The sequence below is a fragment of the Bubalus bubalis genome, chromosome 5 (genome assembly GCF_019923935.1).
Source record: "Bubalus bubalis isolate 160015118507 breed Murrah chromosome 5, NDDB_SH_1, whole genome shotgun sequence".
NCBI classification, from domain to species: Eukaryota; Metazoa; Chordata; class Mammalia; order Artiodactyla; family Bovidae; genus Bubalus; species Bubalus bubalis.
Genome location: NC_059161.1, coordinates 108888324 through 109014632, shown reverse-complemented (window position 1 = coordinate 109014632; position 126309 = coordinate 108888324). Strand labels below are relative to the sequence as shown.

The 126309-nt window shown below is 46.4% G+C and overlaps 4 protein-coding genes across 27 annotated transcripts; 3 read left to right on the top strand and 1 right to left on the bottom strand.

Moving 5' to 3' along the window:
- Nucleotides 1-48245: 48245 nt before the first annotated feature.
- MSANTD2 (Myb/SANT DNA binding domain containing 2) lies at nucleotides 48246-78612 on the top strand. Of its 8 annotated transcripts, XM_044943512.1 has the most exons (5): nucleotides 49026-49054; nucleotides 67236-67325; nucleotides 71251-71350; nucleotides 73081-73141; nucleotides 77079-78612. In XM_044943512.1, exons 3-5 carry the CDS (start codon nucleotides 71275-71277, stop codon nucleotides 77929-77931), a joined length of 990 nt encoding a protein of 329 aa, XP_044799447.1. In that variant the 5' UTR covers nucleotides 49026-49054; nucleotides 67236-67325; nucleotides 71251-71274; the 3' UTR covers nucleotides 77932-78612. The 8 variants fall into 8 exon arrangements, 6 of the variants coding, with proteins under 6 accessions (XP_025142120.1, XP_025142118.1, XP_025142119.1 ...); XR_006551348.1 differs by lacking the exons at nucleotides 71251-71350; nucleotides 73081-73141; nucleotides 77079-78612 and adding exons at nucleotides 63233-63311; nucleotides 71095-71186 and having other exon boundaries at nucleotides 48246-49054; XM_025286330.2 differs by lacking the exon at nucleotides 67236-67325 and having other exon boundaries at nucleotides 48260-49054.
- A 4382-nt stretch (nucleotides 78613-82994) lies between these two features.
- Nucleotides 82995-91702, top strand: ESAM (endothelial cell adhesion molecule). Of its 2 annotated transcripts, none has more exons than XM_025286337.2 (7): nucleotides 82995-83239; nucleotides 86709-86905; nucleotides 88223-88403; nucleotides 88571-88726; nucleotides 90126-90248; nucleotides 90542-90668; nucleotides 90876-91702. In XM_025286337.2, exons 1-7 carry the CDS (start codon nucleotides 83170-83172, stop codon nucleotides 91189-91191), a joined length of 1170 nt encoding a protein of 389 aa, XP_025142122.1. In that variant the 5' UTR covers nucleotides 82995-83169; the 3' UTR covers nucleotides 91192-91702. The 2 variants fall into 2 exon arrangements, with proteins under 2 accessions (XP_025142122.1, XP_006057711.2); XM_006057649.3 differs by having other exon boundaries at nucleotides 82998-83239; nucleotides 88202-88403.
- A 156-nt stretch (nucleotides 91703-91858) lies between these two features.
- Nucleotides 91859-109486, top strand: VSIG2 (V-set and immunoglobulin domain containing 2). 16 transcript variants are annotated; one of them, XM_044943524.2, is made up of 11 exons: nucleotides 91859-92852; nucleotides 93196-93359; nucleotides 94148-94355; nucleotides 95111-95269; nucleotides 96205-96324; nucleotides 96671-96815; nucleotides 97772-100635; nucleotides 101652-101671; nucleotides 101793-101864; nucleotides 102849-104965; nucleotides 109344-109486. In XM_044943524.2, the coding sequence occupies exons 1-7, from the start codon at nucleotides 92789-92791 to the stop codon at nucleotides 97899-97901; spliced, it is 990 nt and encodes a 329-aa protein (XP_044799459.1). In that variant the 5' UTR covers nucleotides 91859-92788; the 3' UTR covers nucleotides 97902-100635; nucleotides 101652-101671; nucleotides 101793-101864; nucleotides 102849-104965; nucleotides 109344-109486. The 16 variants fall into 16 exon arrangements, with proteins under 16 accessions (XP_044799459.1, XP_044799461.1, XP_044799458.1 ...); XM_044943526.1 differs by lacking the exons at nucleotides 101652-101671; nucleotides 101793-101864 and having other exon boundaries at nucleotides 97772-99465; nucleotides 102849-102952; nucleotides 104850-104965; XM_044943523.2 differs by having other exon boundaries at nucleotides 101793-104965.
- On the bottom strand, nucleotides 98186-105615 carry NRGN (neurogranin). Its single transcript, XM_006057647.3, has 4 exons — nucleotides 105456-105615; nucleotides 99634-99860; nucleotides 99403-99420; nucleotides 98186-99003 (listed from the first exon to the last, which is right to left on the bottom strand). Exons 1-2 carry the CDS (start codon nucleotides 105468-105470, stop codon nucleotides 99639-99641), a joined length of 237 nt encoding a protein of 78 aa, XP_006057709.1. The 5' UTR covers nucleotides 105471-105615; the 3' UTR covers nucleotides 98186-99003; nucleotides 99403-99420; nucleotides 99634-99638.
- Nucleotides 109487-126309: the final 16823 nt, after the last annotated feature.

The following is a 126309-nucleotide window of genomic DNA, read 5'->3' as shown; positions in this document are numbered from 1 at the left end:
CCCATCTCTTTCAGAATTTTCCACAGTTTGTTGTGGTCCACACAGTCAAAGGCTTTGGCGTAGTCAATAAAGCAGAAGTAGATTTTTTTTCTGGAACTCTCTTTTTCAATGATCCAACAGATGTTGGCAATTTGATCTCTGGTTCCTCTGGCTTTTCTAAATCCAGCTTGAACATCTGGAAGTTCACAGTTCACATACTCTTGAAGCCTGGCTTAGAGAATTTTGAGCATTACTTTGCTAGCATGTGAGATGATGAGTGCAATTGTGTGGTATTTTAAACATTCTTTGGCATTGGCTTTCTTTGGGATTGGAAAGAACCTGACCTTTTCCAGTCCTGTGGCCACTGCTGAGTTTTCCAAATTTGTTGGCATATTGAGTGCAGTACTTTCACAGCATCATCTATTAGGATTTGAAATAGCTCAACTGGAATTCCATCACCTCCCCTAGCTTTGTTCGTAGTGATGTTTCCTAAGGCCCACTTGACTTTGCATTCCAGGATGTCTGGCTCTAGGTGAGTGATCACACCATCATGGTTATCTGGGTCACAAAGATCTTTTTTGTATAGTTCTGTGTATTCTTGCCACCTCTTCTTAATATCTTCTGCTTCTGTTAGGCCCATACCATTTCTGTCCTTTATTGTGCCCCTCTTTGCATGAGATGTTCCCTTGGTATCTCTAATTTTCTTGAAGAGATCTCTAGTCTTCCCCATTCTGTTGTTTTCCTCTATATCTTTGCATTGATCACTGAGGAAGGCTTTCTTATCTTTCCTTGCTATTCTTTGGAACTCTGAATTCAAATGGATATATGTTTCCTTTTCTCCTTTGCCTTTAGCTTCTCTTCTTTTCTCAGCTATTTGTAAGACCTCCTCAAACAACCATTTTGCCTCTTTGCATCTCTTTTTCTTGGGAATGGCCTTGATCACTGCCTCCTGTACAATGTCAGGAACCTCTGTCCATAGTTCTTCAGGCACCCTGTCTATCAGATCTAATCCCTTGAATCTATTTGTCACTTCCACTGTATAATCATAAGGGATTTGAATATAGTTCAAGATATTGTTTTATTATTGTAAGCGTAATACATGCTCATGGGGCTTCCCAGGTGGTGCAGTGGTAAACAGTCTGTCTGCTGATGCAGGAGATGCAAGAGATGTGAGTTCAACCCTTGGGTCAGGAGGTTCCCCTGGAGAAGAAAATGGCAACTCACTCCAGTATTCTTGTCTGGAGAATCCAATGGACAGAGGAGCCTAGCAGGGTACAGTCCATGGAGCCACAGAGCCGGACACAACTGAACGACTGAGCACACACACACACACACACACACACACACACACACACACACAGTACATACTCATGCAAAAATATTCAAGCAGAATAAAAGAGTATAAGGTGAACAAAGTGCTCACACCATTCTTATCCTTCTTTAGCCTGGGGTAACCACAGATTGCTTCTTGTGTATCCTTCCAGATTTTATTTTACTTTTTAAATATTTATTTCTTTGGCTGTACTGGGTCTTAGATCTCCGATTTTTCTTGCCTCAGGCGGGATCTTTAGCTGCAGCATGCAAACTGTTAGTTGTGGCATGTGGGATCTAGTTCCCTGACCAGGGATTGAACCTGGGCCCCCAGGCATTGAGAATGCGGAGTCTTAGTCACTGGACCATCAGGGAAGTCCCCAGATTTTAAAAAGCATATATATATATCCTTCTTAAAACATAAATTTGATCATATTATTTGTTCTGTTTTGCAGCCTGTTTGTTTTAGCTTACTAATATATTTAGGGTGTCCTTTCACATCAGTATATATATATAGTCTCCATCTTTTTTACTTTAATGACTGTGTAACATTGGTCATTGCATAAATTTATCATATGCTCGTAATCAGATCCCTATTTATGGAGATTTGGGTTGCTTCTCAATTTTTTGTATAAATAATGTTACAAATAAACAACATATATATATATATTTGCACATATGCATATCTGTAAGCTAAATTCTTAGAAGTGGAAGTATAGAGGTGACTAATAGCTAACAATAGCTAATGTTTACTGAGTGGTTCTCTTCATTCATCTGTCTAGCAGACGTTCTTGCATGCATGCTAAGTCTCTTCCGTTGTTTCCGACTCTGTGCGACCCTGTGCACTGTAGCCCACCAGGCTCCTCTGTCCATGGGATTCTCCAGGCAACAATACTGGAGTGGGTTGCCATGCTCTCCTCCAGGGAATCTTCCAGACCCAAGGATCGGACCCGTGTATCCTGCTTGGCAGGCATTTTCTTTACTGCTGAGTCACCATGGAAGCCCCCTTTCTAACCCCCTTATATCCCCCTCCTGAAGTGCTGATCCTGAGCATGCTCTTCCAGTGAGTCTCTGCACTATTTCACCAGCTCTGTGCCTCCTGCCCATCTCCACGGCCACTGCCTTAGTCCAGGTTCTCACCATCTTTCACTGCTGCAAAGTAACTCTGTGTGTTCAATCTCCTACTGGGAATCCATCACCTACACTGCTGCCTCTGGGAGTTGTCATATATTTGTTCAACCCCCATTGAGTAAGCAACTGTCAAGTGCCAGATACTGAGCTATGTGCTTATCTCTGATGTTTAAATCTGATCATGTCAGTCGTCTACTTAAAAATTATAATCCCTAGAGGAAGTGGCAACAAGTGTTGCCATAGTTCAGATAATGTCTGCTGTTCCTGGTCTTCTCTGTTACCCCTCCCCTCACTCCATACCTCTGCCATCTACATCCCACCACCAAGCAGCCTTTTTCCTTTCACGGGTGGTGCTCTCTCTACTTCTGTGCCTTAGGTCTCGCCATTCTCCATTTCCTCTTCCTGAAATGCCCTCTCCCCTCTGTTCTTCACTGGCAGGACTCCTTTCAGCTGGCAATCCAGCTTCCGTCACCTAAAATTAGTAAAGCCCTCCCTGACTCTCCCAGACCACTTGGTTTATTCCCCTACTGTCTAACTGAACATGTGATGTTTTAATTATTTGCTGACATAACTATCTTCCCCCTGAGCTCCAACGTCCCCTTCGAGAGGTGGAGCTACATCTTACTCATCCCTGAACCCTGGGTGCCTAACATACTGTGTAGCGTGGCATTTACTGTGAACTTACAATTGCCAGGTCTGTTCTAGGCGCTTTATTTGTATAACTCTCCTATTAACTCAATAAATAGGTGCTGTTGTTACCCTCATTTTACAGACAGGGAGACGTAGGCACTGATTCAGTTAAGTAACTTGCCCGAAGTTACTAAATGGAGGATCCAGAATTTAAACTCAGGCTGTTCCTACACCTGTGTGATTGGTACACCACCTCTCTGCGAAAGACCTGCATCTGAGGATAGCAAAGGAAGACTCCCCTGCTCCCCACCCCCACGTGCTCATGTATAATTCATAATTCTAGTAACAGAATGACCTCTACAATCACATCGCCAAGTATAATCCACTAAGGCTTCCAGATCTTTTCTGCCGTTCTGTTTTTAGTTCTGAAATCCCTTAGTCCCTGGTATCTATCAGTCTCAAACGTGCTATTCTTTGAGTTTGTGCATTTCTATAATTCCTGGAACTTTTGCAGTTTCAGGGAGGTCAGAAATGGACTATGTTCTTTATCACTGTCTTAATGTCCCAGTCTCAACGTTTCTCTGTCTCTCTCTCTGTCCCTATCCCTCTGTCCCTCTGGGTGTGTGTGTGTCTACGTGAGCATAAAATGCACAAAGAAAGAGACCAATTAAGATCTTCAGATCCCCTGCCTCCAAGAGATGGTGTCTTGTTTTTCAATTAAAGAGGATTATTCCCTGGCCTCTAATGATTTACATTCAGAGGGAAATGCTTTTGCGTTAAATACACGAGAAAGGCTTTCCACTTTACCTCACTGGGTCTTTAGTCTCTGTGTTTCTTGGGTTGCTACCTGTGTTCATAGATTTCTTCGTATTCATTGTGAATAACAGACTGATTTCCAGTGTCTTCGGGGGTCCCTCTGCCCTGGACTCCTACCTGCCACTGCTCTCCATGATTTTTGGTTTCCTATGCCAGAAGAGCCTCTGTTTCACCAACATATCCTGAAGCTCAATTCCTTGGAATGAAGATGACTCCAAGATCTCTCTTGGCTTCCATGGTAAAGCCATGGAAAACCCGGCGTCACTGTGACGTCATTCCCCATGTACACATGCAGAGAAGTCTCCATTCTGACAAGTCAGGGGACTCTAGTCTTCCTTTTCTATGTCCCTCTCCTTTACCACGGCTTTTCTTCCAAATCTCTCTCTCCTTCCATCTTCCCTCCCCCCTATCCTGCTGCCTGTTTATTTTTAAAGCCTTACCTCCTAGTCCTGATTGCAAGGCTTATAAATATTCAATATTTCCTAGAAGCAGTCTCTGAATGATATTTCACTACTCAGTGTCGTTAACCCATCCAATCAGAAATGGAGCTAGACTTTCCTCAGGGTAGCTTCCCTCCACCCCCTTGAGCCTGCACGACCAGCATGGGGGCCTTATTTTCCTCTCCAAGGTCTTCATCATAAAGGGACGACCCACTGTGACTTTGGAGCCCTTTATGGATTCCAACCTTGACAGGCACTGAGACCCCCATCTCTAAATGTGAGAATTTCCAAATAGTCCCTTACTAGATGATTCACTTATTCCAGAGCAATAACCCTGGCATTTAAGGAGGAGAAGGAAAGATAGGTCTGGAGTTATAATCCAGGTAGAAAAACTGTAAGCCCTGAGCCTGGTGCACAGAAGACATTCAGTAAATATTTCAGTTGTGTTGAGTGATTTCTATGCATATGAAAAAAAATGGAAAGAAAATTAAACCAAACTATAAGCAATGGTTGGTTGGGAACAAGGGAACATATGCAATTTTTCATCTTTCTTTCATTTAAAAATATTTTGTTAATAATAGAAAATACGAAATTGTCATTTTAAAGTTATTTTTTATATAATTTTATTTATTTACTTATTTTTATCTTTGGCTGTGCTGAGTCTTACTCGCTGCGCAGGCTTTTCTCTCGTTATAGCAAGCAGGAGCTACTCTCTAGTTGCGGTGCTCCGGCTTCTCGTCGCGGTGGCTTCTCTAGTTGCAGAGCCTGGGCTATAGTAGCTGCAACATGTGGGCTTGGTAGTTTTGGCTTGCTGGCTTAGTTGCTCCGAGGCATGTGGGATCTTCCCAGATCAGGGATTGAACTCATGTCTCCTGCATTGGCAGGCAGATTCTTTACCACTGAGCCATCAGGGCAGCCCTGAAATTGTCATTGTTAAAAATCTTTATTTTTTGGTCACACCCATGCAACGTGTGGGATCTTAGTTCCCTGATCGGGGATCAAACCTGTGGCCCTGCCTTAAGAGTGTGGAGTCTTAACCACTGGAACCACCAGAGAAGTCCCATAAAATTGTCATTTTAAAGGGTTTAGTGCCCAAACCCAGGCAGCAGCCAATCTCTTCTTACCTGCATTGATTTGGAGAAAGGCTCAGCAAACCCACAGCTCTTTCTATTGGAGGGAAGAGAGATGTGGGAACAGGAAGCAAGTACAGGGCATCAGAGAATGGTAGGTCCCTTTGCAAAGATCCTCCCTAAACCTTTCTGCTCATCCAGGCGTGGCTTGAATCCTTCCAGCACCAGGGAGCTCAAAACCTGATGGGAGGGGTTTCCCTGGTGGTCCAGTGGTTAAGAATCTGCCTTGTAATGCAGGGGACACCCGTTCGATTCCTGGCCTGGGAAGATCTCAAATGCTGCAGAGCAACTGAGCCTACGTGCCACACCCAATGAGCCTGCACTCTGAAGCCTGCGAGTGTCAACTACAGAGCCCATGCACCACAACTCCTGAGTCCAGCACGCACTAGAGCCTGTACTCCGCTGCAGGAGAAGCCACTGCAGTGAGAAGCCCATGCACCACAACTAGAGAAAGCCTGCAAGCAGCAATGAAGACCCAGCACAGCCTGAAATAAATGAAATATTAAAAAAAAAAAAAAAAAACACACACACCTGATGGGATGCTGAGGCCAAGACAGATGGCTCCAACAGAGCGAAGGGCTCCGGTCTGTAGACGCCTGCCTCATCTCTGGGGCTGTGCTCTAGCTCAGCCTCTAACTAAAGAATTGATTGGGAAGTGGGTAGGAAGAGAAATCAAGTGAGGTGAAGGTCTCTCAGTCGTCTCTGACTCTTTGTGACCTCATGGACTATACAGTCCTCGGAATTCTTCAGGCCAGAATACTGGAGTGGGTAGCGTTTCCCTTCTCCAGGGGATCTTCCTGACCCAAGGATCGAACCTAGGTGTCCTGCATTGCAGGCGGATTCTTTACCAGCTGAGCCACAAGGGCAGCCCAGGGTAAGAAGAGAGATAGAACTGAAAAACAGAGATTTAAGGAACTAAGGAAAAGAAAATACCTCGATGAGATGCCAACGTTAGCTGAGTCAAGCTCATCTTTTAACGCTGTCTTGAGCTGTCTTTGCCCAGGACCCACACGGGGACTTAGGTTGGCAGAGGTTGGGGATGGGGTGGGCAGCAATGACTCTTGCCAGCGTCCAAAACACAGCTTTTCAGCGCAGCTTAGAGGGAGATGGAAGCGAGGAATATTCCATAGGGCTATTTCAGAAGGCCAGGGCAGCTGTCAGAGGAAGCTGCAAAAGTGTGTGTGTGTGTGTGTGTGAGGGGGGGGGAGGGTCGGTGTGGGGACAGGGCTCATGTGTTTGGGGCTCTATTAACTAACTCCCTCCCATCCATCACAGCCCCCCTCCCAGGCCGCTGCAGCCCTGGCAGCTGGGTTACCCCGGGGAGGCTGGGCTGAGGGTCCCTAAAGGGAGCCAAGCTTCAGGCAGAGCAGCGGAGACACATGTGTGCCTGGTCAGGTTGGGGCTGGCGCCTCATTGAGAAGGGGGCTCTCCAAGCTGGGCTTCATTAGGGCAGTGGCACTAATAGGGGAGGGGGTTCAGGGGGCTGGGCTGACAGCCAATTACTTGCTCGTCTGCATTATGGATTAACCCATCTGGGTCTGGGAGATTGGCTCTGAAAGGGGCACAAAAGGGGGGGCGTGACCACAATCACACACCGAATTATCCAGTCTGAGCGCAATTGTCCACCAACAAATGGGGCCTCAGGATGGGTGACCCCCTTGGGTTCTCTCCGTCCCCCACCCTGAGCCCCAGAGGAAGAGTCGGAGATAAACTGCCGGCTGGTTAAAAGGCAGGATCTGGCATGAGGAGGAACAAGGATGCCCTTCCCGAGAAGGAGGGGATTTAGGGGAGATAGGCCGGGTTTGAGGTTAAGCCAGAGAAGTCAGAAGCCAAACAAAAGTTCTCCCAACAGACTTGATCATTTCAGTCCTCTACTTCAGAGACAAAGGATGACGTAAGGAACTTGCCCATCTGAAATACCAGACAGAATCAGAGAGCAGAGGGCCTTAACCAAGTCTAGGGGAAAAGACAGAGGGACTCTCAGAGTCGGGGGTCTCCATCTCACCCATCATCCTTTCTGAGGCTAATTGATTCCAGACATGAATAAGGGGCTCTCAGATGGGGTCTTGGAGGACCCCTGCCCTGCTCTGGCATCTCTGATGCTCTCCCAGTGGGAGTGCCCTGTACCCTCCCCCATACCTCCTTCTCTAGGAATAAGCCCACCATGCAGGGTAATGGAGGGAAAGATAGGAGGGGGCGGCAGGCAGGGGGGCTCTCTACTCTGGCTAATCCCCTCATTACCATCTCATAATCAGAACCACGCTTTCAATGTAAATGGGGATGTTAAATATTGGTTTCTCTAGACACAAGCTCCTTTGGAAAAAATTATTGATGCTCCTTCTTTTGCCAGCGCTGGCTGGCTCCCACAGTGAGGGGGGTGGTGGTGGCAGCGAGTGTTAGTGAGGGCTGGGGGCTTCAGAGTCTGGTTGGTGGGGAAGGTGAAGGTGTCTGATGAGCAGGGGTGGAATGATTTGGTTTTGGTTGATCTGGGCAGCCTCCATTTTCCTGATTTGGCAGAAGAAACTCACCAGGAGGAAACTGGCTCATTTTGAATTCATCAAGACTTGGTTGGGGTTGATTGGCTTCTGGTCTCCAATCACTCTCGACTGGAGATCAATATGGAGTTGTAGATCCCAAAGTCAGATTACTGAGGGAACAGGGGTGTAGTCATTGGCCAGTTTAGGCACCTTGCTCTTTGCCCATTGCTAGAAACCCCTGGCACACCCCAGGCAGTGACCTGGACTCCCCTTCCAGCCATTTCTAGATACAAAGCACAACGTAAAGCGACAGTGACTTTTCACATGCAAAGGTGCATGCTTGTCCCTTTACAAGCAGTCCTGTGAAACAGCTATGGCTGTCATCATCCCAACTGGCAGATGAAACTCGGGGTCATCAGGTGACTCACCGAGGCCCACGTGGCTGCTCAGTGGCAGATTCATACCGGAACATGGTTCTTCCAGGTCCAAATTCAGCGCCATCCCCTTGTGCCATGCTCTAGCCTTTAAAATCAAAACAACTACTCCTGTGCCATTTGTGGGGACACAGAGAGCATTTGGTGTGTCTGCAGTCTGACCATAAAGGTATGAGCATTGAGAGGAGGGTATGGGGGCTCTGGGCTTCCCAGGTGGCTCAGTGATAAAGAATTTGCCTGCCCGTGCAGGAGATGCAGGAGACGGGGGGTTCTATCCCTGGGTCGAGAAGATCCCCTGGAGAAGGAAATGGTAACCCACTCCAGTATTCACCCACCTGGAGAATTCCATGGACAGAGGAGCCTGGTGGGCTCTTTGCAGAGTCTAACACGACTGAGTGACTGAGCATGCACGCACTCATGGGGGCTCTGCCACTGCAGTTAGGACCAAGCTGCAGACTGTTGGCAAGGCCATACACCCCCTGTTCTCTCTCTGGTCGGGGGCCCCATCCCTCATGGATTTGTCTCTTGCCTGGGTCCAAAACTAAGTGTGAAAAGAATAATGACAACAACAGGGGCTTCTTCTCCCATTTGCTTAGCATTTTACAGTTCGCAGATCTTTTCCACATGTTTTGTGGTTAGACCCTCACATCCACCCTCAAACTAGCACCAGTGTTTGATGCGAAGGACCTGGGCTCGGTAATCACATGGTATGTTCACTTCCCAGCAGCACTTAGTAGCTGGGTGGCCTTGGGCAAGTCACCTCAGGTTTCCCGCCCCCACTGTCCTTCTCTATGGAATAAAGATGGTAAGAATAGACCTGCCTCCTAGCGTTTGGGGAGCAATAAGATTATATATGCCATGTGCTTCACCACCTGCTTGACTGAGCTGCTAACTGGTTTCTTCCCACCTAAAGCAGCAGGAATGCGCCTTCAGCTACTTCTTCCTCTCTCACAACGACGTTCCTATTCTACACATTTCTCTTCCCCAAAGTAGCATCTTTCTTCCTTCTTGTAAAGCTGTATTGGAAGGAAACAGACCCACAGACATAGAGAACAGACTTGTGCTTGCCAAGGGGGAGGAGACATGGGGGAGGACAGATTGGGAGTTTGAGATTAGCAGATGAGAACTATTACACATAGGGTGGATAAACGAGGTCCCACTGTGTAGCACAAGGAACTATATTCAGTATCCTGTGATAAACTGTAATGGAAAAGAACATGAACAATAATGTATATGTGTATAGCCATACATCAGCTTTTGCTGTACAGCATAAGCTAACACAATATTTTAAATCAAATATACTTGGATAAAATAAATTTTAAAAAAATTATATATGCCAGATGCTTACAGGAGTTTAAGTCTGGTACAAACTATTAATAAGATCTCAATCAACCTTAGCCATTTTGTGGTGGGGTAAAGAGTATGACTCATTGCAAAAGACTTTGATATTGGGAGGGATTGGGGGCAGGAGGAGAAGGGGACGACAGAGGATGAGATGGCTGGATGGCATCACCGACTCGATGGACATGAGTTTGAGTGAACTCCGGGAGTTAGTGATGGACAGGGAGGCCTGGCGTGCTGCGATTCATGGGGTCGCAGAGTCAGACATGACTCAGCGACTGAACTGAACTGAAGGAGTATGATCCCGTTTTATAGATGCAGAAACAGAGGCTCAAGGGACTAAGGAACTTGTCTACTGGTTACTCAGTTGGTAAGGGCAGTTCAGTTCAGTTCAGTCGCTCAGTCGTGTCCGACTCTTTGCGACCCCATGAATCGCAGCACGCCAGGCCTCCCTGTCCATCACCAACTCCCGGAGTTCACCCACACTCACGTCCATCCAGTCAGTGATGCCATCCAGCCATCTCATCCTCTGTCGTCCCCTTCTCCTCCTGCCCCCATTCCCTCCCAGCATCAGAGTCTTTTCCAATGAGTCAAATCCTCGTTCTTAATTCGGGTCCGGAAGGAAACCTGCCGGTGGCCTGGGACTCCTGCCAGACAATGAAAAAGGACGGTGTCTTGAGGTCCTTTGTTGGGTTTTAGACAGGAAGGACAGTTTCTCTCTGTTTAGCGAGGCTGGGCACACGCGGAGGAAGGAGGAACGAGTTCTCCAGGGCGGCGACCCCTCCTTTATTCCCGGAGGAGCGAGTGGAGCCTGGGGCACCGCGTGGCTCGAGCTACGCCTCCCCTGAAAAGAGGGGGTGGGAGATGCCTTTGGAAGCCCCCTCCTCCCTAGGGCCTCAGACGGCTTCCGCTGCTCGGCTCCCTCCGTTTAGCTTTCTTCTCATTAACTCCCCGGCCTCATTAATCAGCCCGGATGAAATGCGCCCCCGGGAACGCTGCCCGCCCGCTTGGCCGTTTGGCGCTTTAATTATCCTCCCAGCGGGATGAGGCAGGGTGGGCGACGACCGTGTGGGTACACACACACACACACACACACACACACATACACACCACACACACACCCCCCTCAGGTCCAGGACTCCGCTGCATCAGCCCCAGGCCACCCTAAGCCTCTACTTAGCATCTGTCAGTTACTGTCACATAGTATCATCTGCATCCAGCCCTCTCCTTACAGGAGAAGGGGAAACATCCTTCTGTCCAAAAAAGTCCACAAAGCTTCATCTCTCTGATCTAATTTCATTTACTAACCAAATCCTTGCTGACCTGCCTACTGTGTGCTGTGCTTCTAGTGTTGAAGGTACAGACAGAGCACATGTGAGGCCTCAGGGAGTGCCCACATCCTCCAGGTGGCAGACAAGTGGAAGGAAAAAACAACCCAACTTGAAAATACAAGAACAAAAAACCCACACAGGGGGCCACAGAAGTGCAGAGCAGGACAGTGAATGGAGTCAGGTCCTGCCCAAAGCAGGTTTCCAAAAAGATCAAAGCTTGAAGGGAGACTTAAAAAAAAAAAAAATACTTTATATTTTGTATTGGCATATGGTGGCTCAGATGGTAAAGAATCTGCCTGTAATACAGGAGACCCAGGTTTGATACCTGGGTTGGGAAGATCCCCTGGAGTAGGAAATAGCTACCCACTCCAGTATTCTTGCCTGGAGAATCCCATGAACAGAGTCTGGCAGGCCCATGGGGTAGCAGAGTTGGGACACTGAATGACTAACACTTTCATAGCTGATTAACAATGCTGTGATAGCTTCAGGTGAACAGAAAGCAAAGGGATTCAGCCATACATATCCATGTATCCATTCTCCCTCCAAATCCCCTCGCATCCAGGCTGCCACATGACATTGAGCAGAGTTCCCTGTCTACAGTAGGTCCTTGTTGGTTATCCATTTTAAATATAGCAGTGTGTCCATGTCCATCCCAACTTGAAGGGAGACTTTTTTAAAAAAATGATTTTATTATCCTTGTTTATTTTTATTTTTTGGTCATGCTGCAGGGCAGGTGGGATCTTATCCACTGAACCTGCGCCCTCTGCATCAGAAGCATGGACTCTTAACCACTGAACTGCCAGGGAACTTGCTTGAAGGGAGACAAACTATAAATGAGAGTTAGCTGGGGAAGGAATGGGTGCTTAAAGAAATTGAAAACCCAGAGGACAAAATATAGATTGCACTGTGTGCAAAGTCCTGTGGGTAATTCCCTCTGGCCGGAGGATGGGGTCGTGACAAGGGAACAGCATGTGGTAAGACACAGCTCATGGGGAGCCTTGTATGGTGTGCAGAGGAGGCTGGCTTGTATCTAACCTGAAGGCAATGAGAAGTTACTGACAGATCTTTAAGCCAGAGAGTGACACGATTAGATTTATGGTTTGGAACATCCTCTTTTTGATGAGGAGGTCGAATTGGAGGAGACAGGAATGGAGGCAGGAAGGCTAATTAGCAGGCTAGGTGACTGACTGGGTGTGGGAGGCAAGAGAGAGAAGGATTTGGAATAGTATCAAGTTTTCTCTGCAAAGTGTGTTTTGGGAATTGGGAGGGAGGTTGTCTTGAGGTGTTTCAAGGTCTCTGACTCAGCTCAAGTGAAAGGTAAGGCAGAGAATTCCCTGGTGCTCCAGTGGTTGAGACTTCACCTTCCATGTAGGGGGTGTGGGTTCAATCCCTGGTCAGGGAGCTAAGATGCCACATGCCTTGTGGCCAAACATAAAACAGAAGCAATATTGTTGTTCATTCGCTAAGTTCTGTCTGACTCTTTTCATCCTCATGAACTGCAGCAGCCAGGCTTCCCTGTCCTTCACTATCTCCCAGATTTTGCTCAAACTCATGTCCATTAAGTCAGTGGTGCTATCTAACCATCTCATCCTCTGGCGCCCCCTTCTCCTTTTGCCTTCAATCTTTCCCAACATCAGGGCCAGGAGACTTGTCCTCCTCATAGGTAGGTAAATTACTTCACCAGCTCTCTCATCTGTAAGATAAAATACAGATTGAATCTGATTTACAAACCCACACCCGCAGTATCCAGGCAGGTAACAGAAGAGATCTGAGCAGATCAGGAGTAGAACAAGTGTCCACTAAGTCTGGATGGGAGGGGAGTTTGGCAGAGAATGGATACATGCCCTTCAGCCACAGACTAGCCATGTTGGGAAAGGGCTCAGGATTGCCATATTGTCCTCAGGAGAAGACAGAGCTTGGTATTTTTATTATGGTGTCTCCTATTTTAAAAATACTCATATAATAAAAAACACACTGTAAAATCCATCAAATATATTTCAAGTCTTGAGTTTATAATGATTTTTTAAATCTTGCTTACCTTTAGAGGATGCTAAGGAATTGGCTCATTATTTTGAGAAATAATAGGCAAAGGAAAAGAATCAAGAATTTATCCTACCTTTTCTATTTGGATGTACCCCAACATAAATAGTTGATGACAGGTTTTCTTTAGAGAAGTATTCCAGCTAATAAATGAAGATGGAATTACAGAATTAGAATGTCACAATTTGGCAACCCCTAATGAAATAGTGGATCCAGGCAATGATCCTTACTGGATGGTGATATATCACAACAACAAACAAAACAGACAAGCAGACATGACTGCTGTCACAATTACACAATATTGCCTATGAAGTATTCTAGTGAAAAAAGTATCAAACATTAATTGATCAAGCCTCTATATCTAACAACCAATTTACAGGAAATATAAGGGCATAAGAACATGTTAAATGACACCATGGGGATACATTCAATAAAATTCAGTGTGGAAAAATTTTCACAACAAATGACCCAGTTTTGTCAACAGATAAATTTCAAAGAGAAAAAGAGATAAAGAGGCAGAACATTGCCTCTTTATGTATAGTCTCATCTGGATCCTAATTTGAACAACAACAATGGATAAACATAAAACAGCTGGGGAAGTTTCAATATTGATTACATATTGGATGATATATTTCAGGTGTGCCAGTGTTCTTATAATGTTATTTAATGAGACCTTATCTTTTAAGACTACACTGAAATATTTACAGAAGAAATATGATTTCTCACATTTGCTTCAAAATTATGAAGGGAGAGAGATGGGGCCAGATAAAGGAAGACTGTCTTCAAATGGACAAGTGCTGAAGCTGGGTAGTGGGCTCATGGGGTCTCATTCTGTTTTTCTAATTGTGTGTCTATTTATTATACAGAATATGCAACTTATCCATAATAGGATGCTGAAAAATACTTAAAGGGTCAACATGTGTCTGTCCTCTCGATTTGGCCCAGCATCTGCCAGATTGTGGCCTCTATATCTAATGAGCTTCAGTCTCCACTCAACTCTACCTTCACCCCCGAACTCTAAGTGTTAAGGCCCTTTATCACTAAACCTGGCTGTCCCAACCTTTCTCCGGTCCCTTTTCAGGTCCTTTCCCAGAGATGCCCATCTCCCAGTGATGGTGACATCGTGGCAAAGAGGAGCATGACAAAATCCACAAAGACCAGGGCGGGTTCCCTGACACGGAAAACACCCAGGATCAGGGAGCTGGGTGTCAGGGGCCGTCACCACCCAGCGCCCTTCGTTTAGTTCCCAACTCCTCTGCCCAATTCCTTAACCTCAAGGTCAAAGATACACACACACACCTGTCCAGGTCGCCCACCTTTTCTTTCAGCATTCCAGAGCCCAGACAAAGGTTATCGACCAACCAGGAAAATAAAAAGAGGGCATCTCTCCCGGAACAGTTCGGATTAGAGAAGAGAGTCGTAATCTGGGGAGATGGAGCCTTTGAAGCGCGGGAGGGGAGCGGGTCCCCTGACCCGCAGGCACGAGTGAGACACCGCGTTGGAGACAGGCCGGTACTTTTTTGTGCAGCCTCGGCTAGGTGCTTCCCTCCCCACCCCTCCCCAGGCCCCCTCCTTGAAAGACCCTTCCCCCGGCGCGCCCCACGGCTCTAGCTGCTCATTTCGAATCCTGGAGGCCGGCAGGGAGAAGGCTGTTATTCCGACAGAGCGCGGGGGGCGCGGAGCGGACACGGACAATGGGCAATCTGCGAACCCGCTGGGCTCGCGCTACCCGAGTGCGCCGGTCTCTGCCCAGCCCCGGAGGGCCTCTCGTGGTTCCCTGGCTCCTCCTCCCGCCAGGTCTTGGGGGCCCAGATTGGCGCAGGCGTCGGGGGTTTGGCTGGGGTCGGAGATCGGCTGTAACTGGACGGGTGTCCACCATGCAGGCCTCGCCCCTCCACCCTCGCGCGCTCCGGCCCGGGGCTCTGGCGGCCGGCCCTCCCTCGAACCCCCCTCTTTCCACACCCGCTCCCCGGCCGATCAGGGTAATGAGCCGCCCTCGGCCCGGCCCCCGCCCCATTGTGTACACTGTGGGGGTGAAGCCGGGTCTCCGCGTGCGATGGAGGGTGACCGCGCGCTCGGCTGCGACCCCCGCTTCACACCTGCTCCCCGCCCCCAGCCCGGGACTGGCGGGGGTGTGTCCTCTCCCTCCCCGCGGGAGGGGCCTCAGCTGGGGCTGCACTTGGTAAAGAGGCCGTGGAGAGGCCGGCGGCGGCCCGAGGAGGGGCTATAAATTTGGAACAGATGCGACCTGACAGGCCCCCAGCCTGGGTAGGTGGCAGGGGGGTGGGTGTCCCCCTCCCAGGTCCCATCTTGTTGTCTGCTGCTGAGTTAGACTACAGATGAGGTGACCCGGGAATTTGGACATACGGAGGCCTTCTCCCCCTCCCTACCCAAACCCCCCCACCACGTCAGTGTCACCCCTCTTCCGCTCTTTGTGCCCACGTGTGGGGAGGAGGAATGAAAGCAGGGAGGTGCCTGAATCACCATTGCTTTCCCCTTTAAAAGAGTGATTTCTTCTTAAGAGATTGACAAAGTCTGGCTCTGGCCTGGCATGTTTTGGCAGCAGCTGGAGAAGGCAATGGCACCCCACTCCAGTGTTCTTGCCTGGTGAATCCCAGGGATGGTGGAGCCTGGTGGGCTGCTGTCTATGGGGTTGCACAGAGTTGGACACGACTGAAGCGACTTAGCAGCAGCAGCAGCAGAGAAAAATATGGCAGACAGCAGAGCATGCTTCGCCTGTTCATTCCACACCATTTGAATGCCCGTTTTGGCTTCCCTGGTGGCTCAGCTGGTAAAGAATCCCCCTGCAATGCCCACCCCTGGGTTGGGAAGATCACCTGGAGAAGGGAGCCGCTATCTACTCCAGTATTCTGGCCTGAAGAATCCCATGGACACGACTGAGCGACTTTCACTTTGTACAAAAAACGCAACGTAGGGAGGCACAGGCAGAGGGATGAGCGGAGAGTAGGAACAAGGAATAATGCCTGCCCTGAGGGCTTCCCAGGTGGCTCAGTGGTAAAGAATCCTCTGGCATTATCAGGAGATGTGGATTCCATCCCTGGGGAAGGAAATGGCAACTGACTCCAGCATTCTTGCTTGGGAAATCCCACAGACAGAGGGGCCTGGCAGGCTTCAGCCCATGGGGTCACAAGAGTCAGACAGGACTGAACCACTAAACAGCAACAATGCCTGCCCTGCTCTAGGGACTTTAGGTGCTTCGATTGTGTATGTTTAAATAGCGTTTCCCTTGGTGAGTAGGGTCCTCCCTGGATATCCTCTGGGGATTGGCTCCAGTACCCCCATATCAAAAATCTGACACTCAAGTCCCTTAGATAAAATGTCCTAGTATTTGCATATCACCTATGCACATCTTCTAATATACTTTAAATCATCACTGCTGCTGCTGCTGCTAAGTCGCTTCAGTCGTGTCTGACTCTGTGCGACCCCACTGACGGCAGCCCACCAGGCTCCCCCGACCCTGGGATTCTCCAGGCAAGAACACTGGAGTGGGTTGCCATTTCCTTCTCCAATGCATGAAAGTGAAAAGGGAAAGTGAAGTCGCTCAGTCGTGTCCAACTCTTCGCAACACCATGGACTGCAGCCCACCAGGCTCCTCCATCCATGGGAGTTTCCAGGCAAGAATACTGGAGTGGGGTGCCATTGCCTTCTCCAAATCATCACCAGACTACAACTAATGCAACTCCTGTATGCATGCATGCTAAGTCACTTCAGTCGTGTCACACTCTTTGGAATGGAGCCACCCCCCTCCCCCAGGCTCCACTGTCAATGGGGATTCTCCAGTCAAGAATACCAGAGGGGGTTGCCATGCCCTCCTCCAGGGGATCTTCCTGACCCAGGGATCCAACCTACATCTCTTATGTCTCCTGCACTGGCAGGCGGGTTCTTTACCAATAGTACCACTTGGGAAGCCCACAACAACCCCTGCTGCTGCTGCTGCTAAGTCGCTTCAGTTGTGTCCAACTCTGTGCGACCCCATAGACGGCAGCCCACCTGGCTCCGCTGTCCCTGGGATTCTCCAGGCAAGAACACTGGAGTGGGTTGCCATTTCCTTCTCCAATGCATGAAAGTGAAAAGTGAAAGCGAAGTCGCTCAGTCATGTCCGAGTCTTCGTGACCTCATGGACTGCAGCCTACCAGGCTCCTCCACCCATGGGATTAAGGCAAGAGTACTGGAGTGGGGTGCCATTGCCTTCTCCGACAACAACTCCTACTACAGTGTAAATGCTATGTAAGTATATAGTTCCTTTTCTGAAGCAAATCAAGGTTTGGTTTTTAGAAATTTCTTTTTCCGAATATTTTCGATCCAGGACTGATGGAATCTGTGACTGCAGAACCAGCAGATCCACAGGACCCACTGTAGTATTCTCCCCAAGCAACAGAGGAGGGAGCAAGGTGCTGATGCTGCCTGGGGTTTAATGGAGTTAGTTTTCAATCCAGGTATCCCAGCCCCAAGTGGGGGAGGTGAGAGGGGGTGCTGCCGGGGGCCTGCCAGTACACCACACTGCCTAGGAGGTGAGTTGCACCTGTCATGGATCCGGATGGAAGTGGAGAGAGTTGAAACAGTGTCGGCTGGCGCAGCCCTTGCTTATCTTATCAGTCCTGAACACTGTGCAGCTACTGTTCTGGAGTAGCATGATTTGAAGGCTGAGTCCATGTCTAAAGATGGTGGTATAGTCACCAATCTGACCTAGGGTAAATTCGGGGGCTAGTGTCTCAGCTTGGCGCCAAGCTGAGCTGGCAAAAGGCACTGTGGTGCAGTGTCATCTCCCTTTACAGATGTTCTCTGCTTCCTCTCCTCTTGCAGGAACCACCACTTCCTCTCTTCCACCCCACCAGTCTCCCTGGTCCATACCCACATAGTTTCATAGACTCATGGTTCTCAAACTTTGGCATGCATCAAAATCACCTGGAGAGCTTGTTAAAAACACGGCAAGGAAAAAAAAAAAAAAACACTCCCAGCGGGACTTCTCTGGTGGTCCAGTGGTTGAGAGTCTACTTGCCAATTCAGGGTTATAGGTTTGATTTCTGTTCTGGAAAGATCCCACATGCCTGAGAGCAACTAAGCCCATGAGCCTCAACTACTGAGCCCCTGCCCTAGAGCCCCAGAGCTGCAACCACTGAGCCTGTGTGCTCTAGAACCTGTGCTCAGCAGCAAGAGAAGCCACTGCAAGAAGCCTGTGCACCACATCTAGACAGTAGCCCTGGCTTGCCACAACCAGAGAAAGCCCCCATAGAGCAATGACACAAGGCAGATGAAAATAATAAATAGTTTTTTTAAATTGCCAGAGATTATGATGTATTTAGTCTGGAAAAGTCACAGGGCCTGGGAATTTGCATTTCTAAAAGTTTCCCAAGTGATGGCGGTGCGGATGCCTGGGGCTGCAATTTGAGAGCACTGGCCTGGATGGAAGGAAAAGTAAGGGCTGGTGAAAGAGGAAAGAAGTGATCGTGTGCAGTGCTGGAAGAGATTATTGGAAGTTCAAGGTCCCCAGAGTCCTGGGGTATCTTTACTTTCTGTGAGGGACGGATAGACTGAAATCCCCAAGCAATCCTGGGCATATTCCAGAATTAGCCTAGGGCATGTGTTTTTTGTCTGGAGATTTAGCACTCCCCCTAATGGACTCAAACAACTTTGCACCCTCCAGAGAAAACCAGAATTACCTAATTTATTTTCCCAACCTAACTTGGTCATCTGTTCATCTCTTTGGCACTAAAGGTGCAGGGATGTGATCTTACACATTTTTGTTTGCAAACTGATTTGCATGTTTTTCTTTTCGTGGAGAGGCATTTTATTTTGATGAACATGGTTTTTGGTGCTCAATGGTGCTCAACTCCATGGATGATGGTGCATGAATGAATGAATGCTTTCTTCTTCAGGAGAATCCTAATACCTACCAGTCCCCTCCTTCTCACCTTTGGTTCTTCTCCCAGCTGTTCTAAAATACTATGAAGGTGATTTAAGATCCAGATATTTGCTGAAAAATTCTCCTCAATACGTCAGCATCATTATTAAGTTAGGAGAATTTGGTGGCTAAGCAGGCAATCACAAGTTAGAGGCTGAGGATGGGTTCTGTAAAAATATGTGTTAAGTCACCTCAGTCATGTCTGACTCTTTGCGACTCCATGGACTAAACAGTCCACAGAATTCTCCAGGCCAGAATACTAGAGTGGGTAGCCTTTCCCTTCTCCAGGAGATCTTCCCAACCCAGGGATCAAACCCAGGTCTCCTGTATTGCAGGCGGATTCTTCATTAGCTGAGCCACAAGGGAAGCCCTTGTAAAATGTATGATTGTATATGATTTTAAATATATATGATTTTTTTTAAAAAGCAGTATAGCAAGAAATTAGATGAGAAAAGCAGGTGACATTTTGTTTCTTCCCACCAGGTGGCAGACCTTGCCCAGTCAATGAGAATTAACCCTGGACTTGGAGCCTGGCCTATATACTCTACATTTTTCCACTCAGAACCAGGACAAAGGGCTGTTTCTCTACTTAAATGACTTGGGAATTGAAGCAGGAAGAGCAGTTACTGGAAAATACCTCTGTAACAGCTGCTGAGGTACTTGAGTGATCCGTTGAGTTTCCTCAAGGGCTCTCTGAGACGTCTTAGTTTTTCCTTATGGGAAAGAGGTCCACCCTGCTCTAGATATAAGAAAATGGGTTACTTAACTAAGAAAAATGGAAAGAATGTAACTTCAGACCAGAAGTTTCTACATAGGAGGCAGCCCTGAACTACTTTAAGGCCCAGGGTTTGGCTTCTTCCTCCCACGGACCCTCTGGCAGTCAACCTCTATTTCCTACCACCCAAGAGTTCTTTGTTCTCTTGCTGGTATTGAATCTTCCTCAAATTATTAATTAAAATGACCGCTTTATTTTAACTCTAAAGTCCACTCTGGAGTCTTCTTACTAAATTCCAGTTTTCCATCTAATGGACACGAGGGTGGTCTCTCCCAAGTGATCATGACCCTCCCTCAGATGATACTCAACATGTTACAAAACCTAAATCATACAGTAACTTTAGCAAATTACATGCTCATACCAAGAATACACATTGTTGTTGTTGTTCAGTCACTAAGTTGTGTCTGACTCTTTGAGATCTCAAGGACTGTAGCCCACCAGGCTCCTCTGTCCATGGGATTTCCCAGGCAAGAATACTGGCGTGGGTTGCCTTACCTCCTCTAAGGGATCATCCTGACCCAGGGATCGAACCCCATATCTCCTACATTGACAGGTGGATTCTTTACCACTCAGCCACCAGGGAAGCCCAAGAATATTCATATGTGTGTTAAAATATATTCTCAGTGTCTTACAGGAGAGCTCAATGAATGTTTTGGGACAAGAGCAGGTGAAGATTCTGTTTCATGCACTGTTTTTATCTCAGTTGTATGTGCAACAGATACTGAGAATATAATAGTACCCACCTCAGGGCCAGAGTCGGAGCAGATCTATACCTACACAGCAAACAGGAAGTTGTGAGATTGGGATTGACACATATATACTACTGATACTATGTATAAAATAGATAACTAATGAGAACCTACTGTCCAGCATAGGGAACTCTACTTAATGCTCTGTGGTGACCTGAATGGGAAGGAAATCCAACAGGGAGGGGATGTATGTACATGTATGACTGATTGATCTTGCTGTACAGTAGAAATGAACACAACATCGTACTCCAATAAAAATTAATTTAAAAAAGAAAGAAAACAGGAAGTTGCTATACCATTCTCATGTTCTCAAACGCAGGTGGGACATTACCTTCACTCAGCTCATCAGCTTGAAGCACTGTTGTTCAATCGCCAAGTCGTGTCTGACTCTTTGTGATCTCATGAACTGCAGCACTCCAGGCTTCCCTGTCCTTCACTATCTCCCCGAGCTTGCTCAAGCTCGTGTCCATTGGGTCAGTGATGCCACCTAGCCATCTCATCCTCTGTCATCCCCTTCTCCATTTGCCCTCAGTCTTTCCCAGCATCAGGGTCTTTTCTAATGAGTCAACTCTCATCATCCTGTGGCCAAAGTATTGGAGCTTCAGCTTCAGCATCAGTCTTTCCAATGAATATTCAGAGTTGATTTCCTTTAGGATTGATTGGTTTGATCTCCTTGCAGTCCAAGGCTTGGGGATGTGTAAATCCCAGGTAATAATGACCACTTTAGACTAACTAAAACTCTTAGCCCAGAAAGCTTCAGTGGGCAATTCCCTGACTCTGCAGCAGCCCCCTTGGTCATCTTAAATGTTTATAGAAATCTTGCACTAAAGACAGAGACTGTGAGGGAAGAAATTAGATAATTGAAATAGTACACATTTTGGGGGTTTTCTCTGTGGATTGTTAACAGAGTCAAACCCATGTTTATGGAATGCCCACAGGGCACATAGCAGAGTACTTCACCCTCATTGAAAATCCATTAAGACAATTAGTAGACCATGCTTAGAAACTTTTTTTCCACAAAGAAATTTGCTTTAGTTGCTGGGATAGCAGAAACTAATTTGAGATGTAAAACTAACAACCCCCTTTTGCACGAGGAAGCCTTTATGTAAACGGTCACATATATGTGAATTTATTTGTACCTGTGTCTGTGTGTATGGACTACAAATGTAATAGGATATTAATATAAGGGGAAAATAATGTTAAAAGTTAGTGAGTCATCTTCTACTAATGCTCCAAAGTTAAATGTTTACCTGGGAGGTTATGCTCTGGTTATAGGCCATTAATGACCATCAATAAGTAAAATTGTGTTCACATCTACACTTATGGAATGTCATATTGTCTTGACTCTCACACAAAAACGAGGCTCAAAGAAAACCCACTTTGGGGCTTCCCTGGTGGTCTGTCTAGTGGTTGAGAATCCACCTCCCAATTCAGAGGGCACAGGTTCGATCCTGGGTCTGGGAAGATCCCACGTGCCTCAGAGCAACTAAGCCCAGGAACCACAACTACTGATCCCACATGCCCTAGAGCCCATGGTCCCCAACAATAGAAGCCACCACAGAGAAGCCTGTGTACCGTAAACTGGAGAGTCGCCCCTGCTTGCTACCACTAGAGAAAGTCCGCGCAACAAGGAAAACCCAGCACAGCCAAAAATCAATCAATCAATCAATCAATCTTCTTTCGAAAATCCACTTTTACTGAGATACTGTTGATCAATGTAAATGGCTAGACTCATTCAAACCAACATTTTACCTGCCCCTCGAACAGGCGGCAGTGAGTGCAATTGAGGGACTTTGGAGAGGCTGTTGCTGCTGCTGCTAAGTCGCTTCAGTCGTGTCCGACTCTGTGCGACCCCATAGACGGCAGCCCACCAGGCTTTCCCGTCCCTGGGATTCTCCAGGCAAGAACACTGGGGTGGGTTGCCATTTTCTTCTCCAATGCATAAAAGTGAAAAGTAGAAGGGAAGTCGCTCAGTCGTGTCCACTCTAGCGACCCCATGGACTGCAGCCTACCAGGCTCCTCCGTCCATGGGATTTTCTAGGCAAAAGTACTGGAGTGGGGTGCCACTGCCTTCTCCGCTGGAAAGGCTACTCTTTGGTATGTCCCAAAGGCACTATCTGCTGAGCCCCAGTAGCTGTTACCCAAGCCATCAGGGGTTCTTCTGTCCTTACTCTTCTCTGTGGCAAGGATCAGGCCAATGAAAACTGTGAGCACGGGTCAGATATTTAGCAGATTTTCCGGCAGGCTATGAAGGGGATCCCTTGGCACATTTTCCCCAGTGCTTTTTCCTCCTGTCCTTTAGCTCTTTTCTGGGACTCGAGCCCGGCCAAAACCCAGGATGCCTGGCTTCAGGACCTAATGAAGCTCAGGCTCTGTTGTCTCATTGCAAAAATTCAGTGAGAGACAAAGTGATAAGAGGTGGATTTGTTAGGATTCACAGAGAAGCACACTCTTCAGGGTGTGGGCCATAGCCGAGGGCAAGGGCTTGGGCCAAGGAATGTGGCCTGGCTAGGTTTTGCTAGCGGGGTGAATTCATATGCTGATGATGGGGAGGATCATCCCAACCATTGGGGAACCACCCACTCCTCTTTTGACAGTGCCTTAGAGCTGTCCTGCCACCTCTGGGTGTGTCTTTTGGCTTACAAATTGGGGATTAAGGTTTACTTGAATTTGACTTGTCATCGTGGACCCAACTGATTTTAATCGGTTTACGTTATGCCTTTGTGCTATGTCATTCTGTCAAAGGTTGTGCTCTGCCCCCTTCCCTCCTGTTTCATGCTGTTTTCCTCAGCCCCCCACCCCACCCCCAACTCCAGTACTCTTGCCTGGAAAATCCCATGGATGGAGGAGCCTGGTAGGCTGCAGTCCATGGGGTCGCTAAGAGTCGGACACGACTGAGCGACTTCACTTTCTCTTTTCACTTTCATGCATTGGAGAAGGAAATGGCAACCCACTCCAGTGTTCTTGCCTGGAGAATCCTGGGGACGGGGGAGCCTGGTGGGCTGCCGTCTATGGGGTCACACAGAGTCGGACACGACTGAAGTGACTTAGCATAGCATAACATCCCAGTCCACAATGTTGCCTCTACAGTCTTCTGGAGGGACAAGCAGAAAATAGCTGGCCCTTGGGTGGGAAATACTGTATAACATCCAACCCCTCTAGATATTCAGCCCTTCATCTTCCATGTTTCCTACAACATGTGCAATACCAGCATCTCCCAGTGAACGCACTAGGGCGGGCGCCAGGCACACAGTGCCTGCTAGAAGTCCATCTGTTGGCATCCCTTCAAAGGCAACTGGGCTTCCAGGAATAATGTTTGCCACTTTGGGAGTTAGCCCTGCAGGCCTTTTGGGTCCAAACCCTTACCACCCTTTTCCTAAAGTTACAAACATCAGATCAGATCAGATCAGTCACTCAGTTGTGTCCGACTCTTTGTGACCCCATGAATCACAGCACGCCAGGCCTCCCTGTCCATCACAAACTCCCGGAGTTCACTGAGACTCATGTCCATTGAGTCAGTGATGCCATCCAGCCATCTCATCCTCTGTCGTCCCCTTCTCCTCCTGCCCCCAATCCCTCCCAGCATCAGAGTCTTTTCCAATGAGTCAACTCTTCACATGAGGTGGCCAAAGTACTGGAGTTTCAGCTTTAGCATCATTCCTTCCAAAGAAATCCCAGTGCTGATCTCCTTCAGAATGGACTGGTTGGATCTCCTTGCAGTCCAAGGGACTCTCAAGAGTCTTCTCCAACACCACAGTTCAAAAGCATCAATTCTTCGGCGCTCAGCCTTCTTCACAGTCCAACTCTCACATCCATACATGACCGCAGGAAAAACCATAGCCTTGACTGGACGAACCTTTGTTGGCAAAGTCATGTCTCTGCTTCTGAATATGCTCTCTAGGTTGGGCATAACTTTCCTTCCAAGGAGTAAGCGTCTTTTAATTTCATGGCTGCAGTCACCATCTGCAGTGATTTTGGAGCCCAGAAAAATAGTCTGACACTGTTTCCACTGTTTCCCCATCTATTTCCCATGAAGTGGTGGGACCGGATGCCATGATCTTCATTTTCTGACTGTTGAGCTTTAAGCCAACTTTTTCACTCTCTTCTTTCACTTTCATCAAGAGGCTTTTTAGTTCCTCTTCACTTTCTGCCATAAGGGTGGTGTCATCTGCATATCTGAGGTGATTGATATTTCTCCCGGCAATCTTGATTCCAGCTTGTGTTTCTTCCAGTCCAGCGTTTCTCATGATGTACTCTGCATATAAGTTAAATAAACAGGGTGACGATATACAGCCTTGCTGTACTCCTTTTCCTATTTGGAACCAGTCTGTTGTTCCATGTCCAGTTCTAACCATTGCTTTCTGACCTGCATACAGATTTCTCAAGAGGCAGGTCAGGTGGTCTGGTATTCCCATCTCTTTCAGAATTTTCCACAGTTTATTGTGATCCACACAGTCAAAGCCTTTGGCATAGTCAATAAACCAGAAATAGATGTTTTTCTGGAACTCTTGCTTTTTCCATGATCCAGCAGATGTTGCAATTTGATCTCTGGTTCCTCTGCCTTTTCTCAAACCAGCTTGAACATCAGGAAGTTCACGGTTCACATATTGCTGAAGCCTGGCTTGGAGAATTTTGAGCATTACTTTACTAGCATGTGAGATGAGTTACAAACATACCCCTGGATCAAATCTCCACTCCACTTTTATGGAACATTTAGTCTGTTGCCTCTAAACAAATTTGTTCTTAAGCCAATTACTAACTCCTACAATCAGGACCCTGCCCCCTTGTAGGCAATGTTGCTCCACCCAGCCTATTATTAAAATACCTTAATGTCCCTAACAGGGCCAGATAACCCACTCCTTTGTCATTACTTCTGTTATTACCTAAAGTGGGTCTATGACAGTGAAATGCTTACCAGGGGAGACACCGTAACCTGCTCTTAAGGAGGACTAGGGGAAGAAATCAGTGACTTACAATCCCTTAGAGTAAGAGGACAAGGCTTATGACTGTTTCACTGTTTCCCAGTCTCAGGGCACAGGCTTGGATTGCTTTACATCATGATATCTATTCCCATCTGCGGTAAACAAACTGGTGATGAGTTAAAATTACAACCCCTTAATCCTACCCAGCACTGGTCACGCTGGAGACCTTGGGGACACCCAACTCCAGTCCAGGGGTCCCAGGAGGTCAACCTGCCTTGACCTGCCTAGGGATCTGACCCTCTAAAGGTTGTCACACCTTAACCTGCTTGGGGATCTGCCAGTCCAAGGGTCCCAGGAGGTCATCACGCCTCGATCTGCCCAGGGACCCAATTCTCTGGAGGCTGTCACACCTCAACCTGCCTGGGGATTTGATCCCTAGGAGGCTGTCATGCTTCAGCCTGCCTGGGGATCTGCACCCTGACCCAGGGACGCCTGGCTCTCAGGTTGCAACAGTACTGGGTAGGATAATCTTCAGAATGACTCACCCCTAAGGAAGTCCACCCATGAAATTTGGAGGAGGCCAAGGCCCAGGAGAGGGAGAGAAGGAAAGAGACAAGGCATGCCCAGATGCTGGCGGCCCTCCAGGGAAGCCCTGTGGCAAACCCCGAGTCCTTGAAGGACAAGGCACAAGGCAAATGCCTAATCTATAGACAGGTGGAGCACTGGGCCAAAGAGTGTCCAAACCAAGTCTCCTAAAACGGCTTGCTACAAATGCCATCAACTGGGACATTGGGCGGCACTCTGCCCTTAGGACCCAAGAGCCTCAAGGTCAAGCGCCAAGCCTTCCCTCACGATGGTTCAAGAGGACTGAAGCAGCCGCTCCAGCCAGCCCACCTGTCACAGATAACCATCACGGGGCTGGAGCCAAGGGTGCAACTGGATGTGCAGGTAGGTCCGAGAACTTGGTTGACACAGGGCTACCTACTCTGTCTTGATCTCCTACTCCAGAGCCTTCTCCTCCCAAACCTGTACCATTTTGGGTGCTACAGGAAAAACAACTACTAAAAGATTCACCCAAGCACTTCTTTGTTGCTGGGATGGACAAATATTTTCCCACCAGTTTCTGGTGGTCCCTGAGTGTCCTACTCCCTGATTGGGAAGAGATATACTCACTAAACTGGGGACCACCCTTGTGATGGGAAGCTTTTCAGCCCCTAGAGCTCTACAGCTCCTGGTTACTACTGAAGAACCCATTACACCTTCTCCAATAGAGAGGGACCAAAAACTATGGGAGGACAAAATTTACCCCCAGGTGTGGGACCAGGGGATTCCTGGACAAGCCCACCAAGCTGAACCGTTGTCCTCTGAGATCCCACTTGGTTTCCTAACTGGAAACAATATCCCCTCAAAAGAGAAGCTCAGGAGGGACTACAGCCTTTAATAAATAAATTCCTTGCTTATGGGCTATTGCTGCTGCTGCTGCTGCTGCTGCTGCTGCTAAGTCGCTTCAGTCGTGTCCGACTCTGTGCGACCCCATAGACGGCAGCCCACAAGGCTCCCCCATCCCTGGGATTCTCCAGGCAAGAACACTGGAGTGGGTTGCCATTTCCTTCTTCAATGCATGAAAGTGGAAAATGAAAAGTGAAAGTGAAAGTGAAGTCATGTCCGACTCCTAGCGAACCCATGGACTGCAGCCTACCAGGCTTCTCCAACCATGGGATTCTCCAAGCAAGAGTACTGGAGTGGGTTGCCATTGGTCCCCACCAATTCACCATGTAACACCCCAATCCTCTCAGGAAAGAAAAAGGACGGAGCCCGGTGAATGGTTCAAGATCTCTGGATCATAAATGAAGCTGTCGTCCCCCTCCATCCCACAGTACCCAATCCCTGTGTAATCTTGGGAGAAATCCCACCCAGTGCCAAGTGGTTTACAGTCTTGGATCTCAAAGATGCATTTTTTTGCATACCACTGGCTAAAGAATCCCAATATCTTTTTGCCTTTGAGTGTGAGGCCCCAGGAGAAAAACACCAACAGATGACTTGGACAGCATTACCTCAGGGGTTCAGAGATAGCCCCTACCTGTTTGGACAGGCCCTTAGCCAAGATCTCCTAGATCTGGACTTGGGACCTAATGGGAAAATATTACAATACATAGATGACCTACTAATCTGCTCTCCTGATGGGAAAAATGCCCAACAACACGCAATTCAGGTTCTAAACTTTTTGGCAGAAAGGGGATATAAAGTCTCCCATGCCAAGGCACAGATGGTCGAGACAAAAGTCACTTACCTGGGAGTTCAAATTACACGCAGATCCAGGAGGCTGTCCTCTGATCACAGACAAGGAATCCTCCAGTTGTCCTCCCCCATGACTCGAAAACAATTGCGAGCTTTCCTGGAGCTAAATGGGTATTGTAGAATCTGGACACCCAACTATGGTCTAATTGCCCAGCCCTCATATGAAAGCTTAAAGGGATGGGATGATTCAATCCCACTGATGGGGGGAACTCCTCAAAAGAAGGCAGAGGCTACACTAAAACGGGCCTTAACTCAGGCACCTGACTTGAGGTTGCCATACCCAGAAAAAGCATTCCAACTTTATGTCCAGAAAGAGAGGGAATAGCCTTGGGAGTGTTAACTCAAAAGGTTGGGATCTGAGCCCCAGGCTCTTACTTATCCAAGAGGCTTGATCCAACTGCCCGAGGCTGGGACCCCTGCCTTGGAAATCTTGCAGCTATTGCAATCATGATAGAAGATGCTTTAAAACTCTCCTTTGGGGGCAAACGAACTATTTTTACCAGCCACCAAGTGAAACAACTCTTAAATGGAAGAGGCCATTTATGGATGTCTGATCAAAGAATCCTCAGATATCAAGTAGTATTGATGGAAAATCCAGGCCTCACTATATCTCCTTGAGGTTCTTAACCAGCCACCCTCCTGCCTACCCCAAGGACTCTCTCCCCTTTCACTCTTGCCTAGAAACCTTGGACCACAGGATAAAACCCCGAGAGGAATTGTTGGAAGATCCTCTGACCAATCCTGAGAAAATCTGGTACTCTGATGGAAGCAGCTTTGTCTTGGATGAAAAAAGAAGAGCAGGGTATGCAGTAGTCTCCCATTTTGAGACCATAGAGGCTAAGCCTCTGCCACCAGGTCGACAAGCTACAGTGTGCAGTGCCGGTTCAACAAAGATATAAAACTACACACGACCAAGGAAAATATCACTCACCTTTAGATGGACACTGCTATAAGGACTCTGAGGCCTGAGACTAACAAGAGGTGGCGGGCGGGGGGGGCAATACCCCTCGCCGTCCCAGTTCAGCAGGAAGTAGCCAGAAAGACCTCGGCGCCCCTATTCCCAAAGAATTGGGCTTCCCATCTCTTGACGGGGGAATGCTAGGTAGTTAGAATAGGAAACAGGAGTCCAGAATGGCGGTGGCCAAAAGACAAGGAAGGGAAAAGCCCGTGAAAATAGAACAAAGGAAGGTCGGAGGACCGGAGTGAGGACCTCAGGTAGAACAAACAGCACTCCCGGCTAGCCCAATTTACATAGGTCAGGCCCAGGGGGAGTAAAAAACCTAAAAAGAGGAGCCAAAGGGCCAGGTCTCTCTCTCTCCTGCGCCCTGGCATGCTGCCCCACTCTCTTCTCTTCGCGTCTTTGAGTCGACATGCCCTCACGCCTTGAGGATGGATTCTCCTGCTATTTTCTAAACAAAATAGAGCTATAACATGGTCTGTTCGAGATCTGAGAGCTATAACACGGTCTGTCCAAGACCCGAGAGCTGTGACTCGCCGAGGGCTTTAATGTCCGTCACTCCCAATCTTTGTTGTGACCAGACCGAACCGAGAATACACTCACCTGACGATTTGATCTTTGAAATTAATTTATAAACATAAGGAGATTTCGTAAATTTGTTTGTTGCTTTTTCCCACTGCTAACTTTAGCAACCTTTATTAACGTATGTACACATACACAGTTGGTTCGGCCTTTTTTCAATTATTAGTTCAACAAGGAATTTTCATCACATACTTAGGGCACTGAAACAGAACTTGTTGCAGGGAGGAAGCCAATTCTGACTCCACTTGGAACTGTTTCCTTGACTTGCTTTTCGTTGCTTTTGTTATTATAATCATACAGAATGGTTTGCCTCAGAGCATCCTGCCTCTCTGCCTGACAGTTAAACTAAAGTGCCTTTGTTCAGAATCTTGTCCACCTGTGGGTGGCAGGAAGGAAGAAATTAACACATCCCCTGTCTGAGGCTTGCCACTCTAGGAGATGTCCGCAAGATTAATGGCCTTTTTACTTTGCTTCCTCACCTCCCCCCATCTCTAATCTATAAAAGGACTTGGCATCCAGATCCCATAAGATGGTTATTTTGAGGTGCTACCCTGCCATCTTCTTGGTCTGCCAGCTCCCCTATTAAAGTCTCTTCCTTGCCTCAACACCTGTCTTTTGGATTAATTGGCCTGTCGTGCAGCGAGCAGAGCAAGCTTGGACTTGGTAACAAACTTACCCTCATATCCTGCAAAGCCCGAATTATCTAGTAGAGAGTTTCAGTTTGAGGGAGATGTGAGGTCTTGTTGATGGTGCCTGGTCATAGTAGGGTCCCTCCATTGCCACTCCTGTCCCATGTTCTAGTCCCAAATCTTCTCTGCAAACAGCATCCGACCCAAGATTCTCTACAGAATCCCCTAGATTCTTTAGGGCAGAAGGAGAAAGAAAGCAGACTTGAGCAGAGGGCCTTAGAATTTATTTGAAACATGTATCCACATGTTAGTGTAAGGATATCTGCTGTCTATATTGAAAACACTGTCACGATATAACTCTTTCCATTAAGAGATGAGTCTTTTTTAAAATATTTTTCTTTATTTATTTTTGGCTGCACTGGGGCTTCGTTGCTGTGTGGGCTTCGTTGTTGTGGTGAGTGAGGCCTACCGTTTAGTTGTGGTGCTTGGAGTTCTCATTGTGGTGGCTTCTGTTATTTCGGAGCACAGGCTCTTGGGCATGTGGGCTTCAACAGCTGTGGCACGTGGGCTCAGTAGTTGGGGCTCCCAGGCTCTAGAGCACAGGCTCGGTGGTTGGGGCTCCCGGGCTCTAGAGCACAGGCTCGGTGGTTGGGGCTCCCGGGCTCTAGAGCACAGGCTCGGTGGTTGGGGCTCCCGGGCTCTAGAGCACAGGCTCGGTGGTTGGGGCTCCCGGGCTCTAGAGCACAGGCTCGGTGGTTGGGGCTCCCGGGCTCTAGAGCACAGGCTCGGTGGTTGGGGCTCCCGGGCTCTAGAGCACAGGCTCGGTGGTTGGGGCTCCCGGGCTCTAGAGCACAGGCTCGGTGGTTGGGGCTCCCGGGCTCTAGAGCACAGGCTCAGTAGTTGTAGCACACTGGATTAGTTGTTCCTCAGCATGTGGGATCCTCTAGGACTAGGGATCAAACCCATCTCTTCTGCATTGGCAGGTGGATTCTATACCACTGATCCACCAGGGAAGCCCCCAAGAGATGAGTCTTAAAAGTGAAAAAAATACACTTTCCATCAAGTGGCAGAACTGTGGTGACGGACATACGGAAAAGAATATAGGTTTAGAGCATAAGCTGAGGTCGGACAGTCCCAGCATCAAACTTGAGATTTATCACTTACCAGTGATCTGGTTTTGGAAAAGTAACAACTTCTCTGACTTAAGGCTAAACTTCTCACTTGTAACATGAGGCTTCAATTAGACAAATATGTAAAATGCGTAGTATAGTGTCTACTAGAACGCATCAGTGAGTGGAAGTTCTTGGCATCCTGCAAAGCTCTGTGAGAGTCGAAGCCTGCTTCACCTCTGACACTTCACGTGGCTTCTGGTTGATCTTCACCTCTGATCAAGAAACTATTGGGTTGGCCAAAAAGTTCATTTGGGTTTTCCATAACATCTTATGGCCAAACTTCTTGGCCAACCCACTGTGCATGCAGCGTATCAGAAAGCTCACTGATCTGCCAGTAAGTCGGCATACCCCATCATAGAACTTTCTATTTGGGGAGAAACTCTGTGGGATAGGTGTCGATAGGTGAGCAAGATCCTTTCCTTTTTTTGGTAGGGAAATTATTGGTAGGTTAGATTGGATCTCCCAGAGATAGATGCTGAGATAAGGATTAGAGTGCAAGCAGTTTATCTGGGGAAGTCACCAGCAGGGAAATGGAGGTGTTTGAAAGAAAGGAAGGAGTGTGGACAACTGGGGTTTAATCCCATCAGGGAGCCCTGGGAGACAGTGTAGGACACACTTTGGAGCTGCTCCACCAGGAAGAGCAAGGAAGTTTATTTATTTACCAACTTCTCATCATCAGTTAAGATCTGCTTTCAGAAGCATTAACTGTTGCAGCAGAGCCATGCAGCAGAACCCTGCAGGTCTACACCACAGTTTTCCCGGTGGAGCTTGCAAAAGACTCTACATGGCATACAACTACGACTAACACCGCTAGCACCAAGGAGTCTACTGGTCATAGGGCCAGGCAGCAAGGCCACGTAAACTGCTCTCAGAACCTGCTGAAGGTCTGCTCTCGCTCTGGCCCCCCTCATAATGTGTGGTCTTCAAAGTTACCTAATACATGGATTGAAGCAGTATTCCCAAATGTGGTACATGTTGTCTCCAAGATTGGAAGAAGCCTACCATTACTGCACCGCCACATGGTATAAGGAGCAGGATGCAGGAACTTGTCCTCAAGCTTGGAGTGGACCTCTTAGGGATGCCCAAGACAACTGAACCTTAAAAACTTGACTGACATGGCAGGCCTGCCAATCATTTCAGGGCTTATGTCCTCCCTGCTGGTATTCAAGTGATCCAATTAACACGCTGCTTTCAAAATAGGGGAACTTGGGACTTCCCTGCTGGCCCAGTGGTTAAGAACCCACCTGCCAATGCAGGGGACACAGGTTGAATCCCTCGTCTGGGAGCTAGGATCCCACATGCCATGGGGCAACTAAGCCTGCAAGCCAAAACCACTGAAACCTGTGCACCCTCGAGCACGTGCTCTGCAACAAGAGAAGCCACCGCAACCAGAAGCCCAGTCACCACAGTCCCTGCTCACGGCAGCTAGGGAAAGCCCTCCTGCAGCAGCAAAGATGCAGTGCAGTCAAAAATAAACAATTAAAAAAAAAACATATAGGGGAATTTGGTGATGTTTTGTGTCATATGTACCAAGACAATCAAGGTCTTCGGAGTAATAATTTGGAGGTGCTGTGGGAAAACATCCTTAGGATTCTCAGAAGCCCTCGATGAGAGAGCATTTATCTTAAATCATTCAGGAGTCTTCACAGATGTCCTTCCAGCCATACCCTTGATTTGATATTTGGCCTTGGACTCCTTCAATGCTGAGAAATATTTACCAGCTGGGAGAACTGGGAATAAGAGTCAGTTCTATCAGCCAAACCAGCCAGTCCTGGCGCTTCTGTGTCTCCTCCAGATTCTGCTTACAAATTGCACGTTGCCTTCTCTCGCTCACCCCTCTCTTGCTGCAAGTTATCAGACTCCGTTAGAAGAAACCAAATGGCACTTTCAACATTCTGTCTGGAAATCTCCTTATCATCTATTTTAAAGTTTACTAGGTACATTTTCTATCTTCCAAGTTGCCACATGCAACATTTCTCCATTTACTCCGTCACACTTGACACATGTTGTCCTTCTCCAGCCTCTAATAACTTTTCTCTCTGCTTTCTCAGCCTCCAGCAACTGTTTGTTCACCATCCCTCCAGGCTTTGCTAACAGCCTCTTTGGTGTTTTTCCAGCTTCTAACCACCAACTGGTCCAAGGGCAGAATTCCAAGAACACTAGAGTGGAAGATACAAGCCTCTTGAGGTTAGGCTGGAACACTTCTGCTATATTTTATTGCAAGGGAGCCATGGGGCCATTCCAGATTCAAGGAGTGGAGGAAACAGACTCATCTAGTAATGGAAAGAGTCATAAAATATTGTGACAATGTTTTTTGGTATACAGCAGACATCATTACACTAACATGTGGATACATCTTTGGGATACATTCCCAAAAGTGAACTTGCTGAGTCAAAGGCAAGTATGCATTTGTGAAATATTGCCTAGGCACACTTTATAGACGTTATACCAATTTTGAATTTCACCAGCAAACTAGAAGGGGATGGCAGATGAAGTTTCCTCAGATTTCACAAGACAATGTATTATCCAACTTTTTTTCCCCTGCCATTATAACAGGTAAAAATTACATCTTTGGATTTCCCTGGAGGTAGTACAGTGGATAGGAATCTGCCTGCCACTGCAGGGGACACAGGTTCAATCCTTGGTCCAAGAAGATTCCACATGCCGCCATGCAACTAGGCCCATGGGTGTCAACTGCTGAAGCCCAAGAGCCTGGAACCTGTGCTCTGCAACAAGAGAAGTCACTGCAATGAGAAGCCTGTGAACCACAACAAAGAGTAGCCCCCTCTTGCTGCAACTGGAGCGAGCCCCCATGCAGCAATGAAAGGCCCAGTGCCGCCAAAAATAAAAATTAAAAATAGACAAACAAATAATTTTAAACGACCTATTATAGTTTTACTTTCTATCTGCATATTAATATTTTATAAATTTGTTTAAGAACCAATTGCATTTCCTCCTTGAAACTGGCTACGTTTGCATTTTCCATTTGGTTTGTAGGCTTGGCTTATCATCTTTCAATGCACTCAAGAATTCTCATATGTTAATAGTAAAATACAATTCTGGAACAGGCTCTCTTGAGTCTCTAAACTGTTTTCTTACATACCTGGTTTTGGTCTTTCTAAGGGTAACAACTTCTCTCCTCCCTAAGAAAAGCTAATAGTATGAGACCATGATGAGCTCTAGGGGAATATGTGGTTCTCTAACTGGAGAAGACCTGGGTTTCTAGATATTTTCCCCCAGATTTCACTGTTCCCAGAAGAGAAAGTCACATAGGTGGAAGAGAATCCTAAGTCTGGAGGGACCTAATTGCCTTCAATTTCCTAATGGAGGCTTAGGGAAAAGTGATCATAAAGATATGCGTGTTTATGTGTTATAATTCATTTCTGTACTTCATGCACACTGCTATAAAGAGTTCTGCACTGGGCTTCCCAGGTGCCCTAGTGGTAAAGAATCCACCTGCCAGTGCAGGAGACATAAGAAATGTGTGTTCAGTCCCTGGATCAGGAAGAGTCCTTGGAGAAGGGCAGGGCACTCCAGTATTCTTGCCTGGAGAATCCCATGGACAGAGGAGCCTGGCGGGCTACAGTCCATAGGGTTGCAAAGAGTCAGACACATCTGAAGCAATGCATGCACACTAGTGGATGAAAATAGAAATGCCTTAAAGAGTTCTACATTGAAGTAGAACATGCGTGTTTGAGTCTAGTGACCTTGGACAAGCGTCTCCCCTTCACTTCAGTTTCTTTGCTTGTAAAAGGAGGATGATGTTACCTGTCCAGAAACTCAAAATTGCAATTTGTGAAGGTGAATTTTACAAATATATGGTGTTAGGATGTTCACCTAAAGGTACTGGGTACCACCCAGGATCTAATGCGGGCTGTGGAAACTCAGTAGTTCTAAACTATCACTGCCTGAGGGACACCACTATTTCTCACAACCTAAGATACTAGATGTTGCCTGACCTCTTCTAATGCTACCATTAGAGCCAACCAAGGTTAAGAGCGCAGACCCGCTGCCTGAGACTTGAGGCACCAACTGCAGGTTCAGAGATCCCTAGGGCCACCCTCACTTCAGACCAGCTGGTTACAGATTAGGAAGCTCCTATGGCCACCTTCAGGTTCCAGTCTTTGTTAAAATGACTCAGAGAACTCAGGACTCATGATTACAGTTTTGTTATAATAAAGGGATACAAATTAGAACCAGCCAAAGGAAGAGATACATATAGCAGAATGTAGAATGGAGCGGGCTCCAAATGTGAAGTTCTGTGTCCTCAAGAATGTGTTTCCCTCCTGGCATCAGTGTATGGTAATATGCAGATTATTGCCAACCCAAGAAGCTCATCCACATGCTTTATATATTCAAGACACAGCAAGAAGGCCAGTGTGACTGTCTACGGAATAGCAATATGAGATGAGGTCAGAGAGGCAACTGGATGGGAGCAGAACTTAAGCAGCTCTTCAATCTAGGCAAGAAATAATGGTGACTTGGAGCTAATACTACTGAAATATTAATATTCATTGATGTCTGTAGTTTACATTAGCACTGAATTTTTGTGTTGTAGAGTTGTATGGGTTTTGACAAATGTATAACGCCATGGATCCTTGTGTGTACGTCAGTATCACAGAGAATAGTTTCAGAGCCCTAAAACTCTGCCGCGCTCCACCCATTCATCCCTCCCTCCCTTCCTGCCCCACCTCTGGCTATCACTGATCCTTTTTTTATGTCTCCATAGTTTTGACTTTTCCAAAACATGATATAGTTGGAGTCACACTGTATGTCACTTTTCAGATTGGCTTCCCTCACGTAGCAGTATGCATTACTCCGTGCCTGTTCATGGCTCCATAACTCATTTCCTTTATTTGTTAAATAATATTCCATCGTGTGGATGTACCAGTTGGTTTTTCCATTAACCTATTGAAGGACATTCTGGCTGCTTCCTGTTTTTGGCAATTATAAATAAAGCTGTTACAAGCATTCATATCTGAGCGACTGAGCACACACGCACGCACGCAGGTTTCTGTGTGGACGTAAGCACCATTGTTGGACCAGGCAGCAAAAATATGTTTAGCTTTGTAAGCGGTTGAATCAATTTGCATTCCCACAAAAAATGAATCCGAGTGCCTGTTGCTCCATAACCTTGTCAGCATTTGGTATTGTCAGTGTTTTAGATTTTAACTATTTTAGTAGGTGTCTGGAGGTATGTTGTCATTGTTTCAATTTGCAGTTCCTCAAAATATATCACATTAAGGATATTTTAATGTGCATTTCCACCCATATATCTTCTGTAGTGAGGTGTCCATTCAGATCATTTGCCCATTTTTTAATTGGGTTGTTTTCTTGTTAAGTTTTAAGTGATCATTTTATATTTTAGATGAATCCTTTATTAAATATTAGATTTATAAATATTTCCTCTCAGCCTTTGGCTTGTCATTTCATTTTCTAAAGCCTATTACTCTTGATTAACAAGATGTACTGTGAACATCTCTCTAAGTTAACTTACTTACTACAATACTTTTCTTGTCAGAATAGTATTTCATGGAATGATTATAGCAGTCTTCATGTAGCCAGTATCTTACTGCTGGGTTTATACATCCATTCTAATTGTTGGTATTGCACACCATGTAATGGCAGACCAACTTGTAACTAATCTTCGTGTACGATCTTATTTTCTCAGTATACAACCTCAAAGTGGAATAGCTAGCTGGATTAAGGAGTTATTATTTTTTTCAAGTTTTTGTAATTTATTTATTGGCTGCTCCATGCAGTACGTGGGATCTTAGTTCCCTGATCTGGAATGGAACTCAGGCCCCCCTCCAGTGGAAGCAGGAGTTTTAACCACTGAACCACCAGGAAAGTACATATTTATTACAATTGCCCAATAGAAATTATCAGTAATACAGAAAAAGCATCTATTTCCCTAGGCTCTTAAGGAGGTATTACAAAATGCTTCAGAATTTGAAATAGCTTTCTTTTTCCTTCTGGATACAAAAATAACTCATGCTTATGCTATAATTTAAAACTATTTGCAAATTAAAAAGTTAAAACTAGTATTTTATGCCTTTAATTTGTATTTCTTTGATAATTAAGTTAAACATTTTGTCAAGCAAAACATCTTTAGTCCCACTTAAATGACATTAATATAATGGGTATGTAATAAATGTGCCATGATAATATTTATAAAGCATCATTTGAATACTTGGTATACAACATGGTACTTTGCTGGTTATTACTAAACATGTATAGAAGAATGAATCCCTAACCACTGTGGTGCTGGGAAAATTAGACAATTACATGTAAAAGAATGAAATTAGAACATACCCTAACACCATACACAAAAATAAAATAAAAATGGATTAAATACCTGAATGCAAGGCCAAACACTATAAAACTCCTAGAGGAAAATACAGGTAGAACATTCTTTGACATAAATCACAGGAAGATCCTTTTTTAACCTACCTCCTAGAGTAATGAAAATAAACACAAAAAATAAGCAAATGGGACCTCAGTTCAGTTCAGTTGCTCAGTCACGTCTGACTCTCTGCAACCTCATGAATCGCAGCATGCCAGACCTCCCTGTCCACCACCAACTCCTGGAGTTTATGCAAACTCATATCCATCGAGTCGGTGGTGCCATCCAGCCATCTCATCCTCTGTCGTCCCCTTCTCCTCCTGCCCCCAATCCCTCCCAGCATCAGGGTCTTTTCCAGTAAGTCAACAATTCACATCAGGTGGCCAAAGGATTGGAGTTTCAGCTTCAGCATCAGTCCTTCCAATGAACACCCAAGATTGATCTCCTTTAGAATGGACTGGTTGGATCTCCTTGCAGTCCAAGGGACTCTCAAGAGAGTCTTCAACACCACAGTTCAAAAGCATCAATTCTTCGGTGCTCGGCTTTCTTCACAGTTCAACTCTCACATCCATACATGACCACTGGAAAAACCATAGCCTTGGGACCTAATTAAGCTTAAAAACTTTTGAACAGTAAAGGAAACCATAAACAAAATGCAGAATGGGAGAAAATAATTGCAAAGAAAGCAACTAACAAAGGATTAATCTCCAAAACATATAAACAGCTCATGAAGCTCAATATCAAAAAAGTGAAGAACCCAATCAAAAAATGGGCAGAAGACCTAAATAGATATTTCTCCAAAGAAGATATGCAAATGCCCAACAAACACATGAAAAGATGCTCAACATCACTAATTATTAGAGAAATGCAAATCAAATCTATTATGAGTTATCACCTCACACCAGTCAGAATGGCCATCATCAAAAATCTACAAACAATAAGTGCCGGAGAGGGTGTGGAGAAATGGGAGCCATTATACTCCGTTTCTAGGAATGTAAGTTGATACAGCCATTATGGAGAACAGTGTGGAGGGTCCTCAAAAACTAAAAATAGAACTGCCATATGACCCAGCAACCTCACTCCTTGGTATAGATACATGCACCCCAAGGTTCATGGCAGTACTATTTACAACAGCCAGGACATGGAAGCAACCTAGATGTCTAACAACAGAGGAATGGGTAAAGAAGACGTGGTGCATCTACACAATGGAATATTACTCAGCCATTAAGAGAAATGAAATTGAGTTATTTGTAGAGACATGGATGGACCTAGAGTGTCATACAAAGTGAAGTAAGTCAGAAAGAGAAAAACAAACATCGTATATTAATGCATGTATGTGGAATCTAGAAAAATGGTATAGATGATCCTATTTGCAAAGCAGAAGTAGAGGCATAGACATAGAGAACAAATGTATGGATACTAAGGGGGGAAGGGGGTGGGAAGATTTGGGAGATTGGGATTGACACCTGTATATTATTGATACTGTGTATAAAATAGATAACTAATGAGAAGACACTGTATTGCACAAGGAACTCTACTTAATTCTCTGTGATGACCTGAATGGTAAGGGAGTCCAAAAGAGAGGGGATATATGTACAAGTAGGACTGATTTGTTTTGCTGAACAGTAGAAACTAACACAACACTGTAAAGCAATTTAAAAAAATCCCTAACCACTAAGAAATCACAGTCCCAGAAAACCAACAGTCACTCAGTAAATACCTATTGTTTTTCTGGAACTATATTTTCATAACAACTTTACTGAGATATAATCAACGTACAATGAACTGTGTACAATTAAGTGTACAATTTGATAATCACTAACATATGCAGGCTTCAGCAATACATGAACCATGAAATTCCAGATGTTCAAGCTGGTTTTAGAAAAGGCAGAGGAGCCAGAGATCAAATTGCCAACATCTGTTGGATCATCGAAAAAGCAAGAGAGTTCCAGAAAAACATCTATTTCTGCTTTATTGACTATGCCAAAGCCTTTGACTGTGTGGATCACAATAAACTGTGGAAATTCTGAAAGAGATGGAAATACCAGACCACCTGACCTGCCTCTTGAGAAATCTGTATGCAGGTCAGGAAGCAACAGTTAGAACTGGACATGGAACAACAGACTGGTTCCAAATAGGAAAAGGAGTACGTCAAGGCTGTATATTATCACCCTGCTTATTTAACTTATGCAGAGTACATCACGAGAAACACTGGCCTGGAAGAAGCACAAGCTGGAATCAAGATTGCCGGGATAAATATCAATCACCTCAGATATGCAGATGACACCACCCTTATGGCAGAAAGTGAAGAGGAACTAAAAAGCCTCTTGATGAAAGTGAAAGAAGAGAGTGAAAAAGTTGGCTTAAAGCTCAACATTCAGAAAACAAAGATCATGGCATCAGGTCCCATCACTTCATGGGAAATAGATGGGGAAACAGTGGAAACAGTGTCAGACTTTATTTTTCTGGGCTCCAAAATCACTGCAGATGGTGACTGCAGCCATGAAATTAAAAGACGCGTACTCCTTGGAAGGAAAGTTATGACCAACCTAGCTAGCATATTCAAAAGCAGAGACATTACTTTGCCAACAAAGGTCCGTCTAGTCAAGGCTATGGTTTTTCCTGTGGTCATGTATGGATGTGAGAGTTGGACTGTGAAGAAAGCTGAGTGCCGAAGAATTGATGCTTTTGAACTGTGGTGTTGGAGAAGACTCTTGAGAGTCCCTTGGACTGCAAGGAGATCCAACCAGTCCATTCTGAAGGAGATCAGCCCTGGGATTTCTTTGGAAGGAATGATGCTAAAGCTGAAACTCCAGTACTTTGGCCACCTCATGCGAAGAGTTGACTCATTGAAAAAGACTCTGATGCTATGAGGGATTGGGGGCAGGAGGAAAAGGGGATGACAGAGGATGAGATGGCTGGATGGCATCACTGACTTGATGGACGTGGGTTTGGGTAAACTCCAGGAGTTGGTGATGGACAGGGAGGCCTGGCGTGCTGCAATTCATGGGGTTGGAAAGAGTCAGACATGACTGAGCGACTGAAGTGAACTGAACTGAACATATGCATGCTCCAGTGTTCTTGCCTGGAAAACTCCATGGACAGAGGAGCCTGGTGGCTTACAGTCCATGGGGCTGAGTGGCTAGGCACATGCACCCAACGAATGCACGCACCTGTGAAACCATCCCCACAGTCACCTTGTTTGTTTCTCATCTCTTAGGTTCACTGTCATTTGTTTTCTGATGTCTTTTGTCTCAAAAGCCCTTGTTTCATAAGTTTTGTCTGGTTTTCTAGTGATTCAGGGGAGGAGGGTGTATCTAGTTCCTGCTGCTCATCTTGGTTGATTATGAAAGCATGCCTGGACTCTTTTAAGTGCTGGATCCAGTAGGAGGGAACAAAATGGACAAAATCCTTAGCTTCAGAGAGCCTACATTCCAGACCAGGGTGACAGTAAATATATGAAAGAACAGTAAATTTGCATAAATAAATGATTTCAGATAATGTGTGTCGATAAAATAAGATGGGATTGTGATAGAGATGCAGGAAAGGTTTCTCTGGGGAGGAAACATTTGAGGAGACGACTTATGAGAAACAGGCTGTCACTTGAAGAGCTAAGAGTGTGTTCTAATATAAGGAGATATGACAAGTCCAAACAGAAATAAGCTTGGCTCATTTCATAGGGCAAATACAAGGCCAATGTGGCTGGAGTGTATTTGAGATGGGAGATGAAGTTGGTGCCTCAGGTAGACTGTTGTTTTTCAGTCGCTCCTTTGTGTCTGACTCTTTGCAATCCCATGGACTGCAGCACACCAGGCTTTCCTGTCCTTCACCATTTCCTGGAGCTTGCTCAAAGTCCTGTCCATTGAGTCATTGATACTATCCAACCATCTTGTTCTCTGTCGTCCCCTTCTCCTTGTGCCTTCAATCTTTCCCAGCAACAGGCTCTTGAGTTTAGAGGAAAAGAGTCTTGTAGATCAGTGTTCCAGCTATCAACTGCTGCATAACATAGAACAACAACAATCATGAACTTTACTCATGAATCTAGGGGTGCTTGAGGTCAGCCAAGTGACTTTTGCTACAGGTCTCTTGTGTGGTTGCAATTAGGTGATGGGTGGGAATGGAGTCATCTCAAAGATTCCTCATCCCCCTATTTAGAGCCTGAGCTACTTAGACAAATAACTAAAGGATAGAACATTTCTAGTTCCTTCGCTCTCTCTCTCTCTCGACTTAGGGTACCCCAATTTTTTACATGGTGGCTAAAGGTTTTCAGAGCAGAAATTGGCAAAAGCTTCAGGGTATTTCCAAACCTAGCCTTGAAGTCACACAATGTCACTCCCACCACATTTGGTTTGTCAAGGTAGTCACAAAGATTCACCCAGGTCCAAGGGGAAGGAACAAAAATTCAACTTCTTATTGGAAGAGCATCAAATAATATGTGGATATGTTTTAAAACTGGGATTCCCAGGTAGTGCTAGTGGTGAAGAACCTGCCTGCCAATGCCCGAGACATAAGAGACACAGGTTCAATTCCTGGGTCGGGAAGATCCCCTAGAGGAGGACATGGCAACCCACTCCAGTATTTTTGCCTGGAGAATCCCATGGACGGAGGAGCCTGGTGGGCTACGGTTCATAGGGTTGCAAAGAGTTGGGACACAACTGAAGCGACTTAGCATGCATGCATGTTTTAAAACCATCATACTCATGGCAAAGATTTTGGGTCATATTTTTACAACAGGAAGCCACTGGTGGGTTTTTAACAAGGGAATGATATGCAATGATTTGCAATTTTAAAAGGTCAGTCTGTCAGGATTCAGTTCAGTTCAGTTCAGTTCAGTCGCTGAGTTGTGTCCGACTCTTCACGACCCCATAAATTGCAGCATGCCAGGTCTCCCTGTCCATCACCAACTCCCGGAGTTCACTGAGACTCACGCCCATAGAGTCAGTGATGCCATCCAGCCATCTCATCCCCTGTCATCCCCTTCTCCTCCTGCCCCCAAACCCTCCCAGCATCAGAGTCTTCTCCAATGAGTCAACTCTTCGCATGAGGTGGCCAAAGTACTGGAGTTTCAACTTCAGCATCATTCCTTCCAAAGAAATCCCAGGGCTGATCTCCTTCAGAATGGACTGGTTGGATCTCCTTGCAGTCCAAGGGACTCTCAAGAGTCTTCTCCAACACCACAGTTCAAAAGCATCAATTCTTCGGCACTCAGCTTTCTTCACAGTCCAACTCTCACATCCATACATGACCACAGGAAAAACCATGGCCTTGACTAGACGGGCCTTTGTTGGCAAAGTAATGTCTCTGCTTTTGAATATGCTATCTAGGTTGGTCATAACTTTCCTTCCAAGGAGTACGCGTCTTTTAATTTCATGGCTGCAGTCACCATCTGCAGTGATTTTGGAGCCCAGAAAAATAAAGTCTGACGCTGTTTCCACTGTTTCCCCATCTATTTCCCATGAAGTGATGGGACCTGATGCCATGATCTTCGTTTTCTGAATGTTGAGCTTTAAGCCAACTTTTTCACTCTCTTCTTTCACTTTCATCAAGAGGTTTTTTAGTTCCTCTTCACTTTCTGCCATAAGGGTGGTGTCATCTGCATATCTGAGGTGATTGATATTTCTCCCGGCAATCTTGATTCCAGCTTGTGTTTCTTCCAGTCCAGCATTTCTCCTGATGTACTCTGCATATAAGTTAAATAAGCATGGTGATAATATACAGCCTCGACGTACTTCTTTTCCTATTTGGAACCAGTCTGTTGTTCCATGTCCAGTTCTAACTGTTGCTTCCTGACCTGCATACAGATTTCTCAAGAGGCAGGTCAGGTGGTCTGCTATTCCCATCTCTTGAAGAATTTTCCACAGTTTACTAAGATGCAAAATCAACATGCAAGCATCAATTGCATTATTATATAACAGCAAAAACAATTAGCAAATGAAGTGTTTAAAATGATACTATTTACAAGAAAGTTTTAAAAATACCAACTACCTAGAAATAAATCCAACAAAAATGCATGTAAGACTTTTATGCAGAAAACTACAAACCTCTGTTGAGAGAACCTAGAGACTGAATAAATGGATTTACTATTTTCCAGGATTGTATGACCAATTGTTATAAAGATGTCAGTTTTTCTTAAATTGGTCCATAGTTTCTGTGCAACGCCAATCAAAATATCCATAGCTTTTTTCTGTAGAACTTGACAAGCTAATTCTAACAATGTATATGGAAATGTGAAGGATCAATAATAGTAAGCCACTCTTGAAGAAGGAGGAAGAAGAAAAGTGGAAGAGGGATTTTCTATCCTTGATATAAGACTTATCATAAAGCCAGTGTCATCTACTATTAAGGCAGTGTGATATTGCCATGAGGAACACAGATAGAAAAATAAATAGACCAACATAATAGAAGAACCCAGAAATAGACTCATGCACATATGGAGACTTGATTGATGTCAAAGATAGCATTATAAAAGAAGGAAAGGATGGTCTTTCAGTAAATGGAATTGGAGTAATTATGTATTCACATGGAAAGAAAGAAGGAAAGAAGGGAGGGGGAGGTATATAGTCTGCAGAAATATTCGCGCATATGCACTGGGAGACATGTACAAGAATGTTTGTAGCGGCATTATTCATAATATCCTAATTTAGAGACAACCCAAAGATTCAGCAGTAGGATGGATAAATAAAATGTGATATATTCATAAAACAGAGTATTTTACAGCAACAAAAATGAATAAACTGCAGCCTCATACAGACTAGATGAATCTTTAATTGAAAACATAATATTGAATGAAAGAAGCCAGACACAGAATACATGTGATTTCATTTCCAAAAAATTCAAAACTGGGAAAAACTTTTAGCGATGCATAACCATGGACAGAGGAGCCTGGTGGGCTAAGTCCATGGGTTGCTAAGAGTCAGACACAACTGAGCGACTAACACTTTCACTTTTTTCAATCATTCGATAAAACTGTAAAGAAGGGCAAGCCTGCATAGTGGTTATTTTTATGAGGAAGACAGAGTTGAACATTGGGAAGGGGTTGTAGGATAGGGCTTCTAGAGTGCTGGCTATATTTTATTTTTACCGTCTTGGGTGTGGTCATATCAGTTCAGTTCAGTTGCTCAGTCGTGTCCAACTCTTTGCGACCCCATGAATCACAGCACGCCAGGCCTTCCTGTCCATCACCAACTCCCGGAGTTTACTCAAACACATGTCCATCGAGTCAGTGATGCCATCCAGCCATCTCATCCTCTGTCGTCCCCTTTTCCTCAATCCCTCCCAGCATCAGGCGTACCTGTTTTATAAAAATTCATTTAGTAGTTCTGATGCATGCTTTATGTACTCCTCTGTACATTGTATTTTACAAGAAAAAAGTTTTAAAATACCAAGTTCACTCTGGCTACTGTGTAAGCACGCAAGTATGTAAGCAGAAAGTCCAGTTGTCCAGGAATGACAAGATAGAGGCTTGGACCAGGGTTGAGAAGTAGTCAGATATAGGAAATAGTTTAGAATTAGAAGTAACAGGACTTGATGTGGAATATGAAGGGCAAATAATACAGCAACAAACACACTCAGTCATAAAGCACAGTGAGAGTACGCAACAGAATTAACTAAGCTTCTGAAACAGAAAACGTTAATGTGAAGTGCTAAGTTGTGTGAATGGGTATCAAATGGAGGACTTCTGTCTGACACATCAGGGAAGGTTTCATAGAAAAGGTGGGAAGGAATTCCCCTGCTGGTCCAGTGGCTAAGACTCCCGAGCTCCAAAGGTAGCGGCCCGGTTTCATCCCTGGTCAGCGAACTAGACCCCGCATGCCACAACCGAGAGTTCACATGCTGCAACTAAGACCCGGCACGGACAAATAGTTAAAAATAAATAAAATAAGTATTTTTAAAAGCTGGGAAAACAAACAGTTGACACAGATTATGGAGGAAATGGATGAGGGGTGATACAGTTAAAGGAGATTAGTGGATTGCTTACAGGCAGAAGCTTTGTATTGTCCTGTACTCTTTTGCACGTTATTTTATTTTTGAGACATTTCATGCATTATCTCTCAAATAAGTTTTTATCTACTTATGATTACCATTTAGTTCCACAATAAAAGGTGTTAGCAAATTACTTCAAACGCAGCAGCCATTCCACAAGTCCTGCTTGAACCATGAAGTCTTGAACAAGTATATCACACAACTCCTAGAAGCCAACACCACGGTCACATGATCCTGGTGGCCAATATGGCGGTGCTTCTACACTATAGAATGGAATACGTATTAATAGCTTTTACATTATTGGCTTCATTTTACCTTCAAGATGTTACTGGAGGTTTTATTTTTGATACAAGCTTTTCTCATTGGATAGACTGATGGGTGTGGGAATAAAGGGGGGGATATATAGAAATAATGTCTAAAACAGAAGTTAGTGGGAAGGGAGACTTCTCAGTCAACCCACTTTATCTAGGAAGGTTTCCTGCATGAGTCAGAGTGATTTGAGGATCATCCAGAATTAACAATAGAAGGAGGCAACTTTTCTTTTTCAGGCCTGTGGAAAAATAAGAGTGGGAGAAGCAATGATTTTAAAACTCTGTGGCGTTTCTGATTTCATGTGTGATTTTAGGCACATTTCTCTTTCACCAGGGCTTCCTTGGTGGCTCAGCTGGTAAAGAATCCGCCTGCAATGAGGGAGACCTGGGTTTGATCGCTAGGTTGGGAAGATCCCTTGGAGAAGGGAACAGCTACCCACTCCAGAATTCTGGCCTGGAGAATTCCATGGACTGTATAGTCCATGGGGTTGCAAAGAGTCGGGCATGACTGAGCGACTTTCACTCACTCTCATACACACTATACACCTTGACATTAAAAAAAATTACTGTTGGCCTAAATGAGAGTGAGTTTTGCTTTCATAGGTGTCTAAGATTCCACTAGAGCTTGTGAGAGAGTTGGAAATGAGAACACTGAAAACCAGAAAGTAGAGAGAAAGTGAAGGGAGAAGATTAGATTAACTAGAGTGCAAGCAAAGTGATGTGATAGCTAGTGCTCACACATGCTTGTGAGAACCAGGAACCGTTGGAAGAGTTTTATCTATATTAATGCATTTACTCTCATGACAATGCTGTGAGGTCATCCTCATTTCATAGCTGAAGATACCACGACACTGAAAGGTTGGGTAAATAAGTTGGTTGAGGTTACAGAAGTGGAATTTGAAGCCAGGACTTCTGAGTCTACTAAGAGAATTCATACTCTTAACTGTGGTGCTAGACTATATATACATATAGATAGATAGATAGATGTGAAAGATTTATTGCTTTGAATTTTTTAATTGGAGGATAATTTTTTACAATTGTATTGGTTTCTGTCCTGTAACAACAGGAATCAGCCAGAAGTATACATACCTCCCCTCCCTCTTGAGCCTCCCTCCCACCCACCCCAGTTTTGAATTTTTATTGGAAGATAGTTGATTCCAATAGTTTATAGGAAGATAGTTGAAACTAACACAGTGTTGTGTTAGTTTCAGGTGTAGAGCAAAGGGAATCAGTTATACATCTACTAGACTATTAACTTTTTCTTAGAAAAAAAGGAAGAGATAGCATGAATGTTGGAATTTCTTTGTGTTCATATTCCTATCTTATAAAGTACAGTGACATGTTAAAATGGCATACAGAGACAATTATCTCCTCTACTTTGTCCCTGGTGCTTATTCCTTTGGCTTTCCAATGACAACCATGTCATTCTCTGGGGCTGATTCTGAGTTTATTTTTGGCTGTGCTCGGTCTTCCTTGCTGTACTAGCTTTTCTCTAGTTGCCAGGAGCCCAGCAGTCTAGTTGGCCGTGTGTGGGCTTCTCATTCCGGTGGCTTCTCTTGTGGCGCACAGGATCTAGAGGCCCTGGCTTCAGTAACGGTGGCATGATGGCCTAGTTGCTCCACAGCATGTGGGATCGTCCCCCATCAGGGATTGAACTCACGTTTCCTGCATTGGCAGGTGGATTCTTTACCACTGAGCCACAAGGGAAGCCCTGATTTTGAGTTCAAAATGCAGCTGACCTCAGCTTTTTTTTTTAAAACCTGATATATTTGCCATTAAAAGAAAAAAAACATTGCATAGCTTATTTATATTTGAAAAACAACAAACAGCTGGGGCCTTCAAGCTTAGCATCCAAGATTATATGTTTGGCTTTGAAGAATATTGAAATAGCTTACAGCGATGTATTGGACTTGGGGTGTTTAACGTTCATTAAACTGCAGCACTTTATGGAACGGTTACCACTAATTACTGGAGGTCACAAGAGCCGTCATAATTGACAGTCTTTTTTTCGTCGCCTTACACTGGAGAGTATGAAAAACTGTGGGAAAAACGATGTAACTTCCCAGTTAGGGAGGATAGAGAACGGTATGGGAAAGTAACTTTTCTGCTGAGGCTGGGAGTTCATACTCATTTAAGCTGTAGACAGATCGTGCAAGCGCAATAAAGACGTCTAACTGTTCTACAAACCATCACCCCCATCCAGCCTAACTGGAAAATAGATCAGAACTGGAATAGGAGTTGCTCTTCAAATACTGCGCTTGGGAGTCTCGAAAAGCTACAGAGCACAAACCAAGCCTGGTTCCCAGATACTTTTTCAAGTCTTTCCCAGGTATGCTCTCCCTGCAGCCTCGGCGCCTTCCCGGCGCGGGACTCCCCAGCCTCCGCCCGGGACGTCAGCCCCTGCACCCCGAGGCCAGTTCCGAAGAGGGGAGCGGCAGAGCCAAGGGAGGAGAGCGAACGAGCGAAATGGTCAAGTCCTCCTTAACTCCGGGCCCCCTCGCGGGCCTCACCCCTCCTCCCGGGGGCTGAGATTGGAGAGGAAGTGGGAAGGTTTCAATCTGTTCCTCACACCGGCGCCCTCATGCCCCAACCCTTCTCCTCCGCTCGGGGCTCCGGCGAGCCTCATTCTCGCCCCTCGCCCAGGGAGAGGAGCGCGCGCCGCGGCCGGGTGCGCGGAGAAAGACCAGGGGCGACGGGCGACCTCCACGCTGCCGCCGGGGCCCGCAGCCACCCGCCAGCCAGCAAGCCAGGCCCGAGGGCAGCCCCGGAGTCCGGGGCGGCCGGATGTGAGGGCGCGTCACTTCCGGGCGGTGCAGCGGCGGCCGCTTGGAAGATGGCTGCGCCCTGTGGCTCGGAGCTGCCCGCCAACTCGCCGCTAAAAATCCCGAAGATGGAGGTGCTCTCCCCGGCTTCTCCTGGTGGCCTGAGCGACGGAAACCCATCGCTGTCCGACCCTTCCACGCCTCGGGGTGCCTCCCCGCTCGGGTCGGGCAGTGCGGCGGGCTCGGGGGCAGCGGCGTCCGGGGGTCTCGGGCTGGGGCTGGGGGGCCGCAGCGCCGCCTCGTCCTCGGTCTCCTTCTCCCCTGGTGGCGGCGGTGGTGGCGGGGCTGCGGCAGCCGCCGCCGCCGCCTGCCGGGGCATGTCGTGGACGCCGGCAGAGACGAACGCGCTCATCGCAGTGTGGGGCAACGAGCGGCTGGTGGAGGCACGGTACCAGCAGCTGGAGGGAGCCGGCACGGTGTTCGGCAGCAAGGCCCCCGGGCCGGCCATGTACGAGCGCGTGTCCCGGGCCCTGGCCGAGCTGGGCTACGAGCGGACCCCGTCCCAGTGCCGGGAGCGCATCAAGGTAACCGGCCGCCCGGTCTGGGGCAGCAAACCAGAGGCAGAGAGAAGGCGGGGAATCGGGCCTCGGGGGCGGGGGCCGGTCTGAGCGCAGGGCTCCCCTCCGGGGCCCGGTGGGCCATTCGCATCTCCTCCGCCTTTTTTCTTCTCTCCCTGGGAAGGGGGGGCTTTTTTTCCAGATGGCCGCCAGCCCGTAGGTTTCTGAGTTTGAAGTTGGGCGTGCCTGCCGCCGCCCCTCTTTCTTGCCAATCGAGGATGTTCTTGCGCTCTGAAGTTGGTAGTTTTGAATTGTGCTCCCGGCGGCGGTCCCATGCAGCCGGCGCCTCTCGCCCCCACCGCCGGGGCCCCTTGCTTTGTTCTAGGCTGGGGGGCTCCCAGGCAGAGGCTTACCGGCCGGGGCGGGATAGAGCAGGGATAGAAGCGGGGGAGGGGGGGGAGGTGCTGAGCTCCCCCCCCCCCCCCCCGCCACCCCCCAGTTTAGGAATTTTCAAGTGAGTGGCAGGGGCAGAGCCGTACGAAAGGCGCCTTCAGACGATGGCCTTTGTGTCAGTTGTCTTGCTTCTGTCTTGAGCTTGCTTCTAAGTCGAAGGGCGATCAAGTCTTGAGATGCTTTGGAGAATTGGGAAGGCTCGGTTGTAGCCAGATATTGTATTGCTTTTGTGGAGTTAGGGCACAGTTAAAGTTAGCCTGGCTGATAGTTGGTCCGAAATTTGAGTGTGGTGTCTCCAGAGTTAGGTTGGCTTGAGGCCCTGCAGTGTTTCTGACGAAGCTCCTTCTTGAAAGCCTGTGTTCCCCTGCTGTAGCTGTTGTGCCGGATGTGATGACAAGTGAAGCTCTCACTGTGTGTCTGGCCATCCTTGTGTACCTGAAGGTTTCAGTACAGAGGCTCAATTTGGGCTAGAAATGTTACCTCCAGTCGGGTTACTGTTTTCTGTTCCTGATGACTTTTAATCTGGGAGTTCAGATTTGTAGTATTGGCAGATACGGAGTTGTTTTTTAGGTAAGTTGGTTGGTGTCCTCCTCGCAGGGTCTACTAAAAGATTCTGGTAGAAGACTTTCCCCTTAGTTCACGGAACTACTACTTGTTCAAAGTTATAGTATCAGTGTGCTTCGTTTCTGGCAGGGCTGACACTTGTTTGGAACTCCATGGCAGGGTAAAAACCCAGTGGGAACTGTCATACTCACACTGGAGAAGGATATGGCTCCAAAATTCTGGAGATCTTGTCTCAAGTGTTCATTTGAGGACATTATGGCTTAGAAAATTTGGTCCAGAAACCAAGATATTTCAAACCTACTATTTTTAGGGAATTTGACACCCATTTCTCAATTAGAAAATTAGATTGGTTTACCTGATAACATGCTATCTTTGGGTCCCCCTCCCTCTCCATTTTAAACAAGGATGTCATGAAAGTAATAGTTTATAGATAGGATAAATAGTAGCGAATAGTAGCCACTGTTCTCTGAATCGCATTCCTTGTTCTATTCAAGGTTGTTAAGGTTAAGTTCAGGGGAGTTTTTGCATTGTGCTGTTTAGCCTCTATCCATGAACTGTTTTGAGTTTAGCAGTACTCTTTAGGCTTTTGTAGTTGTTTTAGCTTCATTGATTTTCTTTTGTCCATAGAAATTTCCCAATCAGAAGGACAAAGGGTGTTATCCAAAGCTGCTTATGAATCTCACTGATTATAAAATTGTTTCTCAAAAAGCCAGGAAATCTCCAGTTGGGTTGCATCTTTGTCCAGTTATGAAAAGCATAACCTAAAGCAAAGAAAGGAAACTGGGCTTGTCTGAAGAATTTTCAAAAGAGGATCACTTTCTCTGTCTCCAAGCAGATAAGATCAGATTGACCTCAAGTTCGTAGAATATTTGGAGACCTTATGGATGTTGATGTACTCTAATCCATAGTAGCAGTTGGTGAGGCAACCAGATCACCGTTTTTTGTTTTCTTTTTTACGTAAACAGTTCCTTAAGTGTGATTTCAATCAAGGAACCAGACTTCTTCATTAACAGCATTGGTCTTTCCTATTGGAATTAAACGCTCCATAAAGACGAGTTCTGATCTCTTCTTCCCAACAGTATTTCCAGTGCCTAGGACATAAGTAGGCACTGGATACATATTTATTAAATTCACCAAATAAAGCCTTGAAGGAGAATGTTGGAAAGTATAATAATCTAGAGCAGTGTCCAGATTTTAACCCCAAAACGTAGACTCTGAAACCCAATTTGAGAAGTACTTCCTTAAAAACTGAACTCTGTCCCTCTTGGAGACTTAAGATGAATGTAATCTTAAACACAGATGCACACGTGGTCACTGAAATCATAGCCTTACACAATTATGAGGTGGATGTCCAAGTACTCCAGATTATGTTTATGAAAATCAAAAGGCAACCTTAGGAAATTCCCAGAGAATCATCACAAACCCCTGAAACAAATCTTTCAATCCCAGTTTCAGAAATGCAGATTTAGAACAAGTAATTCAGAAATCTCTTTTATTTGATTCTGTTAATGAGAACTACAAAAAGAAATTCAACAGTCCTTTTTGCTTTGGAATTTGCAAAATAGAAACAAAGTAGTGCAGTGAGATAGGGACCTGGAGGTATATCTTATCCAGAATAATGCAGCTCACTTAAGTGTGAACTCATGTCAGAGGCTCCCCGGGAAGGAGCACCGTGGGCATCAGTTACATTTCTGGCCCAATGTATTTATTTAAATATCTATTAAGATTCAACTATGAAGTAAATAATTTCTTCTAAGTTTGAAAGGAAGGAGGATATATAGTAACTTCAGTTTTTCCCTGAAACTTTCCCTGAATTATAGTTTCAATATATTGATGTAACAACCTTGTCATATGATGACTCTTGGATTTTGCTACCAAAGTACTATTTTTAAATACTATCCAAGCGAATATATGTATTTCTAAGTGCACAGGATTTTAACTTAAAGTCAGATATAAACATTTTTTTTTTTTAATTGCTGCAAAGTCTGACATGTCCTGTTACTGGTATTTGTTCAGTTTTTTGGATAAAATGGGTGTGTTTGAGACTGGCTTGCTACACGTGTTTGGTATTGTTTGGTTCTGAAGTTTTGTTGCTTTCTGTTTGTTTGCCAGGAGAAAATGAATCTGCTAACAATTCCAGCCTAATTTTGGAGTCAGATAAACAAATGGGTGATTTCCTATTCTTTCCTATAAGCCTTGTCGTCATATTTCCATTTTCTAAATGCTTGAGTGTTTACTGTCTGCTTGGTGTTAGGGTGAAGAGAAGAGCTGTAGTACAGAGTCCAAGAGCTTACAGTGTAGTTAAAGTTTGTGTACCCACACCTAAGAGTTAAAAAGCTGTACCAGACAACACAGGGGATGGTATGCAGCGCAGTACTTAGTATCGAAAGACAAAAGCAGACCATAAGTGTGATGACTTCAAAGGAGGAAGAGGGCTCAGCACAGCCCATACTATAGTAGTTGAGAGACCTATCTAGACTTGGAATTTGGAGCCAGATGCCGGATTCACACTTAAGTCAGTTAATCCGATGCCCTGCAAAACTCATTCTCAAGTCCCATATTTTTGGGTGTTCTCCAGAAATTTGGCTCCTGAGAGTTGGCTTTTTGTCTCTCAAACAGATGCTTTACTCTGGCTCTGCCTGAAGATGAAATGCAAGGTGATCATATGACCTAAAGAACTTGTCTTTACTCGGTCAATGCTGATTGTTTACCAGATAAACTTATAAATGGTGGGAGTCTTCTGCCTAACAAGCAAGATGATTAACATTTTAGGGACATTGTCTTGATCTATATTCATCAGTAATTCATCGTAATCTTTGGAACAAATATTGTACTTTAGCAGACAAATCAGTGTGGTATATTTGATCTTTCATTGTAACTATTAAGACTTGTCATTATCTGTCCTGTGAGAACAAATAGGACAAAGATAACTTGGAGCCCACAAATACTGTTGTCCTGTCTGAACATTTTAAGACTCTGTCTATCTCTAAGGACTTTTCTGATGTCAGCACACTAGACTTTCTGCATTATCGTTGAAAGATTTTTCAGAAATATGGTCTGCCACTCAAAAGTGTTCGTACCAAAGATTTAGTCAGATTTATCTCCTTCCATTTCTTTTGTTCCCAAGCCATAGCCACCAGAAAACATATGTGTTCCAGTTTTTTTGTCTGCTTTTGAATCTGACGGAGATTTGATATATACTACTGAAAGAATAGATTCCCAGCCATACAAACGTATATTTAGGCTTTTGGTTTTGGAGGTAAGGACTCTAGTAAGCACACCTTAAAACTGCGTGAATAGGCACCTGAGTTTATTTCCTGGCATTTTGGGAAATCTACTGGAAAGTGGAGTGAAATATTCTGGATCCTTCATTAAGAGGATATGTAAAAAAAGAAAAAAAAAAAAAGAGGAAACCCATAGTATAAAGCAGTGCTGTTCAATAAAACTTTCTGTAATGATGGAAGTGTTCTGTATTTGCTGCAGTTCAGGGCAAGAGCCACTAGCCAAAGGCTGTTAAGCTTTTGAATGTAGTTAGTGTGCTTGAGGAACTGAATTTTTAATTATGTTTCATTTGAATTAATTGCATTTTAAATTATAAATAGCAACATGTGGCTAGTGGGTACCATAGTGAACAATATAGGTAAAAAGTTGTTATTCAGAATATTAAAGAAGGCTTTATTTTATGAAAGGATTGTCTCGGCTACACCCTCAGACCTCCGAGGGAGCGTGTCGTGTTGGAAGTTCTTTCTTCGTGCCCTCCCTGTTGCTTTACCCCTGAGTAGGAGGAACCTTGACAAGTCAAGAGATAGGGTTCACCATTGTAGGAAGAGGAGCTTTTCCTGTAAGGAATAAGGTATTATAATCTCAGTTGACTGGAGCAAAACACATCTACACTGTCTAGCCGACTGTGCAATAGCTGCTGGCCACAGGCAGTAATTGAACACTTGAAAGGTGGCCAGTGTGACTGTGCCACTGGATTTTTAATCTCAATTTTAATTCATTTATATTTAACTAATACAACTTGTAAAGCAACTATAATCCAATAAAAATTAACTTAAAAAGATAAGTTAATTTAGTGGCTATTATGGCACCCCACTCCAGTACTCATGCCTGGCAAATCCCATGGACAGAGGAGCCTGGTAGGCTGCAGTCCATGGGGTCGCTAGGAGTTGGACACGACTGAGTGACACTTTCACCTTTCACCTTCATGCATTGGAGAAGGAAATGGCAACCCACTCCAGTGTTCTTACCTGGAGAATCCCAGGGACGGGGGAGCCTGGTGGGCTGCCGTCTCTGGGGTTGCACAGAGTCAGCCACGACTGAAGCGACTTAGCAGCAGCAGCAGCAGCAGCAGCATATTGACCAGAACAGCTTTGGAATTATAGTGTTCAGACTTTTTTTGCTGTGTACTCCCAAAAGAGTTTTGAAATCCATGCGCTCTCTTGAATGTTTGAAAGCTGACATTAATGTTTTTTCATCATATGGTTTAAAATTTATGGGACATTAACAGGATATAGGATATATTAAATCTAGTATGAGTAAAATGAGATTGATGTAAAACTTACTGAATAATGTACTCTGAATCTGAAAGAGTCACCACAAATTCTTATCTATAGGTTTTATCAAATATATCTTGAAAATGTTGATGATCGCACAATATTCCACTTACACTTAAACAGTATGATTAACCTGTATTCCTTTGACTATTCTAAATTCAGCAGCCAAGCTTCATGCCTAAAAAATATATACAAGACTGAGAATGACAGGAGTCCCTAAGGTTTAAGGTGCCTTGATCAATCATTAAAGAAGGCATATAGGCACTACAATTAAAGACCGCTAATTTAGAACTTTGAGCATCTTTTCTGTTTCTTTCTTGGCTGATATAGAGCTCCCAGGCCCTTGGAGTTCCACTGCCCTGAGGAGCCACGAGAGATTGGAACTTAACTCTTGGCTAAAGGCCAGGCATCTGGGGAGGACTTGGAAATCTTACCCATTCCTTTTCATCACACTCATCTGACAGATGGATCACAGGGTTTCTTTAAATACTAAGGTCTGAAATAAGGACTTTTTTTTCCCCGCCATTATTCATCAACAGATATGTGAGGGCTTTCTGTGGGAGGCCCTTGACATACAGCAGTGTACCATTTACTGTCAAGGAGTCTCCTTTCCAGGGAAGCAGGAGTCAGGATACTAGAGCACCAGTTCCAGTACTGTGAGCATAGTCGATGGATTGTGTGGACATGAAGCTCCTGGTGCTATAGCCTGTTTGAAAAGTCATGCCTTTCAGCTGAAGAACCGTTAGCTGTAGTGCATGAAGGTATGCCCTAGACACCACGTGCAACTGGTGGGGGGTGTCATCCAGGACCAGGCCAAAGGGTGGAGTCACTGGTTTGGGGACAACAGCAGAGGTACCAGTTCTAGAAATTTATGTTTCCATAAGTAACTTTTTTATAGTTTGAATTGCAGTTATATCCATTATATATCTCATTCCTTAATTTATATACTAGAAAGAAAAACCAAAGCCATGCATCTTTTTGAACATACAAGAAGAAATGTATTTTACCCTGTGGCCTAGTACTCACATGACATACATATATGTGCATAAATAGATGATTGTATATATGTAACCAAAGCACATTTCACAAGATAGTAATGCTTATATTGCATTTACAGCGTGTCATGCACTGTTCTAAGTGCTTTGCAAATATTAACTTAATTAACTCACATAGTGATGCTGTACTTAACTGTGCCACACAGTCTGGTTTATTCTTTTCTACTTGAACCCAGATCCTCCAGCCCCAGCATCTCTTGCGTGGCATGGTCTTCAGCACCTGTCTGCGCCTGGCAGGCCTCTTTCTTCAGCCCCCTCCCCACATCCTCCTTCCCCCGCCCCCAACACAGTGCTTTTCAGCATTGCTGCCCCTTGCCCCCCAGTCCCTCTGGCCCTCATCTTTCCTCTACCCCAGCCACACTCTCAGTTGTCTCCAGAAATTCCCTCACCTAAAAGAGGTGCAAAAAAACACCTGGGAGGATGGGGGTGACCGCACCCACTGGTACTGGGCAGTGGACTTACTCCTTGGGGACTGGCAGCTCAGGGTCACGTTGGTCCCCACGTGGGCCACACCGCGGAGATGGCAGGATGGCGGAGCTGGAGGGACTGGGGGAGGGGAGACAGGTTAAAACTTCCAGGGGACCAACAGCTCACAGAATAGAGGTAGGACCCGGAGTCTTTCTCCTGCAGGTCCCGCAGCCGCAGTGACACGTTCCGGGAGGGCGTGGGGTGGACCAGGGATGCTCGAGGCGTGCCCGTTGTGACCTGACGGATGTGTGCCAACACCTGGTGGGGGCAGCAACGCCTCCCTATCACCATGTGCCTGCTCTGTGCTCAGGGCTCAGCTCGTCCCCCTCCCCTGAACTGGGGTCCTCAAATACCCCTTACCTGCACTGTCCCCTCTAACCTGTAGCAGCTCTCCATCCACCCTTGTCTCCCTAGCCACCTTCTCACCGCCCCAGATCCTCTGCACCAGAACTGGTCCTGTTCCCCTGGATGGTTATCCCTTCATCTCCCATGTGGGGTGTTGAGAAAGGTGCCTACAACTCATTAAAATTGTTTACCAACCTGCTAATGGGCCAGAACCTGCAGTTAGATAGAAGAGGAATAAAAGAGAATGAGGTGACATGTAGTTTTTTCAGTCATTGTGCTTCTTTAGACGCAAGGTATCAAAACTCCAGAAACATCATTCATTTGGGACAGGTCATGTCCCAGATATTCTCATGAAATGTTTTATCCTGTGTAGTTCTAGAGACCTAGAACCTATGGCTTGAGGGGAAGGTGAAAGGGGGTGGGAAGTGGTAAGAAATCAGACTGGAGACAAACAAGAGGTCAGAGGATGGGCTAAGGAGTTTGGACTTTGTTCTAACTTATTAGAGAGTTTTCAGCTGGGGAGTGGCATGGTTCCTCTTAGGTTCTCGAACTGACTTGTCAGGTGGAAAATGAATTGGCAAGGCTAAGACTTAAAGTACTAAGATTTTTTAGAGGCTCCTTGCAGAAACCTACGCAGGAGGTGAAATAGTGGCAGTGAAAAGGGAGAGAACAGAACAGATTTCAGACATAATCAGAAGTAGTGGAGCTGTTTTGGAGAATCTGAAAAGTTAGATTTGCTAGATCTTAACCTGGCTACACAACTCACTGTGTACTTGTCTACCAGTGTACACAGAGGATTGTAATTGCAGTCCTTAGAGGTCATCACAGTACTTCATTGCTTAAGTTTTAAGCTCTAAGTTGGTTGTTTTTTTTTTTAAGCTGTGCTACGTGGCAGGGAGTCTTAGTTCTCCCTACAGGGGGAGTGCAGAGTCCTAATCACTGGGTCCCCAGGGAATTCCCTAGGTTTGATTCTCAAACCCAATGGAAGTGTTAGTCATTCAGTCATGTCTGACTCTTGTGAGCCAATGGGCTGTAGCCTGCCAGGCTCCTCTGTCTACAGGATTCTCCAGGCAAGACTGTTGGACTGGGTTGTCATTTCCTTCTTCAGGGGATCTTCCTGACCCAGGGATTGAACTCAGGTCTCCTGCATTGCAGGCAGATTCATTACTGTCTGAGACACTAGGGGAGCCCAGAACTCAATGAGACCCAGCTAAATAAAACACTGCTTTAGGGCAGTCCTGTCTGTGTTATACAGATTCCCTTGGGTTCTGATCTGCTCCCCAGGCTTCTTAAGAGATGGTCCTGCCTTCTTTTTTCCTAACATTACCAGAGGGCAAGAACTAAGCTCAGATCTAAAATGTCAGTGTAAATCGCCATGCGTTCTCTCAGGAGTATGCTTATGTCACTAGGATGAGGTCGAATACCCCCGCCCGCCCCGACGCACACACACACTTCGGATGGCTTGTATCTGTGTCGTGTTTGCAAAATGTTTTTTTTTTTAAAAAAGGGAGAAAAAACTTCTTGAGTTTCAAAAACGAATACCAGTACATTTTTTAGATAGTCGATTGTTAGGATTGCCCATTGACTACTAGGTACTGTGTAATTTTACTTCTGTTGTGGGGTTTATGCAGTGTGCTCTGCCTGCTATTTACCATTGCAGAAACTTCCTTCAGTGTTGAAAATGAATGCTCAATGAATCTGTGTCTCCTTGCTGCATATGTTACAAATTATCTGCGGTTTGTAATCTATGCGGAGTCTTCCCCGCTATTGTTCTGAAGAATTGAAAAATGTCTGCATACTGGAATAAGGTGTATATTTAAATCTGTATAATTCTTAACCTATTTGTAGTTGAGAGAGTCCTTGAGAGCCAATGGAAATACTTTTTTTCTTGGCACTAATCAAATGAGTGTTACTTTGTCACTTAGTGTGTGGGGTGTGATGTTATTTCCTAATAGAATACAGACCTGTGTTTATTCTCAGACATCTTAGGAATAACAGCCATCATCTTATTTCTATATATGTGTTCTTGGCTGTATTCATAAATTACATTTCTTGAGCTACCAAATAATAACTTCATTCATTATAAAGTGATGAAATAGAATGGAAGTTATTTACCTAGATTTGTTTTCTAGTAGCGTTTTCTCAGCCTGTGTAAGATGACTTTGTTGTAACAGCCTGAATTTTTGAAACTCACAATGTTGTTTCTCTACTATCTACCTTCAGATTACTACATTTATCCACATAAGTCAATTATGTTTGTACTTGAAATTAATAAAACCAGAATAAAGTTCATATCTACCAAAACCTGCTCTTATCATTATTATTTAAAATTTACAAATACTTTTCTCTAAATGGATAGAGCTGCTTAATGATTTAGAAAAAGGAGTGTGATAGGCCAGAAAGTACCTTGACCTTATAACTCTCAACTGCTACGTACAATCTTAAGGAGTTTCCATCATTCACTCATCCCTTTAGCAAATATATATTGAGTCGCTTCTGTGTGCCAAATATTTGATTTAGGTTCTAAGAATATGTCAAAGAATAAAACTGGGGAAAAAAACAAAAACCCACTTGCCTTCAAAGAGGTTATATTCCAGTCGAAAACAATATGAATATTTTAAATATGTTAATTCAAAACTATTACCACAATCAAAAAACCCCTCAAATAAGATATTCCTTTATATTAGCCTTATTGACCGTAGAAGGTTTGAGCTCTCAACCTTCCATTATGCATAGGAAATAGAAATTCATTTGCTTTGGCTTTATTAAGAATGATGTACTGATTTTTATATTATGACTTCCTGTTGTGATATGTCCAGTTGTCACTGAGTTTTGCCCCTCCAAGCAGCGAAGTGCCATGCTGCTGGTATTCATGCTCATTAGGTAATGAGCACATCTGTGCTGGTCCTGGTGGCACAGCCTTCAGCAGAAATGGATACTGTTCCTTCTGTCTTGTATAAATCAGGAAATATGGTTAATAGTTGGATTTGAGAAATCAGAGTTTTGCCAGTTTTAGAACAGTATAAAATAATTTTTGACATAAGTTATATAAACCACATTACAAAACTAAGAGGAAAAAGCAAGGGAAAGTGTTTAACTTCTTCCCAATAGCATATCTACAAGTCCGTGAGATGTTATTTTTCAAGAAGTGCTGGTGAAGCTTATTTTAATTCCAGTAAAATTTCCATTGGAGAAGGAAATGGCAGCCCACTCCAATATTCTTGCCTGGAAAATCCCATGGACAGAGGAGCCTGGTGGGTTACAGTCCGTGGGGTTGCAAAGAGTCGGACATGACTGAACACACATGCAAAATTTCCATGCACCAAAGAAGAAATGAGAAATCGACATGCTTTTTGTTGTATTGAACTCTGCAAAAGTATATATAGGTCATTCATGCTTCTTACTTGATTCATGCCTGCCTCCTGCTTCTTGCAAACAGGTTGCCCAGTGAGTGAGGCTAAGTCCTCACTCTGGGTGGGTAGCGAGGATTCCTTTTTTTCTCCCTTGTTTATATGTCACTGTGTTAGTCACCATATTCTTGCTCAGACTATAAACCTTTGAAAATGGCTAAATGATTGGCTTTTAGCCATAGAAGAATGAATATGAGCGAAAAGTTGAAGTTATGATGACACAGCCAGGTGTTGGTGAAACTTGAATAACGTGTGGGCAATAACATATTCATTTAACAATGTTACCTAATATGTAACAAACCTAAATCTAGGTATAAACTCCTTTTATTAATACTTAAAGATTTCACATGTTGTCAAACAAACCTTGATACAACACTTTAAGTATTAATAGAGAAGTGAGCATTCTTTTATATTGGGTGATGTTGTTTAGCTGAAAGTTGCTTGCTTTTCTAAACAAGGTTCTGACACTGATCAGTACAGTAAGGTCCTTTTGAGTCTGTTATTCTTTATCATGTGCTTAATGATAAAGCTTCACTGCTACTTTTTCTCTACTTGAACTAACCTGCACATAAGGCACCTTGGTTTCCAGGTGGTGTGACTATTCTTGTTGTAATAATAACAAATATTTAACATTTACTGAGTACAAGCTACTAAGCAAACACTGTTTTAAATTCTCTACTTGAATTTTTTTTTATTTAACACAAATCTATGATGGAGGTAATGGCAACACACTCCAGTATTCTTGCCTGGGAAGTCCCATGGACAGAGAAGCCTGTCGGGATACAGTCCATGGGGTCACAGAGAGTCGGACGCGACTGAGCAGCTATCACTTTTACTTCATGATGGAGAGACTGTTACCGGCTCCACCTTACAGATAGAGAAATTGAGGTACAGAGCGATTAATTTTTCTGTCACAGAGCTAGCAGGTGGTGAAGCTAGACTAAGTCTGACTCTCCACTTTTAACCACTTGATTATATTGCCCCATTGTGAATTATCAGTCCACCTTTATTAAAATTTAACAGTTGAAACAGTATTTTGACAACAATAAAATCATAAATTCATAAATGCCATAAATGCCAAAATCACTGCAACACACAGATGGACCTCATAGGGCTCATATATGTTCCTTGTCATAGAAATGGAAACACAAATTTTAAAAATCCTTGCAGATAATTCATAGTGTCCTAAGATTATAAACATAATGAGAAACATTGATTTGAAAGTCCCAAGAATTTAAAACAAAGTGTTGAAACATAAATAAGACTTTTATTGTAGACAGCTCATTCAATCATTCATTCAGGCCTTTATGTGATGGTATTTATTGGACTACCAACTCTTCTTCAAGAAATTAAGTTTGAGGTTAAAGAAGGAGAAACATTTACAGGGTAGAATGAACTTTTTGACAGTAAAAGTGGATAAGGATGTGGCTTATTGAAGGAGACTGCAGAGTGACCATTACTTTATGCCTGCCCTTGTTCACCTAATGTGTAAACGACTGGGTGCTCTTCTCAGAGGTGATGAGGGTGAGATGGACTGTTTCGTAATGCGTGATATAAATATACAAAAAGGAGACTATGCAGATGAAGAAAGCTCAAAATAGACTCAAGAAGTGAGAAATCAAGAGAGTGCAGGGAGTATAGCAGTAACCCAGGTAAATGTGGTTACTTCAGCTAAATATGAAAATGAGCTATGAACTTCCTGGCAACTATGGCAAAAAGGTAAATACAGTGATTTTCTGTACTTTTCATTGTCTGCAGAAGAGAAGCACACAGAGTCCTCATTCTGAAGCCTAAGATGAATTTTCATTAAGGACAGTCTGATAGCGGCCTTGGATAAGCTCTTACCTTTCTCTTCGTTCTCTTTTCTGTTAAATAGGGCAGCATGACGCATCTTCTGTGTATATGTAATACACTGCCCGGACCCCTCCCCCGGGGGTGAGACACTGGCGCGTCCCCACCAGCTGCCTGAGTGGTGATGGCTTCAGGAATCCTCCTGAAGGAATCCTCCCAGGAATGTCTGGTTGTCCATGGCTAGGTTCCCTCTCCACTGGCAGCCTGGACTCAGTGACTGGTCGTGCTGAAATTCAAAAGTCCAGCCGCCTTGCCTTAAGGGAGCTCTAAAGTATTACTCATATTCCATACCTCACTTTAGGATTAACCAAGACCTCTGCAGCAGCTGTGAGTTACTTCACCTCTCTCTTCCCCATCCTGTGCTCACAAATGCTGTTCTGAAGAGCTCTCTGCTGTAAATGTCCTGCACAGCCTCCTCAGTGTCTCTTTCCTGGGACCCTCTCTTTTAGCATCATTGTAGAAATTAGAAATAATAAATGTAAACTGCTGACCCCAACTCTCAGCACATGGTAGAAACTGAGAAAATGTTAGTTATGGTTTACTTTCATTGCATGGGACATTGAGCCACCTCTGGAAAATGTCTGATTTTTGTAGAAGGTACAGACTTTTTTTTCATATGGTAATTCCTTTTAGCAGTCCTCATAAAGGTAAGAATAAAATATAAAAATGCTACCAACTGAGCAATGAAGAGTGTTAGGGTAGATTTTCTGAGTTTGTAACAACTTTCTCAGTAAGTTGAGGTTGCTCAAAGACGGGTGCACAAACTTAAAGCAGGCTTATTTTCAGATTTTTCATAGAAAGTTTATATGTCAAGATACGAAAATATATTATTTTCCTGCATTTGGGACCTATAGCTTATACCCTGTAAATGCAGAAAGAAAAACCCTTTTGAAATAACTTAATATTTACCAGGTTTTAATAGTCAACTGAATCTTAATCTAATGTTTGCACCCAGGAGGATTTCTAATCTTACTATTTAGGTGATTTTATCTTGATGTCCAAATTATTATTTTTTTCACAACCAAATACCTAAAATTTACTAGTGGGGAAAAAAAAAAAAAACTATTGTAAGTTACCTTTGCATCATAGATGGTAGTTTTCAGTAAGAAGATAACTACAAAATTGAGAATCACATGGTCACCCTATGAAACAAATCAAGTGGCCTTTTTGAGAGGGGAGCCTGGTCTGCCTAAACATTGGTCTTATGGATCGAAGAAAGTACCTCTGTGTTTGGGAAGCAGTACAATATTGTAAGGATGATGCTCTGAGGATGTTTGGAACACATGTACACATGTGTGTGTGTCATGCTTAACTTTTAGACACTGTTGATTATGGAGCTGTCAGTGTTTAATGCAGGATGTTTGTATGAGAGAGGACTTTAAAGATGAATGGCTCTCACTGCTATCCTAGAGAGATTTTAGATAATTCTCTTTGAATGTGTTTTTTAGTTATCACCTACTAATAAAAGCTACCACTTTAACATCATCCAAATACTACTTCTAGGTGGTGCCCTGGGATGTGAAGTACTGAGAAAAGATTCAACAGAGATACTAATGTAGCAACGTCAGCGCTGATATAGGAGGTCAGATGAAAATAACCTCTCCTCCAAGTCAGTGCTTTTTGAAACTGATTTTTTCCTCTTTCAAGTGGGGGGTGGGGTGGGGGAAGTTCTAGATACATAGTGTTATCTGACTGGGTTCGATGACTGCCTGCCTGCTGCCTACATCTGAAATAATTAAGTAGTTCAGTAAACTCTAGTTTGTTTTTTTTTACTTGTCTTAAATAGAGAAACCCTTGAGGATTCCATATCTAGAAAGACTCTTGTATCCCAAAGACGTCCTTAAACCTGACCATGCAGACTAGGTATGGTTTATCTAGTATTGCGGCCAAGATGAGATTTTGTATGAGTATCCGTATGATTTATAGACAGTGTAGAGTTAAAAGCTTTATGGCATGTGAATTTAGTTCCTTGAGCAATGGAAGGTGTTTAATTTTGACAGTTTGTCCTCCTTCCTCGAGGGCTTTTTTCTTCTTACTTGGAATGGGTAAGACCCTCAGCTGCTAGCGTGGAGGAAGCTAGAAAGCTTAGAATACTCACTGAGAAAATTTCCTGAATGATTTGTCCTATGCAAGAATTTCTCCCTCATAAAGACACACTGATCAGGTATAGACACAAAAGTGAGTCACTGATAGCCAAATTTGGAATGAAGTGCAGCTGATAGAACTCGATCCTGGACAGTTCCCCACAGACTGAGGCACTAGAGAGGTAAGAACTCTTGGTTTCTGGTGGTCATTCTTGTGTTTGGCCCTGATAAAATCCAGGAAGCAATCAAGTCTTTTTTCCTTTTGTATCTTTAACTGAACTACTGTCAAAGAATATTCTTCACTATTTAATTTGTAAGGCATAAGAAATAATAAAATTTGGACAGGGTGTACAGAGCTGTATTTGGCAGGCAATCCATCCTGCCCCACCACCCCCCATCCCCGACCAAAGAAAAGTGTAATAGGAATGGTAGATATTTTGCAATAGCCTTGCCCTCTGCAGTTAGTCCTCCTGTATTACAAAGAAATTAATTTGCTCTGCTAATTATAGCGGTATCTGTGTTTTATACCTTTTGCCACTCCTGCTCTTTTCAAAAGGTTTTAGGACTCCTACCTACCTTGGATTTATTGACTTTAATACATTTAATGCATTGTATGGTTATACAGTGAATTTCCCCATTTTCTTTGCTAAGAAGATTTCCACCTTCTTGCAAGTGATTTAATACTTTAAAATTACCTTAATTTGTTGAATAAACATATATTGAACAATCCTTACATGACAGGCACTGTTCTGGGCTTCAGGAAACAGGGAACAAGGCAGACAGCCTTTGCTCCTTTGAGTTTACAATATAGCGAAATAGCTTTTTTAGGATCCAGTAACATTTTAGAGTGTCATTTGGTAATTTTTACATGCCAGATCCCTTCTGAAGGAACACTTGTCTTGGGGCCTTGGCTCCTCATTTGTTAAATGAGAAAGTTGGACTAGATGATCTTGAGTTCTTTTCCATTCAAAACTTCTGTAATGTTTTGGAAGTTGGAACCTGGTTTTCTCTCAGAGCCTTGGGCAGCCCCACCCACTCTCTGTCAATCATTATATTACAGGCGATTTTACAGAAGAGGCACTTGGCAAGAGTAGTGACAGGGATAGGTACTGAATAGTATCAAGTACTGCAAGAAAGTCAGATGAGTTAAGGACGAAGTTTGAGGACCATTGTTCTTAGTAATTAGGAAGGCATTGCTGACCATGATGGTTTCAGTGGAATAACAGATCAGCTTTGATCCCATGGAGTTAAGGATTGAGTTCCTGTAGACACTGCCTATTCCTTGGAGTCCCTTTAGTCTTTAGGCTATTAAAGTGGGGAGATGTTAAGGCTTAGCTGTTGTCCTCTAAGGAAGGCAGTCAAGACTTAACGTTCCTATACTTGTTCCTAGGTGTGTGAATTTCCCTGGTCTAAGTGGTTACCTTAGGTGATTTACCTAGAATCTCAGTTGATAAGTTAATCAGATAATGAATGATCAAGTACTTTATGATAGGGCTGGAACAGATAACATAACTTAACGAATCATTTATTACTGTTTCATTGCCACTACAGAAAAACATTTCTTTCCCAGTAGGTAGAAAAAAAGTGCTATATTTTTGTGAAGAGTAAGTTGATACCTTTGTATGCTTTTACCTATAGAAATTGGTTCTTTCAAGAAAAGGGAATTTTGCTAATTTACCTCTTAAAGAAAATAGGCTGCTCTATCTACATGAGTAGGATGCTGAGGAAGCTGGAGAAATTGTATTTGAATTGGTCCCAGTCTTCAGCCTCCTCTGTAAAACGTAAAACATAGACTAAGTCTACCTTATTTTAGGATTTCTGACTAATATGTTATATATTCTTTTGTGGAAGAAAAAAACCCATGTGGCATAGAGCAGAGTTTCTTAACCCCAGGTTCTTGTGTGAGCTCTTCAGGGAGTCCATGTGCCCCTTGACATTGTATAGAACAGTTTTGTACAGGTCTTCTTCTGAGGAGGGGATCCAGGACCCAAAAAAGCACCTCTGGTCTAGAGAGGAAAAGGGCATCTGGAGAATAAAGATTTCTCACTTGTCAGATCTTCTATAGTGCTAACAACTGGGAGTGTGAAACAAGTGCTGTTGTGTTTTTTGGTTTTCTTTTGTTGGGTTTTTTGGTTGATTGGTTTGGTTTTAAATGACTTAGTTTGGTTTGAAGGATTAGGTGATTGGCAAGTCATTTTGCCAAATTTTAACGTACAGAAAACCTAAGAAAATAGATAGTAAAAATTACACTGACCTTAGATGGATTTTGCTTTAACTGATTTCTTCATCATTAGTTATAACTCTGTCTATATATACATACATATATATATATATATAAATTTATGTTATATTCTTAATATTCCTTTTACTGTGTGCAAAAATGTTTTTACAGTTGTCTGCCATTTCAAGCTTCCCCCCCACTGCCTTTGTGCTCACAGTAAGAAAATCAAACTAATTTAAGAAATTCTGAGTCTTTCTTAGAAATATTGAAATAAACTCAGTATTGTTCTGTTGCCTCAATTAACTAAGAGCAACTAATTGTAACACAGTAAAGCAGCAGCTTTAGTTTAAAAGATGATAGGTCTGTTTCTTTTGCTTTACAGTACACGTGGGCTTAGGCCAAAGTATTGTTTTTCGCACTTTTTATAAACAATTGCTAGAGATTTGCACCTAGTGTAATTTCCGCTACTGCTTGTGGAAATATATATGTGATTTTTAAGAGTTTGTTTTCAAATAAGTGTATCCTTTATTTAATCATTTGGGTTAAAGAGGCTTAAATTTATCATATTTAGTTGGCAGAGGGTTAAGATAAACTGTAAGCCATTTCTAGTATGGCTAATTTGACAACCACGTTTGAAAATCTGTTTCACTGCTTGTTTTTTTCTTATAACATTGTTTCCTGCTGTTATAACTAAGCTGTCCTCCCTGCAATTTGACTATTTTTCATCTGACATCTTAGACTGATCATGCCAGTGTTTTCTAAACAAAACATTATGTGGCAATTATGCCTTATCTCTATTCCTCCCTGTTATATAGACCTTGTTCAGTTACAGACAGTTCTGTTAGAACAGTGATTTTGTCATGGTGATGATTTTATGATTGTATGAAATGGGGCACATTTTGAGAAAATGATGGAGCCAGTAGCAGAATTAGATGGCGTATGCCCATGTAATTTATTGAGCTTGCTTCCTGCTCTGCCATACCAGGGACGAGTTCTATTCTTCCTCCTTCCTGAAAGCCAAAGGAAGAATTGGAGGACATTGAAATAAAAAGAAGCCTTATTTTTTGACCCCCAGAGTAGCTTATATAATGTCAGGAAGGGCTTTGATGAAACCACTGGCCCTACTTAAAGATCTTATTTTCCAAGCCTTTCATTATTTTATTTGCCCTTTTCTGAACTCTGCAATTTCCCTCTCTTGTAGCTGGTTCGATGCCCAGAACTGAATGCTGTGTTCCAGCTGTGGCCTCACCGGTGCTGAATAGAGAGGAAGAGCCACCTCCATAGCTTACATGTGATTCCTCTGCTTATACCACCCAATACTGGATTTACTTATTTGGCAAGATAGCTGCATCGTGCACTGTATTTAATGTTACGTGTACTGTAACCCTGGGTCTCTCTCTGCATTGCTGCCGTTAAACCCCCAATCCTGCCAATCTTAAAGCTCCTGCCTTTGTTTACCTGCCCCGCTCCCCACCCCCCAGACTCCCCTTACATTCATCCACAATGAATGTCATCTTTTATTCTTTCATTTCCTCTCACTGTAATCTTAAACTTTGGCAAAACCTTCCCTCTGTCTATGAATTGTCAGTTGTCAGCCATCTGATTTTTTCTTCCTGCTTTGGTAATGGGACATCTCTTACTTCTCTCTGGTTCTTTTTCTCTGGTAGCTGTTGAACCCTTGGCATGGTGGATTTATCAAGCATTCACTTGGCAGTTCTTCTGAATCAGATACCTTTGGATTTCTCTGATCTGACCACCTAGACAAGTTGTTTTAGTTCTTCTATCCAGGTTTTCTTGACTTCTATCCATGTGACTTCACTCAGGATATAGTATTATCTCATAAATCCTGGGGGAGACAATAATAGAGATTTACCAGGGACATTTCTAACAATAAGGAAAGTGTTCTTCTTCACTGTGAATAGAATAGTCTTTAATAATTTTAAGCAAATTCTTTCCTCTCTGAGGTCTTAATTTTTTGAAAAACGCTAGAGCCAAGTGACTATGAATTTGTAAGATGGGTGAGATAAAGGAAGAAAGGAAGGGAAACAAGGTTTCTGTGCAGAACAGGAAATGGTTCTTGAAAGAAGCCGAATTGAGGTTCTTGTTGGGCTTGGTACAGCTTTACAAAATGGGAGGCAAGACTTCGCTTTTCCTAGATAACCACAGCATTATCTAATCGAAGATGTACAGTAGATGTTCAGTTAGTTCATTGAGGATTGTTGATACAGACATACAATCGCTTAATTTTGTGCTTTGGTTAATCATTTAGAGTGTGAAAAGTGTAACCTTTTCTGGTTTATTATGGATGATAAGAATTGGAAGTCCTCCATATGTCCTTTCTATCCATTTCTAAAGTCCCTCTAGCTTATCTAAATCCCAGTGTTTGTTAGAGTAGCAGTTAAGCTGATGTTTCTTACTTTGTTTTCTATCTCAGTTGATATATGCTTTTTAAACAGCCTTTACTTGGATCTGTGGTCTTTACTGAACCCAGAAGGTACCTCTTTTGTGTATTTATGTCTCCAGAGAGTTGGAAATCTTTTTAACATTGTTTCAATACATCAAATTCCCATCTTATAGATTTAGATGTCACCAAACATTTTTCATTCAGACACCTAATAGATATTTTACATTTCAGCATATTACACTACTAAAGTGTATTTCAGAATTACACTGCAAAGTAAGAGGTGACAGGATCTGTTAGACTTTTTCTTTTGGATGGAATATAAAATATATCATCTGACTCTTCTTGCATATCTGGAACCCTTAAATACTGCTGGTTTCCTTATTCGTACACAGAAGAAGTGAAATGTTAAGCTCGATTTGATGGTTTCAAAGAAAGTAAATCTTCTCTGTAGTTTCCCACTGAATGTAGTGTCAAAGATTGGTCACTTTGCTCATGCCTTGGTCACGTCTAAGTGTGGCACGTTCCTTCAGAGGAGTGTTAATTTCACTCCCTGACTTCCGAAATGACCCTCAGTGGCAGATCCGTCGGGGTTCTTTGTGTGAGGAGCGCCGTGCTCCAGGCAGCCAGCAAGTAGTGAGCACTGAGTGGTGTGGTTTCCATCTCCATTTATGGCCTTGGAAGGGTGAGAGGGACAAGGCTGGGACTCTCCATTTACGGTCCTTGGAGGAGCTGAAAAGTGCCGTTGGGGTGTTCCTGGAGGCAGAAAGTAGACATTGTGAGATAAAAATAAATTGGCAGGAGATGTTTGCGATTCAAATTCCAGTCCCGGCAAGGAGGGCAGAGGGTGCCGGGTAATGGGGTATAGAAAGTCACGAGAAGTCAGCTGGAGGCATTTGTCCCCTCCCATTTGAAGAGTTGCCTATGACACATTTCCCAGGTTCATTTCCGATTTGTTCCAGAAAGTTATGTATTATGTACTTGTGAATATCCTTTACAAAGAGGAAGAAGAAACACTTTTTATTGAAGAGTGTATGATCAGAAACCTCACTTCTTTAAGGCGTCTCTTCGGGCACCAAAAGAAATCTCCAGAAAGGGAGAGTGAGGCAGGGGCTTATGCAGGGGGCAGGCTGGCTGGTTTCAGGATGGACGACTCTTAATTGCTGCTCTGTGTCGGAGGAAGATTGTCATGTATGTTTTGTGTTTATTATTCCCTTTGCCCGTCTGGATTTCTGGCCTCAAGGGAGAGATCTGCAGTGTTTGACAGAGTGTCTTCCTGTAGTTTGTCAACTGAGATTTAACAGTACTGAACTTTCGAGGAGGCTCCATAAAGATTATTCAGAGTTGTTTTATTTTGGTGAGAGTAGGTGCGGTATTAGCTTATGGAAAGTCATCTTACATTCAGGAGAAATTTACAGTCTGGCTGATGTGTGTAAATTAAGTCTAAGGTAAGCTGGTTTGGCACAGTTGAGTTCAAAAGCACTTGGAGAAAAAAAGTCTTGTTTGCCATGAAAATTCTCAAGAGTAAAACCCAGTAAAGTAGAAAGGAGATTAGAAGGAGCAAAAGGAGGTAGAGACGGGACAGAGAATGAATATAATTAAACTAAATTTGGAACTGAGGCGCAAGGCCTGGGACTAAATCCTTGATTTATCTTTTGAAATATCATGTAAGCTAGCATAAGACATAACATTAAACCAAGGAAACTGGGTTAATTATCAGAAATATGCATTAGAAGACCATGAAGCAGGTTGAAGGGTTGTGCAAGGTAATAAAATTATACAGGTTTTATCTGTGGACTTGCATAAGGATATGTTATTCCCTGTGTACCACAAAGAGAAAAAGAAGTGAAATAACACCCTTCTACTTCACTTTCTGTGACCCCACCCCAAAAAAAATGATTGGCTTCATCTGTTGGTGTTTGGCTGGCAGTTTGAGTTGGTAGAATAGGCTGGTATTATCATTGGCTAATTGTTAGATGTTGGTATTGTTGTGTCTTGTTGTTTCTTGATGATTGATGTTTGAGACTGAGCATCTGTAGTGTTATTGATTTGATCTCTTTTAAATTCGATCCTAGCAACTGCCCCAAAGACAGAGTGAGTTAGTAAGGAGTATGGATTATGTAAGTAATTTGTTTTACTAGCTAATTCATTTAGGCAATTGTTTTTACCCTATATTCCTTCTTAATTGAGAGTAAGGAAGGATACATTCTTTGCTTTGGGAAATTCTTCTTTCTGTCCTCCCTCCCCTCACTTTTTCCAAATTCTGGGCACAACAGCAGCTCTTTCTTTTCTGTGGCAGGTGTGCATCCTATTGGCTGGCTGGTATTTCTTGTTTTCTTTTTTTTTCTTATTCTTTTAAAATGGGGGTGGGGGGTATAAAAATATGTGTATGGGATACATGCAATAATGTTGTAATGTTTCTTGTTGTTTAATGGATAATTAATTGCAAAATAATTGTTTGAATTATAACATGTTTGAGTAAATGCTAAATTAGTCTTTTTTTTTTCTAATATAATAATGAATTTAAAATCTAGCATTCCTGTAACAATGTGTCTGTGTTTGTCTGTCCGTGTCTGTCTAATAGTAATTAATATCTGTGGTCCGTACCTGGAAGAGGAAGTACAGCTTTAAAGGAGTAACAAAAGACTTTGTGTCTTAGACCCTTCGCAGGTGTTACAGTCGGGTGAAAGAACATGGTGTTGGGAAAAGAAAGAGCAGTTACACATTTGAACAGTTGGAACAGGTGTTTGGTCAGGGAGGATGGGATGCTCAGCCCTGCCAGCCTGTACTTATTAACAGTAGTGGCTTGTACCAGGAGCTGGAGTCAGATGGCAGCACTATGGAGGAGTATTCACAGGAGGACTGGGGAAACCACAGTCAGGATCTCCATGGCTACCCCACAGATCAGGAATTGGGTAAGAAAGCCGGCGTCTGATACCTGCGGTGCGTGTGTGTGTGTGTCTGTACATATCTTCACTTGTGCTCGGGTGTTTCATATCTGTAACACCTCTTTTACCGTTCCCACTGGTAGCCCAACACATAGAGCCAGTGTCTGTCTGGGGCAGTTTGGGTAGCCTTCAATTAGCCTTAAACTGCCAGCTGGTGCTTGGTGCCTTGATTTCCACAAAGTCCCTAAAGACACACAAGAATTCCTAATTCTGGGCTGCACAGGGAAGCTCAGTGACAAGCTATGCAATTAAAAATATCCTGCACCTCTTTGTTCTAAGATGACTGCTAAGAGTTATTGACTCCTGGCTCAACTGGTATAGATATAACTGTCATTTCCTTCTTTTATCCCCAAAACTTTTCCCCCACCCCCATTTGTAATTTGGCAAAGGTCCCTTTCCAGGCTTCAGTGTGAACCATAAATGAAGGAAAGCCTTGGTTTGAAAGGAGCTGATAATTGAACTTTATCAGGGATCATACTCCTTCCAACTTCATAAAGGCTCCCATCCCAACAATAGGTGGAATGATTTATTCACTATCTTCACATTAAAAACGGAGAATAAAACTCCTGGCCATCAAATCTAAATTTGTATGGACTAATTAAGAGGGTGTGTGTGTGTGTGTGTGTGTGTATATATATATATATATATATATGTAGTTGGGTGGTTTTGTTTTTGTTTTTTGCAATAAATGTTCAGGTTTTCGTTTTCATAACTTGCCAGTACTAACCAAGTGTCTGCTGCAGCCTTTGTACATTCGTAGCAAGTTGTGTAATGAGTGCTCACTTGTAAGTGAATGTTCTTACTCTCTAGTGATGCACTCGGGCAGCCCCCAAGGAAGGATAAGTAGAACTGGCTCTATAAATATGCCTCCCCAGCTTAAGACAAAAGGCCATGGGCACTGTTTTACAGATCCTCCTATGACAGAGAAATGCTAATTCAAAAGAAAAAGGATTAAATGCTAATATTGAGTTGGCCAAAATATGCATTCGGATTATTTTATAAAATGGTGTGGAAAACCTGAAAGAACTTTTTGACCAACCCAATATTTCTTTCAAATGCTCTTCCTAAAAAAAAAAAATCTTAAATATTGAAAGAGAGAAGGAGCAAAGAAAGTGGTTATAAAACTGTAAGACTAACACTATGTAAGAGAATTGATTACTGGAAGAAAAAAAGGGCAGATGCTAAGTGATCACTCCCTCTTAATTTCAAAACAGTTCTAAGGTCTAAATTACTTTGGCATCCTGTAACTCTGGTTTTGCTGAAGAGAGTTAAGCCACCCAAACCTTTGGGACAAAAATAACGTGCAGAGCATATTGATCCTGATATTGGGCTGGGGGAGAATAATCGCTCTATAAAACCTACATAGAAAATCTAAATAAAACAATTATTTTCATTCTCATTCCTTTAAAAATCATGTTTGCCATGAAATTAAGCTTTAAGCTCCTAGCTAGAAATCTACTAGTGACCTTGAAGAACTTTATACTCATAGAGCTGGTTTCTGATCTTGCATATAAATGTGTGCATCTCATTATATATGAGTTACATCTATAAATCTGGCATTGGACAGTGTTGGACACTAGAATTAAGTTCTCGCATTGGAAAGTATGGAACAAATGGTAAACTTACAGCTACTAATCTACATAAATACACGTCACCACTTAGGGAAATATAATGTTTCCCAAATCTCTGTTTTTCAGATGAAATACCTGTCACAAAGAGAACATTAAAAATCAAACAAGAGTCTTCTGAAGAAGCACAGTAAGTAGATGTTCCCCCTTTCTAAAAAGTGTAATTACCTAAGTTTAATGACAAAAGTCTTGCTGTAATTCAACATGCTATGAAAGTTAGGGGCTTCTCTGGTGGCTCAGACAGTCAAGAACCTGCCATGCCACTGAGGGAGCATGTCTCATTGTTCTTCTTCATCTTCTTAGCCTAAGTTTTCCAGAGGTTAATCCAAAAATGCTGAGAATTTTGTATATGACAAGAAGAAACAGATATATGAAAATAAGTGTGTTTATGGTATTTGTGTGGATATGGCATTTGGATGTTTAAATATGATACAGAGATGAGGTGCAGGGCCCAGAGATTGTCTGGGGTTAAGTGAAATGATAGGAGGGCCAGAGGAACACTTAAATTACAGCTGTCCCCAACCTTTTTGGCACAAGGGACCAGTCTTTTGGAAGACAGTTTTTCCACGGACCAGGATGTACGGGATGGTTTTGGGATGATTCAAGCACATTACAGTTACTGTGCACTTTATTTCTACTCTTATTACATCAGCTCCACCTCAGATCACCAGGCATTAGCTCCCAGAAGTTAGGGACCCCAGATTATAATATTCCATTTTGGGAATCAAAAAGTAAGTTCTTAGGAACTGCAGGGTAGGCCAACTGATGTAACTGGAAATGAACTCATTTTCACAGAATTGGTGTCACCAGTCTCAGAACCCCCTGAACTTTTCCCAGTTGGAACTTCAGAAATACAGCAGACAGTTCTTAGGAACTGTTTAAACAGCTGGGTCCAGTTCTCGCTGTGTTCCACAGCTCTCAAAAGCTGGTCTGAGGCTTAAGCCCAGGGAACTTCAGGCTGAGATCAGATCAGTGGGGCAGGAAACTGGCAGACTCTGCAGAAATGTCCAGCATGGCTGTTTCTCCAGGATTCAGCCCATAGGGTGAGTGGGTCCTAAAAGGCGACTCATTTCCCAGTGTACCGGTTTCCTAAGAACTGTTCCTTATTGCTGACTTAGGGCTGAGGCAGTGCCAAATATGATAAGTTCATTTGGGCACTGGATTTTTTCACTCTTAAGTTTTAGGTGGAATTCACCTGAACTAACTGATACATTCTTTCACACCAGTCAGTTATACCATCCTTCACCCATGAAGAAGAGTCACCACTTATTTATCAAATACCTACTGGATGTCAGGCATTGGGATACTTAAAGCATTGACCCATGCAGAAACATGGTCCTACATCTTAGCCTCACAGACACCACATCCTCAATGTTAGCAAAGTGACCAAGTGCCTTTGTGCACTCTGAGAAGACGAACAGTCCCCAGAAATGCAGTGATTTCATCTGCATGGCCACTCAAGTACTTGAGTAGTTTCTAGACAAACTGAAGTGCAGAGGATGAGTCCAGGACAGTCACTGGACCAAGAAAACTGATAACAAAACATTTGCTCTTTGTCATCTTGGAGAGAAAGTAAAGGAAAGTAAGAGAGAATGGCTATGTGGAAGATCCCTCAGTTTGTTCCAAAAGCTCTTCTAGAAGATTCGAGAATTTAAGAGGAAAGTGTACAGTCTGTCTTCTACCAAGAAGCTGTTCACAAACCACCCTCTTTTCTTGCCTGTGTTTGATTATATGTGAGTGTGGTAGTTGAGTATTTTTGTAGTTTAAACCTGTGATTGATGTAGAGTGTGATTATTTGCTGCCACGTTACCATTTAACAAACTTCAATCTTCCGATATCAGAGTTGTGCCCTGAGAAACAAATATCCTCATATCTATATGTCATTATGAAGTGTCAGTTGGAATTACTTGAAATAAGCAGCAGGTGAAACAAGAATTTCCCTGCACTTTGTCTTATTCTGTTAACTGTCCAAATCAAAATTGAAATAATTTCTATGCTTCTGCTTCCCTTTATAAAAATACATTTTAGGACAATCTCAATTCATTATCTGGAATTTTTCTCTCTTAAAACGGAAGCTTAGTAATGGAACTTTTCCATCTGAATTTTCAGATCTTAATTCTGTGCTAAACTGTTCTTTTAAATTTGGGAGTAGTAATGAATTTTAGACAAATAGAGGAAAATATTCTTTTTTCAATATATCCTTTTTTGAATCAGATCAATTCAGTTCAGTCGCTCAGTCATGTCTGACTCTTTGTGACCCCCATGGACTGCAGCACGCCAGGCTTCCCTGTCCATCACCTGCTCCCGGAGCTTACTCAAACTCACGTCCATTGCATCGGTGATGCCATCTAACCATCTTATCCTCTGTCGTCCCCTTCTCCTCCTCCCTTCAGTCTTTCCCAGCATCAGGGTCTTTTCCAATGAGCTGGTTCTTCACATCAGGTGGCCAAAGTATTGGAGTTTCACCTTGAGCATCACTCCTTCCAATGAACATTCAGGACTCATATCCTTTAGGATGGACTGGTTGGATCTACTTGCAGTCCAAGGGACTCTCAAGAGTCTTCTCCAACACCACACTTCAAAAGCATCAGTTCTTCAGCACTTAGCTTTCTTTATAGTCCAACTCTCACATCCATACATGACTACTGGAAAAACCATGGCTTTGACTAGATGGACCTTTGTTGGTAATGTAATGTCTCTGCTTTTTAATATGCTGTCTCGGTTGGTCATAGCTTTTCTTCCAAGGAGCAAGCGTCTTTTAATTTCATGGCTGTAGTCACCGTCTGCAGTGATTTTGGAGGCCAAAAAAATAAAGTCTGTCACTGTTTCCATTGTTTCCCCACCTATTTGCCATGAAGTGATGGGACCAGATGCCATGATCTTAGTTTTCTGAATGTTGAGTTTTAAGCCAACTTTTTCACTCTCCTCTTTCACTTTCATCAAGAGGCTCTTTAGTTCCTCTTCACTTTCTGCCATAAGGGTGGTGTCATCTGTGTATCTGAGGTTATTGATACTTCTCCCGGAAATCTTGATTCCAGCTTGTGCTTCATCCAGCCTGGCATTTCTCACGATGTACTCTGCATATAAGTTAAATAAGCAGGTTGACAATATGCAGCGTTGACGTACTCCTTTCCCTATTTAGAACCAGTCTGTTGTTCCATGCCCAGTTCTAACTGTTGCTTCTTGACCTGCATACAGATTTCTCAGGAGGCAGCTCATGTGGTCTGGTGTTCCCATCCCTTGAAGAATTTTCCACAGTTTGTTGTGACCCACACGGTCAAAGGCTTTGGCATAGTCAGTAAAGCAAATGTAGATGTTTTTCTGGAACTCTCTTGCTTTTTTGATGATCCAGCAGATGTTGGCAATTTGATCTCTGGTTCCTCTGGCTTTTCTAAATCCAGCTTGAACATCTGGAAGTTCACGGTTCACATACTGCTGAAGCCTGGTTTGGAAAATTCAGATCAGTAGTCGTTATCAATTTCATGTTTTCCTATGGCCAGCATGTATGGGTCAAACTTCCTTAACTTCCAGAATTTCCAAGTTAGAAATTAATCTGTTTATTCTTTTAAGTGATTCTGATTACTTTTCTGAATACAGCATTCTTCACTTACTTTTTGATAGGCCTGAAGGCCATGATATGCACTATTACACACACACACACACACACACACACACACACACACACACATTATTCTTGAGTTTCTGAAATCCTAGGGTCTTATGTATCAATAGTTACTAAGTGTAATACAACTAGACTATAGAATAATGGAAAGCAGTTTTTCACTAGTTCTAGAAACTTCCTCGGGGTAAGCGTGTCTCAGATTTTAATACTATGATTATCTGGACCTGCACAGTCCAATATGGTAGCCACTAGCCATCTGTGGCTATTTAAACGTAATTTTTAGCTAATTAAGAACTTAATACCTCACTCACAGTAGCCACATTTCAGTACAATGGCTAACATACTGGACAGCACAGACATAGAACATTTCCACCATTGCAGAAAGTTCTGTTGGACAGTGCTCATCTAGACACCTGAGGAATCTGACTTTTATCTCTCTTTCTAGGAAAAGAGACATCATGCAGAATATTGTACAAATTTTGGAATCAGTACAGTTGAAATGGGAACTGTTTCAGAGCTGGACAGACTTTTCAAGGCTTCACCTTTCTAATAAACTGGCCATTTTTGGAATCGGTTACAACACCCGTTGGAAAGAGGATATCCGTTACCATTATGCTGAGATCAGCTCCCAGGTGCCCCTCGGCAAGCGACTCCGGGAGTACTTCAATTCTGAGAAGCCTGAGGGCCGGATCATCATGACCCGAGTGCAGAAAATGAACTGGAAGAATGTATACTACAAATTTCTGGAGATCACTATCAGCGAAGCTAGGTGCCTGGAGCTGCACATGGAAATTGACTGGATCCCCATCGCCCACTCCAAACCAACTGGTGGGAATGTGGTTCAGTATTTATTGCCAGGAGGCATTCCCAAAAGCCCGGGTCTCTATGCCATCGGCTACGAGGAGTGTATTGAGAGGCCTCCCTCCCCCCATGTGGAGCGACGTACCCTGGACCCCGGAAAGGAGGGCCGGGTTGACTTGGAAACCCTTTCAGCACAAGCCTCACTGCAAGTGGAGATAGAACCCACTCGAATTACCTATTGCTACCTCGGAATTGCTGAGGTCAGGACTCTGCAGCAATGCTTATTTTTACATTTCCAAGCAAATACCAAAACCTTCAGCAAGGATTGGGTTGGTATAAATGGGTTTTTGTCTCAGAACTGTATTGTGGATCCCGGCGTGTCCCCCAAATCCATCTACATCAAATTTGTAGAAGTTGAGAGGGATTTTCTTTCTGCTGGCTCGTTAGTTGAGTGCCTGGAAAAAGCCATCGGGTACCCTTTAAAATATAACAACTGAATGTCATCCTTCATAAGGATCTGGGCTCTTACCTCTCTCTTCTCTACCCCTGTCCCATGACCCAGACTGTCCCTCATCCAGATGCTGCCATCGACTCTTCATGGAAACTCTTTCCACGATTGGGCCAGTACAACTAAGAAACCATAGTAGACCTTGGGCAGAGAACACAGACCTCACCTGAAAAATGCTCATTTTGAGCAAACAAGCTACACAGCAGACTTGTGTGGTGGGTCAGCTGTTTCTTTTTTAAAAACAACAAAAAAACAATTTTTAAATGAATTTTAGAGCCCTAATGTAAACAAATGTAGGTACATTCCATATTGGACAAAACTTATACTTTGAGTTTCATATGAAATTGAAAAATTGTATTTTTTTCACGATGTTTCATTTTTACACATCTCTATGTCTCTATATAAGTATTATTTACAACCTTGAATAAATAAGCAATAGATAATGGCAAGTAAAATCTTGAGTCACAGTGAATAAGACTGTTTTTCAATATTACCCTTTAGCTACTATTGTATATAATTTAGAGTTTCACTTTTTTTCACCAACCAAGTGTTTTGCTATTCCCAATCAGTGTTGCCTGCAAAGCCCTCTGTTTCTGTGATGTACCAACTTTTGGTTGTGTTGCCATTTAAAACTTTAAAAAAAAAATAATTAAAGGAATTTCTGGCCTCTTGGCGTTGTAGTAGTGGAGCTTTTTGTAGCGGAGTGTGGTCTCACCGGCAGTGGGACTGTTCTCTGACTTTACTGCGAGGGATGAACAAAACAGAGCAGGGTAGGAGCTTCACTTCTTTACTCATCTTCACTCTTTGTACCCCATTGGCCAATGTCATGATCCGTTTTCAGAGTCCCGAAGGTCACTGGGACATTTCATTTTGTGCTACTTTTTAAAAAGCTACAAAAGGATATTCCTTTTGGCCCTCGGTACATGATATTTGCAAGAGACTTTCATTCCTCATCTTTATACTCAGGAATCAGGGGCAGCTGTCTCAAGAGCACGGGTGGAGGACTGACATCATACTGCCTAGAAAAGGAAAGAAGATGTAAGAGAAACGTCCAAACAAAGATTTTAAGTGGTCCATAGGATAGGAAATGGTAACGTGTTGATTCATTAGGAGGGTAACTATCATGTTCAGATCTTTCAGAGATTTCTGTGCACTGCACATAGAGGTTAGTACTCTCAGCTAAGAACTAGCTTACCAGTAGTGTTGTGAAGGGATACTTTAGTCTCTAGGCAGGGATTTGTTAGATTTATTTACCTTTAATGAGTCCCCCAACACCTCTCAGGTTTTCTACTTTTAAGTGGTCTACATGTCCAAGTAATAGCTATAATTCTCCCCATTTTTCTTGAAGATAAAATTGCATATTGATAAAAAAAAAAAAAGTTTCTTTCTTATAGCCTGAATGGCCTTATATCAGTAATTTTTCTCATTCTGGTTGTGAAAATTGCTCAGTCGTGCCCGACTCTTTGTGACCCCCATCGGCTATACAGTCCATGGAATTCTCCTGGCCAGAATACTGGAATAGGTAGCTGTTCCTTTCTCCAGGGGATCTGCCCAACCCAGGGATCAAACCCAGGTCTCCCACATTACAGGTGTATTCTTTACCAACTGAGCCACCTGGGAAGCCCTCATTCTGGTTGGTCAGTGCTTATTTATTTGTCTAATGACTAGAGAGCTTATGATCAATGAGATGACCCTTATTAATGGCATTTGAGGCTAGCTCTGTGGAGTTGGCTGTTTCCTGACATGAGATGCTAAAATGAGTGCTAGTTCAGGGAGTGTGTAAATAGTCTGGAATGTTTGAATGCAGCACATTTTGCCAGGCATAGGCTGTAGGAATGGGCCTTAGGAAATTCTCATGAGTTAGCTCTTCTTTGGAACTTGGAATTATTGTCCTGAAGACCAAGGCTACACTGACCATTTTGAAGCAATGATCTCATAATATCCATGCCAAGTGCTGCAGGAAAAAGCATTATTGCCAGGAGTAGTACATGGCATTCCCCAAACTGCCACTGGTCAACCCTAAAACTAACACAATTTTTCCCCATCCCAGTTCTCACTGCTGTTGGTTACTTAGCAGGGGCAGAACATTTGGGAACATTTAGAGAGGACGTTTGAGATCTACCTACTGTTACTGAGAACAGGGCACTGCTAGACCACTATGAGCAGCAAGGAGAATATGGCAAAGACCGATCCTGTGTGTGTTTTTACCATGTGGCTTGGGACGGATGAGGAGTCAGGGCAAGAGGACAAAGCTGAGCATTGGGAAATGGAGACTTGGAAGTACCTTGCTGATTCTGAATATCTATTCTTTTTGGCTGCAACAATCCAGAAAAAGGGAGAGCAGGGTGTCACATAACTATGAGTTTTCCTAAAAACAAAAAGTGGACTATTTAAACCTTAATGAAGCCTTATAACTGATTCCAGGGGAATGGAGACACTACATTCAAATATAAAAATCAGCATTAAAAAAAAAGTACTGTAGAGACTTTCCAGGTGGTCCAGGGTTTAAGACTTTGTCTTCCAATGCAGCGGGTGTGGGTTCGATGCCTGGTGGGGGAGCTAAGATCTCATATGCCTTGGGGCCAAAAAAATCAAAACAGAAGCAATACTGTAACATTCAATAAAGACTAAAAATGGTCCACATCAAAAAAAAAAAAAAATCTTAAAATACTGTAGAGGTAAAAGATGATGTATGACTGGGAGAAACACTAGTGAGCTGCAAATCTCTAACATACGAACTTAGCTCATGCAGATAACCTGTTGTGCAAGCAGCTCCCAGATCACTCACAGATCATCTTCTAATATTCCCATTTTATACAAGGGTAAAGAGAAATGTTCACCCTAAATTACTACATCTCAGCAAAAACTTTCAGGAAGTAATAGAACTGCTCTGCTAACTTCTACACTTGACTCCCTCAGGGTCAGCAGGAAAAAAAAAAAAAAGTGGTTGGAATAGGAGATAGTATAGAAAATTCTTCTATTGGGTGAGAACAGTGAAAGAGTCCTGAAAGCACTGTTTCTGTGTCACTTGGAGAGAATCGCTGCCTACAAATCTTTATTTGTATTTTTACCTCTTTTTTTCCTTTAAGAAGCTTTTTATTGAAATAATTAAAGATTTATAAAATATTGTAAAAAGAGTGCAAAGTATGCCCCTGTATATTCACTTGTTCCCATAATTTTGCCTGCAACAATGATTACTGTGGTGGTTGCCAGACAAGTAATATTTGTGTCTTTACTTCTGATGTAAGTTACTTGGGGTGCAAATGCTGAAAAGTTAGCTACTGAGAGTGAACATTGAGGTTCTACGTTATGTAGCGCTTGATTACAGCCTGTAATCAGATGCTTTAGTGCACCTGAGACAACCAAGAGCTCACTGCTCTTCTTGGAAGGGGTAACCTAGCCTGACCTGGAAGTAAAGGAGGGATGTTTATAAAAGGTGCTTTGCAATGAAGACTAAAGTTAAAAAAAAAAAAAAAATGACTGTGATAGACTAGAAAAGCCAAACCAACAGCACCCCACCACACACACACACACACACACAATCTAGTGGACAGTTTCAAGGCTGTAGCCCCTGCATAAAGGTATGAGACTAGCAGTTACCTATTACTACTCCCTTTGCTGTCACTAAGCTGCCGAGTACTAGATTCCAGGGATTGCATGAGCAGTCTAGTGTTTGCATAGCCATTTCTCAACGCCACTGCATGGCAGGTATTTAAAGAGCAGTCACGCAGGTCATACTAGGAAGAAGGAGCTGAGAGGGTCAGTGAGGCACCGTGTATTCTGCTTGGAGAGCGCAGGCTCAAAGACCTGAGAACCACGTGGAGTAAATGGAATCCAGGAGACCTGGCATCTTTTCTGCCCAGTAAACTATCACCTGGAGCAGACAGCGCCAGGGATTCGTTGTTATGGTTTCTGCCCTCGGTGACCTTGACTCGGTGGTTGAGCTGTGCCCCGACGTTTGAAGCATCTTTATTTTGGCTGTCCGACAGAGAAGCCAGAACAGGTGCGCGCCCTTCTCTAAAAGAACTGCGGCCGCCAGAGGGTGCAGAGGAGCATTTGACCGACCCGCGCGGGGAGGTGGGGGCGGGGGGGGGGGGGGGAGGGACGGGTAAATTAAATTTCACTAGAACATGATCTAGTCCGGGGAATTAAAAGATCAGAACGCGCTGGGGGCGGGATGGGAGGCAGCGAAGACATGGGCAGAAATAAACCGACGGACTCAGTTCAGTCTATCTTCCCGCAGCTGCCCTCTCCTCCCCGGTCTGCCTAAGGCTTTTCAGAGTTGAGAGGGGAACTTGGCTCGTCTCTCCTGTTTCCCGCTCAGAACCTGGGGTTCCTTGCGCCAATCGTTTCCCTCCTTGGGTTTCCGGCACAAGCTCCGAGTGACCCTCGGGTCTGCCTTTTAGGGAGCCTCGGGGAACCTGCGGAGAGGTCCGATCTCCGCCCGCAGGTCCTCGCATCCTGCCCCGCAGCTTAGGGATCCCGCGGCACCTGCAGGGATGGGCGGGGGCGGCCGCGGCCGCATCCCTTCGCCGCTCTCCCGGCCGGCTCCCGCGGCCAGCCCGCCGCTGGCCTTGGAAAACTGGTCGTTTCGGGCAGCAGAACCGGGCCCGCGTGGCCGGCACTCTGGCCCCTTCCTGCCGCCCCGACCCCCACACTGTGAGCCCCAGTGGCCCCGGGGACACGCGCCTGAGGACGCTGTACTCGCAAGTCGGTTAACGGGGCGGGACCCCCGACCGCTTAGGGTGACCCCTGGACATCGGACAATCCCCAAGCCTAAGCACCTTCCTGGCCCTCCTTCCTAGCCCACGTAGCGGACGGGGAAGGGTATGGCATGCTCTGAGAGGTCAGGACCCTCTCTTCTGCCCTGGACCTTCGCTGGCTGCGAGGGCCCCACGACTCACCCGACCCCACCCTGCGTCCTGACCGGGTGGAGGCCGCGGGATCCGGCCGTCGGAGCGCGAGGATCGCCCCCCTGCGGCGGGTAACCCTGGAGCCCCGCCCGGGAGGACGGCGACCTCTCCGCCCCCTCGAGTGCCCCGCCCCGCAGTCCCCGGCGGTCCCCACCCCGCCACCGGCACACACACGCAGAGACTCTGGCCAGAGCCGTCCTTGGTATCAGTGGCCCGGTTCCCGCGTCCGCTCCAGCTGCCGGGCAGCCTGAACACCTGTCGGTCGGTGCGTCCCCGAACCGGAGCCCCTGACTGCGTCGGGACCAGGGAAGGCCATGATTTCCTTGCCCGTGTCTCCTGAGACCAGCTTGCTGCGGGTTTTGTTCCTGGGGCTGACTACTCTCGGTGAGTGAAAGCCTGGATGGACCTGGAGGGGACATGAGATGGGAGATGGGATGAATCCCATCCTGAGAGGCTGGTTTGGGGAGCTGATGAGGAGCTGGGTGGGACAGGATCCTGCCTCCTCCGGCTCTTTCCCTCCCAGCACTTATACTTTCCCCTAGGTTGGGTGTCACTGGTTGGTGCTGATTTCTGTCGCCTGTGTTGGGGAACAGCCACCACTTTGGGTGCAGTATGTTTGTGGCAGGGGAGAACGTTTGTTGGAACCATTCCTCACCCTCACTCCCCACCTCCACCCGGCAGAGCCAGATGAGCTGAGCTGCTAGAGGAGACACTGGCTAAAGAGCTTAAGGACTTAACTCTAGCCCCCCTCCCAGCCCCCCACCCCACACACAGGCTGATGTGCAAGAGCCCCTGGGGAATTCCCTGGTACCCCGGCTTGACTCACGCAGGGACTTCACCTCAATTCACAAGCCTGGATCCTTCCTCTGGCCCCCTCCTTCTGCTTCCTGCCCTGGGAATCAAGGGAGGTGCCCCTAAAGCTTGACCGTGAGGTCATGTAGGACACAGGAAATGGAGGAGGGGTTCGAATGCCTAGAGGAGCAGAATTGTGACCCCCCCCCAAGAGGTCCATCACCCCCTGTTGGTTCCCTGAGCCAAAGGGACAAAGGAAATAGAGAGGAGGGCCTCAGAGAGTCAGAGAGGAAAGCCACCTCCTTGGGGCAAGTGCTTGAGGCCTGTGTGAAGGCCTCCAGGAGCACCCAGAAGCTGGAGTGGCCCGGTCCAACATCTGGGAGAAAAGGACCCACAGGAACAAAGCTTATTATACACCATTTCACATGCTGCCTCCCAGGCTTTCTTGCCATCCTTCAAGGATCCCAAATGAGGGTGAAGGGTGGGTTTGTCCGGCTCAGCTTTAACTCCTCATTTCTCTCAGGCTGGAAGTCTCCAGGGCTTGGAAAGAACCATAGTGATTGAGACTGAGATGGGGACCATCTAAATCTCACCTGGGTGCTCTTTAGCCCAATCTGTGCTGCAAGGGTGTCAGGGCAGAAAGTATTAGGGTCCCCAGACAAAGTGGGGCTCAAGACCAGACTGCCAGCCCCTCTAGGCTTGGTGGCCTGCTGTAGGATCTCTCCACTTCTCAGGTCCCCCTCTCCCAACTTCAACTGTATCTTTTCCTGCATTCTATCCTCAATTTCCCCATCCCCCTTCCTGCTGGGGATCTCTGAAGCAAGGCAGAAAAATTCAAGTCAGTGTCCAGGGCGTCACCCGATCATCTGTGTCTCTCCTGCAACCCATCCTCTTTCTATCCGAGCTCTGATATCTCTGAGCCTGTTTTCACACTGAAGGTCCAGGCTTCAGCATCCCTACCTCTCCCCACCCCCACCCCCCACCCCACCCCCGCTGGGGATTGCTGAACTCTCGCTGGCCACTTGAGGGTTAAATGGTCCTCTGGATGGTCAGCATTTTGGGAGATACCGGCTCCACTGGACTCTGCCCGACCGGGTTCTACCCGGAGGCCCTTATGCTCCCTCGCGGCTCAGCGATGCTGCCCCTGGGGCGTGAGAAGCCCGCGGGGGGAGTTTCTCAGAGAAAGGGAGACTAAAAATAGTAGCCCTGGGGAGCCAGCCCAGAGCCCATTTTCGCTCTCCTTCGCTCTTGCCTGCTCCACAAGTTGGTCTGGAGAGGCCCAGTAGGGTCCCTTCCCTCCCCTGGGTTCCTTCACTCAGATCTGCCCGCCCCCCTTTCCTCTCCCTGTGGCACCTGGGAGCAAAAAGGCCTGAAGAATTGAGGGGTCTGTGGTCCGGGAGACACCCAGGATCAGAGCAGTGAAGCCTGGGACCTTCTCCAGCTCCTAGCTGACCTGTGTCCAGGCCCCAGTGTGTCCAGCTTACTGCTTACTGACTTACCCTGCCCGCCCCCTCTTTGTAAAGTGACATTATAAATGCAGGACCTGAGCGAGGGGCGCCTAGGGCTGAGGCGGCTCACTCTTCTCCTGGGACTCCGGCAGGTTTCCCGCGGGAACTGTGTCTGGCCGCTGGGAGTGAGCTGCAGGAAGGCCCGGCTAGGGCCTGCGCCCCCAGCAGGCCTCTCTCGTGTCCCGGCCAGCCGGTCAGTCCTCAACGGGCGGCGGGCTCCTTGAAGCGGAGGTTGTTTTCGCCTGCAGAGCCTCCGGTCCAGCGGCGCCCTCCGCATTGTCTCCTGGCTTATCACCGGGCACAAGTTTCCTGCTCAGCCCTCAGGGACCCCGCCAGGAAATGGGGAGGGGGGTGCTAAGAAGGCCAAGGAATTGGGGTGAGGGTTCTGTAAAGACGCACAACCAGGAAGCGGAGGGGGTGGCGCGCATCCTGGCCGGATCCGCTCCTGGGCCCTCAGAGGCCTTCAGCCGTCCTCTAGGAGGGTGGACAGCCCGGCCTGTGCGCGGCCTCTGTCCGCTGGGCGGCCCCCTAACCACCACACAGAGATGGCATCTCAGACTCCAGTGCAGACCGTTGAGGCCGAGGACTCAAGAGCCTCAGCAAGAGCTGGGTGAAGGTCCAGAGCCGCCAGCATCCTCAGGCCTGGCTTCCGACAAGCCCAAGTTTCTGACCCCCAAAAGACTTTTGTTTGGGCCTCTCCTCTGCCTCTCCAAAGGGCAGTAAGGGAGTGCCTCTGGACGCCATGAGGCAAGCTACGATTCAACAGTCCCCTCCCTGAGACCCATACCTCTGGCCACCTCCAGAAGGACAGCCACAGGCAGATGGAAGCTCTGTGCTTGATCGGTTGTACCTGATGGTCAAGGGACTTTGCTTCTCCTCCTAGCTCTGCCGAGGTTCCCAGTGACCTCAGAGTACCCCCCCCCCATCTCCCGTGGGCCCCCAAAGGGCCTTTGAGAGGTTTCCTGGGGGGAGCCCACGTGTGGGGACCCAGCAGGAAGTCGTGGAGCCCAGCAGTCACTGGGCCGCACTGGGCACTGGCCGCTCCAGTCTCTCTGGTTCGGAGTAGTTCTGAAGGAGCCGCGGGGTTAATCGGTAAACGATTAACCTTCCCGCTCCCCTCTGCCCATCTGGTGGAGGACTGCAGGAGACGGGAACGCTGTTGATCCTGACCCTCGTCTTTCCTTCTTGGCTCATGCCCCGGGGAAATTGCGGGAGCAAGTGGCTTAAGTAGAGTGTAGATTAAAGGTATTAAATCCGCCCTTCCTCTTGGGTGTCTTCCCCTTCTCGCTGGAAATCTGCCCCCTCCACTTGGTGCTCTGAAATCTGTGCCTCTGAATACAAATGAATATACAGACATGGGTCCTATCCTTGCTACAAGCCAGTGGGGCTGAGGCTGGGGAGAAGACACGGTGATGGACTCGACCATCACGGGATCACAGGCCAGCGGGCCCTGGGCAGTCTTGGGAGAGACCCCATAGAGTTTCGTCCTCTGCTGCCACCACGCTGGGCAGGGTCCCCGGGCTCCGAGCTCACCCTCCTTCTCTCCTCCCCAGCGTCCCCCTCGCGGGCCCAGATGGAGGTGCACGTGTCCGCCAGCCTCACGAAGCTGCGGGCGGTGGAGGGAGCAGAAGTGGTGCTCCCAGCGTGGTACAGCCTGCAAGGGGAGCTGTCTCCGACCAAGCCCGAGCCTTGGGAGGTGCCCACCGTGATGTGGTTCTTCCTAGAAGGGAAGGATAAGAATATGAGCCAGGTGAGGGAACTTCTGGGCAGGAGGCTAGCTACCTACTAGAGGCGGGGCTGGGGGGTTCCGAGTGGGAGGGGGTTAGGGGAGGGAGGGGAGAGGAGTGGGGAGTGCATTGGGAAGAGCTGGCGACGGTGGGAGGGGTCGCCAGGGACGTCAGGGAAATGCAAGGTCCGTGTCACCAGTTCAAGTTTTGTTTTGATCTTGGAGTCTTCCCTTCACCCAGCCATTTCTCCTTTTCCTAGGGTTCCCTAGAAACCCAGCACACCAAACACTGCCAACGTTTTACTTTGCTGGGTGAGGGGGAAAGTGGGGACTGAGGATACAGGAAACAGGAAGTTTAGGACAGGTGTCACACAGCTTTTAAAAGTTGAGCATCTTTCTGTTTTCACATTATCTGTCCTTTGGATGTGGTCACAGGCCACAGGTCACAGTAAGCCCACTCCCCAGATGATTATCTGCCCCCCCACCCAACTCCTTTATAAACTCCTTGAGAGGCAAGGGTGGGTCTCTTTCTACAGTCTCTTACCTGTCCTCCTTTCCTGACATCAGAGGCAGATTTACCCCGAAGCCAGGGAAATGTCATTTTCAGAGCACCTTCTTTACATGGGCTCCCTGCAAGGTCCTAGGAAGAGTGTTGAGGGGGGAGTCATTTGGTAAATAGGGGATGAAAGCATATGAAATATGAAAGCAACTTAGATTGCCGGAGTGGGGCTGGGATTTATACACTGGAGGGGAGGGTCTTCAAGAAAAAGAAAATTTTATAAGATATTTTTTCTTTTTGGCTCTGCCCCTGCAGCCTGTTTCTTTCATACGCTCTCCCCTTGTTTATATGGTCCCCTCCTGGTGGCTCAGATGGTAAAGAACCTGCATGCGATGCAGGAGACCCAGGTTCAATCCCTGGGTCGAGAAGATCCCTTGGAGAGGGGAATGTCTACCCACTCCAGGATTCTTGTCTGGAGCAGTCCATGGACAGAGGAGCCTGACGGGCTACAGTTCAGGGGGTCTCAAAGAGTCAGACATGACTGAACAGCTAACACACGTCCATTTTTACCACTTTCTAAACACCCAAGTGGGAGATGGAGAAACAGCATCCAGGGAAAGAGGACCTGTTCTGATGCAGAGGATCTGGGGCGGTGAGAGGGTGGCTAGGGAGACAGAGGTGGATGGAGAGCTGCTACAGGTTAGAGGGGACAGTGCAGATAAGGGGTATTTGAGGACCCCCAGTTTGGGGGAGGGGGAGGAGCTGAGCCCTGGGCACAGAGCAGGCATGTGGTGATGGGGAGGTGTTGCTGCCCCCACCAGGTGTTGACATACATCGGTCAGGTCACAACGCACACGCCTCGAGCATCCCTGGTCCACCCCATGCCCTCCCGGAACGTGTCACTGCGGCTGCGGGACCTGCAGGAGAAAGACTCCGGGTCCTACTTCTGTTTTGTGAACTTGCAAGACAATCAAGGCACTGTTAAAGGTCAAAGCAGCAAACATTTAGAGCTCGATGTGCTGGGTGAGCGAGAGGCACCCGTGGGAGGTCATTCAGGCCTCTCCCCCAAATGACTGAGGGGGAAGGTTGGGGGAGGGGCAAACAGGGTGACAGAGGGTCCATGTGTGGGAGGGGGAGGGGGAGCTCCTTGTCCCCTGATATGAGTTTTTAACCTGTCTTCCCTCCCCCAGTCCCTCCAGCTCCGCCATCCTGCCATCTCCGCGGTGTGGCCCACGTGGGGGCCAACGTGACCCTGAGCTGCCAGTCCCCAAGGAGTAAGCCCACTGCCCAGTACCAGTGGGTGCGGTCACCCCCATCCTCCCAGGTTTTCTTTGCACCTGTTTTAGGTGAGGGAACTTCCAGAGACAACTGAGAGTGTGGCTGGGGTAGAGGAAAGATGAGGGCCAGAGGGACTGGGGGGCAAGGGGCAGCAATGCTGAAAAGCACTGTGTTGGGGGCGGGGGAAGGAGGATGTGGGGAGGGGGCCGAAGAAAGAGGCCTGCCAGGCGCAGACAGGTGCTGAAGACCATGCCACACAAGAGACACTGGGGCTGGAGGATCTGCCATTCACTACATGTGTGACTTTGTGACTGTTTCCTCGTCTGTAAAATGGGAGTATCAATAGCCCTAACTTGAGCACACCAGCTGGCTCAGTGGTAAAGAATCTGCTGGCCAATGCAGGAGACACAGGAGAATGGGAGTTTGATCCCTAGGTCTGGAAGATCCCCTGGAGGAGGATATGGCAACCCACTCCAGTATTCTTGCCTGGAGAATCCCATGGACAGAGGAGCCTGGTGGGCTACAGTCCATGGGGTTGCAAAGAGTCGTACACGACTGAGCATGCATGTATGAATACCACTATAAAAAACACTTGGAGGCAGCTGGAACTTTTTTTTTCAATTTTATTAAGATTAATGATGGAACAATTTTAACCAGATGCTTTGGAAGAATTATTCTTAATTTATCATCTGTGGTAAAGGTATTGCCGTAATGTGGGACAGTATCCTTATGTTTTGGAGTTTCATGCTGAAATGTTTATTTTAAAATATCTTGAGAAAAAGAGAAAGAAATGAAATAAGTGTAGTAAAATGTTAGCAAGTGTGGATATATGGGTTTTCATTTTGTTTCTCCTTCTACTTTTTATTTGACCATTTTTATAATAAAACTTTTTAATTTTTTTTTAACGTAGAGCTTACATAATAGGTTTGCTGTGAGACTTTTATATAAATTAGTACATGTAAAGAACTTAGTCTTTGGTGAAGAGTAAGCAGCCAATAAACTTTAACTGTTAAAATCATTAGATTATTTCATACATTCCTTTCAACACCATCAATTAGGTCATATCACCCCATTTTATAGATGAATAAATTGGGACCCAGAGATAGCAAATAACTTTCTTAAAGTCCCATGGCCTGTTCTGGATGCCACATTTTCTAATTCCTTGTTCAGTGTTTTTTCTCTCTCACTACTCAGAAATAAAAGTAAAAATCAGGTTTTGGTTTTTCTGGGCATCACTTCCTCTTTAGCCTTCTTTCAGATATCACTTGGGAACACTGAGCAGTGGAAATGGAAAAGGGTAGTGAGCTGGCAGTTTGGCAACTGGCTGTCTCACCTTTACCTTTCATCAGGGATTCAGATAGCTAAGGCTCTCAGAGAGTCAAAATAGATATTCCAGAGGAAGGGCAGGGTGATTTTTTATGGGAAAGGGGACCGATCCTTGGACTGATGGCCAAATTGTGTCCACAGATGCCATCCATGGGTCTTTAAGCCTCAAAAACCTGTCCACTTCCATGTCTGGAGTGTATATCTGCAAGGCCCACAATGAGGTGGGCAGTGCCCAGTGCAATGTGACCCTGACTGTGAGCACAGGTCAGTGAGGGGTAAGTGTGGTTAAGGAGAAGATTGATCAGTGGTGGGGGTGGGTCAGCAAGAGAGGGGAGGAGGGCTGTCTGCGGAGGCCTCTCGTTAGAACAGGACAAGGTGCTTGTCCTGGTTACGTGTCTGTGCAGGTGTTTGGTCAGTGACTACTTCCTGCTCGACAGTCACCTTCCCCTTAACAAAGAGAGAAACTGGGTACGGTGGTGGTGGGGCAGACGGGCAGTGGGATTGGAAAGGGCCAGGGAATGGCTGAGAGTCCGCCTCTGACAGTAAGGTTTTTCCAGGGCCCAGGGCTACGGTGGTTGCTGGAGCTGTCGTGGGCACCATGGTCGGACTGGGGCTGCTGGCCGTACTGGTGCTCTTGTACCAACGCCGAGGCAAGGCCCTAGAGGAGCCGGCCAATGATATCAAGTAAGTGTCCCTGGTCTCTGCCAAGATGAGGGCTCTCCTTGGGGATTCAAGGAGCTTCCATCTAAGGTAGGGATGGGCAGTGGCTGAGACATCACTTCTATGGGCAGATTTTAAGGGAGGAGAGGTGAGAATAAGACAAAGCATATGGAAACTCTCCTCTCCTCCTCCTTCCGCTTTCTGACCTCTTATCACTTCTTTGATGACTAGGGAGGACGCCATCGCTCCCCGGACGCTGCCTTGGCCCAAGGGCTCAGACACAATTTCCAAGAATGGGACCCTTTCCTCTGTTACCTCAGCACGAGCCCTCCGGCCACCCCAGGGCCCTTCCAGGCTTGGTGCATTGACCCCCACACCCAGCCTCTCCAGTCAAGTCCTGCCCTCGCCAAGGCTGCCCAGGACAGATGGGGCCCACCCTCAGCCAATATCTCCCGGCCCTGGTGGGGTCTCTTCCTCTGCTCTGAACCGAATGGGTGCTGTCCCTGTGATGGTTCCTGCCCAGAGTCAGGCTGGGTCTCTGGTGTGATGGCCCAGCCACTCGGTGGCTTAGCCATTTGGTTTCTCTCCTTTCTGCAAGGTTTGGTCACCCCTGGCACAGAGGCCTGAGATTGGGAGGGTGGCCGCCTTCCAGACCTCTGGTCCTCCGCCCTCACCTTTCTGAGGCTCAGTTGAAACCCAAGTTTCCAGGAAGTAGGAGAAGAGGAAGTGGACCTGGGATTAAGAAGCACTCCCACTCCTGGCTGTCTCTAAGTCTGCAGTGGGATGCTGCTGAAATTGCTACCACTGCCTCCCCCCCAACCCCCAGGCCTGGTGGGGATCGCCAGTCAACCAATCCTCCAGGCCCCTTTGGTACCCCACCCCACCTAACCTCATCCTTCACTCCCCACTCCAGCTCCTTGCATTAATATAACCTACCCTGCTGGCTTGGTTGGGTTTTGTTGGGGCAGGGGATAAGGAAGATATTTTTTTCCACTAACTTGAAATGCATGATTTTGTTTTTATTTCGCCAACTTCAATAAAGATATATTGTGTTTGTATGGAAAGTGAGAGTCCAGTCACCTTTTCAAACTTGGAACTCCCAGGGAGAAGCTGACTCTAGGGATGATGCAAAGAGGATGGTACCCAGACTGTGGACCCAGCGGGGCTTCTCCACACAGTCTCCGACTTGGCTTACTGGCTCAGGATAGCTCTTTTAGAGTCTTTACAAGGGTCATGTGCTCTCAGGTGGTGCTGGAGAGGCGGGGGGAGGTCCTAACTCACTTTGAGCAGCAAGGGGATGAAATTGGTGACTTTCTGCTGGAGCTCACAGCTTGGGTGCCTGTGCACTTAATCTTCTGCTTCCTCTTCAAGGGCAGGGCCTGAAGAACCTGACCCCTCCTGCCCTCTCCCAGACCACTGAATCCTTCCTGTCCATCCAGCAGTGACCCCCGGTACTGAGGCAGAGCCAGGCACAGGATGTGGGGCTGCTGTGTCCATACCAATCCTGCCACACCCTTTCCTACCCAGGGCGGGCGCTTCTCTAGACCTCAGTTTCTCTGCCCATGTAATGGGGTGGTTCTGGGAGGCAGGGTGGGGGTGGGGGGAGGGTTGTAGTTTCCATGGAGACGCCTGTCTCAACAAGGGACGCCAAAAGGGCCAAAGAAGGGGTCTCAGGGGAGAAACAGACCTCCGAGGGCCTCAGAAGGAACAAGACTCTGTGAAGGGAGTGGAAGGGGGTGATGGGGTCTTAGCCTGGGGTTCAGGCTCACAGTGGTGACATCATCTCAGGTTATCAGGATGCATCTCTTTTCCTCCAGGGTCGCTCTTTCCCTGCAGAGCGCCCATTCTGATCCCTCCCCTTTCCTGGAGTGCCCACCCCACCCCAAACCCAGCCCTCCCCATCCCCCACGCCTGACAGCTTCAGAAATTAGGGGAAAGGGGACAACAGAAGGGGGTAGGGTGAGAATGAGTCCTGTATTGGGCCTGGAGGAGGGAGGAGCCCTTCCTTACCTCAGGGCCCGGCCTCTCCCCTTGTTTGCTCTGAGATAGCCAGTCTCGCTCGGCCCAGCACCAGCAGGCTGCTCGGTGGGCACTCCCTTCCTTCTCCCAGACCCAGACACTCAGACGGACCAAGAGTTGGCGGGATGATGGCCTGGTTCCCGGGGTGCTTCCTCTGCAGGTTCCTGCTGGGCTGGGTCGGCTTGAGTGGTGAGGAGGGGGCTGGCGGATGGGGATGAGAGCAACTGGACCAGGGAGGGGACATGGAAGGCTGCTGGGAGGGTCGAGGACAGAGGCTGGAGGACAAGTTGGGCCTCTCTCGGGAGGGTTTAACTACCACCCAACTTCTGTTTTTCTTTTCCTGACAAACACACCCCGGGACCTGGCCCAGTTTTGGTCCTTTCACCCACCAACCTGGCGGGTCTGGGCTCCTCCTCCCGGAAACCTCAGGTTTCGGAAAGGGAGATATGGAGAGGAGGGAGCTGAGCCCTGGCAGAGGGAGGACACTCAGAGTCATCTGAGCCCTCCCCCTGCTGGCCTCTGGCACCCCCAGCCCCCGGGTTGGCTGTGGAGGTGAAGGTGCCCTCCGAGCCCCTGAGCACACCGGTGGGCAAGACTGCGGAGCTGACCTGCAGCTACAGCACCTCGGTGGGAGACAACTTTGCCCTGGAGTGGAGCTTCGTGCAGCCTGGGAAGCCCGTCTCCACGTCCCAACCGGTGAGCTGGGGGCACCTGCGCGAGTAGGGGGCCTTTCTGCCTTTGGTGGACTTGACAAGGAGAGGTAGGACCAGGGGACCCACCTAGGATGAGGGCAGGGTGTCAGAGAGAGTGCATTTGGGGATGAAAATACTTGGATGAAAAAAAATCAGTGGACTCTTTCTAGATCTTCTTAGGAACACAGTCTGCATGATCCTGTATCACATACACAGTCCTGCAGTTTGTAACTTCCTCCCCCATAGTTGGACTTCCCTGGTGGCTCAGTGGTAAAGAATCTGCCCCACTAAGGCAGGAGACTGGGGTTTGATCCCTGGGCTGGGAAGATCCCCTGTAGGAGGAAATGGTGCCCACTCCAGTATTCTTGCCTGGGAAATCCCATGGACAGAGGAGCCTGGCGGGCTACAATTCATGGGATCATAAAGAGTCAGACGGGACTTAGCCACTTCCCTATGTGAGTGCAGCTCCAGTGTCAGTTCATAAACTCACAGAGGCTAAGCTGTTGTGATTAAAAGCAGGATAAAATGCTGCCCCTTCCAGGAATATTTGCTCTCCCTCCCCGCCCCCACCCCTGGATTGAGAGCTTGCGTAGCTGAAAGCAATGAATCCAGTTCATTCAGCACCTGGGAAGGGATGATATTTGGGGACAGATAGACCTTCACGGTTCTGGCTACAGAGTATCAGCTTCCCTGGCTGCTTTAAGGGAGGGTCTCTTATGCCTGCTTTGAAGGACTGTAGAGTTGACACCAGGTGGCAAAAGGCACATCCGCATGTCTTCTGCTTCTCCCCAGATCCTGTACTTCACCAATGGCCAGCTGTATCCAACTGGTTCTAAGGCAGAGAGGGCCAGCCTGCTTCAGAACCCCCCCACAGGAGGAGTGGCCACCCTGAAACTGACCGATGTCCGCCCCTCAGACACTGGAACCTACCTCTGCCATGTTAACAACCCACCAGATTTCTACACCAATGGGTTGGGGCTAATCAACCTTACTGTGCTGGGTAAGGCAGGCTAGGGACCCTCCAGCCACCCACATTACCTGAAAGATTGCACTGGCCTGCTAAATCTCCCCTATCCTGCTTTCTAGCCCAAGCACCTAACTGCACTAGAGACCTTGAAGGAAAATACCCCTTCCGAAAGTTGTCTAATCTTACCCCTGCTCCACTGTCCTCCCTCAGTCCCTAGTAAATCTCTCCCACAGATAGGGATCTGAGTCATCCCCCAACAGCTCCATCTTTAGGGGAACCTCCCATTTGCAGATAGATTCTGTTTCTCTCTAGGTTAGCAGCAGAGAAAAGTTATGGCCAATTAAAGGAAGAAGGCACTCCTGTTCAGAGCATCCATCTCACCTCAAACTAGAGCCTGATTGGAGAGGAGCAAACAGAAGAAACTATTAAAGGGGCTGGGGATGTTGAGATGGAAAAGAGAAGACTTAGGTGGTGGTGTGTAACAGCTGCAATCAAATATCTGAAGAACTGTCTCATGGAGGAGAGATTTTTCTTCTTTTTTCTTTGTGGGCCCAGAGGGCAGGAAATGGGACCAATGGGAGGATATCATATTAACACAGATTTGGCTTGACATTAGGAAGAATTTTCTAACAATCAGAATTTCCAATAGTGGAAATTACTTCCTGGAGATGAGGTGGTGTGTGAACAGAAGTGGACCGCTAGGTGGTAGGAGTATTAAGGCAGGAAACTTAGCACTTCATGGAGGTGGAGCCAGAAGAAAACTAAGGTACTTCTTATGACTTTTGCAGTGCCCCCCAGTAGACCCTCATGCAGTCAGAGTGGTCAGACCTCCGTGGGGGGCTCTGCTGCGCTCAGATGCAGCTCTTCTATGGGAGCCCCCAAGCCTGTGTACAACTGGATCCGCCTTGGAGCTTCTCCTACACCTTCTCCTGGCAGCATGGTGCAAGGTAAGGGTCCAGGCCACCAAGGAAGACGGGACTCAGAGCCTGGGCAGATCTGGCCTCTAAACTCCACACAGCCACAGTAGAAGTTCCATGTCTGGAGGTATGAGATACATGGCTGTATCTCCCCTACTTCTTCCTTGACTGCCTTTACTGTTCCCTCCTGTCATCCTGTACCATCTGCAGCTGTGTGGTCCTGGGAGCATTTATCAAGCTAAACATATTTCTGATATCCTGGAAGACAGTGGGGTATTCTGTGACTCCCACTTGCCTATTTTGGGGCTTGGGGTTCCTTGTAGATATTTTAATGGTCATGAATCATTTCCAAACTTCCTAGAGAGGAAGCCGAGGCAGAGTAGCAAGGACTGGCTTGAATCTCCTTCAGGGGATCACATAGCTGGCTAAGAGCCTTGGCTTCTCAGCCTCCTCATGCTGGCTCCAGTGCCCTGGCTACCCTCCCAAGCCCAGCAAACCCCTTTACCAATGCAGAAAGCCCCCAGGTCACCTCCCGATGTGTACTTTTCCTTGTAAAGGGAAGGTAAGCAGCTTAGAAGAACATTTGGGTCAGCTTAGAGCCCACTCCAGAGAACAGAATTTCTAGCAATCAAACCCTTTCCACCAACCAAGAACCTGACATCAGCCAGTAGCCAGCCCACCCCAGTTTCACTGCGGTATCTGAACCCTTCATGTGTGCCATTTCCCTTCCCTGAAAAGGCAGCTGTGTAGGGTGGAAAGAGTACAGAAGTTGCAGTGGTTTTGACACTTCATCTCTGGGTCACCTTGGACAATTACTTTCCTTCTCTGCCAGTTTGCCCACTTATAAAACGAGGTTAGTTCCTTCCTGATGGGATTGTGGTAAGGATGAAGTGAGATACAGTTTTGTCATGGTGTAGCTCACTGTGAGTCGAATGAGTGATGGACACTTCTTCCTTATTCTCTAGATGAGGTGTCTGGCCAGCTCATTCTCACCAATCTCTCCCTGGCTTCCTCGGGCACCTACCGCTGTGTGGCCACCAACCAGATGGGCAGTGCGTCCTGTGAGCTGACCCTCTCTGTGACTGGTAGGGGATGCTGGGTAAAGGCTGGGTTGGTCTGCCTGGGTAGGGGGTCAGTGTGAAGCCATCTGGGGCATCAAGGAAGGTCTGTTGCTCTGACGATCATGTGTCTCCTTGTATGGGTGCTAAGTCGCTTCAGTCATGTCCGACTCTTTGCGACCCTATGGACTGTAGCCCCCCAGGCTCTTCTGTCCATGGGATTCTCCAGGCAAGAATACTGGAGTGGATTGCCAAGCTCTCCTCCAGGGGGTGGTCTTCCCGACCCAGGGATTGAACCCAGGTTTCCTGCACTGCAGGCAGATTCTTTACCATCTGAGCCACCAGGCATTTATCTCCTTACGTGTCTCCTTAGACCCTTCCAAAGGCCGAGTGGCTGGGACTGTGATTGGGGTGCTGCTGGGCCTGCTGTTCCTGTCCGTGGCTGTGTTCTGCCTGATAAGGTTCCAGAAAGAAAGGAGGAAGAGGCCCAAGGAGACATTCGGGGGGAGTGAACTACGGTGAGCAGGAGGGCTGAGGGCTGGTCAGGGCGGGAGGAAAGGGCTTGGGTTAAGAGTTGGTGATGGCAGCTCTCAAGCTCTGACACCCTCAGGGGTGTTTCAGGGTGAGGGGCGTGGCTCAGCCCTGGGCTTCGGTTGTGCTGTGGGTGCAGTGCGGCTCGTGTATTCCAGCGTGTGAGTGAAGTGTGCAGGGTGGAGGGCTTGGTTCATGAGCTACCCTCTCCCTCCTAACACTTAGAAGAATGTTTTGCTTTTCACTCTTAAGGAACTTTTACGTAGATTAACAGGCTGTGGAGGCTAGGAGTTGTTTGTCCTGAACTCTCAGCCGGGTCTAGTTCTTCTGTGTGGGGCAGAGAGAGGTAGTAAGGAAAGGAGAGGCAAAAGCCACCTGTCATCAACTTCAGCTGTCAGCTGTGGGGTCCAGAGTCAGGCATCACTTCTCCAAGTATGGTCCTCACACTGGGAGAGTTCCTATGTGCCAAGCTGCTTCAGTCCTGTCCAACTCTTGGCGACCCTATGGACTGTAGCCTGCCAGTCTGTCCTCTCCAATCCCTCCTCTGTCCATGGGATTCTCCAGGCAAGAACACTGGAGTGGGTTGCCATGCCCTCCTCCAGGGGATCTTCCCAACGCAGGAATGGAACCTGTGTCTCTTATGTCTCCTGCATTGGCAGGTGGGTTCTTTTACCACTAGCACCACCTGGGAAGCCCAGTCCTCAGATTACCTGAACTAGGACTTGTTAAACATTCAGATTCAAACCACTTCCTATTCCTCCTGAAGCAGAATCTGTGTGTGTGTTTGTGTTCGGGGGAGAGATGGGGCCTGGAATCGTCATTTCAACCAAAATTCCACGAGGATTCCTATGCACAGTAAAAATAAGAAGTCCCTGGGATAGAGGACGGGTGTGTTCTGAGGGATGCACCCAGCTTTCACTAAGAATTGCCTGTATCCCATCAGGGAGGACGCCATGGCACCGGGGGTTTCTGAGCAACCTTTGGAAAGGGAAGATTCAAGCAATGGGCTCCTGGGGAGGCCCTCCTCTGCCAGCACGGTGACGACCAAGTCAAAGCTCCCTATGGTTGTCTGATTTCTCTCTTGATCCCTGAGGGGGAATATCAGAAATTAAAGTTTTTGGGTACCATACTGTCTCTCTCTTCGTTCTGCCAGTTTAGCAAATTCCTCTAGGCGGCCCAGAGTATTCCCAGAAGGGATGCTGTAGGTGGGAAGTTTGGTTCCCAAGGTACCTTCTAATCTTGGTTCCCCTCCTCCCTTCACCCTTCCACCTCCACTTTTTGGTTTGGCCAAAGGAGACTTGTTCAGGTTTCCAGCGCTCATGTACCCAAACTCCCTCCCTTCTGGCACCCTCTGAACTCTTGGACATTCCTCTTTATTGTTCACATTCCAACCCAGCACAGTCACATGCACACACGGAGATAAAAACCCTCCCGGCCACAGCCCCAGGAGCCCGTGGGGGGCGGGGCCAGAAGGAGCAGGGGCGGGGCCGCGGGAGACTCCTCCTACCGAGCCGCCCCTGCGCTCCGCGTTCGCGTAAACAAGCGGAGAGCTGGAGAGGTGGCTCTCGGGGTACGCTGAGGAGAGGGGAGGGCTGATTACAGGCAGGCGTGGGGTTGGGGCGTGACATAGCAACTTCCCTTCTGATCACCGGCAGGGGCATCCGACATCATAAAAACCCTCCTCCCCTCTCTCCTCGCCCCAAAGTTCTAGACTAGGCTGGGGCGTGAGCGGCGCAGCAGAGACGCAGGGACGCCCCTTTAGCTGCGCGCGGAACTAAAGGATTTCTTTTTTTTTTTTTTTTGGAGTGTTCTTGGGCCACGCTTAGGGCGCCCTCCGCAGTGCGCGAAGGGAAGCACGCGGAGGCTGTGGAGAGAGAGCTGCATGCTGGGTGCGGGGAGAGGTGGGCGAGAAGCTCTAGAAGGAAGATTTGGGGGCGCGAGGATGGGGGGTCAGGGTGGGGAGGAAGGGCGAACGGGGACCATACTAGACTGGAGAGCTAACTAAAAGGGCACGGCCTTAGCGACTGATGGACGAAGTGTTCCTGGGAGAGGGAGTCTCTGGGGGAAGCAGAGGGCTCCTGAAGCTGGCAGGTTGGTGGAAAGGAGAGGATCACAGACACGGCAGGGAAGTCTCGTCACTGCGAAGGGGACGCGGCATCCATCTGTCTCCGGAAACTGAGCAGAGAGAAGGGGTGAGCACCTGCCCGCTCCCAGTACTTTCTTCTCTACCCTCCGTCCTGAACCGGGGCACCCAGGGCGGGGAGCGGGGATCACCCGGGACTGCCCACTCGGAGTCACTGAGCTGAAATGAGCCTGCGGCCTGTAGGTGTGCGAGCCGCGGGGTGTTTGTGACCCCTGGGCCCGGCTTGTGGAGTCCAGTGCGGGTGACAGGTGTGTCGGTCCAGGTGCGCCCCGTCGCAGCGTCAGGTGTCACCAAGGGTCAGAAAGCCCGTAGGCTCAGGGGCATTTTCCCTGGCTGGGAGGCGGGTGGAGGCGGAGGAGGGAAGGGGTGGGTCTGGGGCTTTTCTATCACTCAGGGGTCCCACCCCGCTGTTTCGGAGTCGCATTCATTACCTTCGAAAATGCTCAGTCCTTCGGTCCGGGGCGAGGCAGAACGGAGGATGGAGATAGAAACAGGTGAGCTCTCGAGCCCGCAGCCTTTCCCCACCACGCGCCCCCACCCACCATCGCCAATTTCCTTGGCTCCCTTCACACCCTTCTCCATCCCCCAGTGCCCTTAGTCATCCTTGCACCTTCGGAGGAAGGGGCCCGGTGTCGGGAAGGAGAGCCTGCGGCCCGCCTCACCTGGCCTAGTCTCCGCTGGGGCCGCCGCCCGCGCCTCCCCGGGCGCCCCCAGCTCCGCCTGGTCCCCCGGGGCCCGGGCCCTTCCGGCCGCGCTCTCCGCTCTTTATCTTCTTCCTCGCCATGTGGCCCCGGAAACTCGCCTGGATTTTGGCAGCGGCCGCGTTGGCACCCGGATCGTCCAGAGGGATGTCTAGAATGTCGTCGTCCGGCTTCGAGCAGGCGCTCTCCTGAGGGTGGGGTAGCGGGGAGGGGGTGTTTCTTGTGGGGTGACCCGGCCGAGGTCCCCGAGAGGGTGGGGTAGGAGGAGAGACTTTGGGGACTGAGACCAGGGCGACGTGGGAGTGGGAAGCGCAGAGAAGGGGCTAAGGCAGGGCCCGCACTGGGGCAGGGGGAGGGGACGGTGTATGTGTGTGCTTGTGTGTCTTGGGCAGCGGCAGACCAAAAGGAACGTTCAGGGTCAGGTGGACACAGCTGTGTTCCCAACTCAGGAAAAAGAAGCGCACAGTAGATGTGCTACAAGACAGCCAGGTAGCCGTAAGTGAGCCACGGCCCAAGCCAGCAGCCCAGTGAGGGGAGCCGTCTAGCTGTCCGCAGGGTGCCTGCAATTACTGGAGAAGAGCAAAGTAAACCACGGCGGGACTCCTGGACACGGCTGCCTTTCCCCCATCCTCAGAGGGTGCCTCTGGCTCAGAAGGGTCCCTGCTGAGTCCAGGATTCCCTGGGGGAGGGTTTAGAAGAATCAGCAGGCTTTCCCTTTGCTGAGTAAAATCACCCCAGAGCTCAAAGCTGGGATGAAGGTGAAGATGGGGCTTACCCTGCAGTGGAGCAGCCTTCCCCCACCCAGGGCTAGAGGCCAGAGACTGTTTCCCCATTCAGGTTCTATTCTGCACTGCTCCAAACACAGGAGAGAAGGGATGGTCTGCAAGAAGCTACAGAGAAAAGGCTTCACTTCAAAAAAGGACAAAGGAAAGATAAGCAGGAGCAAGAAGTCCTTTCCATGAGGTGCGCAAGAGAAAGAAAAGAATAATGACAATAGTTCCTAATACCATTGAAGCACTGCCCTTGTTCCAGGCATGGCAACACAAGGTTTTACAGATGTTATTTTATTTAGCCCTGGCAACAACCCTATGACATACCTTTTATTGTTATCCCAGTTGACCCTTAATCAAACTGAGTCAAGTCTTGAAAACCTACCTGAGGTTGTACAGGTAGTTATCAGGACCAAAGAGTCAAGCCTTTGTATGTTAGAGTCCAGAGTCTGTTTTTAACCCCTGCCTGTGTATGTGCTAAGTCGCTTCAGTCGTGTCCGACTCTTTGCGACCCAGTGGACCACAGGCTCTTCTGTCCATGGGGCTCTCCAGGCAAGAATACTGGAGTGGATTGCCCTGCCCTCCTCCAGGGGATCTTCCCAACCCAGGGATCGAACCTGTGTCCCATGTGTCTCCCTGTTCTTTACCACTAGCGCCGCCTGGGAAGCCCCTTTTAATCCCTACTTTGCAGATAAGCAAAGACAGTCAAGAAAATGAACCATGCTCTACCACTTGCTAATTGAGTGGTCTTAGGCAAGTTTTCTAATCTTTTCCTATCTCCATTCCTTCATCTGAAATCAGGTTCCTCTGGGTCATGGGGAAGAATAAACACTGTGATATGCAGAAAATTTCTGGCACAATCTAGTCGCTCAATTAATGGTAGCTATTATGATTCTTTTAAATAATGGTAAGTTGATGCAAGATAGTTGTTTCTGTAGGTTGAAGCAGTCATGTAAAAGCAATATCATAGGGAGCAACCAAAAAATAAGGAGACCCAACCCAACAGCTATGAGGTGAGGTGGGAAGCTTAAGGTTAACTGTGGAGTTAAAAGGGCATTTCTCCTTTGAACTGACTTTTTTTTTTTTTTTGCCTGAGGACTTCCACTACTTTCCCTGTGTTTTTGTTTCTCTGGCAGGAGATGACCAAGGTCTCACATACTAAGAGTAATTCAGTTGCATTCCTTTCTCTTCCCTCCATCACCCATCCAGTTCACGGAATTGAGATGAGTGTGAGTGGGACCTCAGTGATCACTGCCCCAACCAGATCCCACCCCAGGACCTGCATGGGTTTCAATCCCAGATGCTTAAGTCCAGGTTTACAAATGGCTTCCTCTCATCATGGTCCCCAAGGTTGTCTGCATTTTCTGGGCTTCAGAGATCTTTGGTTTGCGCTCAAGATGTCCAAAGTTGAGTTAAGTGCAGGTAAAAGGTGTTATCAAGGGCTGGGGTGGCTTTGGAGGGGCCCGACACACTCTTTTTGTCTTTCCTGGGTCTATCCCTCTCTCCCTGACATCTCATTCCCCACTTATAAACAGAAATCACTCTTTTCTGGATCCTCGATTCTTAGAACTCAAACCTTTCTTGGGGATATTCTTAGGGAATGGCAAAAGTTTCTTCTCCAAAGAGGATAATGATCAAAAACGCATGCCCAACGCCCTCCCCTGAGCCAGCAGCTGTAGCGGTTGAGCGGAGGAAGGGGTATCTTTCCCCAGAAATGCTCAGACCCACCTGCTGCCACCACCCACCCCAGCTGCATCCAGAATGGAACAACAGGCAGAGCCACCCCCAACTCACTGCTTCTTCACAGAGCCCACTCCCTCTCCCTTCAGCTGAGTTCTCAGGGCAGAGCTGGAGGGACAGTAAAAAGACCCAGGACGGGTGCCTACGTTGGTGCCTTCCAAAACCAAGATCTGATGGTGTGTGCCTGAGAGCTCTGCATGAACTAGGGGGCTTCTGGGAGGGGGAGGTGGACAGTTGTGGGCAAAACACGAGTCATGGCTCTTGGTCCCAAACATCACTTCAGCTCTGAGGGTCTCAATATCTTCAGCCACATCTAGAAGTTGGCCCCAATTAAGGCAGTCTCCTTCAGCTCCCTTGTCCTAAAGGCTTTAAGAATTATCCCTGCCTACTGCTTGTCATATGCTGGGCCCCGTGCTAAGCACTTTGCACCCGTTGGTGGTGGTGATGGTTTAGTTGATCAGTTGTGTCCGACTCTTGCGACCCCGTGGAGCCCACCAGGCTTCTCTGTCCATGGGATTTCCCAGGCAAGAATACTGGAGTGGGCTGCTGTTTCTTGCTCCACGGGATTTTCCTGACCCAGGGATTGAACCCGCATCATCCGCATTGCAGGAGGATTCCTTACTGCTGAGCCAAAAGGGACATCTTCATTTAATCTCTATTTTACAGGTCAAGAAACACCCGAGATATCTTGCAAATTACCCAAGGTCACAGAGCTGACAAATAGTGATGGGATTCAGAAACCTGTGCTGCGAACTACTTCCTCAGGGCAGGTAATTATTTCTATGAGTTGGATCATCAACTAGACTAAGTAAAAAAAAAAAAGTCCAAAACTGTTTCTTTGCCTTTTTATATTAAGTGATTCAGGAAAAGCCTGATATTTGTGACTATGTAAATTGGCAACTGGTACATCTGAATCAACAGCTCTTGCTCTTAAAAAAAAAAAAAAAAAAAAAGGCAGGACTGTTTTCTTCCCATTTCTGTCTGAGCCTCTTTACCAAGGAGAAAGAAGGGAATAAGGGAGGCCTAGGCGTTGCCCAAACACCAGGTTGGAGAGCCCAGGATGGACGGTGAAGAGGGACTGGTTCCCAGCCTCCCAGATGTGCTTGTTCACTATGCATGTCCCAGCTTCCTCCCAGCGCAGAGCTCAGCCCTCCACAGAATGGAGATGGGTAGGAAGATGCTCAGTCCCAGCCCTGCCCCAACCCTCAGCCCGTCGCCTCTTCTCGGACCCCCTGCACAGCCTGGCAGTGGTGCTGTCTCTTGCCCAGCCCTTTAGCCCTGCGCACCTAGGACACGACCTGAAAGGGGGAGGGCGCCTGTGTACAGAATGCACTGGAGGAGGTGACCCAGAATACGGGGCAAGTGGGATAATTGTGTGTTTGCCTCTGCTGTATTATTTGAGTGAGCAGTGTCTTCTTTTTTAGGGGACACTTATTCCAACCATGCCCACCAGCCCTTCAGTATGGCTTTCTGGGCACTCATGAACATGGTCCAGGGCAGACCAGAGCCCACAGGCAGGCACCCGACATCCTACTCTAATTAGTCCTGCAGGTGCCAGTGGGGACAAGTTACTGTCCTTCTCTGGCTTTTTGGAGTCTTTGCTCTCGCATTTCTTTCCATTGACCATGATTCCTGACTTATCTTCCCCACCATTCTTACCATCTGGGCAATATTTCCTCTCCCCCACAGGCATACCCAGAACCCACCATCCATTTATTTTCTGTTTTGTAAAACACCACTGGGAGGTGAGGAGCCCAGGAACCTCCATTAAGAGCCCAGTTCTCCTTTCTCAACCAAAAACTGCTTCCAGGAGAACAACAGAGAGGAAAGGCTGGAAGAAAATATGTTATCGGGGCTTTCTCTAGGGGTGGGATTGTAGATGATTGACATGTTTCTTTTTTATACTTTTCTTCAGTTTAAATTTTTTTTTCTGTTATGAGCATATTACCTTTACAATGAGGAAATATTGGAAATATTTATAGGAGAGGTTAAATTACAGCTGTTGGAATCGGACAAGTCTAGTGTTCCACCTCCACACTTAGAAGCTGTGCTTCCTTAGGCAAATCATTTAATCTTTCTAAACCTCATTTTGCACATCTGTAAAATGGAAAAATATCTACCTCACAGGATTGTCATGATGGTTAAATATAAAGTGTTAGGTACATGGTAAGCATTCATAAATTGACAACAATTATTTGTATTAATAAGAGCTAAACATCATAACAACAGCCACAACCACTTGCCCCTTTCTTTCTGCCTCTTGGTACTCAGACACAGGGAACCCTCACCTCTTGTAAATTGGGCTATTCCTTCCATCCAAACCTTATTTTCCCCCCTTTTTAAGCCATACGGTGGAGGGTGGGGAGCAGGCAAAGTTATAACTTCTTGTGTCATTAGCTGGGTTGACCAAATGGCTGAGAATACAAGGGCTTTGGAGTCGGACTTCCTCTATATGTAAGGACTAAAAATAAATACATGAAAGTAACAAGTAAATAAACAAATACAAACATATCGTATACACGTATGATCACCACTCCTCGTATGTGCCAGGAGCCTGGTCCTGTGCTAGGCGCTTTCATGCCCGCAGCTTTAACAGCAACCTGCTTTGGCGTCAGGTCTCCTTGTGGGCGCTGACAAATTGCAGACACTTCCTTCCCTCGCCAGCAGGGCTCTCTCGCGGTCACTTCACCCAGCCCCCTCCAGAGCTAGAAAGCGTTGGAGGCCGGGCCAATCCCTCCCCAGGACCACATGGACTAGGCTCTTCGCTGCCCATCAGTACTAAGGTAACCAGCATGAATTGACTATCTCACCGGGCGCTGCACAGGACGCGAGGGTCACCAAGGTCATCCTGTCCGCCCACCGACGGCGGCAGTAGTGGGATGGGGATTGGGGTGGGGAAAGCCAGGGGAAAGGAGTCGCGGTTGCTTCGCTAGGCGACGGTTTCCAGCGTCTCCCTGGGGAAGTTCCTCCTCTTCTCGTCTAACCTGCAGCTTTCCTGTTGCAGAGCCTTGTCGAGCTCCGGGTCCAACCTAGACTGCTTAGCGGATGGGCGCCCAGACGCCCCCGCGAGTTGGGGAGCATTTTTCCTAGGGCTTCCAAGTCAGGCGGGCGCCTTCCACCACCCACCATTCGCGTCTCAGCAGGCACCCTTATGGCTCCTAGGTCTTCTGCACCCACTTCCATCCCTCACTTCCCACTCCCCCTCCAGGAGCTTCTCGGTAGCCCCTTCCCCAGACCAAGCTGAGTGCCCGTCCCCCAGGCCCGCTCACTTACGGTGCAGCAGTCCATGTTTGATGTCAGGAGTCCTTGGCTGGGACGGAGGCTGGCGCAGGGGGTCTGCGCGGTGACGGTTAGGGACCCTGGGGCGGTGGCGAGGCAGCCGATCCGTGCCGAACTAGCCGCTCAGCTCTCGGGTCCTCTCTCCCGCGCTCCGCTCTGCTGGAGAAAGTATCCTGAGCCCTGCGGAAGAGAAGCCAATCAGGAGAAGCCCTCGGCAGAGTGGGCGGGGGGATTGGAGGCAGGGCCACGCCCCCTCGCGGCTCCCTCCTCCTCGCCCCGCCTCCTGCCCCAACCCCTCTGCCTACACACTTCCATCCATTCCTCCTACACACCCCATCCTCCCAAACTCACCACCAACACCTGCCCGTTGCTGCCGAGGCGGCAGACTGCCAAGCAGATGTATGCCAGCGCACGCAGAAGGAGGACCCCGACATCCCGGGCACAAAAACACTCGCATCTGGGCACAACACTCCTCCCACCCACAGAGAGAAAACCATGCACCCCTCACCCACACTTCCACAAACTAGCTAGAGTCCCAAATATGGTTCCTTCTACCTTCCCTCCCCGCTCAGGCCTCAAAGAAATAAATGACCCCCTAGGACGTGCGGTTTAAAGGTATCGTCATCACTCTGCGGTGGAATGGGGAAGATGTGGGTACATAACCTGGAGGTGGGCACGCGTAAACACAAAAGCTCACACCAGAGCCCAACACGTCCATATATGATACTCCCCAGGCTAACTAAAACGTGCACTTCGACACGCAGACAAAGACTGCAAAAATAACTAAACAGGCCTTGTACACACGCTGTGCTGATACACGCAGACTCCGTTATGTGCACACACCAGCACACATGTACACGGCAATCACCCTACTAGAAATGTCCGCATTACATATCTATCTATCCATCCATCCATCTATATGTCCTGCACTAACAAAATCATATATGCATGACACCCATTTGGTGTGTGTATAGAGAGGGAGAAAGATAGATGTAGATATACACACCTTTCCTTCCCACTCCCCAAACCACACCTCCCCAACCTCTTGTTCCATTGCTTCTGTATAAGACAAATACTGGCTACTCTCACCCTTGCCCCTGGGAGGGGAAGAAAATACTCTCAACCCCATTGTAGGGAAATATCCGAAGTCATCAGTTCTCTGGGTCAAAGGTGGAGGAAGGATGTGGGCTTTGTGAGAGGCTTGGGAAGGGAGATATGGGAGGAGGAGCCTCGTAGGAGAACAGCCTGGTGGGGGAACAGCTTGCCAACCTCCCCCAACCGGTCAGGGTACCAGAGCTAGCAGCGTGGCATGCTAGTGAAGAGGTTGGACCACTTCTGAGAAAACTGGGAGGTTCTTCTCAGCTGAGGTCCTAGAGGAGGGAAGGAAGCAAGGATGCCTGCTCTTCAGGTGTGTGGACTGGAGCAGAGGGGAGGAGGGGGAAAATGCCCTGTGGCTCTGGCTGCGACAGGGGTTGCTGAAACAGCACTGATGTGACTCCACAGCCACTCACCCATCCTAGCACGGCTGTCACATGCTTCCTTCCTACCTGAACATTTGGGCTTTGCTTGCCAAAGGGAAAATGAGTGGGAGGGAAATTCTGGTGGCCACTCAGGTTGGGGACAGGGTTAGCCAGCTTGTCTCCCAAGCTGAGCTGGATGCCAGCTGGGATTCCAGGCCCCGGGGTGTAGGGGTGTCTCTCTCAGCAGGTTTGGGACCCACCCACCCTTGTAACTGAAAATCTGTTCCCCATTCTGTCTCTGGCACATCCTTCATCCCCCACCCCCACACCTCCACCAAATGGCAGAAAGTCCTGGGAACTCGGGCCCTTGCCTACATGAGGGCCTCGGGTTTGTGCCAGTTAGCGTTAGTGTTCAACTCTGGGTTCCAGAGGAGAGAGGGGAGGAGGACCTGAGGGGCATACTGGATATCAGGCCTGGACTCCGTGCTTATCTCTTCCCAAATTAGAGCTGAGGAATTCGGGATTGAGTGAGTTTGCAGTAAAGTCTCCCAAGTTGCTAGGCAACATCACTCTGCAGGCTGCATTGCCTCTGGGCCCTTCTTCCTGCTGGTCAGAGCTGAAGAGGGGGTATCTTATTAATGCACCCCCCTTCAGACCCCCGCACAGGCAGCACAGCCCTCTCCTCCTCCTGAATGACACCTTTGTGTGGAGGTGAGGGTGTCTCTGAACAACCGCAGGCCCAAGGGACAATGGATACGTGACAGTGGTTCTACCTGGAAAACAACCATTTCAGCAACAGCCCACTTGAGGCGCCTACGCAGAACTGGCCACAGCGCTTGTCAGGGGGATGGGCAGGCGCAGAGGTGAGGAAAAGGTAGACAGACAGGAAGGCAGAGACAGAAATAGAAAGGCAGACACCCACAGACTCAAGTATCCAGAGGGGAGCAGCACCACTACATGGGGATGTCCCCATGTAATGACACCTACATGCACACACACACACACACACACACACTGGTCACACATCTTCAGAGACACGTACTGTGGGCTCTTCGCTACACAGTCACATTCAAAGACACGCACAGAAGCAGGCCCCTCCACCAGCACACATCAAGGACGCGCATATCCTCTGGTGAGGGGTTCCTCTTCCGGACTAGGTGACTAAGGTTGTCGGCAAGTCTGGCTGGGTGGATCTGTGAGCCTCTGATTCTCGAATCAATGAGAAGGAAAGGAGACAGGAGCAGTGAGGACTGAGGGGTCCCGGGACTTTGAGGAACTGACGAGACCAGATGACACTCCCCACAGAGAACTGCCTGGCCTGGGGCCTGGGGCCAAGGTCAGCCTTTGGAGTATTACCTGTTAACCTGCTGCGCTTGGGCCCTGCATTTATCGTCCTTGACTCTTCACATTTCAAAAACTCCCCGACTTCCACTGCTATTGAAGGAGAAGGACTGCAGGCCTAGAAAGGAGAAGAACTCTGGAAGGGCCTGGTTTGAGAGTGAGCTGGGGCCCGTGGGTGCAGAGAGGATGCTGGACTCAGCAGGGAGTAGGGAGGTGGAGGGCACAGCTGGAAGGCAAAGCTGGCAGAGGAGGAGATGGCTCAACACAAGAGAGGATAAAAGATGGATTAGTGGGAAGCTTCTAGGGTCCAGTACAGATTCTTCTTGGGACAGATGGAGGGGGATTTGGAGAGAGCTGGTCCTTATAAGCGGAGACAAACGCCAAGGCACATGGCAAGCTATTTGCCAAGACTTGTGGCTTCCCCGCCTTGGAGTGGGCACTTTCTGAACATAACATCCTAGCTCTAACCCACGGCGGGACTCCACAATAAGACAAGGGTGGGACGTGGGAGGCTGCGCCTTTGGTGAAGCCGAGCTGGGGGCTTCTTAGGTCAGGATTTTGAGTGGAAGGGGTGAAGGTAGCAGGAAATTCATTTTTCTCTGCAAATATTTCAGCTTTTGCTGTGGTAGTATTTTTAGCGACTTGGTTGGCAGAGGAGGAGCCCGGGTACATTTTTAAAGGGGCCTCTACCAGACTGGAGGTCTCCTCCCACCCTACCCCCACATGTCAGAAAGGCAAGGGGGAGAAAGCACATGGCATTCAAATCTAAAAGTCGGTTTTGCTAGCCGTTAGGCCACCGTGAAGTCATCTTTGCGGGTAGTCGTTGTCTGTTTTCATTAACATCATTCTCATTAGCATCCTTATCAAGAGTAAATATTTCTCAAACTTCTGCTGTGTGCAGGGTGCTGCTCCAGGCAGGATAGAAAAAGCTTACCAGGACACACTTGGTGAGACAGAGAAGAGAGCATACTTCCTAGTGAGTGCTGGGTGCTGTGTGTCGTGCTAGCCACGTTGTAAATGTGATTTCGTTTAATTCTGATAACAACCCTGCAAGTTAGGCCTTATCTTTCCTATTTTACAGATGAGGATGTGAAGAACTTTCAGGGGTTGAAGAATTTACCCAAGCTTCCACTGGCATGAAATGCAAGAGCCCGGATTAAAACCCAGAAGAGAATGATAATATTATCCTAAATCTGAATAATGATTTACAAGGTGTTTCCACAATCATGATTTAATTTGGTGCTTTTGAGAACTGTGTGAGGAGGTATTAGTATTTTTAACGTGTTTGAGGAGGAAGTGAGGCCTGGAGAGATTCAGGGACTCGGAGACTAAAAGGCGAGAATTCTATTACAGCTTTGAATTCTGTGAATACTCACGATACAACTCCCAGTGCTTACTGGGCTCGAAAGAATGGGCTACAGTGGTTAACAAATCGTACGCTGTGTCTCTTCTCTTGGCTCTTACAGTCTTACAGATAAAAGTACATATGTATGTATGTGTATATATATCTATGTGCACATATAGCTTATGTATATATAGATATGCTGCTGCTGCTGCTGCTAAGTCGCTTCAGTCGTGTCCGACTCTGTGCGACCCCATAGACGGCAGCCCATCAGGCTCCCCCGTCCCCGGGATTCTCCAGGCAAGAACACTGGAGTGGGTTGCCATTTCCTTCTTCAAGGCATGAAAGTGAAAAGTGAAAGGGAAGTCGCTCAGTTGTGTCCGACTCTTCGCGACCCCATGGACTGCAGCCCACCAGCCTCCTCTGTCCATGGGATTTTCCAGGCAAGAGTACTGGAGTGGGGTGCCATTGCCTTCTCCGATATATAGATATAGATGTATATAAATATATGTATCTACATGTACATGTATGAGACATATTTATATTTCCTAAAGTAGTAAATAGTGAACTCCGGGAGTTGGTGATGGACAGGGAGGCCTGGCGTGCTGTGATTCATAGGGTCGCAAAGAGTTGGACACGACTGAGCGACTGATCTGATCTGATCTGAAAGTAATAAATGATAGATGCCAAATGAATGATGCAGACAGTAAGTGTTATGAGAATTGTGATAGGGGAGAAATAATTGAAAATTTGGATGATCCAGGAAGGCTTCCTGGAGGAGGATGGTTTGGAGGAAGAATAGGACTCAAAGAAATAAAAGTCAGGGGACTTCCCTGGTGGTCCAGTGGTTAAGACTTCACCTTCCAGTGTGGGGAGTGTGGGTTCAATCCCTGTTCTGGGAGCTAAGATTCTACATGTCTCCTGGCCAAAAAACCAAAACAGAAACAATGTTATAACGAATTCAGTAAAGATTTTTTCAAAAAAGAAGTGAATAGGGCTGGAAGTAGGCAGAAGGACATTTCAGGCATGCACTGCATTTAGTGTCGCTGTTGGCTCAATGCAGTCTCCCCGTCTAGAAAGACTGTGAGGACAGCAATTCCATCGCCTGCCCCTCACGCAGGCTTTATGTCTAAATCAGTGTCCTGACGACACACTGGGGCACTGCCAGGCCTCGAGGTCACGTCAGCTGTGTGCTCTTGCCTGGTCAGCAGCCCCGCCGCTCCTCAGAGCTCTAACACACGCCTGCCCCCTTGCCCCTGTGCCAGGGGCCTGCCTCCTCCCCATCCATGCCCTGTTACTCTGGGTCTCAGTGTAATTCTGAGTCCTGCATGCGGTTTGCTCCTTGTTCCTATATTGCCCCATTTACTTATTCTCTAGCCCTCCATTTCCCTTTCCTCAGTTTGCTTCCCTGCATTTCCTGATGAATAAAAGCCAGCGATGGCCTAGCAACATGTGTACCTGCAGAGCCTCACATCCCACCTGCAAACATTGAACCAACACAAGCAAACAACCATTCTGATAATATTTTAAACTGCCACACAAACCTAAGAACCACTTCAATTTTGGTCCAGATAATGCCTGTTTTAATTGTTTGTTTGTTTGTTTTTATAAAAAGACTTATATGAGGTATGGTTTTTACCTTAGTCTGTTTGAAGACCTTTTCTCCTTTTGTGGTTCAGGTGGACAATGTATCCATTGAGATTCCTGGGACTTCCCTAGTAGTCCAGGGTTAGGACTCTGAGCTTCCAAGGCAGGGAGTGTAGGTTCGATCCCTGATCAGGGAACTAAGATCCCGTATGCCTCATGGCATGGCCCAAAACTTAAAAACAATTTTTTTAAGTAAAAGAGATTCCTTGTTCTTTCAGTAATGTGCGTCAGGTGAGGTGCAGGCCATTCTTCCTGCCATTGTCTACCTTAGGGAAGAAGGGGAAACATCCAGGAGATAGCGACTCTTGAAGTCATACAGAATGGGCATCTCTTGGAATGTGTATGTAGCCAACATTCCACATTTAAGTTGCTCCACGCTACACTCTCTGCAGATGGTGATTGCAGCCATGAAATTAAAAGACGCTTACTCCTTGGAAGGAAAGTTATGACCAACCTAGATAGCATATTCAAAAGCAGAGACATTACTTTGCCAACAAAGGTCCGTCTAGTCAAAGCTATTGTTTTTCCAGTAGTCATGTATGGATGTGAGAGTTGCACTGTGAAGAAAGCTGAGCGCCGAAGAATTAATGCTTTTGAACTGTGGTGTTGGAGAAGACTCTTGAGAGTCCCTTGGACTGCAAGGAGATCCAACCAGTCCATCCTAAAGGAGATCAGTCCTGGGTGTTCTTTGGAAAGAATGTTGCTAAAGCTGAAACTCCAATACTTTGGCCACCTCATGCAAAGAGCTGACTCATTGGAAAAGACTCTGATGCTGGGAGGGATTGGGGGCAGGAGGAGAAGGGTTCGACAGAGGATGAGATGACTGGATAGCATCACCGACTCAATGGATGTGAATTTGGGTGAACTCCGGGAGTTGGTGATCGACAGGGAGGCCTGGCATGCTGAAATTCATGGGGTTGCAAAGAGTTGGACACGACTGAGTGACTGAACTGAACACTCTCTAGTCTGAGAGCTTGGGTGGAGTGGTGGTTTTCGTCTGGATTCAGAGGCCATGGTTGTCATCCATTTGACATCTAGCTACTATTGCCTTATATTAACACTTAAAAAAAAATAACCTTTTGTTTTACTTTAGGAAAAACACATGCAAAGGAACTCCAAGTACCCATCCCTCACTTTCAATAAGTCTCAGGTCATCACCAAATTTACCAATATTCCTCATGACTCCCCCATTATCATTTTATTTATAAATGTTCAAGTATAGGGGCTTCCCTGGTAGCTCAGATAGTAAAGAATCCACCTGCAATGTGGGAGACCTGGGTTCGATCCCTGAGCTGGGAAGATCCTCTGGAGGAGGGCATGGCAACCCACTCCAGTATTCTTGCCTGGAGAATTCCATGGACAGAGGAGCCTGGTGGGCTACAAAGAGTCCATGGGGTCACAAAGAGTTGGACACGACTGAGCGACTAAGCACATATGTCCCTGAAATATCAATTCAATCAGTTTAGTCACTCAGTCATTGTCTGACTCTTTGGGACCCCACAGACTGCAGCACACCAGGATCCCCTATCCATCTCAACTCCTGGAGCTTGCTGAAACTCATGTCCATCATGTAGGTGATGCCATCCAACAATCTCATCCTCTGTCAAACCCTTCTCCACTTGCCTTCAATCTTTCCCAGCATCAGGGTCTTTTCAAATGAGTCCGCTCTTTGCATGAGGTGGCCAAAGTACTGGAGTTTCAGCTTCATCATCAGTCCTTCCAATGAACACCCAGGGCTGATCTCCTTTAGGATGGACTGGTTGGATCTCCTTGCAGTCCAAGGGACTCTCAAGAGTCTTCTCCAATGCCATAGTTCAAAAGCATCAATTCTCTGGCACTCGGCTTTCTTTATAGTCCAACTCCTACATCCATATATGACTACTGGAAAAACCATAGCTTTGACTAGGTGGACCTTTGTTGGTAATGTAATGTCTCTGCTTTTTAATATGTTGTCTAGGTTGGTTATAGCTTTTCTTCCAAGGAGCAAGCATCTTTTAATTTCATAGCTGCAGTCACCATCTGCAGTGATTTTGGAGTTCAAAAAAATAAAGCCTGTCACTGTTTCCATTGTTTTCCCATCTATTTGCCATGAAGTGATGGGACCAGTTGCCATGATCTTAGTTTTTTGAATGTTGAGTTTTGTTTTTTCTTTTTGAATGTTGAGTTTTAAGCCAGTTTTTTCACTCTCCTCTTTCACTTTCATCAAGAGGCTCTTTAGTTCTTCTTTGCTTTCTGCCATGAGGGTGGTGTCATCTGCATATCTGAGGTTATTGATATTTGTCCCGGAAATCTTGATTCCAGCTTGTGCTTCATCCAGCCCAGCATTTTACATGATGTACTCTGCATATAAATTAAATAAGCAGGGTGATAATATACAGCCTTGATGTACTCCTCTCCCAATTTGGAACCAGTCTGTTGTTCCGTGTTCAGTTCTAGCTGTTGCTTCTTGACCTGCATACAGATTTCTCAGGAGGCAGGTCAGGTGGTCTGGTATTCCCATCTCTTTAAGAATGTTCCACAGTTTGTTGTGATCCACACAGTCAAAGGCTTTGGCATAGTCAATAACGCAGAAGTAGACAGTTTTCTGGAACTCTCTTGCTTTTTTGATGATCCAACTGTTGTTGGCAATTTGATCACTGGTTCCTCTGGTTTTTCTAAATCCAGCTTGAACATCTGGAAGTTCATGGTTCATGTACTGTTGAAACCTGGCTTGGAAAATTTTGAGCATTACTTTGCTAGCATGTGAGATGAGTGCAATTGTGTGGTAGTTTGAACATTCTTTGGCATTGCCTTTCTTTGGGATTGGAATGAAAATTGACCTTTTCCAGTCTTGTGGCCACTGCTGAGTTTTCCAAATTTGCTGACATATTGAGTGCAGCACTTTCACAGGATCATCTTTTAGGATCTGAAATAGCTCAACTGGAATTCCATCACCTCCACTAGCTTTGTTTGTAGTGATGCTTCCTAAGGCCCACTTGACTTCATGTTCCAGGATGTCTGGCTCTAAGTGAGTGATCACACCATTGTGGTTATCTGTGTCATTAAGATCTTTTTTGTATAATTGTTCTGTGTATTCTTGCCACCTCTTCTTAATATCTTCTCCTTCTGTTAGGTCCATACCATTTCTGTCCTTTATTGTGCCCATCTTTGCATGAAATGTTCCCTTGGTATCTCTAATTTTCTTGAAGAGATCTCTAGTCTTTCCCATTCTATTGTTTTCCTCTATTTCTTTGCATTGATCACCGAGGAAGGCTTTCTTATCTCTCCTTGTTGTTCTTTGGAACTCTAAATTTAGATGGGTCTTTAGATCTTTCCTTTTCTCCTTTGCCTTTAGCTTCTCAGAAAAATAGGGACCCTTTAATCCTTATTTTTAAAGAGTATGTTCTTTAGACTGAAAGCTCCATAAAGAAAGAAAATAGCTTTTTTAACCACTGACTCTGATGCGGGAGGGATTGGGGGTGGGAGGAGAAGGGGACGACAGAGGATGAGATGGCTGGATGGCATCACTGACTCAATGGATGTGAGTTTGAGTGAACTCCAGGAGTTGGTGATGGACAGAGAGGCCTGGTGTGCTGCAGTTCATGGGGTTGCAAAGAGTCAGACATGACTGAGCAACTGAACTGAACTGAACTGAACCTTATCTCGATGTATGGGACATAGTGGATACTTCACAAATTCTCTTTTTTGAATGATTGAAAAATGGGTGAAAGAATTTCAACATGAAGTAAGGGGTAAAGGAAAGTGCATATTTCTGTGGTCAGGCATGATCTAATTTGCAGTGGGACATTTGTTGAGAGCTTCCCAGGTGGCTCATGTGTAACAAACCTGCCTGCCAATACAGGAGACGCAGGTTCGATCCCTGGGTTGGGAAGATCCCCTGGAGAAGGAAATGGCAACTCACTCTAGTATTCTTGCTTGGGAAATCCCATGGACATAGGAGCCTGGCGGGCTATAGTCCATGGAGTCGCAAAGAGTTGGACACGACTGAGAGACTCAGCATACACACACACACACACACACACACACGATTCTGGTGGAGGCCTAGGTATGTCTTCAGCAAGAATGTAGCAGGTGGGCCTTAAATAGGGAGGCGACTCCTCCACTCTTTGAGATTCAGCTTCAGGGCTTCCATTCTGAGGAGCCGAGACATTGGGATCTGTGTTCTGTGGAAATCCTTGCTGAGATCTCCCCTCCCCACTCCTTCATGGGAGGAGCATGGGAGACAGAACATGACAGGGCCTGAGAGCCTGAGAAGGAACTTTGCCTACAACCAGTTTATCTAGTTTGGTGTTTCTCTTGCTGTTTTATGGTTTCCTTCCTTTAGCTTGGTCGAGCATTTCAGCTTTGTCTTAGCTACACAAAAGGACATCAAAGGAAGAATGACACACCCCAGGGCTCGAGGTCCACAGGCCAGCTGGGTGGCAGCATCCGTCAGTAAGAGAGATTAAGAGGAAATTGGCTGTCAGGGGATCAGAGCCTGACTTTGTGGCCTTGCTGTCTTTTTTTTTTTAAAAAAAACTTTTTGGCCACACCCCTCCACCTGTGGGATCTTAGTTCATTGACCAGGAGTCAAAAACACACCATCTGCATTGAAAGGCAAAGTTTTAACCATGGGAATGTGAAGGAAGTCTGCTGTCCTTTTTTAATTTGGAGGTTTTCTTTACAGTGATAAGCTTAGAGGGTTTTCTTTTCATTTTAAAAAGTGGGATTTTTCTTTCATTTGGTAGTCTGATGCAGTTGATCCCTATTCCCTTGAATAATTTTCTATGCTAATGATTTCTGCCTACCAGGCAAACCAATGGCCGGTTGGGTAGATGAAGATCAGTCTGCCACTGCCATTTATAGGAAAGCAAGGATTTACCTGGTGGCTTTACCTTGTGGCTCAAACGGTAAAGAATTAGCCTGTAATACAGGAGACCCGGGTTCGATTGTTGGGTTGGGAAGATCCCCTGAAGAAGGAAATGGCAACCCATTCCAGTATTCTTGCCTGGAGAATTCCAGGACAGAGCAGGCTGGCGGACTAGAGTCCATGGGGCTGGAAAGAGTCGGACATGACTTAGCGACTAACACTTCCACTTTTTAAGGGCCTTTCGCAGTCACTTGTTGAACCAATACAGATCCGCCATCTGGCTGGAGATGGTGTTATCAACAAGCATCTACTGAATTTTCACACGAACTTGTTCGAGGACAGTTAGTGTCTGTGTGGAAAGGTTTCTTACCTAGACTTCACAAGGAAGGGGACACGGACAAATCTGTCCTCACAGACTGCCATCCTATTGGATGGCATGTTTGACCCAGACATAGGAGAACAGATACTAGAATTCGGCCATTGTAGGGTCTAGATGGCAGGCCTTCTACGAGAAAAAGCTTCCTCGAGGGCTTTCCTGGTGGCTCAGTGGTAAAGAGATCGCCTGCCAATGCAGGAGACACTGGTTCCATCCCTGGTCTGAGAAGACCCCACATGCCGTGGAGCACCTAGGCCTGTGTGCCACAACTATTGAGCCTGTGCTGTAGAGCCGGTGAGCTGCAAATACCGAGCCCATGAGCTGCAACTGCCGAAGCCCATGCACCCTAGAGCCGTGCTCTGCAACAAGAGAAGCCGCCTCAGTGAGAAGCTCACCTCAAGTAGAGAGCAGCCCTCGCTCGCCTCAACTAGAGAAAAAGACCTGTGCAGCAACAAAGACCCAGCACAGCCAAAAATAAATAAAATTTTTAAATTATTAAAAAGAAAAAACACTTCCTCAAGTGCACCACCTAATATGAAAGGCATGTCACACACCCCTCAGATTAGACCATGACACAGGAATTTGGTCGTTTGGTCAAATGCCTTTCCCTATGTAAAGATGACAGAACTTCTACCCAGAGTAACCCTGACTCTAACTTTGGTGATGTTTCTTTGGTTTGACTTTTTTCTTTTTTACTCTTTTTGGTCAGACTGAAGCACTGGAAAGTAAAGGATTATTAACTACAAGCTTTTGTTATTCTGCAGTTTGGGTGGAGTGTTTGCATTTAACGAGGCAAGAACTGATCGTTATTTGGGTTGGTATACTTTGTTATTTTTGCTTTGCCTGCCTTGGGATCCTGTGTCGGAGTGGTATGAGGGTGGGGAGTGCTGGAACGAGCTGTTTTGGGGTTGGGTTGTTAGTGGAAATGTTCCTACTGCTTAGCGGAGAAGGCATGTTAGGTAAAACCACTCTGTCCCTTTGACCCTGAGTCTTAAGGTATTTAAATAGCCTTTCCAGAGGTGTTTAGTATTCACACACGCCTGGGAGACCGAGTCAACAATCTGTACAGTAGACACAATCCTGTAACAGATGTTCCTCATAAGTGAGACTAGAAAGTTTGGTTCTTAAAAAAAAAAATTATTTTATTATAGTTGATTTACAATTTTGTGTTAGCTTCCAGTGTACAGCAAACTGATTCAGTTATATGTATACATATATACATACATGTATATACACATGTACATATATATATACATGTATGTGCTTAGTCGTGTTTGACACAATCTTTTTCATACTTTTTTGCAATATAATTTATTACAGGATATTGAATATAGTTCCCTGTGCTAAACAGTAGGACCTTGTTGTCTCTCCAACCTATATATACTACTTTGCATAATCCCAAGCTCCCAACCCATCCCTCCCTGCCAGCCTCTCCCTTGGCAACCACAAGTCTATTCTCTGTGAGTCTGCTTCTGTTCTGTAGATAAGTTCATTTGTGTCAATTTCAAATTCCACATATATGTGACATCATATGATATTTGCCTTTCTCTTTCTGTGTCACTTCACTTGGTATGATAATCTCTAGGTCCATCCGTGTTGCTGCAAATGGCATTATTTCATTCTTTTTTATAGCTGAGCAGTATTCCATGGCATACATGTGTGTATATATTTATGTCACATCTTCTTTATTCATTCGTTGATGGACGTTTAGGTTGCTTACTTATCTTGGCTATTGTGGATCGTGTTGCTGTGAACATAGGGGGGCATGTATTTTTTTGAATTATAGTTTTGTCCAGATACAGTCTTAGGAGTGGGATTGCTGGATCATAATGGTAACTCTATTTTTAGTTTTTTTTTAAAACAATTTTTTTAAAGTCTTTATTGAATTTGTTACAATATCATTTCTGCTTTACGTGTTTTTGTTTGTTTCTTTGGCCCTGAGGCCAGTGGTATCCTAGACCCCAATCAGAGATTGAATAGGCACCCCCTGCATTGGAGATGAAGCTTAACCATTGGACCACCAGGGAAGTTCCCTATTTTTAGCTTTTTGAGGAAATTCCATACTGTTATCCATAGTAGCTGCACCAATTTACCTTCCTCCCAACAGTGTACAAAGGTTTCCTTTTCTCCACACCTTCTCCAGCATTTATTGTTTGTGGACTTTTTAATGATGGGCATTCTGACTGGTGTGAGGAGATACCTCATGGTGGTTTTGATTGCATTTCTCTAATAATTTAATGTGCTTAGTCATTCAGTCATGTCCAACTCTTTGCAACCCCATGGACTGTAACCCGCCAGGCTCCTCTGTCCATGGAATTCTCCAGGCAAGAATACTGGAGTGGGTTGCCATGCCCTTCTCCAGGGGATCTTCCTGATCCAGGGGTCGAAACTGGGTGTCCTGCATTGCAGGCAGATTTTTTACCAACGGAGCCACCAGGAAAAGCCCAGTACTTTAAAGCCTGGTTCTTAGAGAATAGAGAGCACCGTCTGTCCTACATGGGAACAGAATGGCAGAACTGAGCTATGTTATGATTTGCTAAACATATGTCAGATCATCACAACAGGAAAGAGACCCTGCCCACACCCCCCACCCCGGTGACCCAGTGGCTGGGACTTCACCTTCCAATGCAGAGGGTGCAGGTTCGAACCCTGGTTGGGGAGCTAGTATCCCACATACCTCCTTGCCCAAAAACTGAAACATAAAACAGAAGCAATGTTGTAACACATTCAATAAAGACTTTAAAAATGGTTCACATCAAAAATGTCTTAAGAAAAAGGTAACAACAGGAAAGTTCCACATTTGGGATATTATATGAAGATGTGTAGATCTTAATCAAACCATCATGGCAGAAGCTATTGGTTACCTAGCCAACAACCATGTATTTCCCCCTACTTGCTTCCTAAGAGAATGGCAGTTTTGTTGGAGCCTGTCATGGGTCCGGACCTGACAATGCGTCATAATCAGTCTAAGCCTATTTCCACTCTCACAGCTTTTATGACAGCTAAGGCTGATCACACAGCCCAGATATGGCCAATGAGATATGAGCAGATTTCTGCTGAGAAATCTTCTGGAAAAGCTCTTGCTCTCCAGATAGGAGGAGGCAGAGGCAGCTGGCATCACCAGTTCCTCTTCTTCCTGCCTTGAATACAGACCTGAAGTTCAGAGCTGCATCAGCTGTTTTTTGACTGTAAAGCAACATGCTAAAATCATGCGGAAACAACCTCTTATATAGTTAAGCCACTATCAGTTCAGGCTTTCTATAAGATATATACGAATGACTCTCTAATATGCTGTAATAATACAAGAGATGTTTGAGTGCCTCACATTAACGTACCCAGCATTCTGACAGGACGGGGGCAGGAAGTGCGAGTTATTTCCAGGGATTCTTTGATGACAGACCCTGAAGATTCTAAGTCGGAACAGCTCACATTTCAGACATGAGTTTATTCGATCTTGTGCAGCTGGGCTTTCTCATGTGTTGTCCTAGATTAGCTCTGCTTGGTTGAGGAACCATTGTAGGATTCTGGGTGACCATTTATAGTTCCTCTAGTCACGCTCAAAGCCTTTGTCCCCTGGTCTGTCTCAGCACCTCTCTCCCTTGTCCCAAGTCTGTTGTGTGGGCTTGCTATATTTAGACTTACTGGAGAGTCGGGAAAATTCCTTTAAGACAGAGACAAGAACCCAAAGATAGATGAGGACTGGATGGGTTCAGGCATTTTTTCTCTGGTCAGATGGCTGATCTTTATTGGTTTTAAAAAATTGACAGGTCGGAGACCCTTTGTATGCGTATGTGTGCTCAGTCACATCCAATCTTTTGCGACCCCGTGGCCTGCAGCATGCCAGGCTTCCCTGCCCTTCACTGCCTTCCAGAGTTTGCTCAGATTCATGTCTGTTGAGTTGACTGTGCCATCCAACCATCTCATCCTCTGTTGTCCCTTCCCCTTCTGCCCTCAATTTTTCCCAGGATCAGGGTCTTTGCCAGGGTGTCGGCTCTTCACATCAGGTAGGCAAAGCATTGGAGCTTCAACGTCAGCTTCTGTCCTTTCAGTGAATATTCAGTGTTGATTTCCTTTAGGATGGACTGGTTTGATCTTCTTTCTGTCCAAGGGACTCTCAAGAGTCTTCTCCAGTGCCACAGTTTGAAAGCATCAATTCTTCAGTGCTCAGCCTTCTTTATGGCCCAGCTCTCACATCTGTCCATGACTATAGTGCAATGAAGCAAATACTGTCATCCACGTTTTACCAGCAAGGAACTTGTGGGGAAAAAGAGAAGTTAGGTAACTTGAATAAATCACACAAGCTGTAGGCAGCCGAGCTGGGATTCCACTCAAATCTGGCTCACCGCAAAGCTCTTCCTTATGGTGCCACCTCTCCTGTCTTTGGGGCTTCCCAGGTAGCTTGGCCGGTAAAGAATCCGCTTGCAATGTGGGAGACCTGGGTTCAATCCCTGGGTTGGGATGATCCCCTGGAGAAGGAAATGGCTGGCTACCCACTCCAGGATTCTGGTGTGGAGAATTCTGTGGACTGTATAGTCCATGGGGTCACAAAGAGTCAGACACAACTCCTCTCCTATCTAGATGAATTTCTCCCCTACCCATGTATCTTTCAGTCATGGAGCCATGTGGCCGAATTGCTCTATGTTCGCACATTAGGCAACCACCTTCTGCTCCCCTCTAGGAAAAGATCTTGGTTCTGAGGGCTCTTGTCAGGCTTCTGTTTCCTTTTGGAGTTACTAGTTTAAACAAAATCAAGAATTCTATCAGACCACTTACCTGGGTTGGCATGGGTGGACCCGGGGGCTTAGAATTGTGCTGTCAAGTCTCTGTTTCCCTTGCCATCTTTCCACAGTGCTTCTCTCAGAGTCTCTCTGTGTTAGATTGACCCTCACATTGGTGAAGAGGCTGCAGACAGGCACCAAACTGCAAAATTAAAAAAAAAGAGAGAGAGAGAGGGAAAGACCATTCTCTGTATGAATCCATATACCAAATTTTGAAAGGGCTCTGTGCAGTCCTTCTTGGGTATTTCTCCACAATACTGACAAGCACTCCAGGAAAACGCAGATTGGACCAAGCCTAGGATGAGATGCTGACAGCCATAAACACATCCATATAAATGCTGAGCAAGGTGGAATCATAGAGTGGAGAGCTGTGGTCTGTTTCCTCCTCCTCAATCTTACACCAGCACGTTATTAGCAGTTATCAGCCTACCTAGAAGCCTCAGGGGTTCCCAGCTGGTGCAGTGGTAAAGAATCTGCCTGCCAATGAAGGAGGCTCAAGAGACTCGGGTTCCATCCCTGGGTTGCGAAGATCCCCTGGAGGAGGGCATGGCAACCCACTCCAGTATTCTTGTCTGGAAAATCCCATGGACAGAGGAGCCTGGCGGGTTACAGTCCATGGGGTCGCAGAGTCACACACGACCGGGCACAGCACACCAGCCCTGCCTGGTAATTGTTCACATCTTACCTTCCTCACTCGGCTGTGAATACCTGTGAAACCAGGATTCCATCTTTCATTTTGACATCTCAGAATCTAGCATATTGCCTGAGATAGAGGAACTCAAAACATATTTACCAAACAAATGAATATAATACAGAATAATGCTATGATTTGCAATGCTGTGGTTAAGAAAACATTCTCCAGAGGTCTGGCAGGCACCACAAGAATAAAAGCCACTCCTTAGAGGCCTCTGTATAATTTACAAAGTAAACAATAGCTACTTTCCTGAAAACTTTTATATACACATCTCATTTAAACCTGAACGCAAGGAGAATGTATGTACCAGTACTTAGAAGCCTCACACTTAGTGGGTGTAGAGGAGGGTGAGGGAGGTGGGAGAGGTGGAGGATGTGATCTGTAAGGAGACTGTGGTTCTGAGGATAACTAAGGCAATGAGAAAAATCACTCCAAGACAGTGGGGGACTAATTCCTTCATTCAAATGGATGTTCAGGTGCTCCCTGGCAAAGGCCCAGCGTCAGCTCAGGTTCCAAGGAGGAACTTCGGGATCTATTCAGAGCGGAGTTAGAAGGGTGACAAGAAGATGAGCTAAAAAACATGACATGTGTGGAAAGGTTAAAGGAACTGGGATGACTCAGGTTGGAGAGGAGAAGGCCAAGAGGAAACTGAATCATTTTCTTCAAGACAAAGAAGGGATCTCTCGCTGGGGGCTGGTGACCAGCTGTCCTCCGTTGCCTCTGCATGTGGAGCAAGGGGAAACGGGCTTAGACCGAAGGCAGGGCTAAGATTAGAGACAAGGAAGAACTTGGCAGTGAGGGATGTTGTATAACCTACTTTACAGACACTTGGGGACTGAGGAGACTCCCACATTCCTGGTCCCGGCCCAGTGGACTGGATGCGGGGATGGTCTGGCAGGCTGGCAGGGAATGGAGGAGGAAGGGATCCTGGGGGCCCTCCGTCCGTGGCCCGATCTTCCTCGGTGTCCTCAATTTCCCGTTGGAAAATTCAGTTCCCCAGTTTTGGAGCTGGCAAGGCAGCACCTCCCCCACCCACCACGCACTGCACCAGTGTTCTGGGCTGGGTAATAATGCCTGTCATTTCCTCTCCCGGGGGAGTGGGGCTGCAACCGCCCTGACAGCCCCGAGGGATTGAAGGCAACTAAAAATAGTGCATTAAATATAATCTGTTGAGGGGCACGTTTGCATTGCTCTTCTTTCCCCCTCTGGTCTTTTTATCCTGCTGGGCAGGCCAGGCCTGGGTCCAGCTCTGGGGCCCTGGGAATCAGGTTTTGAGCTCCAGCTGCTCTCATTTTGTTGCAGAAGGATTCTCTCGGCAAGAGATTTCAGGGAGCAAATCCACAAAGTACAACCGGGGATCCTCAGGGGCCACCTCTCCTCACTTCCCAGTGGGCCCTCTGGGTCCTTCAGGGCCCGAAGGTACAGGGAGAGAAGCTGGAAGTGGGGGAGACAGTGTTGAGAAGGAGAGCCAGCTCCGGCTTTGTTCTCCCATCAGCCACTTCCGTCTGCTGCACAATCTCTCTGAGGTTAAATATTAATTAAGAGCAGAATGACAGTGAGCGCTGAGCAGTGTCACTTTCTGTCCCAACACAAATGCTAATTTCCTTCCCGGTATGAAGTGACTTTGGAGTGGGATTGGCAGCGCAAGGAGAAAAGCTGGTGGGGGGGTGGGGAGGAGGAGAGGGGAGGAGAGATGGGTAGCCCAGCTTTAGAGAACTAAGAGGAATGATGCGAAGGAGGGGGAAGAAGAGGGCTGTCAGGTGACAAAATGTGGTCACGATGCCAGCAGGGCCCTGTGGGACTCCTGGGCACGGATGCCTTTGGTCCCCCATCCCTTGTAGGCAAGATTCTAGCCTCCACGACCTTCTCTGAGTTCCAGGAGGGAAAACAGTTGCTGATCGAAGGAGAAGCCGCAATGAACCACCTGAGGCAGAGTCTCATCCAGAGTAGGAGATGGACCACTTAGGACCCTGTGAACACCCTAATCTGTCAGCAACCCCACCCTTTTGAAACTGCAGAAGAAAGAAGAATGCAAGGTTGTTACTGCCTTGATCCTTATCCCATTCTCCTGCCTGACTATAAAACCTTTCCCTGCTCACCAGGGAAGGGACCGCAGTTCTTGAGGCGCTAGCCTACTTACTCAGTTCCCCCTTTGCCTGGCAAAGTAATAAAGCCACTCTTTCTTTCTCCTCCATAACTCTGTCTCCGTATTTCTGTCTGGCATTGGTACACAGAGAACCAAGATTTTGGCAACAGTCACAACACAATCCTAGACTTTCTCCACTTTGTTTTTTTTTTAAAAACTTTAAATTTTGTATTGGAGTATAGCCAATGAACAATGTTGTGTTAGGTTCAGGTGGACAGTGAAGGGACTCAGCCATACATATCCATGTATCCTTTCTCCCCCAGACTCCCCTTCTATCCAGGCTGCCACATGACATTGAGCAGAGTCTCCTGTGCTCTACAATGGGTCCTTGATGGTTATCCATTTTAAATATAGAAGTTGAACATGTCCATGTCAAACTCCCTAACTATCCCTTCCCCCATCATTCCCCACTGGCAATCATAAGTTCATTCCCTTAAGTCTGTGAGTTTCTTTCTGTTTTCTAAATAAGTTCATTTGTATCATTTCTTTTTGGATTCTGCTTATAAGGGATGCCATATGATATTTCTCCTTTCCTGTTTGATTTACTTCACTCAGTATGATCACTTTAACCTGATGATCTAAGAAGCTGGGGTAGAGCTGAGTGTCCCCACATCTATAAGGCAGGGTTCTTGACATGGGTCCATGCATTGGTTACAGGGCTTATGAAACTGGAAGTTGTTTGCAAAATTGTGTGTGTGTACATAAGCAGCTTTCTGAGATTTCTGAATTTCCATCACAGCCAATATGATGTTCCACAGGGTCAGCCTCAGTATGTGGTACCCATCTCATGGCTCAAGATGGCTGCTAGAACCTTAGCCAAACATCTGTCTTCTAGGCAGGAGAAGGAAAAAGGTGGGACGAAGAGGGGAGGGCAACAAAGTTCTACTCCAGTTTTCTGTTTCCCTATTAATGAACTGTCTCAGAAATCCCTGGTGGCTCAAACAGTAAAGAATTGACCTTTAATGCAGGAGAACAAGGTTCGATCCCTGGGTCAGGAAGATCTGCTGGAGAAGGAAATGGTTACCCACTCTAGCCTTCTTGCCTGGAGAAGCCCATGGACAGAGGAGCCTGGTGGGCTACAGTCCATAGAGTTGCAAAGAGTTGGACAGACTGAAGCAACTGAGCTCAGGGGCACCTGGAGAGGTTAGTAAAAGAGAGAGGGATTTAGGGAGGAATACTGATTTGTGTGAGGCCTTAAGGCAAAATCAAACCCCCATTTTTAGGGCAGCACCTGGAACTGTGGTGTTTGAGAAGACTCTTGAGAGTCCCTTGGACTGCAAGTAGATCCAACCAGTCCATCCTAAAGGAGATCAGTCCTGGGTGTTCATTGGAAGGACTGATGCTGAGGCTGAAACTCCAATACTTTGGCCACCTCATGCAAAGAGATGACTCATTGGAAAAGACTCTGAGGCTGGGAGGGATTGGGGGCAGGAGGAGAAGGGGACAACAGAGGATGAGATGGCTGGATGGCATCACTGACTTGATGGACATGAGTTTGAGTGAACTCCGGGAGTTGGTGATGGACAGGGAGGCCTGGCGTGCTGCGATTCATGGGGTCCCAAAGAGTTGGACACGACTGAGCGACTGAACTAAACTGAATTGAAGGAAGGGGCAGGAGGAAGAGAAAACATAATCTTTGGAGGTCAGATGTTTTGGCAGGGCTGGAGAATTCCTTTGGGAATCTAGAAGTGTTTCTATTTAACACAGGGAAACTATGCTCTCTATGTTGGGTTGAGTACAAAGCCTGACTTTTTCTTCTGGAAGGAGACTGTGTTGTTCTTTATTTTATTTTTAAAAATATTTTTTGTGTTTATTTATTTGGCTGCCTCTGGTCTTAGTTTTAGCACATGGCATCTTAGTTCCCCGACCAGGGATCGAACCTGCAGCCCCTGCATTGCAAGGCAGAGTCTTAACCACTGGACCATGAGGGAAGTTCCTCTTGTTCTTGTATAGCTTGAAAGTGCTGGTCAAGGTGTCAGGATGGCAAGATGGAGGTGTTCAGGGAGAGGAGGCGAGAGGCCAGGGTGGGGGCTGGGATGCGAGCCACCTTGGTCCAAGTGTTTTGCAGGCCTTTGGGAAGGAGATCCCATGCTAGGTCCTTCCCTCGCCCTTCCTTTTTCTGTCTTTCTTAAAATATCCTGTGTTTCTGCAGCAGTGCGGCTGCTAATCTAAAATAAAAACAGCAGGAAATGCAAATGGTCAGGTTCTCCTAGCA

Coding starts and splice junctions, on each gene's coding strand:
- VSIG2 (XM_044943527.1), top strand. CDS start 92,789: ATGATGGCCTGGTTCCCGGGGTGCTTCCTCTGCAGGTTCCTGCTGGGC. Junction 92,853..93,195: donor GGGCTGGGTCGGCTTGAGTG/GTGAGGAGGGGG, acceptor TGGCACCCCCAG/CCCCCGGGTTGGCTGTGGAG. Junction 96,325..96,670: donor GCTGACCCTCTCTGTGACTG/GTAGGGGATGCT, acceptor GTGTCTCCTTAG/ACCCTTCCAAAGGCCGAGTG.
- ESAM (XM_006057649.3), top strand. CDS start 83,170: ATGATTTCCTTGCCCGTGTCTCCTGAGACCAGCTTGCTGCGGGTTTTG. Junction 88,404..88,570: donor TTTAGAGCTCGATGTGCTGG/GTGAGCGAGAGG, acceptor TCCCTCCCCCAG/TCCCTCCAGCTCCGCCATCC. Junction 90,669..90,875: donor GAGCCGGCCAATGATATCAA/GTAAGTGTCCCT, acceptor TTTGATGACTAG/GGAGGACGCCATCGCTCCCC.
- MSANTD2 (XM_025286329.2), top strand. CDS start 48,290: ATGCCCCAACCCTTCTCCTCCGCTCGGGGCTCCGGCGAGCCTCATTCT. Junction 49,055..71,094: donor AGTGCCGGGAGCGCATCAAG/GTAACCGGCCGC, acceptor TTTGTGTCTTAG/ACCCTTCGCAGGTGTTACAG. Junction 73,142..77,078: donor GAGTCTTCTGAAGAAGCACA/GTAAGTAGATGT, acceptor CTCTCTTTCTAG/GAAAAGAGACATCATGCAGA.